This window comes from Gymnoscopelus braueri (genome assembly GCF_963280865.1).
Source record: "Gymnoscopelus braueri genome assembly, chromosome: 5".
Taxonomy (NCBI): domain Eukaryota; kingdom Metazoa; phylum Chordata; class Actinopteri; order Myctophiformes; family Myctophidae; genus Gymnoscopelus; species Gymnoscopelus braueri.
The window spans coordinates 30,800,765-30,926,698 of NC_137606.1; the positions used below are offsets into that span (position 1 = coordinate 30,800,765).

General features: G+C 39.9%; 4 protein-coding genes across 5 annotated transcripts; 3 read left to right on the plus strand and 1 right to left on the minus strand.

Moving 5' to 3' along the window:
- Positions 1-7,146: 7,146 nt before the first annotated feature.
- LOC308086060 (high mobility group-T protein-like) lies at positions 7,147-10,874 on the minus strand. The gene is made up of 5 exons (XM_080429400.1): positions 10,787-10,874; positions 8,379-8,539; positions 8,135-8,280; positions 7,867-8,041; positions 7,147-7,722 (listed from the first exon to the last, which is right to left on the minus strand). The coding sequence occupies exons 2-5, from the start codon at positions 8,535-8,537 to the stop codon at positions 7,588-7,590; spliced, it is 615 nt and encodes a 204-aa protein (XP_080285526.1). The 5' UTR covers positions 8,538-8,539; positions 10,787-10,874; the 3' UTR covers positions 7,147-7,587.
- Positions 10,875-13,506: 2,632 nt separating this feature from the next.
- tex26 (testis expressed 26) lies at positions 13,507-15,967 on the plus strand (the record flags this gene model as incomplete). The annotated part of the gene is made up of 7 exons (XM_080429173.1): positions 13,507-13,577; positions 14,267-14,351; positions 14,507-14,669; positions 14,949-15,093; positions 15,315-15,464; positions 15,579-15,743; positions 15,837-15,967. The coding sequence occupies exons 1-7, from the start codon at positions 13,565-13,567 to the stop codon at positions 15,965-15,967; spliced, it is 852 nt and encodes a 283-aa protein (XP_080285299.1). The 5' UTR covers positions 13,507-13,564.
- Positions 15,968-17,129: 1,162 nt separating this feature from the next.
- On the plus strand, positions 17,130-31,791 carry wdr95 (WD40 repeat domain 95; the record flags this gene model as incomplete). Its single annotated transcript, XM_080429174.1, has 30 exons — positions 17,130-17,197; positions 17,903-18,155; positions 19,396-19,449; positions 19,545-19,625; positions 19,768-19,833; positions 20,340-20,546; positions 21,304-21,389; positions 21,509-21,601; positions 21,677-21,722; positions 21,830-21,876; positions 22,917-23,034; positions 23,173-23,242; positions 23,907-24,147; positions 24,240-24,345; positions 24,471-24,622; positions 24,896-24,998; positions 25,446-25,552; positions 25,638-25,717; positions 25,814-25,868; positions 25,953-25,998; positions 26,191-26,250; positions 28,467-28,629; positions 28,847-28,927; positions 29,015-29,073; positions 29,857-29,995; positions 30,103-30,139; positions 30,653-30,741; positions 30,951-31,111; positions 31,245-31,345; positions 31,602-31,791. The coding sequence occupies 30 exons, from the start codon at positions 17,130-17,132 to the stop codon at positions 31,789-31,791; spliced, it is 3,159 nt and encodes a 1,052-aa protein (XP_080285300.1).
- Positions 31,792-34,754: 2,963 nt separating this feature from the next.
- On the plus strand, positions 34,755-108,592 carry b3glcta (beta 3-glucosyltransferase a). 2 transcript variants are annotated; one of them, XM_080429676.1, is made up of 15 exons: positions 34,755-34,901; positions 45,593-45,636; positions 64,320-64,359; positions 72,919-73,028; positions 91,376-91,452; positions 93,324-93,435; positions 95,147-95,283; positions 95,422-95,485; positions 95,901-96,032; positions 96,376-96,445; positions 97,650-97,763; positions 105,335-105,434; positions 105,917-106,036; positions 107,584-107,728; positions 107,973-108,592. In XM_080429676.1, exons 1-15 carry the CDS (start codon positions 34,838-34,840, stop codon positions 108,138-108,140), a joined length of 1,497 nt encoding a protein of 498 aa, XP_080285802.1. In that variant the 5' UTR covers positions 34,755-34,837; the 3' UTR covers positions 108,141-108,592. The 2 variants fall into 2 exon arrangements, with proteins under 2 accessions (XP_080285802.1, XP_080285803.1); XM_080429677.1 differs by having other exon boundaries at positions 107,584-107,630.
- Positions 108,593-125,934: the final 17,342 nt, after the last annotated feature.

Below are 125,934 nucleotides of genomic sequence, written 5' to 3' on the forward strand. Positions count from 1 at the left end.
CTGGTTGATTCTGCTGAAATCACTGCCACCAATGTTCCTACTGGCTCATCCTCAGAGAGTGAATATTTAAGAACATCCACATGTATCACCGGGAATTCTGAGGCATTTTGAAACCTGATGCTAATTGTTGTCATGTCAAATTTAGGATTTTCTCCACCATCTTCCACATGTACATTGATTGTAACATCTTCTGTCCCACTGAGACCAGTTGAAGTAAACAAAGTGCCACTTTGTGGATTTATGGAAAACATATCTGCAATGTGTCCATATAATGAAAACTGAAGTTCTGCATTCATGTCAGTATCTCCATCCGTGGCTCTGACGGCACAAACAACGGAGTCTGCAAAAGATACCAGAGTAAACAAATATTTGATCTGAATCAAATGTGTATAGTGTCATTAACCTATACAAACCTACAACAGTCAGAAGTGAATCCCCTTACCTGGAGCCACGTCTGTGGGCACATAGGCCACATAAGGGCTGTTTAGAAACTGAGGCCAATGGTCATTGACATCTCCAATGAGCACAGTAACAAGCACTGAGCTTGATAGAGGATGTGTAGGATGCTTATCACTGCCAAAGACTGTCAGTCTATAAAAGGCTACCGTCTCCCTGTCCAGAGCATCAGTTGTAAACAGCTCTCCAGATGATTCTTCAATGGAAAAGGGTGCATCGGTGTCCTCCATGTAATACCTTAAGTACAATCAAATAGAACAATATCGCTTTTTATCACACACATGCACACACATGCACACACACACACGGACATGCACATATAAGTATCCTCAGTGGCATTTCTCAGTGGCAGTGTTTTTCAATTTCTTCTTATATTTTAACTAATGATCCATTCTGATGTGTACTAGATAAGTTAACTATCCTTCTTGTCCACTGTAATTTGCTCAGCGTACTATAACACACATTGCTGGCACATAGAAGAGATTTGCAGAAAATGTTCTGTTCAGTTTACTGTAGGACATGATAGTACGGTACCTACCTAATTTCTCCACTTACGCCATCATCAATGTCAGATGCTGCTATCATAGCAAAAACAGTTCCTACAGGGCTGTCCTCTGATACTATAGTGTTATAGACATCCTCAGTAAATTCTGGTGGGTTATCATTCACATCATCCACTATGACATGTATCACTGCAGCTCCTGTTAGACGTGGCAATCCTTAAGATGAGAAAAAAAAAGATTGTGAAAAGCTTTTATGTTACACTAAACTATACTTTTATTTTAATTTATCTGCAACAATCCCTTAACACATTGACTGCCGGAGTTTATTCATAATTTATTCACCCACTGCCAGGGTTTTTAATCATTCTTTTACATTATTGAAGTGAATGGATTTTAATTTTTAGATTTTTTTATATCTCCTAATTCGTTAGGGTTAAGGTCCTTACACACCGGGGCGATTTTTTTCATGCGAATAATACGTTTTTTTTTTAAACCTTATGAAGTCAATGCAAGCTTCCACACCAGTTTCGCGGAGCGAAAAAAGCGTCTTTTAATTATTCGGAACGAGTCCGAATTTTGCGTATATTCGCATATTCGCCGGTGTGTAACCGCCTTTAGGGTTATAAATTTATACTCAAAAATTAGAGAAACATTTTAGGAATTCAAAAACAAAATTAAAAAAAATAATTAAAAGGGGAGAATTCTCCCCTTTGGCGGTCAACTTAATGGTAATTACCTGAATCAACAGCATTAATATGTATGATGTACAATGATTCCTTCTCCCTGTCAAGGTTGTGTACAATTTGAAATGTGCCATTGGGAGAGATGGAGAAAAACCCCATGTCATTTCCTTTGTGTATGGAATAGGTTAGCTGAGCATTGACATCTAAATCTTCATCCACCGCTGAAATCTTATCAAAGAAGAAAAACACAAAACACACACAAAAAAGATTATGGAGGCTTTAAGTACAAGTATTTCACTACCTGCAATGTTGCCACTGCTGTAGTGTAAGTGCATATGACAAATAAATACCATCAAAAAATATCATACAATATTAATAATAAAATATGATTGTACCAAATGTAGTTAGTTCTGTAGTTAGCCTGTAATACCTGATGTGTCAGCTGAGAGAGGTCATCTTCATTCTCTTGTACATGCATTACCAGCATTGCCGGGGAAAAGAGAGGCGTGAAGTCATTCACATCCAAGACAGTGACACTGACAACAGCAGTGGTAGATCTGGGTATGTTGCCCTGATCTACAGCCACTATAATTAATGTGTAGTTAGCATTCTTCTCCCTATCCAGTTTATCCATGACTCTGACCTCACCTTGGATAGTATCCACCACAAACGGAGTCATCAAAGTCAACTCGTACCGCAGCTGTCCATTAGGCCCGATGTCTAAATCGTGTGCTTCAGCCTGAAATATACTAGCTCCTCTGGGAACATCCTCTCGTACTGTCAGGTTGTAGACACCCTGAGAAAATTCAGGGTCATGATCATTTGTATCGTCAACATACACTGTGAGATTCATAGAGGATGACATCTGGGGTGATCCGTTATCCATGGCAGCTACGGTGATGGTCAGCATATCAATCCTTTCCCTGTCTAATGGCCCCCGAAGATATAGATTTCCACTGCTGTTATCTATACTAAATCCACCACCTGATATGTCCTTTAGATAATATAAAACTTCTCCATTGGAACCAAGGTCTGCATCCTCAGCATGTACAGTCATTACGACTGAATTAATAAAAGTGTCCTCTGGTATAGTGATACTCCTGGCTGACACAAAGGATGGAGCATTGTCGTTGACATCAACAACAAAAATCATTACACGTGCTGTGCTTGTGAGCTGCGTAGAATTTGGCTGGGCACAGTCATTGGCTGTAACAGTCAGATTGTATGATGATCTTCTCTCTCTGTCTAACTCTGTACTCAGGCATAAAACACCAATAGGGTTCATGAAGAACTTGTTCTCCTCATCTCCACTGATCACTCTCAGGTCCAAGTCACCATTTTCACCTAACAGAAAGGAAGATAAAATGCTTGTCTTGTACTATGTTACAAGTAAATAAATAAGTAAGGATTATGAGACATTATGATATATATATATATATATATATATATATATATATATATATATATATATATATATATATATATATATATATATATATATATATATATATATATATATATATATGCGGTTTTGTGAACCGCATATATATATATATATATATATATATATATATATATATATATATATATATATATATATATATATATATATATATATTGCACATTCTGTTCAAAGTGGGTTAAAAATAAAGCACTGTAGAACTTACTTACTTACTTACATTTGTTATATTTTTAAATAGCCTATGTAGGGTTAAAGTGGTTAAACAGATTTTGATGCTATATTAACACATTTGCTGGGGACCCCCTGGAACCCCCTCAAGGACCCCTGGGGGTCATTGAAATGTGACACCGAAATATCAAACGGAACTGTAAATTTTGTGAACCGCAGATATATATAATATATAATTATTATTTGTATTTTATTTGTTATTTTCTTTATCCCCCCCTGTTATCACATGCCAATTCTCGGTATTCAAATACTGTAGGAAGAGTTGAATACTGTAGGTGTTTCACTTACCGTCATCTTTATCTGACACATTAAGGGAGAGGAAACAAGTGTCAGTAACTGTGTCTTCCAGTAGTGACACAGAATAGGTATCCTGTCTGAAAACAGGTGGATTGTCATTCATGTCCAACACATTGAAGTAAACTCTGACACTTGATACCGCCAAATCCCCCAGCTGCACCACCACTGTGAGAATGTAGAATCTTTGTGCTTCAAAATCCAGAGTGCGGGATAATAGGAACTCCCCAGAGTGTGGACTGAGTAAGAACAGGTTTTCTCCATCATCCTCCTGCACCCAGTATGTGATAGTCGTGAGACCCTCGTACATGGCTTCCACCTTTCCCACGACTGTTCCTGTTCCATATTCAGAGGAAAATTCATTATTTCTGTTGCAATTCATAAGTTCGTAAGTTATGTTGTGTTTAAAGTCAAATTAAACAACACAATGCATAAGAGTATCCAACAACATGTGTTTTTTAATATAATGAACTTTCCTATTCTTAATAACGGAGGTGTGAAGAATATTTCCAGAACATGATAAACTTAATAATCATAATGAATCATATATTATTGTTGTCTAAGAATTAATTGTTATTGAGATGGTAATCTAAGGCTAAGCCCTAACTTGCAGGAATGTCTTTGTACATGACGTGAGGTGACGTGACTGTGGCTTACCTGGAACTGTGTCTTCTTTAACTTCAAATGAATAGACTGTTTCGGTGAAAGACAGCTGGGTGAGTTGTCTGTTATGAGGGCGCACACTGGCTGTGCCATACTCCACGGAATCACTAGATGTAGCATACCAAGGGGAAAGTGCATTCAGCCCCTGGATGGTATCAGGAAACTGTTTGTTGTTGCTTGTATTTACAATATTTGTAGATCCAGATCCCATAGAATACATAGTGTTTAGCACCTGTTGAATTACACCAAACCATACATTTATGTTATATGAAGAAGAAAACAATAAAAGCATTAAAATAAATAATAATAATAAATGTTAAATAATAACAGAACAATTATGTGTATGTATATATATATAAATTGTTGTCTATTCACATTCTGTCCCATATGACGAACTTCAGGATTGTCAAAACTTGGATGAGCAAAAACTAGGAAACACTAATAAGAAACCACACCATGAAGTTACAGGGATGTAATAATAATAGTGTTGATTTGTATTTTTATACTGTATTTGTGCACTTTATCTTGTTTTGACAATGGATTACATCTGGAATCAAAGTGAAAAAGCATTAACTGTATCCTTTATAAGAACACATTCTGGTAAACTCGTGTAGCCTACTTAAATAAGCAGAATACAAACATAAAGAGTGTGCAGTTCAGGCAACAACTGTAAGTGTTTTGTCTCACTTGTCAATCTCTGAGATTCTATGCTTAAAATACATGCCAAGGTACTGCCACAGTAATGATTGCAATGCAATTGCAATGATAGATGCAAGATAGGGAATGATTGGCGAACACAAAGATAGATTTTGTTCCATAAAATCCCATATACCCCAATTGCTGCTGAACACACACTTAAACATACACATCAACTTACCAGAAGATGAAATAGTAGTGCTCTGTATTTTTGCCATTGTCCAAAAATGTCCATTATCATGTTGATTTAGTAGATGCACTTTCTAATTGCTCATATTTATATATTCACATTTGAGAATGAAATCCTCTGCATAATATACTAAAACAAGACAATAAAGTGAAGTCCTGGGGACACCATATAGTACCAGTAGCAGTGTCCATGCAAGAAGGGAAAACTATAAAAGCTGTATCCATAGCAATTACTCAATGCCCTTGCCTGTAATCCTGAGTGGCACGCCCCTTTGACATCACTCGACACAGATCCTGTGTCACAAAACGTTCCTTCAGTGGCCCTAAATGAAGCAGTTGACTTGAAGAACAACCATTTGTCACTGTTCTAGACTCATTCATCTCCCTTACCATCAAACTGGCCACACAAATGTGCGGTTAAGAATATAAATCAGCATAAATTGCAAGTATCTGCTATCAAAATGAAAAGAATGATGTTGGTTGAAAATAGCAAAACATAACAATACTATTTTTTCCCTCCCTGGATTTTGCAACTTCAGCAAATGGGTATCCTAACATATAAAATAATTAAACATTTTTGTAAAGTAAGATAGCCATGGGTGATCCTTTCTTGCTGCATGTGAGCGAGGAGGTTCATTCAGAGCCTGCAAGGCATTCATTCGGTGGGTCAAAGGAGAGAGGATAGAACAAAGAAAACAACTGCCACACTGAAACTGCTCTGTGCAATGATCAACATATTCAGTGCTAGAACAAAACAGAGGTTTTAATAAGCCTGTGGTGTAGTTATCTTCTTGGAGCAAACTTAGAAACATAATACTTAATTGTTTTTTATAATAAACAATGAAAAACAGTAATTATAAACACATGCAAAGATGGAAACCATCATTATTGAGTACACCTTTTTGTCTTAAATGTTCATGAAGTTTGAGTTCATGAAAATACGCACAAGTATATTTATGAGCTGAAAAGCTTGAAGTAATTGCTCAGTCATATTTGCAAACACCTTTAGAAGTGAGTCATGTCTTTGTATAGCAAAGGGCAACGCTACTGGGGGGGAACTGATCAATGAATAGCCTATGTGAACACTCTTTATGTGATTGTGAGGCCACTCTGAGAGAATATTCAGTTACAGGGAGAAGAAACTCTATCCCATCAGTAGCTAAATAAAAGCACTCTACTCAGCAGAAGGCTTAGTAGACCAAAATGCTTCTCTCAACACTTTGGCAACATTTAATTGTTTCTTTGGTAAATGTCAGTAAGCTCCACCATAGCTTAATCACTGAACCAATGCATAAATACATTTAAAATACTTTGTGGTAAATGAAGTGTCTTCTAATAGTCATCTTCAATTATGGCGCCACCTTCTGGATTTTGATCGATCAAGCACCAATAAACAAAGTAGTAGTAGACCGGTTAGAGAGACGTGACGTCTCTCTAACCGGTCTAAGCAGCCCTCAACATTGTGGCAATGTAGTTCTTCTTACAGTAAGTTACCCAGCATAAGATAGACGGCAATGAGGAGATTAAACTAATAACGAAGTACAAAATGGGGTGTGAAAAACCTGCATTTATTACTTACAGGTAGACTGCTCCCCAGCACAATTGTATTGTCGACTACTATAGTGAGTTATCCCTAATCTAAGTACAACCCATTTTTGTGTTCTCAATATTTCTGATTAATAACTACAATAAAGTGTACCATCTGTAAAATAGTTAATTGCCAGTGTGCGCAACTGCTGTGCACATTTCTGAAAGCAATTATATACATACATCATTATACACATAGCTAGAGAGCAGAGCTCCAATTGAAAATAAAAGTAGAAAAATATAAATATCCACTGGTGCTGACCACACTTCAAAATATAAATTACCCAGCTCTCGATTACATCTCAAGTATGCCAACAGCAGGGCTGGTTGGTATACTTTTCTATTCAATGATGCAAACAATGGATTCAGACAACTCAAACTTCAGTTTCTTTAAAAAAAGGAAAAACAAAAAACTTTTATTGAACAGCTGCATCTGATATTAGAGTGGTATTCAAAGAACAATAAGAATACATTGACAACACATGAAAAAATATTCTTTAAAACAAAGAAAAATACACTACCAACTCAGAAATCTCGTGTTCGAGTTGTACACCCTAAAGTCTAGTTACTTCCATACTGATATTATAATCCTCCTAAATAGTTTAAGAGTATGGCAGGAATACAGAACTACCACTAGAAAAAATTCTTAACTTAAGATATGTAGTGTTAACTTTACAAAAAAGGAGGGTAACACTGTACATCTTAAAAACATTAAATATACACATGTTCTTGCTCAATCTGACTTTTGTTTCAAGAAAACTGTTGAACTGGATATAATAGGGTTATATGGCATCAACAAGAAACCAGGCCATGGCACCTCCACAATCTACTCATCATCCTCTTCGTCATCATCATCTTCCTCCTCGTCCTCTTCATCATCGTCATCTTCCTCTGCAGCAGCAGCAGCAGCAGCAGCAGCTGGTGGGGGAGCAGTACCCTTTGTACGGTAGGCAATGATTTCCTGATGAAGGTGAGAAATTTGTATTAATTTGTAGAGGCTGGTTGGGCTGTGCAATATGGCAACCCTAGGCATTCATCAAACTGGCCGTGAGTACATTCGTATTAATCATATCTACAAAAACCTTAAATATTACCCTCCATCTACCTTATCATATTTCTCCTTCAATTTAGCAGCGTTTTTCTCATATGGCTTCTTTTCATCAGCAGCCAACCTGTTCCACATCTCCCCCAACTTCTTTGCTGTGTCTCCAATAGACAGCCCAGGGGTGTCAGCCTTTACCTTGGAACGGAAGTCGGCACAGAACAAGAAGAACGCGGACCTGTAAAACAAACGGTATACTTTGCCCATACTTTTGACATTTTTTTGGTAAGCAGTAAGATAACAATGAGGATGGTTTAATTTTGTCACATACGGTGGTCTCTTGGGGGCATTAGGGTCCTTGAAGCGCTTCTTCTTTTGGCCCTTGGGAGGATCGTAGTGCGTCATTTCCCTCTCATAGCGGACCTTGTCTAGTTTTGCCATGTCTTCAAACTTTCCTTTCTCTTTAGGTGACATTGTCTGGAAATGAAGAAACAGGAAAAAAATGGCACATGGAGATTCCCACATTTCCTTAAAAAAAGAACACATAAATAACATCTTAGTAAACATGAACTTACCCTCCATCGCTCAGAGCATTTCTTGGAGAACGCTGCAAAGTTGACACTTTCTTCAGGATGTTTCTTCTTGTGCTCCTCCCGGCATGTTTGCACAAAGTAGGCATAGGAGGACATTTTGCCCCTCGGTTTCCTCGGATCTTTCACCATCTTTCCCATCATTACTGCATGGAAGGGGGGGAAAAATTATCTTTGAGTGAAACATATCCAAGTCTATTACTCAACAGCAATGGCTATGTCTAAATATCCCTCTGCCCAATTGTCTGGATCTGCTTTGTCAGTTCCATCTATTGTTTAGGCCGGTGGGAAGGAGCAGTTGGGAGGAGGAGGAGGGGGCAAGGAGGAGGAGGAGGAGGGGGCAAGGAGGAGGAGGGAGGGGGTTGACTGATGAGCTATTGTATGAAGAGACCATCATGGTGCCTAAAATAATTGTACTTGGCTCCCAACAACAGCCTTGGTTTGTTTCAGGTACAACATCTGTGCTGGACAGCGCCTAAAAGCTAGTTTAAGACATACTGCATTCACCACCGTCTTTCTGCATCTCATTAACATGCAACGTGACAGCATTGTGGATGCACAAGATTCACGTTAGCATTAGAGCTACAACCTACCATCTTTGCTGGCTAGCCGTCGTTAGCCATTAAGCAGTGTTGCCATGTCCGCTTATTATAAGCGACTTTGGGCTTCTTTTTTTATGTAAAGTTGCTTGTAAATATTGGTAGTTGCAGTTTTTTGGGGCTTGTTTCTTAAATCTAGCTGCTTATTTGGGCTCGTTTCCCAGTTTTAACTTATTTAAACCACTGGTTCTCAAACATTTTCATGATCAATGACCCCCAAATTAATATGCATCGTCTACGAACCCCCCCCACCTGAAAATATTATATTTTGTGCCAGGGACCCCCCCCCCCCAATACAAGAATTGTGCTAAAATGTCTCAAAAATATTCCAAGATTATCATCCCCCCCTTTTGGAAATAGCAGATCTACAAGCTAACAATCTACAAGCTAAAAATCGCGACGCGTTGTGAACTTGTAGATCGGCTGCTTTCAAATAGCCCTATGCCTAGTCGTTTCTTCTCTTGTTTTCATAAGACCTGGTTGCTTGTTTCTCTCGCGAAACCTGGCAACGCTGTCATTATGGCTTCTTGCTTTGTGTCTTCACTCGCGCTGCAGCTAGTCACGATTGCATTGAATAGCCCACTAGCAGCTAGCTGGCTAACGTTAGCGCGCCTGCACAGCACGTATTACAATGGGAGGGGGGCGGGGTGAGGGACTAGATGGGAAACACTGGTGTAGAACATGAAGTGGTCATTATGATAAAATCATACTGGTTAACGTTCCACGGGCCATTAAAAGGGTTAAATTAAGATTAGTTTATTAATACCAAGTAGGGCGACCCCTTTTCCCAGTGTGTCGACTAACACAAATATTTGTTTTGGTTTGGAAACACGTAGATTTTATTGTCAGACACGGTTGGTTGTTCGTCTTAAGTTTTGGTAGAAACATTGCTTTACGCCTTGGGCAGTGTTGTTGCCAGGTTGTGTGAGAGAAATAAGAAACCAGGTCTATGAAAACAAGCCGAAAAGGAGCGACTAGGCTACGGCTATTTGAAAATAGCAGATCTACAAGCGTTGTGAGCTTGTAGATCTTCTCTTTTCAAAAAAGAAATCTTGATAAATAAAAAAGTGTGTTTTTTTTTTTTTTTTTTACATTTTAACACAAATCTGGTGCAGGGGTCACAAAATAAATTTAGATGGGGAGGTCCGTGGACAAATACATATTAATTTGGGGGTCCTTGCCATGAAAATGTTAAAGAATCACTGGTTTAAACAACATTAGGAAACGAGCCCAAATAAGCAACTACACTTTAGAAACAAGCCCACAAATAAATACGCAACTAGCAATATTTTAAAGCAACGTCACAGAAAAACAAGACCAAAGTAGCTTATAATAAGCGGACATGGCAACCCTGGCCTTGATTTGGAAAGATGCTGCAGTATCTGCATCATTTCATTCACCGTTACATTACTAATTATTATAGACGTCGTGGTTTTTAATTTGCCATTAAACATTATCTGGCTAATTAAATGTACAATGACACTTTATAATGCGCATTACGCAAGGCCAAAAACGTTCTAAAGTGGCGTTTTGGAAGTGTTGCGCAGAACAGTCGTTAGCCTGAAGCTAACCCGCTAGCTGGCATCACAGGTATACGTGCTGTTTAACCTTAACATAGAATAACGCTTCATACCAATTTAACGACCCAAAAAAAAACATGTTTTGCTCACAGTTAAAAAATGCACGCTACCAAAAATCACACGATATGCATTTCGACGGTGTATTTCATTCATACATTGTGTGCAGTATTGATTTAATTCGCTGTCAGAGATAGATATGTGATGCTTAGCTTACCCCCAACCAGCTCAGTCTGAAACAATGGGATGAAAACCACCCTCGATGCGCGCTCTTTTGGCTGTGTGAAAAAAAAGCTCGCGCTGTATGTTTTGGGCTCCAGCTACCAAGGATTCGTCGGTGACGTCACCAAAAAGCGTCACCCAGCGGAAGTGCGCGCTTCAGACTCAAGTTATAATGGGACTTATCCTTCATCATGAGTCCCATTCTAGACACTCATCCATAGAGTTATGGACTCATCATGGCCCATATGGGACCCTCCTTGCACCAAACGCATTATTATTATTATTATTATTATTATTATTATTATTATTATTATTATTATTATTATTATTATTATTATTTATTTATTTTTTAAATATATTTTTGGGTCTTTTTCTGCCTTTATTTGATAATATGACTGACAGGAAATGGGATGAGAGAGATGCATAGATTTAAAGAGATGGAGATGCACACACTGTCAGGCATTAGCAGCCGCATCATCATCATCATCATCATCCTCATCATTATTATTATTATTATTATTATTATTATTATTATTATTATTATTATTATTATTACTACCACCGTATTATTATTATTATTTTCAGCCGTGTTGTCAGAACTTGTCACACTAAAGCCCCTTTCTTCTTCACATGTAACAGCAAGCAGCATGCTTTAACAGTACACTTTTAAGCAGATGTTTTAAGGATTTTTTTTAAATTATAAAAGCAGCAAAACTACTGCAATATTTTTTTTCGTGGGTGTTCATTTTGTTCCTGCAGCAAGAAGTTAAGAAGTTAAGAACTTAAACCCCAGCATCCGTAAACCCCAGCATCATCCGTATCGTGTGGAAAGCTTTCGCTGAAAATAGCAGAAAACAGAGGGGAACCTGGTTTGCCATTGTCACGACGTCACTGTTTTATCCTTGGTTATACTGGTATCTTTAGAGAGGAGACTCTGCGGTATCGTTACATGGAGGTATCTATCTTATCGTGCACGTATTTGCGCTCCAAGTTCAGCATGTTTTGTGATTGGTTGTCTTGGCTGTGAAGACACGATGGCGTTGATGATGGCGCAAAATTGCAAGACACACACACAGTAGAGAAAGAATCCTTCATTGAGGACTCATTTTAAGAAATGTTTTGCATTGAGGGGATATAATCTATATTTGTTTGCCTATAGCGTTAGTGGTGCACTCATTGCAATAATCCAACGTGACCTTACTGAAGGGTCGCTGTTTACTAGAGCTGTCCACGATTTATGGTAAACCTGGCTGGGCCTGTATGCATGATGCAGATGCAGCCAAAGTCTCTGTTATGATAGGCTATTGTCTCTGGTGAGAGCAAGGACACAATAATATCCTACAGCCATGTCAAGAACCCTGGACCAAAATGCCATACCATATTACTAGTATAGCCCCTTTCGGAACCCTGTATACCATTGGTTCTCAAAGTGGGGTCCGGGGACCCCCAGCGGTCCTTGAGGGAGTTCCAGGGGGTCCCCAGCTAAATGATGGATAGTTAGGAACCAAATGGACCCGTGGGTCTGTAACTCTGAGAGTGTACAAATGGAACAAAATGGACCCTTATGTGTCTGTAACTGAGAGTGTAAGCCTGTACACTCCCAGAGTTAAAGGTATAAGTGATATTTTTTTGTACATATATTCTTTTTTGTTAAAAAGGTTAAAGTACTATATTCTGATAGTAATCATTGCTACAGAGCGTTTGTTCGGTCACAGGGGTCTCTCCAGCTCTTTAGTAAACAGAATATAGTACATTTTCAGGTAGGTAACAACATTTAAGCCAATCAGGAGAGAGCACTGAAAATGCATTTTCTGTTTAATAAAGAGCTGGAGAGACATGGGAGACTCCTTTTACTGAACAAACACTTTATAGCAACGAGTAGCCTACTACCAGAATATAGAGCTATTTAACACTTATTTTAACCAAAGAAAATCACATACCCTACCTTCAAATTAACATTGATTTTACGTTATAAATTGGGGTCCAAGAGATTGAAATGCCATTAAATGGGGGCCCGTAGTCTAATGCATGTCAAACTGGGGGTCCTTGAAATTAAAATGGTTAAAAATCACTGCTAGAGCCTTAAAAATATTATTATGGGGGACCTTGGCATATCTTTTCAAATGAGGGTCCACGGGCTAATAAGTGTCGATTTGGGGGTCCATGACATGAAGAAATTTAAGAACCACTGATATATAGGCTATTGTCTCTGGTGAGAACAATATCCTACAGCCATGTTGAGAACCCTGGCCCAAAATGCCATACCATATTAATGTAGGACTAGGTAACCCCTTTCGGAACCCTGTACTTTTTTTGTATTTGGATGACGGTATCATCCCAAATAGTATACAAAATAGGTATATAGGGCTCCGAGAGGGGCCGTATAGCTTAGGCTGATGTCAGTGGCAGACAGTGCATCTATTCTTTCACACAAATTTAAAACAAATTTATTTTAGCGCGTTAGAAACTCAATTATTAGAAACATTAAATGTAAGTGGGGAGCAGCCACACTAGTGCTATCGCTTAAGCTTGCATGTAAAAACCCCCCTGCAGAGTGTTCACGTGACGGGGAACTGTTGTAGTAAGTTTCCATAACAACGTGTACCTATCATCTGACCATTATAATTTCTGCTTCTGCATGTGGTGTGTAGACAATGTATTGCTTTATGCTCATAGTGTAGACTGATTGTTAGGCAATCTCGTTGGGATCTTTCTTGTGAACAAAACACAAATTGGAAATGTTTCAGTAAAGTCTGTAGCAAGTCATTGAACCATGGCAGCCAGAGGTAATGTTAAAACTCCATGTCATATAGCACTCAATTTTATCTAACTAGCCTATGTCCTGTCTTTAGGCAAAGTTTGCACATTATAGACATTCTTTTTTCTTTCTTTCTTTTTACCACAGAGGTGATTCAACTAAATGCCTGTTTTTAAAGTTCTGTTATTATTGGCGATTAGCAATTTGGCATAAGATTATTCAAAAAGCAAGCTTGGACTGGTTTAGCCTATATGGATATTAGCTGTTTTCTGTGGTACTTCTCTTTGCTTATTGGTTTTGCTTTGCTGTGTTTGATATTTATACATGATTTATTAATTTGAATGGTCTGTTGGTTTGGCCAATATGATGTCACCCAATAGGTGAGGACTTGTTCTATTTTTCTAAAAAATATTCTATCGCTATTCAAAAATAGTCTATTTTTTTCAGATTTTTCAAAAAGTTAAGAAACAAAATGAGTGAGACTATAGCCAATCAACAAGCTTACACCGCATCCCACCGTGGCACATTTTGAGCTTGTAGATTGGTGTTTATTGTACAAGAAGTGCTTGCCTGCCTGCCTGCCTGCATGGCATATATACGTGTGACACACACACACACACACACACACACACACACACACACACACACACACACACACACACAACGAAAAAGGTTGGGAGCCACTGGCCTAGAGAGTGATGATTGTTTATTTTGTAGATAAGAAACCGTGGTGGGACCCATATGAAACATCTCAGAAGAGGGACTTCATCTACCGGCCAAACTCAACAACAGAGGTTCTACGGTATGTAAATATTATTAGACTTGCAGTAAAATATAGGGTGTTTCCATCATCTAATCTAAAATCTACGTGTGTGTGTGTGTGTGTGTGTGTGTGTGTGTGTGTGTGTGTGTGTGTGTGTGTGTGTGTGTGCGTGTGCGTGTGCGTGTTCTTCTTAGGCATGCAACATCACAGTCATATAGAAACTCATATTCAGTGTCTGGACCTGTGGGTTCAACTGCATACAATGAGGATTTTTGCTGGAAGCTGACTTCTAAACCCGAATGCATTCGAACAGGATCAGCTTCAGGACAAAGGAGAAACAACCCACATCCAAGTGAGGTTGGTATTTAAAGGTATCCTTAACTGATGATTTAACATAGTGGTTCTCAAAGTGGGGTCCAGGGACACTCAGGGCTCTTTGAGGGACTTCCAAATGGACCGTTACAGGTTACTCTGAGATTGCATGAATGGAATGGTTCCATTCGTGCACTCTCTGAGTTATGGGGGTCTTTCAAATTAAGAAGTTTGGGAACCCGTGATTTAACATTCACAGTGTACCAACTCACTTTGTACACTTTTAAGAGTTATGGGGGTCTTATTCAGCCTATCTTTCCTAAGTCTTTCATGGTGTGGAAACTGCCTAAGAGCTCCATAAGAAGCAGTGCAGATAGCAGGGCTCGACCATCTGAGGAGGAGATCCAAAAGGCTCTGACAGCACAGTACTGCTCCACCTACAGAACCGACTTCCTGGGAATACCTCAAGGTAGAGAAATCTGTTGAATGTGCCTGACTCAAAGGTAATGTGTCAGAAGAGCTTCACCTCTTAAACCCTGGCATCCCAATTTTGGGCATGTCATTATAGATGAATAATAATAATCGGATAACAATAATTCTGAAATCTTGAAAAAAAAAGTGGCAATGTCGTTAAGTAATGACATTCACACATTTATAACTGAATTCACAACTTTGGGACATGTTTTACAGGGTTTTATCACATTCACAATACCGAAGGGCTGCTTGCACCTTCACACAGCCGGCCTCAAGGGCCTCAAATGTTCACAGACACAGAGATGAGACACAGTTACCGCCGGGAACGGGAGCAAATACCTGAAATGCAAGGCAACAAGACCCGATGTGGGTGTATAATTGCAACCCATGTGGTACTGTAAACTTTAAAATTGCCTAAAAGCATTGTATGTGAACCATAAAACTCATTCATGAACACTACATTTCTTTCCTCTATTGCAGTAACCACTGGTCTTCAAAGTAACATTTGCAATCAGCGTGTCAAAAGGTTGGACGTGACTACCTACGACATGTTCTTTGGAAAGAAAACCTCAGATGTCACATCTGTGCTTGAGTCTCTGCAGCCCCAGAGGCTGCAGCAATTGTGCAGAACTTTACCTGAAAGGGGTCAGTATCTAATACTTTGAACTGGTGAACAGACCGCTTTATGATGTTTACTAACTGATAGTGTGCTCATTGATGTGTGTTTTGACATTGCAGGCAAAGAGCTTGTACAAGCACATTTGAGCAGAGCTGCTGATGTAAACCACGGGGAGAAAGGAAGGACTCTTCCTCCTATATACCCCATACACCACAGTGGATATCAAGTCCTCAGTGAGCAGTCAATGTAGCATCAGAGACCATTTTTGTGTTTGTGTTCAGGTATCGTTCTGTGTGTCATTAGATGAGCCATGTGAAGCGCTAGTCCACAACTAATGGTAGACTGTCTGTCTGACTGTGTATGTCACACTGTTTGCATTTTTGTCCACCAGGGGGGTGCTTAATATATAATGCAAAATGTGAAACCATTTAATTTCTGCTCCCATATTTAACACTATCCACCTCTTTTTATTTCTGAAGAGAGAAGTTACAGGAGTGATACTAGAAGGGCCTATCCCTCAAACCACCGGTGCTTATTAAAGGGAATAATATTCAGGAGAAAGGAAAAATTGTGACCAAAAGGGCATAACAAATCCAGATACCCTGGGTAGGTTTGATAAGTAAAAGACCTTTAATTCAATGGGTTTGAAATATTAAAATACACCAACATGTGTCAGCGCGTGCCTTCTTCAGGGTGTAGTGAAACAATAGAGACAGAGTAACCTGTAATTCACCCATAGTCACCTATAATTACTCTGTGTTTGTTTCACTATAGCCTGAAGAAGGCACAAGCCAACATGCATTGGTGTATTTTAATGTTTCAAGGCGTTTAACTTATCAATCATACCCTGAGTGCCTAGACGTGGATCTTTTATGCCTTTTTGGTTATAATTTTTTCATTTATCTTTTTTCTTTTTGGCATCAGATATCACCTGTAATGCGGGTTTGTCCTCCGTTGTTGAAACACTTTGTCAACATTTGTCTCAATGTGAAACCTATTACATTATATAATACTAATCGCTTTACTCAAGTGTGAATTTATTTGTTTTGAAAACAGATGCATGACTATCCCGCATTATCTTTCTGTGTGTGTGTGTGCGTGTGTGTGTGTGTGTGTGTGTGTGTGTGTGTGTGTGTGTGTGAGTGAGTGAATTTTTTTCTTTCTTTATTCTTTCTTTTTTCTTTCTTTTTTTCATTTTTAAATACAAAATGTCACATTATCTCTCTTTGTTTTATAGATTGAGCTGTTGTACACTGTCTCTTAGTTACCAGAGAGCCACCCTTCTTGCCCAGGTGTAACGTTAGTATCAGTGTCAGGTAGCCTAATATCACTCCTGACAGGTCAAGGTCTGAGGAGTTGCTCTTAGCTTCGTCCCATCTGTGTAGGTAGAGGAACACAGAAAATTAACAGAGATGTCATTGGGGGGAAAAGTTCGTCCTTCCTCAGCCTCAGGAAAAATAGAAACTCCTCCTGTTCCCAGGTACGCTGCTGCTTTACTTTACTGACGACTGTAGATTTGAAATTGCTTTCCAGATTTGAAGTTGAATCTCCTTTTTTTCTCCTTCTGATTTTTGAAGTGTATTTACAGACTGGTAACTTTAATCTTCTATAAAGGTGATGTCAAGCTGATTCAATTGAGATGTTTGCCTTTGTTTTTGTGTATCTGCCATAAGTCTATCCACAAGAGAACATCCTTATTGCTCAGAAATGTTTACTGTTGCCAAGGCGATGTAGAGTTGCCTTCAGTGGCAACACTGAGTAGTTAGTTACTATGAAACATTGGAAGTATAGTTATATGTAACTCAATATAATCATGTTAATTGAATAGATTTCCTTGCAGTTTTCTTCCAAACAAACAAAGAAAGGAGCGCACACTGGTATTGTGGAAGTGCTGACCAGTTGTCTGTGCTATATTCTAGTAGAATGAGTAGATAGTAGTATACAAGGATACATGGCAGTAACATATATGATGTTACATTGGGTTAATGGTGTCAAATTAACTGTATATCCTCACAGACAAATTAGCTATCATGGACTCTTGGCAGTTAAGCAAAGTATTGTATACCCATTGTCTATACCTAGACAATAATCTAAAAGCAACAATAATAATATAATATTACATTTGAGCCCAGTGTAGACAGCATGATTTGTCTAAATGAGTATAAGAACGTTTCTAATTCCATAGCATCCTGTCTGAGCTGCGGAGCAAGGGTGAGAGGAGAGGAAGTGCTTCTGGGCCTGAGTGTTGGGGGGAGATAGTCAGCAATGAGTTTCTGGCAGCAAGCAACTCTGAAGCTGGAAAACATCCACCTGAATGGTTGGAGCGCGAATTGTTGAACCTGGACAGACAACGACATTCTGTTACTCTTGGTGATAAAGCTAATAGTACAAGACGACACCACAGCGCTAATCCATCTCCCAACCTCCGCAACCTTAAGGTACAGTTAGAAAGAGATATGCCCCTGTAAGAAAGCACAAATGTCACTTCAACCCAACTAACACATCTCCTTAGTCTAGCTTTCAGCCATGTATCTCTTTTTATTATTGTGTATACAGTAACTATGTAGCACTATATGTAGCCTAATGTTTATTGTATTTGTTTATATGTATTGCCATGTGTAACTTTTGTTTAACTGCTTGTTTTCACCTCAAGGTGTCACTAGAGTGTCACCTGTAGTCTGGCCTTTTTAGACGTACCATTTTATTGACTCAGATTTACACTGCAATTGACACTCATCTCAAGCAGAGCCATAGTGAAATCATGCAAAAAAATATTAAATTAACTCATTACCTGGTGCACTAGAGTAGATACTGCATCGAGACAGCCCAGGCCATGTTTCATTTCAAATTAAAACAAATACAATTACTGGGCCATCTCCTTAAAAGGATTTACAAATTACAGCTTTTAAATTGACAGGAATAACACAGAAGGGTAGTGCACATCATTTATGCTGAACTTTAGGCATTCGGTTACAACAGTCAATGTTAATAATCACTACCTCTAATTGATTCTGAGCATAAAAATGGACCTATAGTAGCCCTAAATGGACAGGTCCATAATAGTCAAGTCTTACACTCAGAGTCAAATGAACACTGACGGTTTAAAGAAAGGGATTTGGAAGCTTGGGGTAATATGACCACTTTAAGGTTATTCATGATAACACACTACACTGATTAAGCAATTATCTCAACAATGCAGGAGATATCAAGGGAAAACCATGACTCCAGTTGCATCCTTGAGGGATTAGGCTGTTTATCCCTGTTATTTATTAGTGATAGATCAAATAGTCTCCATGGTTGAAAATGCTGTTGCTAGGAAACTATGTCAAGTTGAAGAGAGGCCATTAACAGATAGAGCATGGCATGTCATTTACCCTTGCATGCACTTCTCATGGACACTTTCATGCAGGGAGCCCTTTCATCCCCACAGGCCACAGCCTATCAAATCTGCCAATAATACTCAAAGGAGGCATAGCCATGGTGTGCATAGTTGATGTGGAGGGCATTGTTGGAGTCCATTCTTAATCCCCTCTCTCTAACCTTATTTTTAGCATTCAGAATGTATTAACTGGCTGGTAAGTGGACTTGCAATGGACAATGAACAATTGACTGGAGCAATTTAGCCTATCAAGCTTGTTATTCTCACACAATGTGTATTCATCCTTTCTCCCCATTAAGATCGACCAGAGGGTATCTCTTGACAACCTACAGAAAATGAAATTGGCATTTGAGGTACATAATATACAGTTTAAAATATTTGACACAATATGCTGTATGTATTTCATGGGCTGTGCAGCTGATTTATTGTGTTTCCCTTCATGGAGGAGTTTGAAATGGGTGGCTTGAGAACCCTTGATGAGACACATTTTGGACTAATAGTGAAGAAGTGTTTGGGGTTGAAAAACATGGTAAGAAATAATTTATATTTCTGAATCCCTGCCTTGCTCTTTTTTTGTGTCTCTTTCACTCACTCAGACTTGTGTATCTTTACAAAAGTTCAATTTGAATAATAATTATCTTACTTAAAGTGTTCATTTTTGAATTTTACAGAGCAATGCACATATTCAAGAGTTATTCATGAAGATTGATTATTCAAGCCAGGGAAGGATTGCATGGGTGAGGTTAAATTCATTATTATTTTCTATGGCATAATAGATTACTTTCATTTGGCAGTTGCCAAATGACTTGTAATTGCAGATTCTACAAGTGCTTTGAGAACCCACAAGTGAAAATGAAGAATCATAATAAAATGAAAGTGGATTGCTTGAACTAATTACGTTTTAAGGCTTTTTCCAGGCCTGGTACAGATCAAGGTCAAGTTAAACAAGCTGCACTGATTCAAATTACTTTTATTTCAATTTCAGTGCACAGGTTTTTTTTAAGTGTCATCCTTTTCTTTGTTTATTCTTCACTCCCAACTTTACTTGTAGCTGCTTGCAGCCAAGCTTTGGATTACGTCCCTTTCATGGCCATTTTGACTTATATCATATTGTGGAGACATTTTATATCCTCAAAACAATGGCTAAAAGGTTATATAATTCTATGTTATATATTATATAAAAGTTATATAATTCAGGGATTTGGAGCTTGAATTTTAATTGCTTCTTCATTATATGATGTAGGATGAGTTCTGCACATACATGCAGCTGGAGTACACAGAAAAGGAAGAGTCTGTAATACGCAGTAAGCAGGTGGCATTATCTCTGCCAGCCACCATTAAGACCATGTGTCATGGAGATCCAATTGTAAGAATACACTCCACTCCTGATGGTACCATCATAACGGTACGAGAAGGTGGGACAGTCTGCTACTGGAACCCTGAACTTCAAGTAAAGAGGACCAAAAGCGTGTTTGTATGTTTCATCTTGTGTATATCTACATACTTTGGTACACATGCGCGCCTAATGCTTTGTTCTGTATTCATGATGGTCATGCTCTTTTGTCTTCATGCATGCATGAAAAAAATAATAACTGACATTTCTTCTCATTGTGAAAAATGGCAGCTAGATAAATGTGCATTATTGCTGTCGTTCAGTCAAAACAATGTCATTATTTCAACTTGACCTGTGTAATCCTTAATCCTTATATGGTATCCTACTCATAACTGTCATATTAGTTGTGTAAGAACATCTAATACGGCTTTGAGTTTTATTGCATTAGTTACATATGTGTACAATTGAATTTAGTATTAATGTTAATTAGTATTCATTTAGATATGCATGTGGTAAGTTGAAGGAGAAAATAATGTTCAAATAAAGTAGATTTGACAACATAAGGTTGGTGGCACCAGTTATAGATGCTATCCTTAATAGATATTTAAGTATACCATTTATTTTTCATCTACCTTCTCGGATTTCCAAAACAGATGTTGAACATGGACTGGTTCCTGCTTTGTTATTTATTCATAAGCCATTTAAAAGTAACTGTCGATTTGCCTTGTTTTATATATTTTTTTGTAAATTGTGTTTGCTGTTTTGCAATACACTTGTCATTCATCAATGTTTTTATGTGTCCTGCAAAATGTCCTATTGCACTTGGAGGATGTGTTCCTTGTCTGGACTGTGACCTTTTATTATTTTATCACAGCATGAAAGACCTCTAAACCGGAAGCCAAAGTGGGCAACTGATTTTATTCCTATGATGCAGTACAACAAGCTAATCATTGGAACCGGGTAATACGTAAAGAAATTCAGAGCTAATTTGATCATGCAGACCACATCATTGAATCAATACATTCACCATAATTATTATAGACAGCAGTTGGTTTATAGCTATGATCCTCTCTTTGCAGGGAGAGAGAAATTCAACTTTATGAGCTTTCTTCTCTGGAGGCTTACTGCCAGATTAGTGCCCTGGACACGGTACCTCTGACGTTAGACTACTGGTAAGTATTGCTCTGTAGGCTACTGTAGGTTAACATTATCCTCCATACAAATCTGATGCTATACTCTTTCTGCAGTTACACTGGCCCTGATGAATGTTGCATTCTCTATGGTGATGCCCAGGTACAATGATCCTCTTGTTGACCACATTCATTTAGCAGACAGAACATAATTGATTGCATCCATCTCATTTTATTATTTGAGGGTTCATTTTTCTGTTTGTGATCCAGGGCTGCATAAATGTCATATTAATTTCCTGCGTTGGAGAAACACTGAGGTAATTTAGCCATGTTCAAAAACGTGGTTTACTTGATGTATGAACTGTCATTAGTTACACAATCTGGGTCATCATGACCTATAAAACAGATTTCACAGCAACAGTCCCAAATTAGGACTGTTATTATTAGTTGACTCTTATTTGTGCAGTAGGAGGCATCAAACGTGTATCAAAAGGTAACAACAAGCATTTGCTATATCCACTTCCCATTCATTACAAACATGTCAAAAAAGTCAAATAGTGATTATTGCATTTTCCCAGAAAGTATTCAATCTCTAAATTGTTTCCCAAATTGTTTGTATTTTAGCATGCAGTATCTTGATATAATATTTATGAAATCATGTTCATCATAATGAAGAAGACTGGCACTAATTATGAGAGGAATTACAATAAAGCACAAATATTAAATAAAAGGCAGCTGCCTGCAGCAATGGCTGTGGGTTTCAAGCACAACAGCCTTACTTGGGCAGCCTTTATGTTTGTTTGTGTTACTTTCTGATAGCACCTAAGGCATAAGTAATCTTTTGCATTAGGTGGCTTCCAATCTTTTTCATATGAGGACCTGTTTGGAAGCTCTACTCTCCCCACTGTCTTAGTGGATAAATGAAATTCTGCAATTAAATATGGGTTTAGATTCTGGCTTGCTTTGTATTGACAACAGAAGCTTATGGTCAATATGAATCCTAGTTTCCTTAGACTTTCATGATGGACACCATCAGAATAATTGAGAAACAGCTGGTTCATTTTATGCAGAGCAGCGTAACCAAAGACATCTCTGCCAATTTTGCATCATTCAGTGTCACTGCAGCATGACCACAGAGAGGCTTTTTGGGAGAGATATTGATCAGTGCATCATGTGCTTGTCTCACTGCCCATGTGAAAAAATAAACAGTTAGTCCTCATTCAGTGACTTCCCCATGAGCAAATTATTATTATTATTATTTATTTATCATGTTTTTGCGTCCACATACAATGTACAATACAAACTCCAGCATTCCTCTTGCATGCATGATAATATATTTCAACACATTTATTTGTAGAATATGGAAGAAATTACCAAAGATTGAAAATGTGCCCAACATAGCAATAGACAACGCAGTGCTTTCTCCAAATGTGAGTTTTACCCGATGGAAGGTCCATGAAGACTGGGTGACAAAGGTGAGGTTTTACCTTTACAACCATCTGTTTCCTCAATTTGTGCTGCAGTTACCTTAAAATGAGCCTGAATATATGTAAGCAAATAATGGTAATTCTAAAAAGGCAATGCAATATTTCTGCTCCACTTTTTTATTTTAGGTGAAGTATTTCCAAAACATTCGTGCCATTGTTTCCACCTCTAACCATGAAGCAACTGCTCTCGTCATAGGTAATTATTGTCCTGCTCATTCTTTTAGCCTTGGTTCGTGTTTTTATTATTTGAGATATATGTTTATATATGTAAATATAGATCCAAATGATCTCTATAAGAACACAAAATGAAAAAAAAAAGAAGAAATTCACATACATATATATATATACACAGTACAGTGCCCATTTTCTGCAAGGTGCAGAAATGCTTTTTGTGTTGATCTGATATGCATTAGCTGCAGCTTAGAAGGAGAGGAGACTCAAGCCTTATTTATACTTGGTTGCACATGTGTCTCTTGCTGAAAATAGCAGATCTACAAGCTCTCAATGTATCGCGCTGTGGTGCGTTTTTGAGTTTATAGCTTGGCTATTTTTGGTGCGAGACAACAGTGTGCAACTAAGTATAAATAAGGCGCCACAGTGACTCATCCATCATCATCTCTAATCTAAAGTCTACCAGTGTGTGTGTGTGTGCGTGTGTGTGTGTGTGTGTGTGTGTGTGTGTGTGTGTGTGTGTGTGTGTGTGTGTGTGTGTGTGTGTGTGTGTGTGTGTGTGTGTGTGTGTGTGTGTGTGTGTGTGTGTGTGTGTGTTGTTTATGTGCATTCAGGCATTTGCTTATGATTAATTAACACTAACAAACGGAAGTGCTGGCTTCAAAATGAAAAACATTTTTCCTTGCCAGGTAGTGTCCTACCTTCAACTAACATTGAGAGGCAAATGAAAGAGATCAAAGAAGTCTACCATGATGGCAAGTCCAAGAAGGTCCAATCGAACTGGACTCCACAACCGCGGGCATCATGTGACCAGACAGTCTTCCCCATCTACAAAGGTGTTAAGACGTTTGACCTTTGCAAGAAACACAACTTGTTGGTGACTGGAGGCATGGACAGACTCATACGCTTGTGGAACCCTTATGTTCCTGGGTGAGATACTCTGAGATATTCTTCTTATACAGTAGCTTAAGTATTGGGCTTTCTGATTTCCCATTGTTTTTGGGTTTGTTGGCCTTCCACAGAAAACCGACTGGATTCTTGGAGGGCCACTCTGCCCCCATATTCTACCTCTGTATTTCCTCAGAGGACAATCAGATCTTCTCTATCTCCATGGACAACACTGTTAAAGTGGGTCAGGTGTCATTCTATCATTCATCACTCATTAATTGCATCCTGTCCCAGTCAATATATGGTATGAAATACATTCTTATTACTGTAGTCATTTGAAACCATTTTATTGAATCTCCTTTCAGATCTGGCATATTCAAGATCAGTGTTGCTTGTTTACAGCACACCCAAAGGCCAGCCTGATTCGTGGTGACATATCTGCATGCTTCTATGCTCGCTCAATGAAGGCGCTTTACATTGCAGCAGACTCAATGGCTTTGCTCTCTCTTAAGATAAGGTTGGGTTTTTTTCTGACTTAGAATTAGTTAAGTTAATTTAAATTCAGCACATAATTAAATTTCAGATACTGTAGATAATTTTTAGATATGGCTATGTAATCTGACATAAACAGCAAGCCTTTGAAATGTTTCTCGAAAAGCAATTGAATGCACTGTAATTAATCAAAACATATACAATACGCTATGATATAAAAACAATTCAAGATTCATAGAAATTACAACATGTTAAAGTGGATCCTGTTATCAACTTTATCTTATCTCTTCAATTCAAGGCCACGGGCCCATGGCCGTCTGGTTGTTTCACACAATGAGCCCGTCATGTGTTGTGGCTTTAGCAAAGCCTTTCGTCAAGTCGTCAGTTGCTCTGAAGGATCTGTGAGTAAAACAAATGTATCACGCCATTGACTGTTATGACCAACTTGAGATCTTTTAAAAACGTTTCTACCCTCTAGCGTCCCTATTCTGGGGCGAACACTCTGTGAAAATAGCCATGTGAAATTGTAGTTCTTCTTCGTTTTGGGAGTGAGACACTCCCTATGGGAAACAGCGCCATCTGGCGATGTTTCCCATAGGGAGTGTCTCACTCCTAAACTAAAAGAACCTGGTTACCTACGTAACCTATAGATTTTGTTTTCATAGAAAAAGGTGGGGACCAAGTATAGACCCCCTTGGGTCCCCGGTCAACGATATGGGCTTTAAGTTGTTAAAGGAAGAATGTAGTCTACGTTAAAACAATACCTAAAATGGATAACTCAACTACTTTATGTCTGCAACAGTAATATCATTGTGCACTACTGTATTCTAAACAGTGTTTGGCCTTAGGTGGTAAAGGTCTGGGATTTCAATACCGGGCATCAGGTTTTCGAGTTTGGTGGTGCACACGGCTGGTCTGCCATTACGTGCATGACGTTTGACTCCAAAGGAACGAGGTATTGTACATGTGATATGCAGGATATCAAGTCTATATGAATTATATTTAGTTGCTACATTATATGACGGTGTCTCCACTTGCAGACTTTTCACTGGAGGAAGAGATGGCTGTCTGAAGGTCTGGAACTTTAACAATGGACAGTGCCTAAAGATACTAAAGAAAGGTCGGTATTTTCATCTCTTTGTCATAATACAGCGAGTGATGGAAATACTGTATATTCCCCATTCCTATGCGTTATAACGTGCACTATTTCTTGTAGATGGTAAATGTCATGAGGTGTGTGACTGCGTCTATCTGACAGTCCACAGGAATGCGTGAGTAATGATGTGGTATCTGTCAGTTGCTGACTCATTAGAAACTGTCGCTCATATTAATTGTGTTCACGTTGTCTTTTGAAGCTATGTGATATCTGTTGGCTGGGATCAGACGATTGACATTTACACTGTGAGTACAAAATAAAAGACAAAGATCTGTGGACCATGCAGATAATATTTTACTGTACTGTAAGAGCATTTTTGGTTCCATTTCATATATGATTTGACTGCCTCCCACTCTCCTTCCATTTTCATTAGCAGTTGGAACATCTTTCTCCAGATCACAGCATGCATAATGTACCCTTTACTTTAACTTTGTTAGGACACACCAGAGGTACCCCATCATGTCCAGAGGCCACAGCCTGCATGGCAGGATGATCAGGTAGTCACTGAGTACCAAACCTCAATGTTTACGGAAGGAATTTCATGACTAACAAATAAGGGGAAGTGATTTTATTTTTCCCTCCCAACTCATCTTTTGAAGTGTGATGTATTCAATTATCTCTGCACTTTCTCACATACTGTAGTGTACGGCTGCCTGTGGTGAGAATCATTATAGCAATGGAAATAGTTTTTGTTGTGAACTGACTGTGTGGTAAAGAACAAACACATACAGGTAATTTACAATATGAAGAGGTGAGAATATCTATCTTCCAATTATTCTCTCTGAATAGGTACTGCTAGGTGCCTCTGATGTGTACAGTAGTATCTCCATCATGGTACTGTACCTCCATCCCTGTCACCGTTTTAAAATAGGTCACTGGGACTATCTTTGATCAATACTGTTTCAATTAGAAAATGTATTATTTAGTTTTATCTTTTAAGCTATTCAGCTTCAGCAATTCCCATCATATAGAGTCAGACCTTACAACTTAAAGCTGATTCTCTCTCATGTTCTTTGATCTACTCCAGGAAGGGCCACACCACTGCTTGCATTGGTCCATTTCATTATGTTGACAGATAAGCCCACCTCTAAGTAGCCCTTCAAGAGAGCAGAAAATTACATTAGAGTGGACTAGAAGGAAACATAGTCACTTCTGATTAGTAGCAGTACCACTTCTTTAATTTGTTTCTCACTAATGGGCCTCAGAAAGATTCTCGGCTGAGAATCTTAGGAATGTTATTGACAGCCTGTTATTGCATTTCACAAAGGTTTTAGCTTCGCTCCCACTCATCTGTACAGCACTTTGTTAAGCTGCAGAATACAGCGTAAACTGTTCACTGATAGATTTCTGTAACCTTTGCAAAAATGTCACCATCTTCGCCTGCTCTGTTTCCTGTTGAGAATGGGTTCTTTCAGTGGAGGAACGTGTCTGAACAAACATCACAGCTGAGTTAAAAGTGAAACATCAGAGTAAATGTGCTAATTTGATTCATTCTACTACGTAGTAATTGTGATTAATTCACAATCATCAACAAAATGTAATAGTGGCAGTAGAATAGTTTATTTATTTATTGTATCCGCCAGGCCGAAAGGCATGGCGAGAGAGTATGTTTTGCACCCTGTCCGTCCATCCGTCCGTCTAATCTAATCTCCGGCACCGTTGGCCCGGTCACTGCGAAACTGTGCACACACACTCCCTGGATGCCAAACCTCTGCCCCGAATTTTTCAGATCAGCCTGTCATAGCGCTACCATAAGGCCGATTTTTGCAAAACACGTTTTTTATTGCGAAACTGCGTTCACACACTCCCTGGATGCCAAACCCGAACTCCTGCCCTGAATTTTTCAGATCAGTCTGTCATAGCGCCATCATGAGGCCGATTTTTGTAAAACAACTTTTTTTATATTACTCCGCAAATCGGTACACAGTATCTCTATAGTCATGTGATCAACACGGATCTGTCCGATTTTCCATATTCCATCCTGATTGGCTAAGATTGCCTTCCAAAGTTTGCAGGATTGGTCCGTTTTGAACAAAATGCCTCAAATCATGAACGCAGCTTGAGATTTCCGTGACATTTTGCATGCACATTCCCACTTGGCCGAGGAAGAAATGCCACTAGAAAATTTTCTAATCAGCCTCATGGTGGTGCTATAACAGGCCAATTGTTTTTAACTACAACTGCACCGATCTGCGTGAAACCTTGCACGCACACTCCCTAGAGGCCAAGGAAAAACATCTGCCCTGCATTTTTCACATCTGCTTTTTATAGTTTATTTAGCTTGCTCATAGCTTCAATAACAAGTCGATCAAAATCTAAACTTAAACACCCTGAAGGTCTTTGCTTAAACCTCTATCATCAGTTACAGTAGATATGGGGTAATGGGGTTAGGGTTATGCATGAATAGTATATAAAAAGATTATGCCAATTGAGAGACCAATTGGTGTGTTTTGCTGTTACTTCCTTTTTCTTCTATGGGTACAAAATGTTAATGTCAGATAAGGATTTGTCTATTTGATGATGTATTCATCAAATACCCCCCCCCCCTTGGGGGGATCATGAAAAGACTCTGAAGCAAAGACTGACTAACATAATATTATGATTATGATTGTGAGTCTTGGTGGGCCAGGTGCACTACCAAATCATTGTGTTAGATAACCTGTTAATAACCTTTAATTCTCCAGCTACTCAGAATAATCAATTGTGTTTCCAGAAAAAAGGCCATAAGGACGACATCCTGTGCATAGCTCAATGCCCTCCATCTCTTCTAGCCACCAGCAGCTATGATGGTGAGATCATCGTTTGGAATGTGGTATCTGGACATATACAGTGTCGATTTATGAGCCCCATTCCACCTGAATACCAACATGTTCAAGGTGATTGCACTTTTCAACACATATACATATGCAGAAAATGGCTGGTGAAACTAATGGTTTAATTCACAGCATATCTCCACAACCGGTAATAATAAGCTGCTTTATAAAAATTCATACTTCATCGCACGACTGCAAATGTGTTGTTTTCATTGAGTGACAAAGAATACTTTGGGTTAAAGGAACAACAGTTCCTATGATGTTTGCCTCTGATATTCAGGACTCAGTACAAGTGTTCCCAGCATCATCTTCCTGAAGAATCTCACATCACACACAGGTCTCCTGTCTTCTGGAATCAACGGTCAGGGCTAATAACCTACAGTATGCATCGATTACAGCATGCAGTCCTTGTGATAGAGTGATAATTATGACTTTTCTTTTGTTAAAGGTTACATCAATTTCTGGAATGTGCTCAGTGGAGGAAGATTTGTGAGCTGTTTTGAAGCAGTAAGATATTTCACTGCATCTATAACCATTTAAAGAAATTGATCACTTTTTTACATTCATTACAGCTGGTCAAATGATACTACTGTATCATCAGAGCTTTATCTCCTCTTCTAATTTATTTAAGGTGCTGGCTGGGTAACAATTAGCTTCCTTGCAGACACACACTGAGATAACATACAATATATCTTCATATAGTTCAATGGGTAATGATGAATGCAGTTTACTCTAAGGTTAGGTCTTTGATTCCTGCTGGGGCTTCAAATGCTAATGAAGTAAAATGGTACGGTAAAAAAAGAGCTTTAGATAACCGCACCAAGTGGCCTCCTGCTACTTGAGGTTGAATATTACTCCTGAGTCCTGTTACATAATGTTATACAGAAGCAGAAGACATTTCTTCATGGCAACATAATAAATTGACTGCCCCTTCCTCCAGAGGGAGAGCTTAGCTGGTGTATTCACATCAAGATGGAGGGTGGGGTGAGACAAAGCCTATGACCCAGAAATACCCAATTAATTCAGAGATGTTAGAAAGTAGGCTTGTATGTATTGTCCATATTTTCAACTTAATGTAACCTCAGCTTTGTTTATTTGCAATCATGAAATGATAATTTCTTCCAGTTTTTATTTGAGATAATACTTTACAACTTTATTAGCAGAGGGTGTGCTAGGTTGCATAGCTTCAGTTAGGTATTGTAACTGAAATGGATGGTTGAGGATAGTGAAGTGCCCTCTTAAGGCTGCACAAAAAAGTAAGAAATTATTCTTGTTGTTTTTATTTTTCAGTCTAGATTCCAACAACAGATAACAAAACTGGCAATAACAAAGTCCAACACATTACTATATGCAGCTGACCATGTTGGGTACATCTATATTTATGACATGGTGGCATTTGTTCTTGGTACAGAACTAAGGCCACAAAGAGGTAGGTTCCACATTCTCTTGATATGAACCAAAAGTAAGCTCTTCTTTGACATAGTTCACTGTTCCACAACAATGAAACACATCTTTCTTGTTTCAATAATTCCGCAGAAAACTATTGGCGTGCGCACACCAGCAGAATCACTGGGTATGTGTAGTAGTAAAGACACAGTTCTGCATTGTTTATTTACACAGTAAAATGTCATAGGCAAAGCCAACTTCCATCATATATTTAAACATTCATCATTGCAGTCAAATTGCCATTCACTTTTGCTGTATTCATTTTTGGTTGCACTGTGTTGCTACATTATAGAATAATGCATTCTAAGCATACATTATATTTCACCATGCAGGGAGCAGTAGGCTCCAAACTCCTGATGGGTACATATACTGAGTAGAACCAAATCCGTCTGAGGCTGAGATGGTAGTAGCAGGGAACAGTGTCACTTGCAGCTGCAAGGGCAGTAGCCAAATAAAACACACTACAGTACAGGGTGCGTAGGATGATCTGATATAGAGGGTCAAATCAGTACAGGTGAGATGCTGACTGAGGTGCATCTGCCAGTGAGTCAGGGAGCCCTACACCGTGGGTGAGTTAGGGTGTCTTGACATAAATGGCTTTTCCCATTCCATCATAATGTCTTTTTTTATTTTGGTGCAGCCTGCAGATTGTTGACAATGATGAAGTGGTGCTCACCTCGTCCACTGACTGCACTGTACGCCTCTGGAGTGCCTCTGGAGAGTTCATAGGTGTGTAAACATTTTCTGGTCATTACTTCTGCTGTTAACATTATTAATAGACCATATTCACATGGTGGCCATTTTGCTCCAACTTCATACACAGGGGATGGCAAACCATTCTCCTTCAGGGTGAATATGGGTACTGGCCAATGCAAATAAGATTAATCTTAAGAATAGAATCTGGTTACCCACACATGCTGTCCTGTCTCCATCCACAGGCACATTTGGCCAAACTGAGGATTGGAGCGTCCGTGTCTGTTCTTCCTGGAAGCATCCCGCTGTTCCATATGAGATTTTGATTGATCCTCTCAGTATGCCGGTTCATGACGTTCTGAATGGAGAAACAAGTTACTCTGAGGCTGAACAAGAGGAACTAAAGGTGGGTGTTACGTGTTGATTTTTCAAGTAGTTTTTTTGTTGTTTCTTCACAAATGATTGTCATTGTGCAGTTCCCTCTCCCTGCTTTGCATGTTAAACTTGACTGGTTTGTTCCTCTCTTGTCATGAGTGCAGTCCGACTCACATAGCAAGCTCAGATTTCATCCATCATCCATCACCGATACTGACATTGAGGAAGAGATTAAAAAAAATTTTTACCCAGACAATGGAAAACGGTGAGTAAACAATAGCTGATCAACAAGCTCACAATGCGTCGTCAATGTGAGCTTGTAGAGCTGCTATTTGCTATACATTTGGGGGGGTGGGGATTTTGAAAGTTGTTGAAACTTTTCACCTGCAATGACATGCCAAAAATAGGGATGCCAGGTTGAAAACTGTTACAACTGTATGTCATGCACCAGACTCGGTCATGAGAGCCCGAGGAGATTAATGTCTGTCTAAAAAGAGATTATGGCCTCTTTTGCATTTCAGCCTGCGTCACGAAATATTCAAGCACAGCAACAAGACACCAAATCATGGAGGTCCAAAGGCTTATCACAGTCTGAAGTACTTTGATATCGTTGATGCACCAACTACCTCCACAAGACCCGACCTCTCCTTGGCTGGGATTGATCCCTTCGTATCCAACGTTGTACAACTGGAATCTGATGAATACAATTAAGCACTGACATATGGTATTGTATATTGTGCCTTATTGTATGTACCTTAGTTTGCAGCTGGTCCGAAGGCAACAGAGTTCTTCTGGCCCCAGACAACGTGATCTAAAATGCTTTCAGGAGTGCAGCCAAAACCATGATTGCCAAAACCATAATTGACTTTGGCTGCTTCCCGTTGCAATTTGAAGGATGCAACTGTTCATGTTTGTCAGTTGGCAGGAAACATGGCACAAATAGAGAGATTTGTTGAAATATTGTTTAATATATTTCTAAATATTGCAATTTTATAAAAAATATAATAATCATTTGTTAAATAAAATCACCATGTAAAACGAGATAGCCTTTCACGATACAGTAGCAAGTATGAGCTGGATTCTGAAAATGTGCAAATAAAAACTTGATATTATATTTCAGTTTTGTAAACCATGAGGGGATGATTATTACTTTGTGCAATTTATTTATGCTAATATTTTGGTGCTCTGTGTGTTCTATGGCTTTTATTTTATTTATGGTACATTGTAAAATCCTGAGTGTTAATTTAACAAAAGTGTACAAATTGGCCCGTAAAGGTAACACTCTTGAGGTTTAATTAATACTCAGGATGTTACTGATTGTGGACACGCATGCACGCGCACTCGCACGCGCACGCACGCACGCACGCACGCACACGCACACACGCACACACACACACACACACACACACACACACACACACACACACACACACACACACACACACACACACAATGCCCTTAAATATAAATATATAATATAGGCCACTATAGTAGCTTGTACTGAGAATATACGATGTATACAGGTAAAGCACTGTAAAAAGGTGTCATCAACAATAGTTGGAAAATGCTATTTGAATCAATTGGGTGTTGCTGTGTGTGCATGTCTTGTGTGTGTTTCAGGGGGCCAAGTGGCTAAAGGTAAGGGGTGAATGGTTAATATAGAATACAATACAATAGAATAGAGCACCAATCATTACCACCACCACTGCCAAGCTGTTTGCCAATACAGGATGCATTCTAACCATCCTCAGTTCTATTAGGCAATATACCTGTGTAAATCTAGCTTATAATGAGGGGATGCTGTTAAATACATGAGTGGACAGAACAATTTGGATCAAAGTTAAAGGTAATTAATTGGGAAGATGCTATTAAAGCAGCACTTATTTCTTGATAAATATCGACATAGGACTTGGCTATAGCCCATAGCTCAATTATCCACAATGACTCAACACAGTGCCTGCTCAAGGCACTGGCTATATAAATTATTAACAAACCCTGGAGAATAAGCCTATACCTGCCCTTAGCAAAAATCATGCTTTTTTTTTCGGATTTGAAAAATGACGAATGTTTGTTCCAGAATATGGACGAATGAGCTTATGGACTAGCTCGAGTTGGTAAACAGGGGTCATTATCTGGCATGTAGCAGGAACCAACGTTCACAATTAAATAATGAAGTGCTTCAGCGCCTATTGTTAGCTATTCAATTAATCACCTAAAACAAACCGAATCCCTTTGTGACATTCTGTTCATGTACTGCAGTGTGCACAAACCTGATATACTCCAGATGGCACCTGAATAGCCAAGATAATTGACATTCTCAAAAATGTGGAAAAGGTTTTTTGTTTGTTTGTTTGTTTGTTTGTTTGTTTGTTTGTTTGTTTGTTTGTTTGTTTGTTTGCTTGTTTGTTTTTCACACTTACAGAGACATCAGTCACGTCACATCACATCACACTGATGTGCTTCAAAACTGAAATATTTTGGCTTGGGGCTGCTATCCAGAAATCTGCCAAGAAGGATCAAGGCTGCATAACAAATTCTCATCTCCAGAGCTTTGGCCTCAAAATACTTTACTCAGGAAACTTTATTACCTGACATCCTATTTGTGGCATGGAAATTACAGCCTGCAGCTATTGTGTCTCACCAGCTACGCCCAGGGCTGGCTCTGGGTGTTTTTCACTCAGGCGATAAAACAACAAAAGCTCCTTTTATAGAAGGACACAAACCATAAAATATTATATTATATTATAGGCTATTATTATGAAATATTATTGTTATAGTTGGGGTATTGGGCACTTAAATCAATATTACTGAACAATAATATGATTCACTTTCTAACACAACCACTGTTTAACTGACAAATGTATCAACCTCTTCGCTGAAATGGGACACTTTGGGATCAAGTCAACTTCAAGTGAGATATGCCTGGATGACCATAATATGTCTGTAACTCTGAGAGTGTGCAAATGGAACCAAATGGACCCTTACGGGTCCATTTGGTTCCATTTGTACACTCTCACAGTTAAGGGGGTCCTTGCAAATAAAACATTTGAGCAAAGCAAAGCAAAGTTTGTTGTTTACCCAGGGTGTTGGACTAAGTTAACACTTATTTACAGCCAGGCCCTGCATGGAAGCCTTGCTCAAGGGCTATTCAGCGGTGATTCATGATTGATGTGATGAATTGGGGAATCGAACTAGGGACCTTCCGGTATCAAGGCCACCCCTCTAACCACTAGGCCACCGCTGCCACTTGAGAACTAGTACCAGTGGACTCCTAATGTGCCATATAGTGTGTCATAGTAAATCAGTGTCATACATACATATTCTGAAGAAAACCTGGAGACTGACATTCAGTCATTGGGTCTTGGATCAAAATAAGAGCATCATAATGGTGTGTAAAAAAGAAAATCAAAACATTTGCCACAGTCAAGGCCAATAGTACGGACAAATGTGTTATGATGACCCTGGCCCTGCAACATGTGCAATTTGCATTGTGCACAATGATGGGTGCACACACTACACTACACTACAGTGGCCTCCATTTGGTGTCTCTTTCTAAACTCACGCCGTACATTCAGCCTGCAGAGGGCGCGCCAGCGCCTCGTAGAAAGTGCTCCCAGAATACACACTCCCCCGTTGTCCGTGAAATTGTGAAGAGAAAAAGCTTTCTCCAACAGTGTCAAAAAGGCTGATCGCACTGCAAGGCTGCAAGAAGCCTCCGCTATATCTCTCCTAGCAGGACTCTGTACACTCTTTAAGGATGCTGTGGAACAGTGCTGTCACCGGGCACAAATTGGCACGGTGTATGATTTTCCTGTCATTTTGTGAGTATTCAATCACTTTTACCCTCATAATGTAAACAGGACTGTTCTAGGACAGGCAGCAGCAATGTGGGACAGTCTTGTGTAGATCATATCATTGGATGAATGACGATCAGTGTTTAAAAGCGATTGTAGTTGACTGTTATGTTTGGAGATATCATATGGTGAGAAGCAGCGCTGTGTTTTCATAACTGTTGAGAAGTGGACAGTGGTGGAAAAAGTACTCACATTATATTTTTTTACTTAAGTAAAAGTATCAATACGGCAATGTTAGAAATACTCTGTTACAAGTAAAAGTCCGGAACATTTACTTGAGTAAAAGTACAAAAGTATTGGTTTAAAAATGTACTTAAAGTACCAAAAAGCGCATTGTGAGCTTGTAGATCGGCTATTTTTGAGCTTAATTGTAGATTGGCTTTTTTCAAATGGCCGAAATGTGTATATATAGGGCTGAAGTGGGTATATAATGTATGTTGTAATAACTATCAAAATCTACAAAGTAACTAGTGACTAAAGTTTTGAAATCATTGTAGTGGAGTAAAAAGTACAACATTTTCCTCTGAGAGGAGAGTGGAGTAGAAGTAAAAGTACTGAACATTGGAAATACTCCAGTAAAGTAAAAATACCTCAAAATTGTACTTAAGTACAGGAATACTTGAGTAAATGTACTTAGTTACTGTCCACCATTGAAGTGAAGCCATGATTCTTTTCAACTTCCTGATGAGTTGAAAGCGAGGCGAAGCCCAGTGGAAGAACAGAAGTGTAGGCTATTCTTCACGGACAGCATGCTGCTTAAAAGAACACTTGATTCATAATCTTCTTTATTATTATACCTTTCACTCTGACAACAACAGTAACCACGTCGATATGAAAATGAAGCCTGAGGGTTCGCGCACTAAATTCACAAACTATATCTTTCTGTTATTTTGACGGCCAACAAAAAGTAACCGATGAAATCCAAGTCTGTCATTTTTTACCAATACATAAATGTATTCACGTTTGTTCTAATCTAATACAAAACGCTTGCGGTCATATTCTTAATTCACGGACAGTGGATGAACGTTAATAATTGCTGTTTCTTGCACCGTATTTCAGCAGTGATTTATTTATTTTATTTTACTCACAGTCACAGCCCTCATCGGAATGGGGGGGGGGGGGGTAAATGCTAATCGAGGCACACTGTTCGAAGGACATTTTTGGAATAGGAATGACTTTAACTGCTACATTAGTTCCAGAATCGCAAATAATGAAACAACTGAGATAATGTGATTCAATGTGCTTCACAACATTGACACACGTGGAAATGCAAAACAACTGTAGGCCTACTGACTCTATTATGTTCAAGGCACAGTCATTAGGCCTATATTATACAGTAGAAATACAATATGTTTCTACAGTAGATAGTGCACCAAAACCACTGGTAGTGACCAACCATAGGAAACTAGTTGTGAATATAAAGATATTCATTATTTAATCAATGTCATTGTATTGAGAAAAAAAAGGGGGGTTGCAGGCAATAGATGATTAGATGTCTGGAAACTCACATGTTATTTGCAGGCCATGTAGGATAGCTTCCCACACAGAGTCATTAGTCATAATTATCTCATTCCTTTTGTACTTGTATGATCTGGTTAGAAAATGCATCTTACAATTGTTTGCTTATGATGTAAGAATATATGGTAGTGTATTGCAGTATTCATATTAAGTCATTTTTGGAACCACCTGGTTTCTTCCAAATGGGAAACAAAACATATAATGCTGCCAAAGGGAAATCCCCCCTGGATGATGGACTTCCTGGGGTTCTGGGCTATGGCCACGACTACTTAACTCTACTACTACCTTCACCTCCCTTTGACATTCCCCCACTGGGGAAACGTATCCTGGACGTACCCCCATATAACCATCTGGATTCAAACCTGTGTCTTGACTCTTGTGTGTGGGAAGTCATTCAAAAGCAAATCCCCCATGTCCAAGGGAGATAGTAGGCTGGGCAGGGCTACTCTGCTACATTAGTGTGTCTGTTAAATGTCAAAAATATAAATGTATTCAAAAGCCACAACATTTCAGTGATTTGATTATATCCAAAGTGTCACGTAGTTCTATTAATATCCCCTTCTCATTGTATTAACAATATCAGAGAAAACTCAAAAGTGAATTGAATTGAATTAAGAGCCAAGCAGAGACAAATTATTTTATTAAGAAATGAAAAAACTATCCAAAATGATAAAACACAATACAGTCAACAGACTGTTAAGTGAATGAACAACTTTGTAATGTTTGAACAGTAACAAACAAGGACAGCTAATAATTCATTAAGTTACAGTATACCACACATGTAGTAAGATGATTGTGTGTGTTGTATTGTAGTGCGATTCAATACGGCTAAAGAGCATGATTTGACCTAGACAGGTTATTCATTTCAGATTCTTTGCTAGAAATCTTTTGGAGTTGGACAATCTGATAAATGATTGGAAATAAAGGAATACAAATGTAAACTATCAGCATGTTTACCACACACACACACACACACACACACACACACACACACACACACACACACACACACACACACACTTGAATTATTGTCTCCGCCGGGCCGAAAGGCATGGCGAGAGAGTATGTTTTACCCCCTGTCCGTCCGTCCGCGTGTCCGTCCGTCCGTCCTGTCCGTCCGTTAGCAGCTAATCTCTGGCACCGTTGGCCCGGCCGCTGCGAAACTGTGCATGCACACTCCCTGGATGCCAATTCAGAACCTCTGGCCCACATTTTTCAGATTGGCAGGTTATAGCGCCACCAGGAGGCCGATATGTGCAAAACACATTTATTGATACTACTCCTACAGATTTTGTCCAAACATCACACAAATCGGTACACAGTATCTCTATAGTCATGTGATCAACACGGATTTATCCGATTTCCCATATTCCATCCTGATTGCCTAAGATTGGCTTCCAAAGTTTGCAGGATTGGTCCGTTTTGAACAAAATGCCTCAAATCATGAACGCAGCTTGCGATTTCCGGTCAAACCAGAACTGCTGCACATGCTTAACACAGAGGAAAAAAGATAACACATTGATGACATGATACTACTATATACAGAATTTCAACAGATGTTTTTTTCTTCTTTTTTCTTAGCTACTCAAGGATAAATGAAACATCGTCTTCTCCAGATAGACAGACTGCCCATAATAGCTGAGACAGAACAGTATTTAGCAAACTTCTTTGCATTTGTCTTTTGCAATCCTCCCATTTGCAGGGCACAAAGCACACGTTTGTGAACATGGCCCAGACTCCTAAACACAAGGATAATAAGTTGACAGTTATATCCTACAGTATATAGGCCATAATACGTTCCACCAATGGCTGATATTTCATAAGTTTGGATGTAAAAATATGTTGTGTCCATATGCAAATCAAATGGGCAGCCTATTTCAAAGATAGTAATGTTTTTTCTAATTTCATTAATGAACACAATATCTGGGGTATTTGGAATATCTTGCAGTGATCAAACCAGTCTAGTTTTACAGTGCTGTTTGTAATTTGTTGTTGTCCTTTCCTGTACTTCTATGATCTTGTCTGAGACCAGATCTACCAGACAGTCATGTCTGGCAATGTACAGTCCTTTTATAGTGGCTGCAGCCATTTAAAAGATGTGTGCGACTGTCTCTTTGTCATGTGGTACTGGGTGTAGGATACAGCGTGGGTCATGTTCTAATGGGTACCAGGTTGCCAGGTTGAACTTGGTCGGCAGCACTTGTAAACAAGCTTTAATGGTGAAAATAAGAATGTCCTCACCAATGGTACTATTTGAGTGACAGCGAGTGGTTTGCAAAGGGAAGAAAAGACAGTTTTCCTTGCAGCTTCAGACTGGTCCAGTGTTGTGCACTGTGTGATCGTTTCATTCCTAGAATGGAGGCTCTCGCCGTCGTGGATTTGATCGACAGCTCATGGTGCGTACCGTCTTGCTCATAAGTCGCGCATGAATGGACAGGCGGAACACACGCACGCACACACACACACACACACACACATTTGCACTCAGACTTTTCTCAAGATAAAGTGTCTGGATCATTTCTGTCAGTGAGTATTATTGTACACTGTTCAAAAGGTAAAATTAATCATGACACTACTGCATTTGTAGTGCATACAATGCAAAATAGGTAAATATTGTTTGAGTTCAATTAGCTCAAGACTTTGCACTCTACTAGACCTTCAAATATTTGTCCACTATTACTAGATGAACTAACTACTGTGAACAAAATTATTAGGGAACCATAGAAATTATGTTTATAAAGCAAGAAAGCAGTGCAACGTAGTCCTTGTAAAGCTAGAAAATGTAGGTTTGCTGCAAATCCTCTGTAACAGACACATCACAAGTAATCTATTCTCATCTGTAAACTTACCATCATTGTTGACACCTCCATTTATAAAACAATCCTCTCACCCCTCCCAACAATTTCATCTGCACAGTCAAATATGCAGTGTTAATTTACCTCTGAGAGTGTGAAAATCACAGATAAAAAAAAGACAAAACCCCATTCCAGAAGGGTATTATAGTAAGTGGCATGGCATTTACCTGAGTCCAGTTCTGGAATGGCTGTATTTGGAAAGAGACCTCATGTTGTCTTTATTATAATAGTCTTAACCCATTGAGACCTGAAGCCGATTCTACATGTCTCCTAAATCTCAACAGTTTTCTTAAAAACGTATGTTTCTATATCAGTGGTGCTCAATCTTTTTCATGTCAAGGACCCCCAAAATTATATGTATTTGGTCGCGGACCCCTATCAAAATATTTTGTTCCAGGGACCCCCAGAAGCAACGATTTGAGTTAAAAATGTTAGCTTTAAAAATATATATATTCAAAGATTTGCACACATTTTCACGATTTTTCAAAAATAGCAGATCTACAAGCTCAAAATATAGCCCAAAGTGTAAATTAATGCGTTTTAGCTCAAATCTAAAAATGCCACAGTTCCAGGTCTTTATATTAATAAGAATAATGTCTGTTAATACATTACTACTGTTTTGATTTTTGGGCGGTGAAACCGCCCCTATAAGTGAGGTTTGGAAATTTGTACAATTATCCTGCGCTGTGAAACCGCCCCTATAAGTGAGGTTTGGAAATTTGTACAATTATCCTGCGCTGTGATTGGCCAATCACAGTCTATTCAGGACTGTGATTGGCCAGTGTCACATGACACATGTGCATAGCGCTATATAAGAAACCATAACTTGAAAAAAAACATAAATTGGTTTTTTTCAAGTTATGGTTTCGTCCATCATAAAGAGTGTTTCAATAAATGTATTTATTATTTGTACATGATTGGTTGACTCCATTCAGTATTGTGATTAGCTAGCAAGACACCGCCCACTTCACACAGGGTGTGATTTTTTTAATTCAAACTAACTTTAATAATGAGTACTTTAATGAGTATAAAACAACTATCCATGTAAATAGAATGAACAAATGTAGAATTTTGATTATAATGAATAAAAGCTCAAGCAAGACATGCATTTGACAAGTGATGTTATTAATCCATGAAGACCGGGAACGCATCTCTCATTTTCGATTTTAACCACTTATAACCGTTATCTTATACTTTGGCTATTCAGAAATAGCAGATATACAAGCTCATAGCGCGGCACCGAGTGCCGCGCTATGGGCTTGTAGATCTGCATTTTTTTTTAAATCATGAAAATGTTTGCAAATCTTTGAATATATATATATATTTTTTAGAGCGAACATTTGTAACTCAAATCTTCTCTTCTGGTGATTCTACAAATGTCTTCTAAATCCTACGTTTAAAAAAACAAACTTATGTTGCTATAATATCAGTGGTTCTCAATTTTGGCCGCGGACCCCCATCTCAAAATATGTTGTTCCAGGGACCCCCATGAATCAAACATTTGAGTTACAAATGTTCCCTTTAAAAATATATATCTATTCAAATATTCGCACAAATACACAATACACAAACAAAATTGCATATCTACAAGCTCATAGCGTGGCACTCGGTGCCGCGCTATGAGCTTGTATATCTGCTATTTTTGAATAGCCCAAATTAATCTAAAATGACACAGATGCGTTCCCGGTCTTAATGGGTTAAAATATGACGTGTTAGTAGGCTGAGGATGGAGTGTCAGTTTGTGGTTGGTTGCTAAGGTTTTACATGATGTATTCTGTTACTAAGTTATACTTCAAGCTCTACATTAGATTATCTGAAATTCAACAATAACTTTACTGTAGCTGCGTATTGTTTCTGAAACGGCAAACCATAGCCTAGTGTCCCTGTTTAGAAGCAGATTAATGCTATTGAGAGCTATGAGCAATAACTCAGCTGGACTGTGTACTGCACAACTGCAGTAAAGTAATGTCAGACAGTATTTTGTAGTGGGTCCACTACATGTGTGTGTCTGAAGCAGAGGTTCTCAAACTATGGGTTGTGGGAAGGTGACGGTGGGTTACATTGAAAAACTAGAAAAAGTGCTCCTCGGAGCACAGGTCTCCGCCAGGTCAGGTAGATTATTGTGGCCTCCTGGTGGCGCTATAATAGGCCAATGTGAAAAGGGTGCCATTTCTTATTAGGCCTTGCACGACAATCGGACACTGCATTCATGATTTGAGGCATTTTGTTCCCAAAATGTGGTTTGCTAAATTAGACCTGCTGGTGGCGCTATAACAGGCCAATGTGAAAAGGGTGGCATTTCTTCCTGGGCCAAGTGGGAATCTCTGTGGAAAATTTCACGGAAATCGGATGCTGCGTTCATGATTTGAGGCATTTTGTTCAAAATGAACCAATCCTGCAAACTTTGGAAGCCAATCTTAACCAATCAGGATGGAATATGGTAAATCGGACAGATCCGTGATGATCACATGACTATAGAGATACTGTCTACCGATTTGCGTGTTTTTTGGAGAAAATCTGTAGGAGTACCGTATTTTCCGCACTATAAAGCGCATCTGAGTATAAGGCGCACCTTCAATAAATGTATTATTTTCATATATAGGGCGCACCGCATTATAAGGCGCATCCGCACTATAAGGCGCACTGACGGTGCGGCTTATAGTGCGGAAACCAAGGGAACCAATATTGATACATATATAAGGCGCATCGGATTATAAGGCGCATCCGCACTATAAGGCGCACTGACGGTGCGCCTTATAGTGCGGAAAATACGGTAATATCCAATAATGTGTTTTGCAAAAGTCGGCCTCATGGTGGCGCTATAAAAAGCAGATGTGAAAAATGCAGGGCAGATGTTTTTCCTTGGCCTCTGGGGAGTGTGCGTGCAAAGTTTCAGCAGATCGGTGCAGTTATAGGGAAAAACGTGAATCGGCCTATTATAGCGCCACCATGAGGCTGTTAGGAAAGTTTGCAAGTGGCATTTCTTCCTGGGCCAAGTGGGAATCTACGTGGAAAATGTCACGTAAATCGCATGCTTCGTTCATGATTTGAGGCATTGTGTTCAAAATGATCCAATCCTGCAAACTTTTGGAGCCAATCTTAGCCAATCAGGATGGAATCTGGTAAATCGGACAGATCCGTGATGATCACATGACTATAGAGATACTGTGTACTGATTTGCGGGTTTTTTTGGAGAAAATCTGTAGGAGTCATATCCAAAAATGTGTTTTGCAAAAGTCGGCCTCATGGTGGCGCTATGACAGCCTGATCTGAAAAATGTGGGGCAGAGGTTCTGCTGGGACATCCAGGGAGTGTGTGTGTGCAGTTTCACAGCGACCGGGCCAACGGTGGCAGAGATTAGCTGGTCGCAGACAAGGACGGACACACGGACACACGGACGGACGGGGGGTAAAACATACTCTCTCGCCATGCCTTTCGGCCTGGCGGAGACAATGAAGAAAGACTAATGTATCCTTTCCATTAAGTCTGATTTGTGTTTGAATAGCAGAGCCTGCGAATGCATTTTCTTTGTTTTTTGTTTTGTTTTTTACTTAAGGTTCTGGCAACAGATATATATGCTTCCATTTACAAATGTGTACAGAAGCACTTTTCAGAAGCTTTTAAACTATGGTGATGAGATACAAAATCAGCAGGAATCGCAGTGTTGTAAATGTATGCTTTACTTTGAAATGGCACTGCAAGATGCGGGGTCACCCAAAATGTCGCCATTGAAATGGGGTCCTTGTTTAAAAAAAGTTTCAGAACTAAAATGGCAGCCAGTCTCCGGTCTCTTTGGCCATTTTAGTTAACAATTACGCACCACACAAGTGAAAATAAATCGTATTGCTAGCCATAGGTGACAAATGTAAACAATAGCCAGGTACAATTGCAAACAGTTAGACTATTGTTGATGATGACATAATACATTTTATACTCTTAAGAGTTAACCTAACTATTAAGAGTGTAATAGGTATGTGTGTACCTATTACGCTTGATCTGCCCAAGCTCATATCTCTCCTGACGAGTCCTCATTCCAGTATGCAGCAGCTAGTTACTGGAATGAGCTACAAAAGTTCTGCTGGTTAACTACACATCATTATCCTCTATCAAGGACTCTTCCCCCTCCCAAAATAGTACCAGTACTTAATTGCCTCAGTCTGTGCCAGTTAATATTAAGTGTGTTTTCAACCATGTTTACAACTACATTGTTTAACCGCTTGCTGCCAAACCGGTGAACCCGAAATGCATGTCACTTGCTAACTGCTGGTTTTGTCCCCGATGGAAAATGGATGAGAAGCATACCAACTGCCACCAAATGTGCTGGGGCAGACTCACATGTGCAATCGTGGTGTGGCATCCCCGATGCCTCTTGTCAGCCCGTTATTGTAAATAAGAAATTGTTCTTAATTAGCAATTAATGGAAAAAGGGCCATTAGTACCCCCTTTCCACAAAGTGCTCCTCACACAAAACTACAGAAAAAAAGAGCATATGTTCAGTCTTTTGAGTAGCTAATGAAATGTGTTTTTCTTTGGTGCTGTTGAGAATTTAAGAGCTAAGAATTTATACTAAGGCCAATCAGGTGTTCCTTTCGTTATTGAGAAAACAGCTTTTTTTGCTACTTGAAAATAAATGACAGGAAAAAGCTTGTTCAAAATCTTTCAAAAAATTAAAAGTATTTTTGGTTTAATCATTTGGTATATTTTCCTGTTGTACTAAAATCAAAGCAGCTGAATTGTCCTCTGTGTGTAACTCATTTGGAGACACAGTAAGAAACAACACAGCTGGTTATGTAGAGCTTGGCGGTCGGTCACACATGAAGATCTCCCAACATCATGAAGACATCTCCCAACCCCCTCTTTTTTTTTTGTGTCTGTCTTCCTCCTTCTCCGGGGTCTTTCATGAAAAGACTAGAAGTTTGTGACACTGACAGATGTAGCAGATTGTGTTGTGACTTGTGAACGTGATTGTATTCCTGCAGGAAGCTTTGTTTCAAGCCAAATGTTGAATTTTTAATCTTTCCTGACGGAAGCAGTGAGACCTGACGAGACCACACTACATGCTCTGAAAGCAATTCAGCTCATTTCAGCTTCTGATCTTAAACCACTATGGAAAATGATGAAACATTTTTGAAATCCTACAAGTAGAAATGTCATATTGTGCTTGTATAATTCAGCAGCTTAAGTCTATTCCTTCGCCAATATGCACTATATTACTTAAGTTATTCTGTGCTGTAGGAGCCATATACTGCGGTACTCGGAGATACTCTGATCCTGTTTTTAGCCTAAGGTGGTTAATTGGGGGAAAAAATGTAACCGTAAGAATTTCTCATATGCCTAAATGCTTTAATTGGATACTCTCCATACATCTATCAGATTCATTACAGTACTTTGGTCTGACAGCTACATGGATTGCATCAGTTTTTGTAGGGGAGGGACATGGGGAAAATAGATTTGTACAACCTGGTTTGTAATTTTGGCCCCTGTGAAACAAGTGGCATGTTTCTCTGTTGTTTTGCTGATATTTTCCTTACAAACACAAGTACTTTAATCATATTGTTCAAAATATGTTTGCAGATTGAGTCATAATGGAAAAGGCTGATTATCAGGAATGTATGTTGTATGTAGATCTAAAATATAAAATATCTTAAATAGGACCATACCATGTGTGTCTTAGGTAATAGAGTTTTTCAACCATAAGCTGATTTCTGTCTGTGTATTTTCAGTTCAGTCAAAACTCTGTTGCCCACTGATGGCTATTTTTGTGTGATAGAAACAGAAATATGACTTCGCAATGATATTGCAGTTCATACTGTTCCAGCACAACTGCTTTTTTTCCCTTTTTCTTCCAAGCTAGTATATGAATTCACCCTAAAAAATGCTGCCGTTTTGATGTATTGATTTTAAACCCTGGGAATCCTTGTGTGAAGACTTTCCAGCCTCTAGAATCAATAGCAATATAATTGGATAGAGGCTCTCTAGGCTCCAATTACAAACTTGCATAGACAAATGGTGCTCAGTTTTCTCACAAACTTAACCTAGACACAGACAGAGGGAATGTGGCGCTTGAGGCATTTTGTAAATATCTCCCTAACTAGCTTTTTCCTAAAAAAAAAAGAAATTAAATAATGAAAGGTTGTTTTTTTCCCTCTCCCTGCAATGGCCCTATTTAGGACAAGCATGAACTAGCCCTAAAGCTGTATGTATTTCACCTCTATACAGCCATATTGCTATATTTGTATCATTGACTAAAATAACACGTTTTCTTCTACCCCATTTTTTCTACAGTTCACATCAACATAGGCAATGTCAACACAGAACAAGGCTCACAGGTAAGATTAGCTCAATGAAATGTGTGATTTCTAGGTTAATTGTGTTTTATTGTGAATTATGTATTGTGCTATAAATGTGGAGGATTTATTTTCTTTTTGTTTAATGAAAATCACTCCTACTCCTGTAATTTCAACAGCTATGGAATAAATCTGATCTCCCAAATAAAGATTAGAATAAGAATAGAATTTTGGAAATCAATTCATTTAAAGCTAGCTTTCCACCACACCGATTTTGAGCCGACTCGGCGTCGGGAAGCGTTGGATATCGTCGTTCAGTCGGTTAGGGGGTCCGCCGTGACCTAATCGGCCGACTCTGGGGCGACCGAACTTGTTCAGTCTTTGGTCGACTGGAATAGCCGTGGACTAGAGAATACGGGGGAGAGAGAGGGGTTACGGTGTTGCCAGATTCTGTAAGAGAAACAAGAGAACAGGTCTATGAAAACCTACATTCACTGTTTCCTGCCAATACTGGCAGGCCAGGCTTTCAGCTAAAATGCATTAGCACAACAATGGGCACATCTGCCGACAGTTTGTGCTGAACTAAATGCCAACTTTTGCCAACCGACTACCAGTCTGTTGTAGTCTGAAGTAGAAGTAGTCTGTTTGGTGGAGAGTCACCTTAAGAAGCTGTATTATGGAAGCAATTAAGAAATGAACAAACTTACTCGGAGCAAGTCACATTCCAGTGTGCAGACTCTGTTTCTTATTTTTACCTGCTATTTTCCTATATTCCTAGTGGATGTGTAAGCTCTTTTTTAGGCTAGCTGCCTCACACTGCAGCCTGTCGCATTGTGACTTTGTAGATTGCCTGTTTTAATTATGTTTGAAACGTGTTATAATGACATGCTAGTCTCTTGAGACAGACTGTTCGCTCACTATCCTATCATATCCTACCGCCTAACCCCGGACGGTCTTTGGGCCACCTCGGCAGAGCTCTCATTGCCTCGCCGAGTTTCATTTGAGTTCATTCATTCACCAATGTTTTCCCATCTTTGTGTGTTGGCTCACACAATTTTCAAATTCTCCCGCCGGTCTGTACATCGGAATGATTTGAAAATAAAACTGATGCCCCCCACTTTCGTTTAGCCTTTTTAGTTGCGTAAATAAGCCCTACTGTAAATCAATTTAGTCAAAGCCTATCCAGCTATACTTCGTAGCAGAAATGGAAATTAAAAAATATATCAACATAAAAAATATATTAACATTTTATGTTTATTAACATAAACATAAAATAAACAATTTAACATATATTTTTGGTGAAGGAAAATGACGAACTGTAACAGAGAGAGGTCCTCTGTAACTCATGTTTGCATATAACCCTTATTTATTGAATGATATTTGCACAGCACTTTTATTAATTTGCACAGTTCACCTTAGTGCAATATGGAGAGAATGCAATATGTTTGTAGTGTGAGGTTTTATTGTTGAGTTTGATAGATTTTGTTTAGCTCCTGGCAGCCATTATGGACATCATCTTTAAAATGATGCCTTTCCAGGAGTTCTATTTCCTAGATTTTTTGTATGTTCTCAAGCATGCGTAGAGGTACCAGAATCCATTGAAAACCCTTTTGTATCTATGTTTTGGGAGGTTAAGTGGTGTTTTTTCATATAGGCCTATTGACCTGCCATTAGACCTATGACCATGTCATAAAAAGTGCTTGTCAGAATCAGAATCAGAATCAGAATCAGTTTTATTGTCACATCACAGGTTTACAAGGTAAAAAAGTGGGTGAAATTCTTTTTTGTACATCGTTCCCATCGCAACGTTAGTTTCCATAGAAAGAAGAGGGGGGGGGGAGAAGAAGAGGGTGGGGGGTAAGTGGGAAGGAGATCAAAACAAGAGAGCAACAGAAGGCCAGACAAGTTATCTACATATTTACAAATTACCTGAGATAATAAAAACAAAAAAAAACTAAACAAAACTAAACTAAGGTGCCTGAGCATAGCAGCAATGTATTGTATACTGTGCATGTTATACTTATACTGTGCATGATAGACAATGGACGTTAAGGTGCTTAGAGGAAAAGGAGCACAATAAAAAAGACCAAAGAAAAAAGTCAGTGCGTTATACAAGGGATTAAGGTGCAAAAGGTCAGTGCTGTTTAATATAAGGCTGAAAATCTCCTCCTCAGAATGAAATAACATGAGTAAGGGCGTGCTCCCACCAAAACATGGTTGGCTGCTGTTAAACGCAGGTTGTGCGCGGCCACAGTTTTTTGCAGCCAACGGATTCTAAAAAATGCAGTGACGGACCTGTCACTCACTTTCAGGACCCTCCCCGTAGCCCGCACCGCCTTCTGCCTTGAGCACCATGGTGCTTCCTGAGTCTTGGGACGGTCCGCCTTCGACTCACCCGATTGGACAGAGGGGGAAAAGCAGCTCCTGCCTCCAGCAGTTATGCTTCAAATGGACAAGTCGTGTAGAGCGGATAAACGCAAGGTCTGCGCGATAAGCGGAAAGATGCGCTCTTGCGTGAATCCACACATTTACATTGACAAAGCATTGGCAGATTCCGCCCCATAAATTATACATATCCTGAATCCTTAGGGTCATGTCAGTATTCCAGTTATTGTGGTTTTTGTCTATGATGTTTCTTGATGCCACAGTACTCAAAGAAAATGGTTTAGGCGAAAATGGTGGGAAAATGTGTGCTATTAAAAGTTTGAAGAGATCCAGTGACCGCTGTACTTGTCATACATATTCACAAAAGGGCTGGAATGAAAGCTTAAAGTGGATACCAAATACTATAGTAATAAATATTGAAATATGCCCTGAACATGAGCCAATACCAAGATATGCACCCACGTGATGTCTAAAATTGCATTTTTCAATGGGGGAGGGTAACTTTAGCAGCTGATAACTCTAATTTAGCTGTGACTCAGGAAGGGTCATCATACCAAAATATTATCTTCAGACATAGAGCTTCTCAAAAAGTAAGTAACCTTTGCCACCTTTTGGTATACCGACATCTCGTCTGGCCCATGGACTAGAGGGAACCTTCAAAGGATGCATGGCAGGTTGTTAAAGGTAGGCTAGTTCATGATTCAAGATTGGAGAATTGTCTCAACTATAAAATTATTAATAATTTAGATCATATTGAAAAGAAATTGTGTTACATTCCCTTAAGCAGAATGGACTGAGACTTAAACTCTTGGGGCAGACAGACTCACACATGGACGACAGACAACGCCAGAATGATGACAGAGCGTCACGCATCCATTACCTATGTTGCCTTGCGGAGCACTGGTTTTGTGTAGTTCGTTTGACTTGCGTTAAGACTGTTGGCTCACTGAAAGAAAACTACTGTACAAGCCGAAATGGCTGCAAAGGAACCAACGCTTCACATGCGTGCTGCAGTGCCTACAACACGCCGCGATGGGACGCTCAGCCCCGTTTCCCCCATAGAATGGAAGTGGATGGGGATGCCGGCATGCCGCACAGCGGTCGCACATGGGGCACATGCCCCAGCACATTTGGTGGCAGTTTGTATGCTTCTCAAGTTCTCATCCATTTCCCTTACCTCTATTAAGGTCTTTATACCTGAACAACCCAAGTGAAGCCCTCTCCTTAGGGATCAATGGATCAATGGGTTCCAGAAAAGGCTTGTTTGCTCTGCGATATAAATCCGTGGCACTCAAGTAGTGGATGGTCCTTTAGCTGGTAGCTGGTATTCAATAAATAATTAACGTTTGTGGTTGCTCTACTTATTGGTGTATAGCTCTTGACAGCGGTGCTTAGTGTTACTGTAATGAGATATTACTTTCCCCTGTCTACTCATGTCAGCTGTTTCTGTCATCTCGGTGGGGGTTTCACACCTTCTATTGACACTTTTTCATCTTCCACATATCAGAGAAAAATGCTGTTAATATTGGGTGCCAGAGGTTTATTAAAATATTATACTTTGAGTGCCAGGATTTTTAACAAATTTTGAACCTTTTTCAAGTAGTCACAAAATATTTTCAGTGATCACCGTCCTCACGGTGATCCCCTCATTACACACATACAGGTCTCGTACAATCGGGGGAAAAAAATTAAAAACATTCCGTAATCCGTTCCATAGTTGCAGCCAGTTGAAAATAGTTAAATTAACATTGTAAAAAAAAAGTACACAGGAGCCGAGATACAGGTTTTTGAAGTCATAAGTTAACCAGGAAGTGGATTGGAGTCTAAATCTTGTGGGAGTGATATCTCCTGGTGCTGTGAAGTTTTTTTCAAAAACAGTATATATACGGTTTTGGCACTCAATGTTAGTATGGCCAAAACCGTATATATACGGTTTTGGCACCCAATGTGTTAAGCTGAAAATGTCATCTACACACACACACACACACACACACACACACACACACACACACACACACACACACACACACACACTTCCAGGATGGAATCTAAAGGAGCGGTGAGACACCAGCACTCACTTTCACTTTGCACTAAAAAACTGAATCGCAGAGAAAAGGCCTGGTCCGCTGATTTCAACTTCAGAGGTTTATAACGATGTAGATGTGTGAAGATAGATATATATAGACCTAGCGGGGGAAATTCAGTTGTCATGGCAGTACACCAGTTATGAAACATAGACAGCTAGACAGTTAGGAGAAACCAATACTACTACGAATAATAAAAGAGTAAGCAGTTAGTAATGCATGGGGGTTAGGAGAAGAGTACCCGAAACCAGGAGATTTAGGTACACTACAGAAACCTTGCTTGGCCCTCAGCACTTGGACTGCCTGGGAATTTGTGTGTTGAAAGAGCTATTAACAGGTGTACATATACGTGTAGTCAAAGTGCACTAATAGCCTCTACACACTGTACGATATTTGACCCGATTTGGCTCTCGGGGATATTTTTTGGTGATCGCCGAGAAAACCACCGATCTCAGTCCAGATCGGGCGTTCCTCGGCGAGGTGTTGATCGCGCAGTTTGTAAGGTACTCCGAGAAGAAACACCCCGATAAATTCCGCTCGGCGAGCGGTTCCCGATAATTTTTACTTTTCTAGCATGTTGGATATTTGGGTTTGTCGGATCCGATGAGAGCCGTGCTACAGCCAATGAGAGCACATTACAGTCAGCCACGCACCGGTCCGTGGCTAGTCCTCCCGCATAGAACCGCAATATTACCGTACAGACAGTCCAGTCCTGTATTAGATAAACATGATAAACAGAATGATAGAGTGAGCGAGTCTGCTCGACAATGGGGCTGTTTATTATAGAGGAATAGGGCTTGCAGACAGAGAGAGAGGGAGAGAGAGCTGTGTGTATGTGTGTGTGTTTGTGACGCAGGTATGCGTCTCTGAACAATATTGCCGGGTTTTGCGCGAGAAATAAGCAACCAGGTCTATGAAAACAAGCCCAACAAAAGCGACTATAGGCTGCATGAGCACTTTAAACCTATATACAAATAAAATAGCCGATCTACAAGCTCACAACGCGTCGCAGCTATTTTCAAAGAAAAAAAGCAACATTAAGAAATAAAGCCAAATAAGTACACTTTGGAAATAAGCTAAAAAGAAACGCAACCACCAATATTTTTTACAAGCAACTCGCTTATAATAAGCGGACACGGCAACACTGGTTGACTTTAGAAACGTTTGTTTCAGAGAGGGAGAGAGAGAGAAATACAGAGAAATTGAGAATTATTTAATGTCAATCATTAGCGTCTTGTCTCGGTCTCGCGCATATATCACGGGAGCCTTTCACGTTTTCGTGAGACGTTTGGAATAAAAACAAATGTATGTATTGGGTCGGGATCACATCGTGGTGAAATATCTTGTAATCAGTGAATCCCTGTCGCCGAGCAATCAATCGTGCGAGAATCACAACGATATATTTAGCCCGATTTCAAGAGAGAAACTCGTGCAATGTGAAATGCTTAACGATCTGTTCACTCGCCGACCATTTCAAATATCGTACAGTGCGTTGAGGTCTTAACAGTATATCAATCGTTTATTAACAGGTATAAAAATAGCCCAAGTGTACATAGACAATCTACCTCCAGTAGTGTGGGTAGAACAGAACAGTCAATCCACAGACCACAGTGGATAGTGCGAATAGTCTAGTTAGTGTGCCTTGTGTTGATGTAACCCCCCAGCAGGCAACTACAAAGAAAAGGACACGGGCCACTACAGACAGGAAAAACATCTGCAGCATCCTGTTGCACACATCGAAGGAACAGTTTACTGTTCATATTTTAGTTTTTAGTTTTTTAACTGTTTATATGATGTTTTGCATAGTAGTGTATATTTGTCTGTCATTAAATGTTTCGATTAATTGAGTACAAAGGACCCCAATGGAAACAAGCCATAGGCTTTCTTGGGTTTAAAATCCTCTTTGCAGACCTTGTATTGAACTATACTTTCCTGTGCTTTTCTTGCAAACTGCTAATAAAGTATTCAATCAATCAATCAAAACTGAGCCTCCTCAGCAAGAACAGCTTGCTCTGTCCTTTCCTGTAAAGGGCCTCTGTGTTGTCAGTCCAGTTCAGCTTGTTGTTCAAGTATACAGCTAGGAACATATAGGTGTCCACGATCTCCACTTATTCCCTGTGGATGGTGCTGGGAGCTAGGGGTAAGGGGTCTCCTGTTATTCTGATGGTAGTCTACCCCCAGCTCCTTGGTCTTGCCTGTGTTGAACCGAAGGTGATTGTTGTCACTCCCCCTCCACCTAGGAAGCTGTCCACGAGGGAATTGTGTTTGTCCGCGTTGTCATCCTTGATGCAGCTGACAATGGCGGTGTCATTGGAGAACTTCTGAAGGTGGCACATTTCTGAGTTGAAGCGGAAGTCGGAGTTATAAAGGGTGAACAGGATGGGTGGCAGCATGCTTCCCTGGGAGGCACCAAGGTATATAAAAAGAAGGTACGGATTTCATTGGCTGGGAGCCAAACTGCAGCCGTGGAATACTGTACATTGGAGTCTATGAGACCAGCTTAGAACAAACACTATTTCTGAACGACTGCGACCTTTGTGAAATACTCTGCCCAGGAAAATAAAAGAAGACATATCACACATCGTTTTCTGCTGTGTTGCTTTTCGATGTGTACACTGTATAAGTTTATTGAGCAATCTAAAGAGCACAAAGTCAATTTCTGAATGTGCCAAAGCAGAGCCAGAGCCAGAAACTAGTGTTGTCATGTCCGCTTATTACTGTATAAGCGACTTTGGGCTTATTTTTCTGTGAATTTTGGTGGTTGCTTATTTATTATTTTAACCAGTGGTTCTCAAATATTTGTCATGGACCCCCAAATGAATATGTATTTGTCCCTAACCCCTATCTGAAAATGTTTTGTGCCAGGGAGCCACGCACCACATTTGTGTTGTTAGAATGTTTCAAAAATATTCCAAATATTCCAAATTTTATTTCAAGATTTGAAAATAGGAGATCTACAAGCTCACTACTTGTAGATGTAGGCTATTTTCAATGTATACAGTATATAGGTTTAAAGTGCTCATAATGCATTTTGGAAGGATGTCATCAACATGATAGATAACATTTTGACAAAAAAATTGCCCCTTGACCCAAAAATTTGTATTCTGGGCTTATACCCGAAGATCCCTGTATTGAAAAAAGAAATTCATTGACGTGTATGTTACAAGCAAAGCGCATAATTGCTTTGGGTTGGAAAAATGTTAATGGACCGTGAATAGGTGCGTGGCTTAAGGAGATGTCCTCATCTCAGCCAGCCCTGCAGTCTGACGTATTGTGGCCTGCAGGTGAGGTAGTCTGTGATCCAGGCCACCAAGCCGTGGTCCACCTGCATCACGGAGAGCTTCTCGGCTAGCCATTGTGGTTGGATGGTGTTAACGATGGTGCTGGAGAAGACGGAAGAACATGACTCTCACAGTGTGAGTATAGGCTCTGTTTATCAGGTAGACGATGGCGTCTTGTATTGTCTGGAATTGAGGCACCCTTTCCAGCCTTAGGGAGAGGATGAAGTGGTGCCTGTATAGGGCTGCTTGCTGCTCAACGCACGCCTTCAGCACCCGGGGGTTGACATGGCCTTTCTCATGTTAGTCATGGCGAACTGACGCCTCACTAAGTTGGTTGTGAGGATCACGGGTGGAGGGCCTGCTGCTGCTACTGAAGGGCAGTCACCCAAGCCTGCCGTTGCGTGGTCGTCATGTACGTCACACTCATAGCAGCCGTCACTGTCGACCATTGCTACTGTTACATTGTCAATTAACATTTTAGATGTAAACATTCAGGTATTATTTTTGTTATTGGTCTCTTGTATGCTTCCTATGTTCTTGACCATGGACTGCTCTCCTGCCTGTTCCTATGCCGATGTGAGCCAGACAAGAAAGGCGTTGCCTGGTTACAATGGCTGGATGGATGAATGGATGACTCCACACTGTCATTCATACTGTGTGGAGTCGCATTTCTCCCCAATTGTTTCTTCAGAAATTTAAATGCAATAGCTGTAAGTAATTACATGCCCTGAGCAGCAGGTTAATTGTTGTTCATCCCACAGAGGATGAATCTTTGCTCTAAGAAGTTGTATAGCCTAAATTTTTACTACAACTATTTGATTACTGTAGTATTTTTTAATAGATTTTATATATATATATATATCTCACACACACACACACACACACACACACACACACACACACACACACACACACACACACACACACACACACACACACACACACACACACACACACAGCATATTTCCACACACTCAAATGAATGCTCCCTTTCTTTATTAGCAATGTATCAACCAAACTGGTCTTCCTCAGGCTAATGTTTTTTGTACTGATCCTTTTATCCAGCACCTGGCCTACTTAGGGTTTGGATGTGCATATGAATATTCCATAAGCATTACTACATAGATCAGACATTTTAACCGTTAATGGGGGAAACTGCCATGAAAAACTTGGAGCAGTTCCTATGGCCAAAACATTTTCCTCACAGATCGTTTCACTCATCATATTCATAAATAAGCTGTTTAATAATATGGGGCATATGATTTTAATATTTCTCAATGGGAACGTACATATTCTCATACTATGTTTGACAAAATAACCTGCGATTACTGAATAATTAGAAAATAGTAAGACATGGAGACATACTGCTGACTTAAGCCAGAGACATACTATTAGCCCAATTTCAGAGCCGACTTGGCCCTCCTGAGTGAGTTTTTGAAGATCAGGGCTGAGTCTGCATTGACGCAGCAGATTTTGGGGCAGTTAGCCCCAGCATGGTCAGCATAATCTTAAAGTGTGACAGGTTTAAGGACTGCCTCTTGAATGGTGATCTACCTGCACCAATTAGGTCCTTCATAGCTTGTGTTAAGTTCTAATGTGTGATTTGGAATTAGCTGCAGTAAGCAGAGGTGGGGTGAGTTTACCCTGAGGCAGAGAGAGGCGAGGCGGGTATCAGGAATGCCTGGGGACCGACAGACTAAAGCCTGTGTTTGTTTGTGAAGCAGTAGCCTGTTTGTGTCTGACCTTTAAAAGTGTCAGTGGTACTTAGTTTTAGCATATCAGTTTGAAAAACGAAATACATGTATCCTGCTATGTGTCCTTTCTGGGAAAGAACTGGGGCGGAAGTGGCTCAGGAGGTAGAGCCGTCTGGGAACCTGAAGGTTCCCAGTTCGATCCCTAGCTCCTCTTTGCTGTGTGTCGAAGTGTCCTTGTGTGATATGCGTGTACAGTAACACATAATGTGTTGTTGGGGTGTGGGTGGTGAATGTGAAGCAGGCTGTTACAGCGCTATAGGGGAAGGAGGGAGGCAACATATTTTTTTTTAACACATTGCCTGCCAAAGACAGACATGTCCGTCTTTTAAAAATGTTTTTTTTAAGAACCCAAGATAACGTGATCCAAAGATTTACTGCTCCATTCACTTCCTGGTTAACTTATTACTTTAAAATCCTGTATCTCGGCTCCTGTGTACTTTTTGTTTTTACTATGTATTTTTGGTGAAACATGCTATTTTCAACTGGCTGCAATAATGGAACGGATTACCGCGATCTGATCCCCCCCCCCCCCCCCGAATGGACAAGACTCCTGTGTGTGTGTGTATTGAGAAAATATAATTGGAAAATATTTTGTGACTACTTGAAAAAAACGCTGTCACTGGCTATTTTAAAAGACCATGGCAGGGGAAAATTCAATTTGATTGAGGAATCCACTTTTACAAATACTAAACAAAATAGTATACGGAGCCAACTCAAATAAATAAAATAAACCAACCTAAGCCTATTCTTGATTTTACATCTACTACCGTACCTAACCAACACAAAATAAAACTGCAGCAAAAACCTCCTTGCCTAACTACACTACGCTAATCTCCAAATGGTGTTCATATCTGAGTGACATACAATTTATAATCTGCTGTATACAAAAATGTTTCAAACAAATTATATCATGGAACATAAACCTAACCTTCCAACTCACACAAGAGTGAACGCTATAGTAGTGAATAACAGAACATGACGAGAGTATGGGCAGCCAGACAAACACTGCCGGGGCGACAGGTGTTGACAGCTCTTAAGTAGATGCATCTTGCCTCTGATTGGAAGCAATAAACCAATCCACGACAGCGCTTCTGCATATGAAAATAGGTAGCCAGAGAACAATAAAACGGACCCATACAATAACTAGAAAAAGCGCTCCTCGGAGCACAGGTCTCCGCCAGGTCAGGTAGGTTATTGTGGCCTCCTGGTGGCGCTATAATAGGCCAATGTGAATAGGGTGCCATTTCTTCTTAGGCCTTTCACGCAATCGGACACTGCATTCATGATTTGAGGGATTTTGTTCCAAAAATGTGTTTTGCTAAATTAGACCTGCTGGCGGCGCTATAACAGGCCAATGTGAAAAGGGTGGCATTTCTTCCTCGGCCTAGTGGGAATATGCGTGCAAAATTCACTTAAATTATATGCTTGTTCAAAACGAACCAATCCTTCAAACTTTGGAAGCCAGTCATAGGCAATCAGGATGGAATATGGAAATCGGACAGATCTGTGTTGATCACATGACTATAGAGATACTGTGTACTGATTTGTGTGATGTTAGTGTAACAGAGTGGTTCACTACCTCAGCCTGATGGCCTGAAAGTCTAATATCTCCCCCGAGCAATAGGGATATCCCTTTGGCTTAGCGGGTAAGATGTTGGCTTTCTACGTGGGAGACCCGGGTTCGAATGCCGAGCGTTACAATGGTGCCGTGACCCGGACTCGGGTTTCCCCGCGGGAGGAAGTCAAAATGGGGGTGAGTGTAACAGAGTGGTTCACTACCTCAGCCTGATGGCCTGAAAGTATAATATCTCCCCCGAGCAATAGAGATAACCCTTTGGCTTAGCGGTTAAGATGTTAGCTTTCCACGTGGGAGACCTGGGTTAGAATCCTGAGCGTTACATTTGGACTGTAGGAGTAATATAAAAAAAAGTGTTTTGCACAAATCGGACTCCTGGTGGCGCTATAACAGGCCAATCTGAAAAAAAAGGTTCTGAATTGGCATCCAGGGAGTGTGTCTGCACAGTTTTGCAGTGACCGGCCAACGGTGCCGGAGATTAGCTGCTCACAGACAGAAGGACACACACACACACCGACACACGGACACACGGACAGGGGGCAAAACATGCTCTCTCGCCATGCCTTTCGGCCTGCCGGAGACAATAAAACAGAAAGCGCATTTGAGTGGTCTTCTCTAAAAGACTAGACAAAGCAGAAGGCTATAAATGCAGTTCATTTACCTTTTAACTGTCTCATTGATGCTGAAAGCCTTCGATGGAAGGACACCAATTTAGGACAATGAAATAACCGCTGGGGAAGAACTTGCTAGCTGACTCACCTCAGGCTGACCTCTGGCTGTAATAGCATCTACAATGGGCCCTGCGAGAAATCATAAAGGAGCAGGCTATGGCCAGGGCAATACTAAGGAGATACTCTAAGTGAAGACTAATAATGCAAGATGTTTTTCCACTTATATGAATAGGAATTTGTTATTATACCTCAAACCAGCAAAAGGTTTCTGAACCCAAAATAATTATTTTAATCTGGTTTAGGCCTAACCCCCACAGTGCATGTTAAAGTTTTTTATTGTATGAATATGCTTGGCTCCAAATTACTTCAGGCCAGGGAAGTGTGGGTTAACTGGTAGAGGTGTTAAATGGTGGCTTGGAGTTCTCTATTTGCCTTAAGGTATAATGCAGTAGACAGGTGTTGACAATTAGCACTCCTGCTACAGTATATACACAACAATGCATCTGGTTCGTCCATTGTGATGTCCATGTCAAATACCTAAACATACATACAAACATATTCACCATACGCATTTAAATCGAGTGAACTACAGTAATTGCAGTCAGAGATGTACAGTATAGAAATGCAACCGACAGGAGGGTGATCTTAAAGGCATGGGCTGCAGACTTTCAAAGTCATTGCTCTTTGAGAATGTTTTATTACAAACAAAAAATGACTTAAATAAACTCTAAGTTTGACATCATGAAATGGGTGCAATATATAGGCTACACGGTACAGTAGCTCTTACAATGTTCATCCAATATGAATGCCATCTAAAACCATCCATCAATAAAGTTGTCATTGATTCTGCAAGTATGAAGTTATTGTTATTTTACTTCCAAAGAGTAGTATAATAACAGTAGCATGGAGAAAACATAATTTGTATTGTATATACAGTATGTGTTTGATTCAAGATTCGATAATGGATTACCATTTCAATGAAACATTGATTGGAATGTGTCTTCGTCTGTGCTCGGGGTATAGTAGACAGTGCCCCTATAGACAGCTCACTGCACATCTGTATTGTCTCTTTTCTCACAATGCGTTGTGAGATGTTTTACCAGAGAGGCCAAAGAATTCTGAATCTAAAGCTGACAAATGTTCTTTGGAAGCACAAATCAGATCTGTCTATAGGGGAGAAAATAAATAAATAAAATAAAGTACATTTTCTTTGTATCTAATCTTATTTGAGTGTAGTCTACTTACTGTACAGCATGTCACATATTGTCTACGCACCCCCCCCCCCCCCCCCAAATAATACAATTATTAATATTAATAAAATAATAATAATAACAATAGCAATAATAATATAATGATTTATACTACTACTACTACTACTACTACTACTACTACTACTACTACTACTACTACTACTACTACTACTACTACTACTACTACTACTACTACTAATGATAATTCAGGGAGTCTGACAACTTTGAATAATTACTGCCCTTACTGAAAGGAAAGGTACCGTGACATGATGGGTCACTGATATCAATAGACCATCAGGGCCTTCATGGAGTGAAAGATGTAGCAGACAGAGGGCAGCAAGCCAGATTTAAAACTGACAAGTCATAGGCAGGGGTCTAAGTGTTGTCTCCACAGGTGTCCTCACTTGCATACCAATTGTTATATAGACTCAGCATTGTTACTGATGAGTGTACTGTACACGCGTTTAAAGAACTCGCCATGGTGCACACCCTGTTGCGATGTTCCACGAGAGAGCTGTCAAACTTATTAAGATGTACTGTCTCTCTGTCCGTGTAGGCTATATCATTAGTGCAGTATCTCTTTCCTGCTCAGTTCTAAATCATTCAACTAGGAGAGTGAGACTAAAGCTCAAAATGGACAGAATAGGGGCTACACTCAGTGTAATTTATTTTTTAACACCAATGGGTTTCTAGACCTCACTGCAAATGGCTGACAGCTTGCTGTCAAATGGGATTAGGGAGAGCCCTGCATAGAAGTAGCACTACGTGGGTACAGAGGTGTATGTAGGGCAAAAAGAGACGGGAACAATTCATCTCTCACTAATGGTGAAAATGATGCCCAACTTGATCTGAGTACTCTCTGCCACTGACCATAAAATCATTTACAGAGAAAAGATTTATAGACTACCGTCTTGTCACGCAGCTGTGGGGATTTTATGATGTGTAAGGAATGTGAATTGAAATTGTGTGTGTGCATGTGCCAACATGAATCCATGCATACGTGTGAATTCTGTGCTAGCATTGTGTGGCTTTACGTTAGGCCCAAAGCAAGCATTGCAGATGGCCATATAGTGACTAGCTATGAAAGCCCTGAAATTCCATTTAATTGGCTACAGCTTCAAACCCAGTCAATACATCACAGTAGCCAACCACCTTGATTCATTCTGTTTGACAGCACATTTTGACAGTGCAATGTAGTCATCTATTTCTCCTCTGCCCGAGAGTCCAGTTTTGCGGGGAGAGACAGTGTGAAGGACTGCTGTCATCTCCTGAAGACCTGTTCCTGCATTTCTTCCTGTCACAGTTGCTGTCTTTATCTGTAGATAAATGGTCAACTAAAATATCTACCGATCACCTCAGTATACTGTAGTTTGGTAGTCATTTTCATCCTGTTATCACTGAATATTCTGTTAAATTAACACATTGCTTTAAAATGTGTCAGGCTATTTATATGATATACCGGGTACCCTATTCCTCCAAACAGCTGACATGTAATTTGCCTTTTGGTGCAATCTTTTTTTTCCATGATGGAAATGGTTTCAAAATAATTGATTATGAAAAAGAATTTACTGAAATCTATGCTCTCTCATGCTCTGTCCAATTACAGTGGGTTTAATACTACTCAGTGACCATGTTGACCCTTGCAAAGGCAGCTTGACATTTCCCCGCCAGGCCGGGTTGCCTACCCAGGGCTGTGTTGCGACCGGTTATAGCGCCACCATGAGGGCGATTTGAAACATTTGTGGTGGCCAGTTGGACACTGCATTCATTCATGACTCCTGCAGACTTTTAAAGTCAGTTGTAGCCAATTGGAATGGAATTTAAATAATTTGACCCATTCAACCTAATCATGTGACTACAGAGATGAGATGTACCAATTTGGGTGAGTATAGCAAACAAATGTGTTTTGCAAAAATTGGCCTCATGGTTGCGCTATAACAAGCCAATTTGTAAAAGTTGGGGTGGAGGTTCTTCCTTGGCCTACTGGGAGTGTGCTTGCAAAGTTTCACGCCGATTGGTCCAGAAGTCCGAGATTAGCTGTTCAGACAGACAGACTCACCGGACCGATAACATAATCCTCGCCTTTGGCCATTTTGCCATTTATTATTCCCTGGCAGGGATAATAAACTTTTGATCTAGAGTGTTCGGCAGTATTCATCTTTTTCTTTGGTAACCACTATACTACCCACGATTGTCATTATAGACTAAGGGCCCTATTCCCAGGGACATTTGAACAAACCACTAATTAGGGATTTCGGACTAGGCAAGAGGCGTTTCCCCGCAAAATTCGGTATTCTATGGCACCCCCCTCACCCGCCAAACACCTGAGCTACCCGTTACATTATGCATAGGTGTGGTTTGGGCGTTACAATGATAAAACCAATCACCGTGCCAGAAGCCATTGCCTTTAAGAGAAGACTGCGCTAGCCGTCATCCCGATCCAATATATGCTCTAGCCTATCTACCTGTCTGCACTGTTGCCTGGTCTGATTATTATAAGCCACATTGGGCTTGTTTTCCTTCTTTTTTTTTTTTTTATCCAAATACATTTTTATATTAATTTGTAGCCTATTGTGTTCACAATAAGCTTGTCATATTAGTCAGATCCGGAATAGTATATGAAAGCCATTTAAAATATGTATACTATTGGTACACACTGGCTGCTCCCAAATAATTAATTACATCATGTTGCGACAACGCTCCTACGTGGTACACAGACAAACAGTAGCACATGGGTATAATAAATTGGACAGTTTTAGGAAAGGTCTATAGCCTATGTACTCACGTTGGCTGTTATCGTTCTATTTCCACCGTTCTAATGGATTCCAGGGGTGTGTAAACATCTCTGAAGTTGCTCCATAGTTTCCTCTGAAGTGACGCAGTTAAAGTTAACTTACATCCATATTGTCCCCGTTATCTTTCATCATCCACCTTTGTTCAGTAATCCCGAACAGAGCTAAACTTTAAGTTTACATCAATCAAAGCCTCTCAAACCCAGACACATTGCTGCGATGCGTATGTGCGTCGCCTACCCAAAATAACAGACATACAAGCTATCAACGGCGCTGCGTCATGTCGTGTCGACAGCCTACAGATCTGTTATTTTGGACAGCATACAATGAGGCGCGCGCGCGCCACGGAGTAGCCTATCACTAAACCAAAAACATTACATTACGTGGTCAACAACATACTAGACATGTAACTTGCTTGGAGCTTTTAATGCAGTGGTTCTCAACCTGTGGGTCGAGACCACAATGGAGCACCCAACGCCTGGCGAGCTTGTAGATCTGCTATTTTCACAATATTTATCTATGGAACCGAGTCAAACAAAATGGGGGGGTCCCCAGTTCAAATATGGTTATTTTGGGGGGTCATGAACGTAGCGTTTACGCGGGGAATATAATAATAATATAGGCTAATATATATAATATAGGCTATAATATAATATTCACCCGTGACCCGCAGCATGGGTTTAATGAGACAGCAGCCAAAATGAAAATCACACTATGATCCGATCATCTTATAAAAAATGTAAGTGCTTAAGATTTTAGCCCAAACCCAACGGGACCCGACCCGGCCCGTCGGCACCGGCTGAGCCGGGTCTAAGTTTTTTTTACATCCAAATAAATTCACATATTAATTAATTTGTAGCGTAGGCTATTGTGTTCACAATAAGCAACTTGTCATATTAGTCAGATCCCCAAGAGTATATGAAAGCCATTTAAAATAGTTATATATTCCTACACAGCTGATGCCAAATAATTAATCAACAGGGCAGCGCAACGCTAAAGTAGCCTAGGTCAAATCAATCACTGTCTTGTCATGACGCAGCAGTAGAGAGCTCCCTTTAAAGTTTAAACCATAACATGACATAAATAATGGATCTTCAGAACTTTCTTCATGTCTTTTTCACCTCAAAATAAATGTTGGATTATTTCTTCAAATGAAAGCACAGGCAGCGGCCAGAAGGTAACATTTGATGTGATTTCTCCATTGCAAAAATGATTACGGTTATTCTATAGAATAACCATAATCATTTTTAAAATGGTTATGGGGCAGTGTATATATTTATATAGCCCTATTTGCTCCAAGCTGTTTTTTAAATAAAATATAGACTGTTAGGGTAGAATGACTCCTGTTCTTAACGAATTACCAAGATTTAATGAGAAATAAGGCTTCTTTAGAAAAATGACTGACGGGCTGGGCTGGGTCTAATTTGTCAATTATTAGTCGAGCCGGGCTGAAATATTTAGGGGATATGAAAGCTCTAGTTAGTAGTTTGAAGTGCTCATGTGGCCTTAGAGTTGCTTCTTTTTGTTTTCATAGACCTGCGGACTGCGGTTGCTTATTTCTCTCCAAGGCTGGCAACACGGCTCATGGTCCAACGCACAAAGCCATTGTAGTGTCTGTGTGCACTTGACGGGTGATTTTATAAACCAGCGGGTGCTTCTAGAATCCACTATCCCCCGTCCCCAAGCCGTACCCATGTGTGTCTGTGGAATTGCAATGTGGGGGATATAGCAACAACACGCCCACGGGCACACCTCCACGCGCAAATAACGGCGTCGGCATAATGGTGACGGGTAGAGCAGGTGCTAGAATAACCTATTGGGGCGGCGCAGGTCCATTATCCCGATTTAACGGGGAATTTTTGGCCTGAGAATGGGGCCCTAAATGAGTCTGATGGGATGTCTTTGTTGTCAGCTTATGCATACATTTGCTTCTAACTCTTGCCATCTACAAACTGACTACATAGAAAGCCTTTCTACTCATACAGATGTGAATTTCCCTACACGCAGTACTTTTATTCAAATGCCTCCAGCGGACACAGATTTAACTATTGAGGATTTAATGAATTGCAGAGCAAAGAAAAGTTGTGTAGCAACATGGACATAAAATAAATGTGTAAAGAGCGCTAGAAATTCAGTGGCAAGAAATTAGCTGAATTGATATGACTTTTTATATCGGCTGACCTTATATAGATATATAGACAGTATACTATTATTAGATGACCACCACCAAAGTACTGTGATGCTGCAACCACTGTTGGCAATACTCACATCCCACACCTGACTCAGTTTGAATTTATGGCTTGGTTAACTTCTCTCTAAGCTCTCTGAAGCTTTGGTGTGGAATGGTTGTTAGTCTAGAGAAAGTCATAAATCAAAACATGTTTCAGTTTGTCATTATCTATTAATACTCTGCAGCTCCTGCAATAGAGCTCTGGAAACCGTAGGAACTGGCATGCTTTCCCCTCTCCCCAAAGACTGAGAGACTTCCTCTGTAAGATGGAGGTGAAAAAGACAATGCTTCAAAGTTGCTTGGGTTGTGATTGAGTTACTCATCCCTCTATGGTCTGCTGCCTGCACTGACAGTGACAGCTGTGGAGGTGGAACTGTGCTCAATGCCTTAATTGAGCCGAGTGCTCGGAGCTTAAAAGCTGCAGGCACAAAAACCCACACAATTAGGACCGACTAATGACATGGAGTATTAACCATTCTTTTTTTCAAAATAACCCTGTGGGATTTTAGTTCCACTAAATGAGTGACTTGAAAAATGAAATGGGCCTAGATTTTCTATTTTATGATGTTTCATGCAAATCCATTTCAAAGCCAGCCATTGATACCAAGAGGTGGATGTATGTAACATATGTAGGCCATTCTGTGAACATGATTTTTTTTTGTTACTTTAATTGATACAAAATTATTCTGTCTGGCTTTTCAGAATCAAGACGATATGCATGCCATCTATGACAGTCAACTGGGTAAGTCTATTTTTGTATAATTTTTTTCATGTAAGAGTAAGGTTTTAACACATTGCTTATGATTAATTGACATTAAGCTCAGCCCTTAGACATGGTTTATTTTAATTGCATTAATTTAAGTGGGTATCTGTTACAGTACTATGTCTAATATTCACATGCACCTGAGCAAATTAGTCTAATCCAGCAGGATATCCCACACGAATAGGAATTACCTTACCATCAGTCGACCAAAAAATCTAAATCAAAACCAAAACTTTTGAAATGACACAGTTGCACTTTTCCCAATAACAATGATTTTCAGGAGCCTGCAGAGGAGTTTGAAGCAATACACTGTTCATTGAATTGGGTCACAAAGGCATATAAAAGCTTAATGCTCTCATTTGGCACCTCAACAAAGACAGGAAACAATCTGAGTAAATGGGGCTACACTACAATAGTTATGCCATATTAATTATTATTTTTCTTGGTGAAAAGGCTACAGTTGCTTATTCACAGCATGTTGCTTGTGGGGAGAAATTCTAAAGGTGAATAAATAAAAGCTCTACATCAATGCAGGACTTTCCTTTGTTATGACCAAGTTTGTGAACATCAAACACGCCAAACCAGCATGTTCATTTACTGTGTATATATATATATATTTAGAAAATATGTTAAACGTATATGGCTCAAACAATGGTTGCAGAATTTTAATTCTGTTATGCCCAATATATACTTATGTAATCATATGATGGGCATAAATTAAGCTTACTGAGATTGTTTTCTTCAGAGAGGATTAGAGTTGCACTGAGGAATACCACAGAAGACCCTTTTTGTAAAAGTTGTCATCCTAAATAATAATTATAATAATTATTATTATTAACAATAGCAATAATTATTATTATTATAACAATCTCCATATCGGGGGGAAAAAACAATTATGACAGTATATTTGAAAAAAGTATGATTCTTCTCTGAATTCATGTTGATATTTATTAAATCCATTAATTAGTATTAAGTCACCCTTCAGTAGCAGTTCTTTTGAATGACAATAAAGCTAAACACCCACTATTCATATTCATGTTGATGTGGACATCTTTAAAACCAGATCAAAAATGTTGAAATGTGCTCTGAAAGAATTCCCAGGGCTCTGTGTCCCATAATTGGTGTAAACCTCTCCCAAGGGCCTTGCAAAGCATTTAACAGAATACGTGCTTAGTTTAAATAATAGTTTCCCAGGAAATAAATTATATTTTTAAGCCTTTGTTGGAGCTTCATACTGTAGGAGCAGAGCAGACACATCAGGGCTCTTCTGGATGCAATTCCATTTAGATTTGTGGAAATAGATCTTTCCCCATAGACCATATCTGTTCTGAGATCTAATTATATTTGAAAGACTCTTGATATGATATCACTAACACAATTGATAAATAAACTAGAAAAAGTGCTCCTCGGAGCACAGGTCTCCGCCAGGTCAGGTACGTTATTGTGGCCTCCTGGTGGCGCTATAATAGGCCAATGTGAAAAGGGTGTCATTTCTTCTTAGGCCTTTCACGGCAATCAGACACTGCATTCATGATTTGAGGCTTTTGTTCCAAAAATGTGTTTTGCTAAATTAGACCTGCTGGTGGCGCTATAACAGGCCAATGTGCAAAAGGTGCCATTTCTTCCTCGGCCTAGTGGGAATGTGCGTGTGAAATTTCACGGAAATCGCAAGCTGCGTTCATGATTTGAGGCATTTTGTTCAAAACGGACCAATCCTGCAAACTTTGGAAGCCAACCTTAGCCAATGAGGATGGAATATGGAAAATGGGACAGATCCGTGTTGATCACATGACTATAGAGATACTGTGTACCGATTTGCATGACGTTTGGATAAAATCTGTAGGAGTAAATGGGTTTTGCACAAATCGGCCTCCTGGTGGCGCTATAGCAGGGCTATGTGAAATTTCAGAGGTTCTGAATTGGCATCCAGGGAGTGTGTGTGCACAGTTTCGGAGCGAGCGGGCCAACGGTGCCGGAGATTAGCTGTTCACAGACGGACACACACACACACGGACACACACACGGACGGACGGACAGGGGGCAAAACATACTCTCTCGCCATGCCTTTCGGCCTGGCGGAGACAATAATGATGGCACTAAATGTAGATAAGAGGTTATTCAAAATTGTTTATGGAAATGGAGGTTAATACTTAATTCCAGGGCTAAAACCTTTTAGCAAGATTGTTTACACATTTGAATATACGAAAAACACTACTGTAGATGATCTTCTTATTAGTTACATACTGTAAAAAAGAAAACGGGAAGAACCCCAAATCTTGGCAAGCAAGGCTGCTTGCCAATCCCTGCTTTTCAAAGATAAGCATTTCGATGAGGCAGCCTTGATTAGGATCAAGCTGGCTATTCACCCAGGCGACAAAATCAGTAATGTAAATTGCCACTGAAGAGCATGATTGCAGAATGAGATATCGTCACCTTCTCCAACAAAATGAAAGGCATTAAAGTACACTGGCTTTATTACTGGCATTAAAGCAATAGAACACTTTGATAGAGGTTTGGGTTGTGTACCTTGACATGATGTAACTAGTCCAATTGGTGTATCACTTTGTTGTACAGTAGAAAATTAATTGTTATATATTGTCAGAATCAGCTTTGTTTGCGTTTCTTTATTTGCTAAAAGAGTGACATTGAGAGCTGTTTCATCGTACAATGGAAGTCAATGAGATGCTATTGTTGTATTGTAACTACTACACAACCCAAACCTCTACCAAAGTGTCCTATTGCTTTAAAGGGCTAGGTATTATTATTTCTTTATATATTTCTTTATTTTATTTTATGCAACAAGCTCAGGCAGTGAGTCTTGTATTAGGAAATCTTGGCAAATGGGGTCAGCAAACAAAGACATTTGTGACAACACAACAAGCATGTAACCGTCTACAACAGAATGCACCAATGTTCTCAATCTCATATTACAGATGCTCTTTCTCCTCACCAACTGATGCTGACTTAGAATTATTATGTTTGTAGACGAATGCCAGTGTATCACTACGCACTGGAAACACTGGTATCGCTCAACACATTTTTTTTCAAAATAAAGAGTGACAAAATATTATTATATAGTTCCATTTAATTGGTCATTGCAGATTTGTCAAGTTGGAACGCAAGACAGTACAGCATTGTTTTGGTGCTAGTATCCAGTGAGCGCTAAGGATCATGCTAATGAGTCCACATGCCTTGCAGAGGCATGCATTTGTAGTCAAGCAATGGGAGTAAGCATTTGGAATCTGTTAAAACTTGATTACCTCTGGGCCAGTGAATTATTGATGCAAAGCAGGGGTTTAAGGCTGCCTTCAACTCTCATTAGTCTTTACCAGAGTTGTCCACAGAGTCATGAACTCCAGCCTCCATAATGAGTGTCATTAAACTTCTTTCTGAACTTCAGGTAGTGAATCTAGTGTGTGAATGTGCAGTTGTGTGTGTGTGTGTGTGTGTGTGTGGGGTGTGCTTACTTGGATAGAATTGTGATGAGGTAATTTTTTACAAGAGAGAGCCATCTCTCTGATGGCCTTCTCCACCTCCCCCAGTCCCCCCCCCCCTCCCCCCATTCTCTGTCTTCCTTTGGCTCTCTTGTGCCCTCGCCCCTGAGTCTCTCTTTCTTGTATTCTCGTTCTCCATTCTGAGTACATCTCTCTGCCTCTCTTCTCTTGATTTACCTCCTCGCTTCGCTCCCCCTATCCGTCCTGTTCCTCTGCTAGTTCTTACTGAGATAAATTTATGATGCTGACCTTTCCAGCAATAAGCTGCAAGTTAAACATACCATGCTTTCTATTGATACTCACGAGGGTAATTAAAACTACGCTGTAAAATCCTAAGTGTCCGTTGAACTCTTAGTGGACCCTTACGGGTCCAATTCATATTCTCCGAGTTAAATTAACACTAGGGATTTTACAGTGTATTCTTATGAGAAGGAAGCTGATAGGAAATATTTCCACTCGCTGTATCACAGAAAGGAGATTGCCTACAGAGAATATAAATTATTTCTATTTCACTACGTAAAAATCTTCAAAGCCCTAAACAGGTTACATTCAACTTGTGCTTTCAGATGGAATATCATCTTTATTTCTGCACATTGGTTATTGAATTCTGGCGCTGTCTGGTGTGACGGTCATGGTTAGTTTTGTCAGGACACTGCATCCCAATTCTCTCCACCTCTGAGATACAATGTTTGGACGGGGAAGGGAGAGATGGAGTGGATTTTTATGGAAAAGGATGATTGTAGGCCAGCTTGTCTGCGGGAGCCAGTTGAAATTGAGTCATCGAAGCGTCACAGGTTTTAGACCAACGCAATCAGCTGCGAGACGAGGATGCAGGTCGCCTATGGAAATGTGCTATTTACATGTTCCCGTCTCTTCCTTTTTTTCCCTCTTTTTTTCATTTACCCCCCCCCAATTTAGTAATTGGGGGGGGGTACTGTGTTGGCACTGCTGTTACATCCTACTGACTCACCTGCCAGTGAGGAGCCCCCACCAGGAGGACGTAGAGTCTTCGTCCTACTCATCCCGCCCAACACTCCCCACTGACAGGTGCCGCCCCAATCCGTAGGAGTATATGCAATGACCAATATCACTGTCCCCGCCCGACACTCCCCCGAACACGGGACAATTGTGTTCGCATAGACGCCCAACAAAGCCGGTTGCACCACGGTGGATTCGAACCCACAACCTCCGTGGAAGCAGGGACTTTACCACTGCACCACCCGAGCGCCTCCCTCCCGTTTCTTCCTGATTCTTCATGGAAATGAAAAGCTCGGGATCTGTCATGACAGTTTCATTGTTCCCCACAACAATTTGTGGGTGGCTCAAATGTTTATTATTCTTTTTTGTATTATTACTAGAAAGGCCTTTTCGCCATACATGTCGGGAACGATGCAAGTAATTTACACTGCTATGTGGCACAAATGTTAGGCAAAGCTCGTCCAATCAGTTAAGCCGAGTTAGTCGGGTTAGCCAATCAGGGGCTTATACTGGCTTAGTGGCACAAACGTGACATGATGCTCCACCAATCCATGAAGCCGACGGTTTGGGTTGGCCAATCAGGGAAGCCGATGCATACAATCTCCCGAACACTGATAATTTCTGCCTCTTTCTCAGATCAGATAAGATATTCAGCAAAGTTTTCCGTTCTGAATTGCTGTTCGGCTCTGCACACCTCAGAGTCATATGAGACACACACACACACACACACACCAAGTTTGGGACTGAGTGGTCGGACGCTGTCCGAGTTAAGCCAGACGACACACAGATTCCGTGAATTATAGTATAGATATTATTATTAGAGCTGCAGATTTTTTAGCATCTGAAGATGTTACCTGTGTCATGTTCCGTTTAAAATCTGAATTTTCCACCAGACTCAAGCTGCCTCTGTCACCCAGGGAGTTATACCCTTTTTTATTGCAATTATTTTCACCCCGGTTGTGTTACTATATATATGTCTGTTTATCTAACTAGTGGGATATAAATTCCCCAGGCTGAAATGAAAAATTCTGTGACCATTATAGCGAATCCACGCACCTGCTCTGGCGACACTAATGGAGATGATGGAGCTGCAGGTGTGCCCATAGGTCAGTGGGCCTTTATGCCGCTCTGCCACTCGGCAATGTCTGCAACCCTGCTTTAAGGAACTGTCATCATTGATTTGGGTCAATTAGGTGACAGCACTGCAGGGCCAGGCTACCTCATTCACTGACAAAGACTGTACCACATCCATGTGGAATATCCATTCCACATACTGTATTGTACACAAATGTATTGCTTGCTTTAAAACATTTATTTTATTTGCTGAGCAGAAATGCTCTTTTTCAGCAACGCCCTGCTTCACAACAAACACACATTAAAATGTGGGATCTACCCAGTACAACCACAGTCTACTGTGTTGGTCTCTGAGCGGAGGGGGGGGAGTGTTTGTCATTCACTTACCCACCCAGATGTAATCTGCTGGTCTGGGGAATCGAACCAGGAACCATGTTCCTCTAATCTTTCATATTGGTTCTCCCCCTTCTCTCTAGGGTTAGAGACATGTAACCGTCTCGATTCAAACCCAGGACTTTTACATGGGAGCCCAAACATCTGCCGCCTAGCTAAATGGCTCCATGCGCTGAGAAAAGCATCAGAACGGAGAGCGCCAAAAATTCTCCAGTCTCTCATTTTATCCAATATATTTCAAGGCTGATGCAGTCTTTTTATCTATGGAGCGGCTCCGGTTGAATACTGAATGTGTGAGAGGAGATAAACGAACACTAGGCTCATGCTTTGTAGCTCCATGATCAGACAACAGGCCAGCAAAATAAATCATGCACTGCCGGGTTGACCAGAACCAGGCCTCTGGGATTATCTCTCCCCAGCCACCTTTCATTTCTTTCACTCTGCTTACAGGCGTCTCAGCCAAGAGACGTCATGGGGCTAATCTCCATTTGTCATTGAAAGGTGCTTTGCAGCATTTTTGGCACCAGAGGTGCTGTTTCAATTCTTTGCTCTATAATTCAATAGATATATTGATTTCATACTTTCAATGGGAGCGCCAGCACTGAGTGGTGATGCAATGTACAAAAGTGATTGTGACTGGAAAGGAGATAGGACACAGGAATGATGGAGATGAGAGAACACAGACTGTAACAGGATTCCTCCGTTTCCTCTCTTCTTTCCATCGTCTGATGATTAATCGAAACCCATTAATGGGATCCGAGGCCAGTGAATTCAGTCTTAATTAGTTTCTTTTTTTACCCCTCGCTCTCCTTTGCTTTGACGGAGAGTATGCATTATCTCTACACAATGAGTGATTGGCAAACTGCTTATCTGATTCTTCCGCTGGTCACAAGTGCTTGTTATTATTATTGCTGCACTTTGCAGGATCAGGAGGCTTGAACCTCACCTGGGACTTGAAAACACACTGCTTTATGTCAGACAAAATGCACACTCACGTATCCGTTCACTCCCAAGCACATTCAGCAGATTCAGCAGCAGGACATTTAGAGGTGATATAGGGGTATGAGAGACATACCTTCTGGTCCTTCTCAAAGCTCTGCGTCTTCAGTTGAGGTTAATCTGTTGGGAGACGGGTATGTTGGGGTTTAGTGAGTAAATCCCCTTTCACCAAGGCATCAGGATCAGTGGGAGCTTTGTAATGTGGGGAGCAAGGCAGAGAAACATACCAGCACTAAATTAAAATGATATGACACCGATACAGTGTTTACCCCTGACCTCAGTGCTAATAATTCAACCGGGGGTGGAGATGAGTTCAAGTACTGTAATGGAAGAGCAGGCAATGCATCTCATCGTGTCATTGTCAGCACTCCCCTTTCGTCTCCTTGTACAGTATTGGTTTAGCACAACTATTCCAAAGGGAACATTATAGACCTGTCAGCAGGGGCCGGTTCTTATTTATATTTTTTTGAAATACTGAGAAAAAAAATCTTGGTCAGCAGAATTTTAAAAGCTTCCACAGAACAAAAAAAAAAGCATCTTCTGGTCATCATAATTTATGACAAGCAGTATATTCTTTATGACTACATTCTGTGCAAATACTTAAGCAGGCTAATTAAAATGTCTGGAGCTTGTGAGAATGTGAGAATGGCTTGGCAGTTGGCACCATGCCCTTGTGTTTGTTTGAGCCCAGATTAATGGGGGAGTATATACAAGATGAAGACGGCTTGCACAACTCATTAGAGGGAGTGTTTTAGTCACTTATCATAGCAGGGAAACTTTGGCTTCAGTTCCACTTAATCCTCAACTTACTTCAAACACGTATGACCTGCCACCTTTCTGCTTCAAAGTCTTGCCTAAAAAGAGATCTTTGCTGTCACAATCATCCCAGCTACAGTAACTGTATCTACCGTAGACTTTATTTTAGTGTGGACAACTTAAAACTTTTGAAGATGCTGTGAGATGTAATTCTATTTAGCAGAGAGGGACAAAAATTTTTGGGGTATGCCAACATTGCTATCATGTATTTTACAGGATTTCCCAAGAACTGCATTAGCAAGGCCTGTAATATTGGTCTATAAAGATGATTAAATAATTGTATGTAAACATGTTGCTAACACTTTGGCAGCTTCACTGCGAAATGGACACTTAAACTGACAGTGTTGAGCTACCTCACCACACGAGCAAGTGGCTTCCTGTTAACCTTAGTCTCAATATGTAGTAAGGGTACTCAGTAATATTTACAGCGCAATAATACTGTTGCTGAGCCAAAAGTGGACAGCTGGGCTATTTGCTATGTAAACATTTTGAGGGTGTTCGATTGCCACTGTACCCGACTATAATCATTTAATTAAGTAACACAGTCTGGGTTGCGACATTTACACAACCTGTCCCAATACCAATTAAGCTCTTTATGTGCTAGTAATTATCACCAAACCAGTGACAGAGATCAGAAGAATAATCTGTACAGCAGTGACTTCATTTATACACACTGTTCTTCTTATCTAGTCTTGTTCAGAGAAGGTCATCGATTGCCATGATCCCTTTTCACACTACTGTGTGTGAGTGTGGTCTCTGATCTCTGTCCTTTGTGTTCTGTCAGACCTGCGGGAGATAGTGTTTGTCATCCAGAGCCAAAGCAACTCCTTCCATACGACACAGGCAGAAAGGCGGAGAGCAGAATTGCTCAAGCAGGCAGAGAGTCTTACAAAGGTAAGTAACACACACACTTGCGTGCGGACACACACTCTCTCTCTCTCTCTCTCTCTCTCTCTCGCTCTCTCTCTCTCTCTCTCTCTCTCTCTCACACACATAATATACCTGTTGTACAAGAGAATGTAAAAAAATACTCATCCATATACAATCTTTAGCTATACATAATAATGTAGTGTGTGCAGTTTATGAACAGAGTTGCACAAATCACAATGTGGTGTTCTGTGGTGAAGCTGCATACAAGAACATTGGTATAGCGTCTTCTCCGCTTTGCCAAACTTCTTGGGGGCATGTCAACTAATGTTGGGAAGGTCTGGGTCTCCTTTGGCCAAATAGAAATGTCAATCATTATAATTACTTCAACCATAAGTTTACATGCATGGATTATCAATTACTTTCACCTACAGTATGTCCAGAGGTGGCTCTGTTTCATGTCATTGCACAATCAACTTTTGAGGGGACAGGCATACTTATGGTATGAGAAATGTGTTTCTTAATAACATAAATACATGATTGCATTATTTCCATTTTATTATTGCATTACATCATTATAAATTAATGTTTTACTTTTTAGCAATTCAGATTCATTTTACATAATGATCTGCATACTGTAAGTTTAAGTGCAAAGCAATACTGAGCTATATAACAAGGCTGTAGCAACCTATGGCTGTTTGACCTAGGCAATCGGTGGGATGAAACATCTTCAAAAGTAAATAAAATCCACATAAACAACCCTGAACCCACCCAACACAACCCACATAATAGCCTATTATATTTTCTGATTGAAGGGCTGAGCCACACTTCAGATTGTGCAATCAAATTGGCATCCAGACACAGCTGACACCAGAATGTCACAGAGCATGAACTATGCAGGCAACCAATGATCACATTTAACCAATATACATGATGTTAGAGAGAGAGAGAGAGCACTTGACTGGATCATTAAACTATTGTCCTCCTTTGGAAGCCCTGTCGAATCTATGCAGTCTAATAAAGGTCTCAAGTCAAGTCATTGGGTTAAATAGCATTGCAAATCTAACTTGCAGTACACATCATAAGGAGGTCAAGTTTTAAAACAACAAGACAACTAACAAGACAGGACTATAGTTTGAGGTCGGTAGACTGGTGCACTCAGTCGTTAGTTACTTGCACAGTGTTTTATCAGAGTTCCATGCAGGCACCAACGAACTATGCCATCAGCGCTGAGATTCATAATGTTTGTGAAATGTTTTTAAAAGAAAATGCATTTTATCTTCGAGGTCAAGGTATTTGGCAAATATTTTTGAAGATATTTCTCCTCCTGCTTGGGGGCCCATTCCAATCTGCCCATGTGGCCCAGGTTTTCTTTTTTGCTCTCAGTGGTTCGGCAGGGGTCATCAATCATGTCAAAGCCTTTATTCTGTAAAACCTCAAATATGGAAACGTTTTCAGCAGGAAACTAAATTCTACGCTGGTGGGCAGTGTGATGTAGCCAATAGCCAAGTCAAGAGTTTCTTCATAAATTGGCATGTTGATTTGAAATGTACTCAAAAGACCTGGCAGAATCAATATTCTGTTGTTGTCTCTGCCAGGCCGAAATGCATGGCAAGAGAGTATGTTTTACCCCCTGTCTGTCCGTCCGTCCATCCGTGTGTCCGTGTGTCCGTCTGTGACCAGCTAATCTCCGCCACCGTTGCCTTGATCGCAGCGAAACTGAGCACACACACTCCCTGGATACCAATTTCGAACTTCTGCCCCATATTTTTCACATGGGCCTTTTATAGCGCCACCAGGAGGCCAATTTGTGCAAAACATATTTTTTGACAGTACTCCTACAGATTTTGTCCAAAAATCCCGCAAATCGGTACACAGTATCTCTATAGTCATTAAACGAAACGGGTCTTTCAGATTTTTCATATTCCATCCTGATTGGCTAAAAATGGCTTCCGAAGTTTGCAGGAGTACTCCGTTTTGAACAAAATGCCTCAAATCATGAACACAGCATGCAATTTCCGTGACATTTTGCACGCATATTTCCACTATGCCGAGGAAGAAATGGCACTTGAAAATTTTCAAATCAGCCTCATGGTGGCGCTATAACAGGCGGATTCATGTTTGTACCTATAACTGCACCGATCTGTGTAAAACTTTGTATGCGCACTCCCTAGAGGTCAAGGAAAAACCTTAGCCCTGCATTTTTCACATCTGCCTTTTATAGCGCCACCAGGAGGCCGACTTACGTAAAACATTTTTTTTATATTACATATATATATATTACATATATATTACTATATATTATATTCCTTCCGATTTTATCCAAATTTCACGCAAATCGGTACACATGATCTCCATAGTCATGTGATCAAGACGGATGTGTTTGATTTTTCATATTCCATTCTCATTGGCTAAGATTTACATCTAAAGTTTGCAGTAGTGACTTGTTTTCAACAAAACTCTGCAAATCATGAACGCACCGTCCGATTGCGGTCAAACTTTGCACACACCTTCACACTATGTTGAGGAACAAATGCCACCCTTTTAACATTGGCCTGTTATAGCGCCACCAGCAGGTCTAATTTAGCAAAACAAATTTTTTGCACAAAATGCCTCAAGCCATGAATGCAGTGTCCGATTGCCGTGCAAGGCCTAATAAGAAATGGCACCCTTTTCACATTGGCCTATTATAGCGCCACCAGGAGGCCACAATAATCTACCTGACCTGGCGGAGACCTATGCTCCGAGGAGCACTTTTTCTAGTTGTTTTTGTTTTGCTTAAATTTTCAGTTTATCTGGTCAAGTCACAGCATTTTTATAAACTCTTGTATAAAGTCCCATTCAATAAAACTAATTATTAGGCCTACTATTGCCATCAACATTATTCTTGTCATTAGGAGCACACACCCCTCAGTTCCTCTGTCTTTTTCATCCACTGTGTACACCAGACAAGAGGAGAAGTGCCAGTGTGTTGCGTGCACTTGTACCAGTCTGCTGGTGTGTCATCCGGTGCATCGTAGCTTGGTGCATTTGGCCTAGCAGATGAAACAGGATGCCAAGCCACTGAGGTGGGAAGAAAATATTTTTGCAGTCTTTAATCTTGGCAGTTCTCTGTGACATGACAAGATTGAGACTGTGTGCATAGCAGTGAAGTAAAGTGCCTGAGGAGTGTTCTCGTTTACATTTGCTTGCACGCCAATCAATCACAACGATACCACTGTGTGTGTGTGTGTGTGTGTGTGTGTGTGCAGCCACACTCCTCTGAAAACCAAAGGACATGGCTATCATTTGCATCCTCATACCTTAAAAATTCAAACAAAAAAACTTTTGCACTCTATCCTCTATAATGTAGTGCAGCACATATGTACATCTTTTGGGGTAACATTGCTGATTTCCGTTATCTTGTTGATGCTGACAGATGCAATGGGTCTCACCTCATCCTTCATTGTCATCCATTATTGTGGGTATGACCGTGTTGGTTAGGTCATTTGGGATTTTGTTGGATGCATCAACTATCACCAACATTTCTTTCACCAACAAGGTGAACATGTAAATCATGTAATTTGCTGATAAAAAAAGTGGTTTAACTGGGTGGAGTGATGTAGCCAATAGCCATCAGCACTGTGAAGAGTTTCCGCTTAGTACTGATGGCATCAAGGCCGCCGAATGACAACACAGTGTATTAAGTGCTTCCAAATCTCCAGTCCCTCTTTTACCTGACTTTGTTGTTTGGCAAGAGTGCGAGTGTCCTGGCGCTGCTGCAAAATTGTCAACTGTTCTTTGATGTAGTGTATTTCTTTCTTTTGATGGTGCTGGACTGATTTGGACTAACTTGCGGTGCCACTCTTTAATAGCTTCTTTCCATTAGACAATTGTGCACGCACAATAAGGTTGAACAACAGAGACTCACAGCGGTACACTACAGCCTCTGGCTTTTGGCACTTCCTGTCATCCATGGGTATCACTGGTAATTGCTCTCCTGGAAATGCTTTTCAAAACCTTTGCCCCTTTGTACCAAACAAGGCAGTGCTGGCACTGGTCTCCCATTCTCTTTAGCATTCATCTTCTCATCAAGTTGTTTGAAGGCAATGCCATCAAATTAGCAACAATACCCCCCATTCTGAAACACAGCACAGTGACTATGACATGGAAATCCTTACTAAATGGTTTATGGATTTTCAGTCTTCATTATTTGTAGCAGAAATTAAGACAAATTTTCACTCTGAAACATAGCAGTCAGTGACTGCCAGTCACCATCCTCAAACTTTCCCACAAGCTAGCAGATAAAATGCAGTATGTATTACTGTACTGACAGGGACGAGGACTACTAGTCTTTTTGGAAGTGGAAAGAGCGTTTGCTCAGAATAACAGTGGTTCAAATTGTGATTGTGGCAATCAAATTCTTGACTGGTTTGAACGTACAGCAAAGTAAGGAATTATATGACTGTAGTCCTTTTATAATGACAAAGGCCAACAGTTCACACTGTATTTTTTTGATGTCCCAACCAACCTGTTGGTTTGATATTTGTTAGGGATTTTACACTGTTTTCAGTGGTTTCGTATTTTGTTTGTTCACGTGACATGCTGCGTGGAGTGCGTGCTATGTAATTTACTGGTGCTATGTAATTTATTGGTGCTATGTAAGTTTATTGGACTATTTAGTGTGGTTGCCTGAAAGGGCAACACACGAATATTACTTGGGCGACTTTATTAGTGTGGTTGCCCGAAAGGGCGCCTTTCTTTATTCTACCTTTCTAGAGCAACCAAAATTTTGGCACGCTACTCCTCCCACAGTTTTTGCGGCACACACTCGAGCCATATGTCAATATGCCGGCTTCATTGGTAATCCTGTGCTTCCCTAAGAGATATGTTGTATAGTTTAATTTATATTAATTTATTTGTGAATAAATGTTCTCTATTGACTTGAAAAATGTGAAAACTCATATTCAAGTATTTTTCTCTCAGAAACAGTAATGGCTACAGTTACAACACTTGGAGGGGTGTAGTCCAGTTCATAGTCCAGTGGCCTACATAAGAAAAAATTATTACACCAGTCAGTCTCATGCTGGCGCTATAACAGCCCACTTTACGTTTTGGCCTATAACAGTTGTATGTTGTAGAATTAAAATGTATTTTCCCTGGATTCCTTGGGTCATGATGCAACTCCCCATATAGGCCACGCCCATTTGCGTCTGTACAGATTTTCCACCATTTTGAACATTCTTCAAAACTCACTTGTTGCTCCTCCTCCTACAGATTTTGTCCAAATATCACAAAGGTTGGTACACATGATCTCTGGACCTATGTGATAAACATACATAAGCGGTATGTCCCTACCCTACCGTTCGTCCCATAGACTGTAAAAAAGAATGGACAAAGCGACGCCATTGGTTTCTACAGACCATAAATGAAGCCGATTGTTCAGGAATTTCAAATCTTTCTATATCGCGTCATATCGTGTCATATCCTGCGCAATGCAACCAGACCAATATTGGTTGGGTAGCTTGTCAATCAAGAGCGGGGGCAGGGAATGAATGCTATTGGCTGTGTAGCTTGTCAATCAAATTATCCCGCCCCTGGTAGAGCATACCCTACTTTATCGTCAATTTTAAAATAAATGGGACCATAATTTACCAAAACGCATATCATGATGATTGAAAGAAGACTTTAAACTAGCGACTCGAAGCATATCGTCGGTGTCCAGGACAAACCAGCTAACCCCATTTTCAGCTTTTAAATTTTTTTCATAAATCAACGCTATTGAACACCCTTTACGTCTGTGTAAAAAGAAAATGTTTGAACCAATGAAAGGTATTAAAAAGCGGCTCTGACAAAACCTAACAACTCCATTGGATCCTCAAACTGTCCGTCAACACCATGCAACTCCCCCCCTCTCCTCTCCTACAGGCAGAGCGCGCTGGCGCAGTGAGAGAGGAGGAGCACGCAACACATAAACAAACTAAACGGCAGGGTTTTTCTCCCCGTAGTCTGTTAAAGCTTTGCAGTGTACCTGTTTACCAAACTTAGCACTGACGCTAATGTTATGAAAACAAGTAATAATATTTCTAAAATCTATGAAGTGTTTAATGAGGAGAGCAATGTGACAAGAAGAAAGGAGTTCATAGCATTTCTGTCGCGCTTGTTCTACTCCAACTCAACTCTGTGAACCCCTCTTTGCAGAAGTTATTGTAATAGTTAAAGTCCTGTTTATTATTGTAGGCCTATATAATAAGTGTCATGAAGCATCAGGGCATTAATTCACACGTTGTTGTGATGCATTGTGAGCTTGGAGATCCATTGTTAGCTTTTGGGAATTTATACCCTTTTGAAACCTCCCTCAGTGGAGCTATTGTTGTTCGGACTCCTAACTCCATTTCAGCTGGATTTCTGCTCGTATGAAACTACTAACTCCACTTGCGCTGGATTTGGGTAAATTGTTGATAATATAATGACACATGCAAGTATCTGACAATATATAAAGTCACTATACCAACTTTGATGAGGCAGTATTGCTTTGTTTTAAAAATATAAGGTTTCTTCATTTCCTGAAAAACGTATATTTTGTTTTTTCGTTTCCTGAACAATGAGCGTTTTGGAGTTAGCAGGTTCGCGCTGGACAGCAGAGATATAGTATTTATGACAATATTTATTAAGGTAAGAAAATCAAGTCTAAAGTTCGTCAAAAACCTACCCACTTGCATTGAGAGAAATTCTTTCTGACACCAGCAGGGGTTAAACAGCGAAACTACAGGCCATTCATATGAACTGTCACTTGAACTCACTTCCTATATAGACTCAATTTCAAAGGCCAATGCTGGGCCCTTGGTTCGTCCGTAATAGGCTTCCAAAGTTAGTGGGAGGGGCCTATTTTACAAAAAATGCCAACAATCATGAAGAAAATGTGCAATCAACCCCAAATTTGAATCACATGTTGAGGGTCGTGTACTCAACGAATCGCCAAAAGCATTTCCACTTTGACCCATAGGGGGGCCCCACAAATGCACAAAATGTAACCGTTTGAGGCAAATTAAAACAAGATTTTTGGGGGGATCAGTCCTCTCAAAAGGAAAGGTCAGTCCTCTCAAATGTCAATCGCACGTTGCATGGGCGCCTTTCTATTTATATTTACTTTTATGTGTTTATCCTGGGTTTAAGTTATATTGTGATTACTTGTATTTCTTTTTCCAAAATCAAATATGAGTCACTAGTGCACTAGCCTCGATCTCCAGACTTTAATTGTTTAGTTTTGCTAAAAAATAAAAGCCTGGAGGAACGCGTCGGTGTACCCGGTATAGGAAGTGTTTCATTTCCCCAACCAACCAGAGTGCAGTGGGCGTCGCTCGTAATGTTGTGTTAACGGGGCGGGGGTTGACGGCAGATCGGTGAACCAATGAGATCAGGCGCAGTCTCTCTGCGCCTCTATACACCCGCCCCTCTATACACGAAATCAGGAACGTTGGTGCAGCCTACTAGTGCACTGACAACTTCCCACCTATAAACTGTTCGTTGGATCCCCGGCCAAGCCGGGAAACAAAATCCTAGTCTGTACTAGTAGATCCTAGTCTGCACAATAGTGGGCAGGAACTTTACCCCTGTGCCACCTAAAGGCCTTCAGGACAATTTTCCGAAAACATGCAAACAGGGTTTTTAAAACCTGAAATAATTGATGTATATCACATATTTCACGAAAACCTATTTTGCAAAACCTATTTTTTTAATAATACTCCTATACATTTTGTCCAAACATCATGCAAATCGGTACATATTATCTCTATAGTCAAGTGATCAAGACGGTTCCGTTTGATTTTTCATATTCCATCCTGATTGACGAATTCCGAACATTGCTGGCCCACAATAACCTACCTGACCTGGCGGAGACCTGTGCTCCAAGGAGCACTTTTTCTAGTTTCTGTCTCTCCTTCAGTCACCGTCACAACCCCTAGCACTCATTTATCTAAATTATAACTAATCATAACTAATCAGAAACTATCTGAGGAGCACAAGAGGACAGAGTAGACTGAGTGGATTGACTATGTCATCAATTGAAAATGATTGGGTGAAGAAGTGGGACATATACATATGGGGCACATACTACGTATCAGTCGTAAGGATCTGTTCCGTTCGTTGCCCTGCAAGAATGCAAGCAATTAGTCTCTTCAACTCCATGACCAGCCGCTAGGCCTATGAACTGGACTAATGGTCTTAGTTTTAGTTATTTATGGGTCTATGTGCAACGACAAAGGATTATCGTTATTCCCAGAGACACCTTTTTAATGCTTTTTATGCTTATTCATAATATATTCTTTATATTTGTCTTCTCTCAGTTTTAACCTGTACCCCCTCTCTTTTTGTGATGTGTTTTTAACTATCCTTGCTGTATGCCTGTATGAGCTATGGGATATCTCAATTTCCCCTCGGGATTAATAAAGTATCTATCTATCTATCTATCTATCTATCTATCTATCTATCTATCTATCTATCTATCTATATCTATCTATATCTATCTATATCTATTCTATCTATTCTATCTATTCTATCTTATCTATCTTGTGGATGACTTTGCAGAGCACACAGCTCGCCAAATGCATTTCAAATAGTGGTGAGTACTTGATGAACTGACAGGCCGCTGTGCCAATTTTTCTATTTACATTAGGTATTGCTCATTAGTCAAAGGCAAGTGGGTTCCAAAATTACATTATCGCTGCAGTGGTGTTGAACTCTGTGCTTGTGATGTGTGCCTTTTTGTGCAGGCAGGCATGCACTGTACTGTTGTTTGGTTTCTCAATTGTCTATTGTAACTAATCAATCATCAACATTAAAGTAATACAAGGCAGGTCCACAAATAACGATTTTTAGCAACCTCTGCTGGTCACTACCGTCACTGCATGTATTTAGCATAGTCCTGCATTACCCGGAATTCCATTTGTTTTCACCGGAAGGCGTAAGCGTTTCAAAAAGCGTTATTTTAATTGTTTTATACAATCTGCGGATCGTTTCTCTTAGCCAGTGGAGCATCAGTTACCGTGGGCTGTGTTTTCTTTTGCTGTTGTTTTTCCATCTTCAAATCCTATAATGTCTTAAAAACAGCCTGAGATTCCTTTTTGTTTGTAGTTTGTAGTTCATGGCCAAACAGGAAACCGGTGCGGTAGTTCCTGGCCAAACAGGAAACCGGTGCATTTCCGTTTCCGTTTTCCGGCCGGATGACGTCATTTTCGCAGGAAACACGCCCCTGTCCACTTTCAATAGAAAATATGTTTATAAAAGGCTTTCGAGGGTGAAATTCATGGAGTGGGTGTTGTGAAACATTTGCCACTCACAAAAGATATACAATTTAACTTTAGTTATTATTTTTTTAAAGTTACCTAGTATTACTTTAAGTAAGACATATTAATAGGCAATCCAAAATGGTCTAAATAGGGAGATTACTTAACTTAGCTTTAGGTGTCCTGTCAGCCCCCCTGCTGTGCAGTGGTCATCTACATGTTTTTGCCATGATTTCTTTAAGGATTTGATGGTAAGACTTAATGTGCACATTCATACATGTAATTAAGGCTTAGTTAAGGCTTTATTTATCAATTTATCATTAATTCATCATTAATTACTGATAATGAATGAGGAAGTCACTATCTATAAAAAAAAAACATCACATGGATGCACCTAGGACGTATCATCAGTGTTGTAGCCTGCGGTCATCGGGTGTTTCGGGTCTCCCAACAACATACACCCTCGCCCAGGTGACCCAGCCGGGGTTTATCAAGCCCCGACTTACGTCCCAGTAGCTCCCCACGGTCAGTCCTCTTCGGGAAAGACAGGGCCACTCAGTCCGCTTCTCCGGAACTACTCTGCCGGGACTGGGGGAGGCTCTGGCACGTGGGGGGACTAGGCTCAGTGGGTGGCCTCCTGGTCGGGCTCCTCCTTCGTCTCTCCAGGACCTGAGTGATCCAAACATTTCCTTCTGGCGTGATGGTTTCTTGGGCCGTGGTGGTACTGCAGGCTCCACTTGCGGCTTGCTTGAATGGCCCTCCTAAAGGCCTCATCGTGGATTTGTTGGGCTTCTTCCTCCCGGAAGACACAGGCTGGGGCGCCAACCCATACTGCTCCCGGGATGCCGTCTACATTCCGGCTGTCACCCGTCTCTCAGGATAATTAGCTAATTAACTATTGATTAGACAAAGTTAATATATCATTAGTTAAGGGCCACACGTGGTGGTTTGTAGATCAGCTTTTTTCGGTGGCTCCTATGCCTAGGATGAGTGCTCATAGGCGAGTAGGAGTAGCAAGGAGAGTCGAACTATGGTATTTGTTCCAAAGCTTTCATGTGGTGCATTGCTGTGTGTTAGGCTGACGGGGGTCTCCCAAGTTGGACTGGCTCACTGGATACTGATGGTCCCCCCAGGTGGGTCATGGTTTTCATCATATAATCATTACTTAAAGGGATAGTGCACCCCCAAAATGACTTTTTTTCTATCGATTAGTCACCCCATGGAGACTTGAATTCATGGATATTTTTTGTTTTTTGTCGCATTCCTAAGCCAGTAATTTTGATGACCGGCAGCGATTCCGGTAGGAGACACAAAGAGTGTCCTTTGTGTGTCCTACCGGAACCGCTGCCTACCGGTCCGCTGGTCATCAAATTATTGGCTTAGGAGTGTGACAAAAAATATCCATGAATTCAAGTCTCCATGGGGTGACTAATCGATAAAAAAAAAGTATTGTTTTGGGTGAACTATCCCTTTAAGCCTCACCCTCAAATGTCCGGTAAATTGTAATCATGCTGGTCTTTCTGACCGGTAGTTTAAAATCCTACCTCGACCTCTGATATACATATATAGTATATACATATATATATAGTATATACATATATATAATATATACATACACACACACACACACACACACACACACACACACACACACACACACACACACTACTTTTTTTTTGTTGGGAGAGGGACAGGGGGCATCGGTTAAAGATTTAATACAATTTGTAAAGCTTCAGTGAACATATCAGCATCATGTTATGGCAAGACCACATTTACAGGTCAATATGTCTTCCGTCCTGCCTCTAGTCATTAACTTCTATTATATGACAGTTTAAATCTGGTGTAAACCATTATTATTTTCCATCTGGTTGAATAGTGAATGTACCATATCTAATTGTGATACTGTTGGACATGAAATAAGGAAAAACCTTTCTTTCTTAATTTAACTCCATGAGTGAACGAACACTCAGGCTCTTGCTCTGTATGTATCCCCTTTTATGTGCTATACTGTCCACTTAAAATCTTTTCATGTGATATGTTTTGTACCTTCACTTGAATACAAGTTAATGATTGATAAGTATTTTGATTTGTATTTTGATATTTTGTTAAGTTTGTGTTGTATGCCGCGATACAGTATGTTTGACTGCATCAGGGCTGTACTGTACTAGTTTTATATTCAAGGCCTCAGTCTTGAGAAATGTCTCATTGCAAGATTTCTATGGTCTCTGTCTGACCTTGCCACATCTGTTTTGACTTGGTGTTGTCTGTCTCCATTCCAACCACTGTGAGCATATTCAATTCAATTCAGTCTTTATTAGCGGCCTCGGGTCCATAGAATACATTAAATAAATAAATAAATAAAAACAGGACATAAAATACAATATTGAAAAAGGTAAATACATAAGACTTAACCCACAGGCAGAACACACAGGTACTTCAGCCAGTGCACTCTTATTCTGTCTGTATAGCGTGAACAGCTCATTATGGGGCTTGTGAGTGCTACAATGATGCTGTTTGCAGATACATCCAGTCGTTGCATGAACTTCTACATTCTCATTGCATCATTATATGCAACTTGCAACCTTTGCATACTAGATTCTTTCTAGTAGTATTATTTTATTTTATCCCAAACCCACCATCCAGTACTCAATGACACTGTCAACCTTGACACATGGTTATCTTGAATTATGTCAAACCTCTCTGGGAGATGGGATCCAAAACACAGACTACGAAAGGATGAGCCAACCTGTTTTAATAATGTAGATGTTTATTTTAAGTCGATTGATAAATGGCCTAGAAGTAAGGGTAAAGGCTTACGCTTTTTACTGAGCGGAATCTCCCCCGATGTGACGAATGTCACTGTCAGCAGTCTGATACAATAGAGTGAAAGTGTCCAATTTGATGAAATTTTAAGAGAGATATCGAAATTCGCTATAATATCAAAAAAAAACTAAGCGGACAATCTGGGAACATTCTCAGTCAAATCATGTGATGTTAACGCCGAAGTACAACGACGTTCTATATGCTCACAACACTGTAAGTCTGCTGTGGAAAGCCAAAAGAATTTAATTTAACTTGCCCTGGGCGATGAAGCGGGTCCATTTGGTTACATTTGTACACTCTGAATTAAATTACTGTGTACTCTGAAGTGTCCTTGTCTTACAGCTGTTAAAACCTTAGTTTTGTATAGGCAGCACCGTTGTAAAGTTGTAATGCACTGCAGAAGGAATTCCTTTTCGTTTTTCAGGACTGAACATTCTCATAATCGGTAGGCTAGGACTGTAACGTTAATTTATTTTGGTTTAAACATTAAAAAATGTCAAGACTTCATAATGTTTGAAGTAGAGTGATTATATACACCTCACGGTAAAGGACTTTATAAATAAAAATTGTTCATAATATGTATTTGACCGCTTTTTATTAACTGATGAAAATTGAGATGCATCATAGAATCGAATCGTTAACAGTTGAATCAGAATTGGATTAAATCGTACTTACTCGGGGGAAATATAGTTTTGACCTTCAGGCACTACTACTTGTCAACCAGTAGTGGCCACCACAGGATCTAAATTTGTCAATTGAAGAGCAGCGACTATAACCACCATAGTTTGTGTTAGTTATACAGTATCTATCTATAAATGCACAGAAATTATGTGTCTGCCTTTCTCACGCATAACCAGCTTCAAACTTTACGTGTATATCGCTGAGGATCCAAGGCCGGTGTTGTGCCTAGTGGGAATTCAATTGGATCAGTGGTTGTCAAATGTCCATACATAAAAAAAATTACCTTCAAAATCACTCTTGATAATTCTTGAGTTGAGTTCTCTCTGCATGTTCTGAGCCTTTTCTAGCTGCAATGATAAATGACCTGTTCTGGCAGCTGGGGGAGCTGTTGAGGGAATTTTCAATGAAGGCGCATGTTGTGTTTGAAAGGGCAACTCCGGACATTCTCCAGACATTCTCTGGACATTGTCTGGAGTTCATACGGGAGAACAGCTACTGGATAGTGGATATTACGTTTTTCTTTCTTTATTTAGGATTGTTCAAATACCACTCACACCCTTTAGCCTCTAATTCCACAATTTTAGATGGCTTTGCGCTATTTGCTATTGCACAAATAATTGGTATGGCATCTGTAAATAATACAAGGTAGCTTGAATCAATTCCACTTCAAGGTACCTTGTATTATTTACAGATTCTTCTTCTTGGTAGTATTTACAAGGTAGCTTGACGCTGAATCAATCGTATTCCCCTATGCCGATTTATTTCATTTGTGGATCTACCACATGGATTTTTGCCAGACCCAGGGGGTCGGCCTACAGGAGGCTACTGTTTGTCTGTCGGTCTGTCGGTCGGTCTGTCCCTCTTTTCCTCCCCAGCCATTCAGGAACGCTTCAGATTTCAACCACCAGGGGCAACAGAGCAGGTCTGGACTTGCTACCATTTGAAGCAGCCGTGAATGGGGCCACTAACAAACATTGAATTACCTTTAATTCAACTGGTTTAAACATGTTCCGTGTAACTTTAGGCAATTTTGTTGTTCTACATAACTTATTTCAGAGGTGTATTACTACATAAGCAGCATAGTAAATTACCTAAACTTATGAAATGCTGGATTCAAAGCCCTTCTGCCCATATTCTGTGCACTGACTGACAAGGGACAAGGTGAATGCAATCAGACTGGAAGGTTTGCCGGTCTAGCCTATACACAAATCTACAACCAAATACCGCTATACACAAAATGCTACACACACACAAAATGCCTAAAATGATTTATACTTTTAACTTATAAAGTGGTTTGTAGGTGTTTGCCTACTAGGAATTTGTTCCTTCTGGGTCTGGCAGAACCAGGTCTCCTGGTCTTGTTTGCTGAAGTTGTGCCTTATGTGGAGTGGACTACCTTCCTATGTGGACCTAGTCTGGGAGGCATTGCGTCGGAGCTTGGACAGCAGGGGCGCGGCCACTGCGTTGTGGTTCAAATCAACAGCCAATGAAGAAAAGGGGGCGGGATCCACATGCACTGGGTGTTGCATCTAAATGGGATCGACGGGAAGCAATTTACCCTTGAGAAATTGCGGCCGCCATTGTTGTGTACTGCTGTTTGCCTCTCGTCGGACTTTTTAGACGAGTTGCACAGCTCTCAGACCGGTAAGAGGCGTGTCCGCTCAGATTCTGAGCGTAAGTTACATCCCGCCCACAAATACCAGGGCTCTGGCCCAGAAGTTCCTCGCCGAGCTGGCGAAAACTTCTGGGAACTCAGATTAATGTGGACCTGCTGATGGTGTGGCCACTTTTTGCACCTTATTTCTAACCTCATATACCTGCTGCTTTTTTATGTTATGTGTATGTAGATATCTTTATCTTTTTCTCCTTACTCTCCATCTCTATGCCCTCCCCCCTTTTCTTTCCTGACAACTAGAAATGATGGAGGTTGTACACAATCAAACTTCATCCACTTTACACCTGTAAACCTGCAGATGTCTGATTCTGACTCGCATTGTTTCAAAATTACAATGCAAAAATGTATATATAAATAGTCAATAGCCTAAGCAAGCAAGCAACGTAGTCCGCAGGGATAATTCAAGGTAACAGTCAAGGATATACCAATCTGGGAACCCATCGCCAACTGAAAATGAAAAACAGCGCCCTCTGCTGTTTGTTCTATGTCTGTTGGCTCTGGGCCGAAGAAAACGTAGAGCCAGAGCGCAAAGGAAACCGGTGTTTTGTATGCCTTCAACGCGTCACTTCCGGTTGGTGCGACTATGTTTTCATTCCCACTAACAATATTTCTACACGGAACACTAACACCACTTCTCCCAGAGAACATCGATCGTTTTGGTTATAAGCCCACTTGTTTCTATGATGAAAGAGTAAGTTAAAATGTGAATATCTTTCCGTGGTTTTGTCTGCTCCGCGGACGTTATTGTTAAATTAGTTTCGGTTTGTTTCGAGGGGGGAAGGATGGACGGACACGTGAATCCCGCCCACTACATTTGATTGGGTAAAGCGCGGCCCGCTTCCTGATCTGAAGGCACGCCCATGCGCACTTGTTATGACGAACCTCCCCGACAGATTCCAACGCAGTGCAGAATCTGTTCTTGAGAGATTAAGGATATACTGAGCACACAGTTTAGCTAAGACATTGTATGGATGGAATTATACTACTCAAAATGTGCATAACTAACTGTAATAATTGTGCATAAAATGTGCACAACACATGGCAAGTAAGGTGATGAGGTTGTGCTGTGGTAACAGTTCCAATGATACCATAATTTAATTACCAGGAATTTGACTCATTGGGGATAAGTCCAGCAGCAGGAAGTAAGGAGTGGTAAGAGTGAAGAACCGTGTTCACATAATATTTTTATGGCCATCGTAAGCAGATCTTAGATTATTGATTAATGCAGCACACCCCTGTGTTGTTTATATGCATATGCATATAAACAACCTACTGTACTGTACGTCTGGGGAAATAAAAGGGATCCAAATATGGTAAATAATTAATTCAGTGATAAATTTAATCAACAGACTTGTAGAAGAGTGTTTTAAACCGGGAGGGGGAGGTTGACAATGAGTGTGGGGGAAGGGCGGTTGATAACCACAGAACCACTAGTTATCAACTCCAACCCCTTCAGAGAACCTTTGTACAACATTATGACTGCACACTAGTGTTATTAACTGCGTTAAGGATGGACATGGCAGTCCGTCCACCACTACTCCAAAACAATAATACATGAAAACTCCTGACTGGATTACCAATTTTCTATGCACCCTCATATGCCACAGAGGACGAACCCTACGGATTTTGATGACCCCATGGCCTTTGCTCGAGTGCCATCCTTTGGCCAACTAGCTCTGACTCTTGTTGTCTTGTTGAAACCAGCAGGCTGGCTGGTAAAAGCAATGTAGATAGCCTCTGTAGTAGATCCATTATGTCTCTCTCTGTTAGAGAAACATGCAGGTTGAGAAAAGTACTTAAAGGAGTAGTTCACCCAAAAAAATACTTATTTTCTATCAATTACACACCTTCATTTTTTAGTTTGTCGCATTCCTAAGCCAATAATTTGATGAATGGCGGTCTCTCCGGTAGGAGATTCAAAGGAGAGACTGCCGTTCTTCAAATTATTGGCCTAGGAATGTGACAAAAACTAAAAAATCTCCATGAATTCAATGCTTCATGGGGTGTGTAATTGATAGAAAATAAGTAATTGTGTGGGTGAACTACTCCTTTAATGCTAATAATGTTTAAATAACAATGTTGTTTAATAGTTTAACTTGGACCTAAACTATATTTGTTAGTTTAGGTCCAATGTAGTTATTATTGACTATAGTTATCAAATTAGTAGCTCATATTATAGGAACTAAGTATTACAATTATTAAATGCAATTCTCAGGGCTTTCAGGTGTGAACAGTACAGAAATCACTATTTGCCAGTTAACTCAAGGTTATTTTCAAAGCAAGTACTACTGCAGTCTCTTTGAATTCCGTAAGGGTTCAAGCTTTGACTAATCGCATAAAGAGAAGTTAAAATGCCAGATCAGTGAGATTATGAATGGAAACACAAATAGTAGGTGGTATGTATGGTACTGTATAAAGACTGTTAATATATGGTAAATGTCTTGTTAGCATAGCTACAATAAACCTGTCTCTAAGGACAGGTTGGCTTCACTACAGTATGAATTGCACGACCCTTAAAAAGTGTGAGTAAAAGGTTTCAACAGAGAGACACACACTGCTGCAAGCATAAATTGGGCCTGGCCTTGTATTGACTTTTCTTTTCTCTCTGGCTCATTATTTGAGTGGTTTTGACAGTTTGTTGTTGGATCTACAGTAGCAGTTTTGATGATGAAAAACTCTCTTTCCATTATAATAAAGTCTCTGTGACCGCAGTCTTCTGTTGAGTCATTTGGCAATCAGTATCCCATTTGTTTCTACTGTATCCACCGAAGAACAGCCTGCTTTCTCTTAGATCAGGAGCAGACAGTGCTCACCTCATGACTATGAAAGTGTCCCAGATGAATTAACCCAGTGCATATGACATTAATTATCCGAACAATCAGTACTAATTTCTAGGATTTTGGCTATATCGCACTTGGCAGTGAACACGGTCAGAACTCTTTAACTGTGCTATAGTTAGCACATCAGATACAGGTATAGAATGTAAAACGTGGGCGAAGTGACAGTTTCTCATACTGTAGCATCACTGGCACCCAAGCTCTTCTGTTCGCCATCTTTCGTGGGTGACTTGATGTGATACTGCCTTCACTCTTTAGGATAATTCATGGTTTTCCTATGCTACGTTAGCCGTCTCAAACAGTCCTGTGGTCTTGTTGGCCCCACTAAGTGATCAGCCGGCTGCCTTCAATGCCCTTTCCCCCCATGGCGTTAGTCAGGCAGCCCATGTGACCTTGTCTGATCCGCCAACTAACCACCAAGAAAGGAATTTTCTAATTTGGCTGTGACATAATTACATCTCCCCTTAATTAAATTGTGATGTTCAACCTAGAACGTAACAAAAGAATAATTCAATCAGTCTTTATTCTCTCTCATTTCAGGGCTGTTGCAAGTAGTATTTCTGAAGCAGTTTTGTTTTATGTAAAGATCTCTTGAGTTTTTCTTTAGAGATGGTGTAACCAAGAGTTTATATAAATGAAGAAAAACATCCACGGTGTCCCCATGTCATTAGCTTTTAGATAAAGCTCATCTGAGATGAGTGCTAGCAAACCCCAGGTGATTAATAGTGTTTTCAAATTGCATGCAGGCTCAGGCCCATTGATTAAATCAATGTTGCAGTAGACCTGTTTCAATGAAAAATGTTCCCCCTGGCTTCCAGCATGATGAGTGAATCATGTACTGTAATAATGAACCACATGGTCTTGCACTCTACTGCTTTGTTTTCATCACAGTGTGAAACATCCGCTTTTCAACGAAACCCCTCACATGCCTTCTGCATTCCTCACTGTGTAAGGAAATTGGAAATTTTATGAAGATATTGTGTTTTGCCTGTTGTTAACTTCTGTGCGCTGGACTAATTATTTGTCTCAAGAATCTCAACTGGGTTGCACAAGTTTCAAGAAGAATGTTGTAATGTTTTCTTTTGTCCCTTTCAGAATCCACCTCTGGTATTGCTTCTTCACAGTCTGTCAAATAATGAGGGAGACTGGAGTATTCTTCCTCTGCTGCCTTAGTAAGTGCTCCAAAACGCAGAGGTGTGAATGAGTTCATATTAGTCAGATTCACAACACCATGGACAGAATAACAGAAACACCCACAAATAGTCTTCCGACAATGTTGGGTGTGGGGTTTCTTTCATCAGTGAAGGGTGCATTTTAAGTCCATGGATCAATACTAAGTCACTAGAACAGATCATTACTAACAATGCAAATCCTTCTTCCCATGATGCATGACTGCCCTGATGTGAGAGTGAGCCTATTGGTTAAGATCACCCAGTTTGTAACCCAGTAGTCCAAGCACGTAGATTATGTTCATTATAGGCCAAGGTCTTAAATAAACAAGTCTGCATCCAATTAATCATTTTGATCTGATTCCAAATGGCATCTGAAACAGTTTTCCATCACTTTATGAAGATGGGAGCCACAGGTGATTAAAAAACACACACCAAAGCATTAAAGAGAAACACTCTGAGGCTATACGTACATAGGCTTTGAGCTACTGTTATGGATCATTTATTTATTGTTAATCTAATATTTGATATCTGTTATTTGATATATTGCAAAAGAGACAGCAGAACACAGTCACATACTTAATGTATATTTGATATAGTTTTTGATATTTGATGTTCGCTCTTATTTTTATCTCCACCAGACCGAAGGCAAGGTCGAAGATCATGTTTTTGCGTGTGTTTGTCTGACTGCAGCTAGTCTCGCAAACTACTACCCCGGTCGGCATCACATTTCTGGTGCATGATGCCAGCTAAGGAACTTAAAGAAGTTAAAGCACTTCTGGGGTCATTTTAGCGTCCACTTATGCTTTTGTGTGCAAGTTGCTTGATTCAGTATTTAGATATTTGATATTCCTTTTATCAGACACATCTCCTTTCTATATAAACCCATTCCAATTTAACCATGTTAGACTCAGAAAACACACGTCCCTGGTTCTGGTGACTGATAGTGTCCTTCTAATGTGTGAGGTGGCCGTGTTTTTTCAATTAATCTTTTCATTTATTTTAATTAATTATTTGTTATTTATTTTTGGGGCTAAGGCTACTATCAAGTGCGGCAAGAGCTGCGGGGAGGATGGAGTGACACTCGAGGTTCTGAAGTACGTGTCCATAGATAAGGAAGTGTTGGATTTTTATCAATCAAGCATACACGTCTGGCGAGCTGCCGGAGCTGTGGCACACAATGATCATCGTTCAGTACCAAAGTCAGGCGACCTCACCACTACCGTGGCATCAGCCTAAGCTCGCCAAGTCGTCAAGACAGCTAACCTGATGATCCTCAACCATCTTAGACTCGTGTTAGACCCTCTACTGAGAAATTCACAGGATAGTGAGGATACCTTTTGCCCTGAGCGAACAACATGCGGGCAGATAGTGACTCTGACGAGGGTACTGGAAGGTGTCAGGGAGCGGCACCTGTCAGCGGTGATCACCTTCATTGACTTCCAAAAAGCTTTTGACACCATACACCGGGGGAAACTCATGAACATTCTCCAGGCCAATGGAGTTCCTGAGAAGATGGTTGAAATGATCGAGCCAAGCTATAGCCAGACTCAAGCCAAGGTTCAGACCCACGATGGTTACACTTGGCGAGTAATCCCATCATGATTAACTATGCAGATGACATTGCAATGAAGATAACGACTACTGGCAGTAGAAATGGAGTACAGGCAGATTGGCCTCAAGCTCAATGCCAGGAAAACAAAAGTATTGGCATTTAACACGGAGGACAAAACCATTACCACTGCCGACGGCACAGTGCTCGAGGTAGTCGAGGACTTGAATATCTAGGGGCCTGGATTGTGAGACTTCTGTGAGTTCATCTATGTTCCATTAGAGATTAATTGATATTTGTTGTTACCTCTGTTCTCCCCCAGCTTTTCTAAATCCTTTGGGCAAAACTCCTCCTGGATCATATTTCTTGAGGAAGAAACCAATGTGAACATGTCCAAACTGGTTGAGGTCCTCACAAAGTTTGACTGGAGAAAAGTGAGTATGCTCCAGCCATCTCTCTCTCTCTCTCTCTCTCTCTCTCTCTCTCTCTCTCTCTCTCTCTCTCTCTCTCTCTCTCTCTCTCTCTCTCTCTCTCTCTCTCTCTCTCTTTTTCTCTCAGACTTTCTTCTGACTTTCACAGTTCAATCAATTAATTGAGGAAAATATTCAGACATATAAATCATTCCAATAATTACTTCCTAAAATCCCCATTTCATCAGAACTTATTTCAGTGCTCTAGGCAAAGGTTGTGGGGGGCAGTGCTCTCAGCATGCTCCCCCAGCATTTCATGCAGCACTTGTAATCTAGGGATGTCCCGTTGTCATGGGGACAATAAAAAATAGCAACTGAGATACAAAGATATGGTGTCTGGGACAATTCTGGGACAGTAGAAATGTATCAGAGACGAATTATGTTATGTTGTATTGTATGCGTCATGATTGACAGATGTTCAAATTAGAAATATGTGAGGGGGCAAAGGCCCCTTCCTCTACACTACTGTATGTCACGTGAGTACTACATCAAACTGTGTGTAGCCTACGCACAAAGACAGAAATATGCAGACGCATATGTTTTTGTAAATCATAATGGTACTGACACCACCTGCACAGACTCAATTTCCACTGCATGGGTCGCCATGAATTGATATAGAATCACCCTTAAACATCATTTTCTATTCTACGGCAAAAGAGTGCAATATATCAGTATTTAATGATATCAGATTTCACAGATTTTGTTGCATTGGAGTTCTGCTGCTCTGGATTCTTTGAACTTTATCTCTGCGTTAAAGCACAGCCGCCTTTTTCCTGCACATGGATGTTGCACTGACAGCGCGACTCCAGTCAACCCCAGTCTGTCCAGGGCCTCGGTTGGAGAAAACGTTCTCTGTGACATAATTGAGTGGCCTTTGGTGTACAATTCAATAAGACAATATGAATAAAGTGCTAATTGAATCAAATGTTGTGATGTTGATCAGACAAATTGTGTGCATGATCAAATCCAGTAAAGTCACCATCTCATTTGGTCTATACTTCCCTATTAAATAAAGCATAAACACTTAAATAAATAATAAATAAATAATAATCACGTTGAGGAAAAACTATATACACAATTTAAAGAAGTTAACGAAGCTTGAATGCTCAGTACTGACATTTAGATATGATTTTCTTTCTTTGTTTTATTTGTTTGTTTGTTTCTTCTTTTTACTGTGTACTGTATGTAATATCAACCATTAAAGCTCCACTCTGGGATTATTCTGCATTAATAAATAGTTATTTTATCTACCATGGTTGGAGGCACTCCATATTCCGGTTAGGAAAAAGCGGGTGAATAGAAGTATGGAATTTTCTGGATTTCAACTTTCAGGTTATGCTCCATAGCCATTTTCTACTATTTATCTGCACATTTGTATTTCCTTTCTGGGTGCTTTGGATGCAGAACTTGACCAATCCACAAGTTATAATATAGTAATGACATTGGTTCTCAAAGTGGGTTCCCTCCCTATATATATATATATATATATATATATATATTCCATATGTATATAGATTACAAGCTTGTTACAATGCGTTGTGAGCTCAAAAGCAACACAAATCTTGAATTGGGGTCCCTGGCACATATTTTAAGATGGGGGTAAATACTGTACATAATTTAGGGGTCTTTGACGTGAAAAAGTTGCACTGATAACAACACTATTTCCATTTATTAGGAGTGGTTTCTTGGGAAGCCCCTCCATGATGAGGAGTCAACAATCATCCATCACTATGCCTTTGCAGAGAATCCCTCTGTCTTCAAATATCCAGATTTTTCTGCTGGTTGGGCCTTAAGTATCCGCCTTGTTCAACGGTGAGTACATAATCTCTCCATATTTTGGGTTGTGTTTAGTTTTGTTCATCTCCTAACGGTCATTGTTTGCTTTAGATTTGCTGTACATACGCATAATTTAATCAGGAATTGGTGCCAATCAGTGATTTGCTATTTCAGGCTTGCAAACAAAGTGCGTGATGAGCCTCTTAAATCTGACTTTACCATTGACCTGAAACATGAGGTAAGATAATATGTGCGTGAAGTGATTACCTCTAGGCCCTGCCTTGTTTTGAACATCTTGATAAAGCTTCAAGCTCTTCAATCATTTTCTCACGCTATTTTCCCATTTGTCACGTTTAAGCCAACACCGGTCTTAATTTATTCGTTCATCAACAAGAGTATGTTATTCATCCAACCTTGACAAAAAATCTCATTACTTCCTTCAATGGCAGCGTTGCTGCGTACACTGTAGATGTTTTCATTTCTTAAAAGGGAACACCACTAATTTGGGGTTTTACATAAAATGCACTCAACAGGCTTTGTCCTGTCTACTAGACTTCAGATTCCCAGAGGAAGAGAATTACTGTTATATTTACAAAGACGTGTGTGTCCAGCTGAGCTTGTTATCATGGCATCATCAATTTCCATCCCCACAGGTTGCATTGTATATTTGGGACAATGGGAAAGGGCCACATCTTACTGCTGTCCCGGAACTGTGCACTGAGCCAGAGGACTCTTCTAAAGCCCAGCACTGTGCTACAACTCTCAGCAGCCTTCCTCCACTGTGTGTGGGTACCATAATGCTTTTTGCGCTGTCAATGGATTGGGCTTGTCATTCATTATAGGTGAACATTTCCCAAAATGTCTAAAACATTTCTAAAAGCTCAACATGTTGCAATAGCTTATAGAATGGCAAAATTTGCTATTTTAGAAAATAGTATAACATAGAGCTTATAAGTGGCAAGGTTTCTTGCTTTGAATATATCCTGACATTTCTTGAGAGCATTATCAGCAGGGTGCATGTGTTTCCCATTGACAGCACTGTTGCTGATTTCTTCTCACATTTTAGGTAGCAAACCTCGTGCAGTGTTTTCTTCTTATGTTTTAGTCTCCCTCTGCTTTTTCATGAAGGGAGCCCCTGTTAATAAAGAAGATATTTTTGTGGCTGTGAAAACATGCAAGAAATTTCACAGTGACAGAGGTGAGTTTATAGACCCACTTTCACCGATGAAAAAATATTTGATTCCCACATAGTGTTTGTTATTGTACAGGTCAATTTGGGTAATTTGTTAATTGTTAAAGTAACACTGAGGATTCTATTGTGCATACGTTAGTCTTTTTCTTGTTCTTGTGGCTCTCTACTCTTATAATGGGTTGTCAAATTTTTGTTGTACGTTGTATGCTTTTGTAGCATGACAGACTAAAAAGAATGATTTAAGAAAATATGGTGATTTCACGCCAGCAGCAATCTAGCGCAGCCGCATACTGAGAAAGCTGCAAGTTTCAAAGCATTAAGAGCTTTCCCCACTGTGGTGGGGAAAGTGGATACCACTTGCGCTCAGGGCCATGTGATTGACAAGCGCTGATTGGCTCTTCCACTTTTTGGTTTCTGCAAAACGCCCACCTCATGGCGTGGGGCCAGACCGGTCTGCAGACACATGATAATGTGAATTCACGCGACCCAGATTTTTTTTACCAGGCTAGGAAGACATGGGGGTCGCTGTCATTTACATTCCTGCCCTCATTTGTGTTCCCAGTCTGGCCCAGTACAAACATAATTGATACAAGGCATTACCGATGCATCCTTTATCATAGCCTTTCCCCACAACATTAAAACATGTCATCACATGCACCACACAGACATGGAGGGAGAATTGCGCTCCACTGAGCGCCCCTTTCTAGTTAATCTGACCTATGACAAATACATTTGATCAATCACGATGCAAATATACTTAAGATATAAAATGTACAATATTCTTAACATATCAAAGCATCCTTTTTTGCCATAAGCAAAAAAAAAAATTATTACCATTATTTATAATTAGGAAATTATTCTAATTGATTCTTCTCTTTTGGGAGCTCTGGATAATACGTTTCTGCTAAATGAGAAAAGATATTGCACGCTGAGCTCAGAGGAATGTAAAATGATCATCAAATGCACATTTTATGTTGTTTATAACTAATGCCAGTGATTACGGTATCTGGTATTCTAGATTTTAATCTAGAACTGTCATCTTGAACATTCATTGGTGTGGTAATATGTAGTGTTAAACATCATTCCCATTAATTGTACTCTAGCATTCCAACTAATTTATATCCATTAATGATCCTTTTATGTACTCACTGATTAATACATCTAGTTTGCGCTGACTCTTTGGTTTGTCCGTTTTTTTGCTGTGCTGTAGTCCCAGTGGTAAAGAAGACCTGGGAGAAAGATGCCACTTTTTTGGAGTACTACAGTGACCATTCTGATGCCTCTATACCCACCATAAACTTGGGAATACCTAATACAGAAAGAGGTAATTGATCTCATTGTCTCACCCTACCCATACATGGGTAGGGTACTGTACATGCCATGTTTCACTGAACAGGCATGATGGTTATTATTGAGAAATAAACCCCTTCAGGGTGATAAAGACCCCTCCACTTCACGTCGGGGTCTAAGCCAGCCTGTCTGGGTTTATTTCTCAATAATGACCAGCTGCCTTTTGATTATCCCGCTTATTACACAGCTACTTAATAAATAAATTAATACATTAAAAATGATTTGATAGATATTAAAAGGATTGCTTACGGTAACAAATGAAAGCAGTCCATTCATTTATGGCAGGTGCGTCCAATCCAACGCGGTTGGCTCGGAAAACACTGGTAGGAAGTGTTGATCAAATATGTTTTGACTTTGTCAAAGCAGCATATTCATGTGAATGTGTACAGGTTTCTTGGTCATTTTAGAATAGCTGCTGAATTTACATTTTAAACATAACAGTGCTTTTGAGTTCAATAAAGGATTTGGATTCTACCGGCATCAGTCTTGTTGCTGCTCTTTTTCAGTGCCGTCAATATAATGGCCTATCATTGCACCCCTCTCGTCCAACCTGTGTATGCTCCCAAAAATACAGTAGATATCATTTAAAACTGTGTCACTGTTTGCCATTGCTGTTTGACTCTGAACACTGTGACAAGTGACAAGTATATATACATGTATACTCCAATAGTGGCTTACTTGAATCATCTAATGTATTTGAGACATACAAGCATGAATCATGAGGGTCTTGCCGTCATCCCACAGGTGGGGTCATGGGGTCATGATATTGTCAGTCTTCAAACCAAACAAATATGTGGTCTAAGAAAATAATTATGAAACTAGAAAAAGTGCTCCTCGGAGCACAGGTCTCCGCCAGGTCAGGTTTATTGTGGGCCAGCAATGTTGGGAATGCGCCAATCAGGATGGAATATGAAAAATCAGACGGAGCCGTCTTGATCACTCGACTATAAAGATAATGTGTACCGATTTGCGTGATGTTTGGACAACATTTGTAGGAGTAATATTAAAAAAATGTTTTGCACCTCCTGGTGTGCGTGCAAAGTTTCAACACAATCGGACGCTGCCTTCATGATTTGCGGCATTTTGTTCAAAACAGGCCACTCCCACAAACTTTAGATGTCAATCTCAGCCAATCAGGATGGAATATGACGAATCAAACATATTCGTCTTGATTACATGACTATAGAGATCATGTGTACCGATAAAATTTGGATAAGATCTGAAGGTGTTTTACATAAGTCAGCCTCCTGGTGGTGCTATAAAAGGCAGATGTGAAAAATGCAGGGCAGAGGTTTTTCCTTGGCCTTTAGGGAGTGTGCATACAAAGTTTTACACAGATCAGTGCAGTTATGGGTAAGAACACAAATCGGCCTGTTATAGCGCCACCATGAGGCTGATTTGAACATTTTCAAGTGGCATGTCTTTCTCGTTATAGTGGCCTCGTTATAGTGGCCTTAATTGTCTCCACCAGGCCTTTCGGCCTGGTGGAGACAATTAAGGAGAATAACAACATAATGGCACTCTTCTAATCACTGTCATATCTGACAACATGTATTGTGATTAAGTTGTAATGGATTTAACATTTGGGTGTCATGATCATCATTTATCATTTTAAGCTCATCTTTTCTATCCCCATAGACAATTGTAGTGCTAAATGATTGTATTGTTTATAGCCGAGGCTTGCTCTAGATATCAGGAACAATATATCAATGGGGCGGCAGTTGCTCAGTAAGGAGAATCAGAATGTCTGGGAATAAGAAGGTCCCCAGTTCGTTGCTCGGCTCATCCAGGATTTGGATCGAAATATCCCTGAGCAAGACACTTAAGCCCTAACGGCTCCCCTGTGCGCTCACATGAGCAGCATACTGCTTGGTCAAACACTGAAAAAATAATTTCCCCCTCGGAGTATCAGTAAATAGACTAGAGAGCGAACAGCCCTGCCCCGACCTATTCCTTTCAATGAAAGTTGCTCACCAGGGCATGAAGCCACGGAAATACACTCTACTTTTGCATTTGGACACCACATTTTGGTGCCCAAATACGGAAGATTCGAGCACGAGCATGCGCACTAGTGTTTCAGACAATTGAAGCAGGCAGCACAGTAGCGTTCTAAATGCAGAAGTCTTGCACTACCAGATTTGGCCACCAGAACACGGCAGCTTCAATAGTCCTGGGGGCTTGGTAAATACTCTTTATTTTACACTTTATTAGCTGCCTCATGGAGCTTCAATCATCTGTCTTCATAAAAAAAAAGTCAACATGTGGATCTCAAGATGGGCTTCAAGTGGCCAGTCTGTGATGTCTGTTGTCTATGTCGTTCGTATCTATGACATACAGTAGGACTCCAGATTTGGTCAAGGTTTCAGTGTGATCACAGCCCCATTGACTTCCATAATCAATGAAACGTGGGGGAAATGCATGGAGTTACTTCTTTGGCCTACTGGCAGCATGCACAGGAAATTTGGCCTAATCAGTCCAGTGGTTACCAAGGTTACCTCTGGGCAAACACGCAGAGAAGACGGACGGACACACACACACAGCCACTTAGACCTTATATTTTCAGAGCCTAATTAAAAAATCCTACTTTTAATGAATTTACATTACTGTAGATCTAGCTACTGTAATATAATTTCTGTGTTTTAGGAGATTGATACATTTTTCAAACAGCCTATTTAATTTAATCACAAACTGAAAATATGTTCAGTCCTCAAAAGCAGTACTTGGAGAGCAAATAACCTCACCATTGAAATGTGAAACGATTATTGCAATTGATTGATTGAATACTTTATTAACAGTTTGCAGCAAAAAAAAAAGGCACGGTGGCACATATTTATACAAAAGAATGCTAAAAGGATAACCCAAACTAGAAAAAGTGCTCCTCGGAGCACAGGTCTCCGCCAGATCAGGTAGGTTAATGTGGGCCAGCAATGTTCAGGCTGGAATGTGAAAAATCTGACGGATCATTTGACTTAAGAGATGATATGTAAATCGGTACATATCATGACCTATATGATAATATATCGATTATATCACAATTTGCGTGATGTTTGGACAACATTTGTAGGAGTAATATGAAAAGAAATGTTTTGCAAAAATCCGCCTCCTGGTGGCGCTATAATAGGGCAATGCTGCGTTCATGATTTGCGGCATTTTGTTCCAAACGGGCCACTCCTGCAAACTTAAAGGGATATTTCACTTTCAAAAACATGTTTGGTCATTTTATCATCTACTCTTTTGTGAGCCCCCAGACAGTTTTTAAGTTGCTTGATTCAGTATTTAGATATTTAATATTCATTTTATTAGACACGCCCCCTTCCAATACAAACACATTATAACTTCATCAAAAACACCCGTCCTTGCTTCTGGTGACTCATCCTGCCCTCCTAATACGTGAGGGGGCTGTGTTTTTTCATTTATTTTATTTTATTGTATTTTATTGTATTTAATTGTTTTCATTTTCCAAAAGAAACATAAAAAATAAATGGAAAAAGTAATTGAAAAAAAAACACAGTCTCCTCACGTATTAGAAGGACAATATCAGTCACCAGAACCAAGGACGGGTGTTTCCGATTAATCTAACATGGTTAAAATGGATCGAGTTTGAAGTTACAATGGGTTTGTATAGGAAGGGGGCGTGTCTGATAAAATGAATATCAAACATCTAAATATTGAATCAAGCAACTTAAGAACTGTCCGGGGGCTCACAATCACAAAAGCCTGAGTAGACGATGAAATGACCCAACGTTTTTTGAAAGTGAAATATCCCTTTAAGATGTCAATCTTAGCCAATCAGGATGGAATATGAAAAATCAAACAGATCCGTCTTGATCACATGACTATAGAGATCATGTGTACCGATTTGCGTGAAATTTGGATAAGATCTGAAGGAGTAATATCCCAAAATTTGTTTTACATAAGTCGGCCTCCTGGTGGCGCTATAAAAGGTAGGTGTGAAAAATGAAGGGCAAAGGTTTTTCCTTGGCCTCAGGGGAGTGCACATGCAAAACTTTACACATATCGGTGCAGTTATAGGTAAAAACACGAATAGGCCTGTTATAGCGCCACCATGAAGCTGATTTGATATTTTTCAAGTGCCATTTCTTCCTCTGCCTAGTGAGAATGCGCGTGCAAAATGTCACGGAAATTGCATGCTGTGTTCATGATTTGAGGCATTTTGTGCAAAACGGAGCACATGTGCAAACTGTGGAAGCCATTCAGCCAATCATGATGGAATATGAAAGATCTGAAAGACCCATTTGGTTTAATGACTTTAATGACTTGCGTGACGTTTGGATAAAATCTGTGGGAGTACAGATTTTGCAAAAAGCGGCCTCCTGGTGGCGCTATAACAGGCCCATGTGAAAAATTTGGGCCAGAATTTCTGAACTGGCATCCAGGGAGTGTGTGCACAGTTTTGCTGCGATCAAGCCAACGGTCCCTGAGATTAGCTGATCACAGACGGACGGACACACACGGATACACACACGGACGGACAGACAGACAGGGTGCAAAACATACTCTCTCGCCATGCCTTTCCGCCTGGCGGGGTCAATAAGCCCTCAGGGCTTGTTGCCATTAAAGGAGAATTCCGGACATTTTAAGTGTTATCTTTGATGTGTCGAGCTAACGCTAGTTGCTTGTTTCTCTCCCAGAACCTGGCAACTTGGTGTTGCCATGTTGAGAAACAAGCAACTAGCGTTAGCTCGTTCGTCATTAGCGGTAGCCTCTCAGGAACTTTCACTGCATGTTTGACTATCATCAGACTCCACAATGAGTAGTAGTAGAGAAAAAAATAACTTTGCATCGGTTATAATAGACGAATTTCCCTATGACACGCGCTCCCATTATGACAACGGAGGAGGTTGAAAATATGACGACAGGGGAATATCTGGAAATAAACAATGCCACTGTTTACGTCGGTAGGTGAGTAACGACACATCAAAGATAACACTTAAAATGTCCGGAATTCTCCTTTAAGGTCCTGCATATTCAATTTATCGAGACAGTTAAAGACAAACAATAAAAAAAACATAATATTTACGAGTAGTAATAAGAAAGAAGCATTATGTACAGTAAACAGTTGGTGGGGGGGAGGAGGGGTCATTTTCGGTGATGAGTGATAAGTTTAGTGATGAGACAGGATAATAAAATGAATACGCTTTGAATTGTATAGTGAAAATGAAAAGCAAAACCTCAGAACTAGAATAATGTAGACATTTTAAGGAAGGGTGATGCAAGAACTGGAAATGGGATGCCAGCAGGTGTTTTATACCGTAATGTTAAATGGATCTATCTATTAGTTGATTTGGTGATATATAAGAAATACATTTATTGATTAACCTTCATGAGCAAGATTAAGTCTGTTATTGGTTCTAAATATAGGTTTCAATATATTTTTGGTTAATAGCCCAGCCCTAGAATAGAAATTATGAATTTATTGGCCTGAGTTCTACATTACGTATCATGAGTTATACATCACTTACAGTATATCTATCATAATGTGGAAGGTCCCAAGTCCCATCATTTAGTCAAAAGTTTCCCCAGCCAAAAGCTTTCAGTCATTTGGACGAGAGATGCTGTTTTTGAGTTGGCTGGTGCTGACTCGTCCCATCCTATTAACATCCCCCAGTAACCTACAGTATTGCAATTCGAAATAAGCGTGCAGAACTAGTCTGATGTGCCTCTAAAAGTATGTTTATTTTTTATTCCTGTCAGCATTTCAATGTGTCCTAAGTTATTTTGTATTCACATTCTGAGAAAAACACCTTGAGGTGCCTTATAAATAAAACAGTAAGCCTCAGCATTCTTTGTGATGGTTGCCACCAGGGATTTCCATGTCTTAGCTCCTAGCTGAGTGGTGTCTAGATATTTGGATTCTGATGGGTACCTTTCTCTCCGTTCCTTGTACTTGTTGAGGAGTTTCCACCCTACTGCTGTTCATTTCAGGCTGGTGGCGGAACATTTTGTTCCGTCTGGCCCAGCATGCCACACATACTTTAATAGTTCTTTGCTCTTCCCGGGCCCAGCATGCCGTACATACCTTATTAGTTCCTCAAGATGTCATATCAAGGGTGGTGCCTGATGGCTCAGCCAGTCAGTGCAGAGACTACATAACATGGTCCTAGTGAGCAAGAGGACCCGGGTTCAAACCCGACCCCGATCTAGTCTCCAATGTCTCTCCTCTCCGCCTGTTTCTCTTTACTCCCCTGTCTGAAGTAAAGCATAAAAAAGATGTCATACAGTACGTTACAAAGCCATTCCACTTGTCAAAACAAATTTGTCATTCTGTCTTTACTTTGCATGTCTTGAATTTTTTGTTTGTTTGATTTGATCTATTTGACGTTGGTTTAAATGAAAACACATCACAGACATGCATCTCAAAGGAAGGAACTTCAAGGATAGAAACACAATAAAGTCAAAGACTTATTATACCTTGGTCTCAGACAATAGGCATTGTTGGTACATAACATTTAACATTTTAAAAACAAAAAAAAAGTTTACTGCATAAATAAATACATAATAAATGTATTATACAAGCAAAGCGGCCATGCTACTTTGCAACATTTTCTAAAAGACAGGAATTTACCTTTTTCTTTAAAAGATGTTAACTAGTACTCTTTATCATCAGGGGTAACGTTTTCCAGTTTGCTGCTCGATCATAGCTTCATCATTTTTGGGTGAAGGCCAGTTTGGCCTTTGTTGTTATCAATTTCTTGAGGGTACAAAGACCAAATGCAAGGCCATAAATTGTTTAATACATATTGTACCTATCAGTAAAATAAACAAAGAAATAGATAAATAAATAAATGATAAATTAGCTGCTTATTTCATAAAATGATATATTACTGTTTACAATTTACCAATATTTGATTACTCAAGGACTGAAATTTTGTCTGATGAGTTACTGGACTCGTTTGAAGATGGGGATGGGGAGTCAGGGGTAGTTAAGAATTCAGAATCTCAACAAAAGACCATGCGGGGGGAAATGGGGCAATGCAGGGGGGTCCTCAGTGCATATCATTTTCTGAGGGACATATGGCCAAACTGAGGGGGCACGGCAGCCATGGCATTTATGGCCTCCATGAAATTCCTGTCCTGATATATAACACAGATACTCTCCTCTTAAGAAAAGCTTTAGCTTCTCTAATTTTCTCAATGAAGCTATTACAGCAGCTCATATATCAGCAAAGTCCTTGATGTTCAGTGCAGGATTCAAGTGTAATTGATGAGTAAATTGCTTGTTTTCCCTGTTTCAAAACACATCATTTAGAGGTGTGCCTTGTACTTTTCTGATTTTGACTCTGAGCCATTATGAATGCTTTCATGTTATTTCACTTATTGATATTAGCGTTAGAGTTTTTGGTCGTGCATAGTGCATACTGTATGTGCAGTGTGTGTGAGATTTTACATATCAATACTTTGTGCAAGGTCTGCTAGTATTTTACTTGCAGGATCATTTATCTTCATAAAATACAATGCATGATTTGGTCAATATGTGTTTCATTCCAACAAGGCATTCTGTTGAGATCCTATCTCCTTTTGCAGGACACTGTGGGAAAACCTTTGCAATCCTAAAGCGATATGTTACCGATGCTGTCCCAAAGACCAGCTGGCTTCTTATTGTGGATGATGACACACTCATCAGGTATCTTACATGCCCTAATACTGTATATGACCAGTTTGCCACAGCATTTTGTAGTTTAAGCTAAGTGGTGCTTACCAACTATCCTCATGTAGTTTTCTTCCACATTTTTCTTGACAATTTTCCATTGTTTTTGGCTTCCTGCTAACAATACTTGTTAAGTCAAACAACGAACCATTTGGACAGAACATGTTTTTTGGCAACATTTTACTCTGTAAAATATGTGAAATCCGAGGGATATAGATTTATTGGATGTTTCACATTATCTAACATCTCTAGCAGATTGCTTTTCCATGTGACAGTGGATTTGCGATAGTGCCAGAGGGATTGTCATTGTGTCGCTGTATGTGTACTGTACAGTATGTGTGCACATATGAAAGAGTGTGTGTGTGCGTGCGTGCGTGCGTACACGTTTGTTCCTCTGTGTCTGTACAGGCATCACTGAATGATGAGTTTATGATGAGTTTGATCTGTGCTTCTTGCAGCCTTCCCAGACTACGAGTCCTGCTAAGCTGTTATGAACCCTCAGAGCCTGTGTGTCTAGGGGAAAAATACGGCTATGGGCTGAGCCAGGGGGGCTACAGTTACATCACAGGAGGTGGAGGGTGAGTTACACGGCTCAGCCACTCTGGGATTATATCAATGAAAGAGGCGGATCCTCAGCAGAGGGACTGCAAGGCTTGTAATGAAATGCCCTGTGAATGAAAGTTAATTAATAATTGCCAGGACTAGATTAAGATACACGCTCCAAAATGTGTAATTTAAATGTCAGAATGTACATGTCAAAGCAATATTGGACCAGGCTTCCAGACAGGAAGTATTGCTGAATGTCTGTCATTTTAAGTGCGTCTGTAGGCTGCAGATTCTTTTTTGAATACCTTTTGAGAGTAACATCAATTACTCTTGACATTTTACACCACTTCAGGTTTCCATTTTTATTAAAGCATTCTCTTGTGGAAAAAGGGTGTCCTTTCACTTTGAGTGACAAGTACAGTATTTTCTGCCAGCCCGAAGATTGTCTTCTCTAGCGTAATTACCTCCCTTCCCTACGAGATGCTCCGCATCAACATGCATCCAGGTGCAAAACTGCTCTGTATTAATAGACTGAAACGACGCTTTCCTCTCAGCTTGACTTCTGTCTTTTCACTCCTTGTTTTGTTTCCTCCCCAGTGGTTCCCTGAAAATCAATAGCCAATAAAAACAACATAGAAGAATACCTACAGCAAAATACATAAAATAAGACAGTGGTTCTCAAATGCTTTGTGCCAAAGGCACACCAATGGGGAACTAAAGATCTCAAGGCCTGTATTCATTGCAAAAATAGCCGATCAACAATCTCACAATGCGTTGCAACATGTGAACTTCTCGATCTGCTATTTTTGCTATTATGTTTGTTTGTTTGTCATGCCATAGGGACACCAGGAATAGGGACAGCAGGTTGAAAGTGATTTAATTATTATTAATTTGTTTTGGGGTTTAGAATTAGCCTCTGTATTGGGAAATGAGTGTGCACAGTGTACTCAAATAGTAAATAAAAAAATTATTCATAACTTTTCGTATACAGTAGTTGTATATATTGCAAAAATAATGTGTGGTTTTAACAAGATTTCCCAGGACTTGTCTCATGGCACACCGTTTGGGAATCACAGCAGTGTGACACACAATACATACTGGGGCAGCAGTAGCTCAGGAGGTGCAGCAGCTGCCTGGGAGCCGGAAAGTTCCTGGTTCAATCCCTGCCTCCTCCTGGCCATGTGTCGAAGTGTCCTTGAAGAAGACACTGATCTTGCCTTGTGTTTCATTGTGTCATCCTCATCCGCCATCAGTTTGTGAATGTGTGCCGCATGAGTTAGTATATCATTTGTAACAGTCTATCTCTACCTTTGCAGTGTGTGAGAATGGGTGAATGAGTAGTATGGTAAAGCGCTTTGAATGGTTGGAAAGGCTAGAAAGACGCTATATAAATGCAGTCAGAGATACTTTACAACACAATAAAGTGCATCCCCAAAAATCCATACAAAAATATATGAATTAAAGAAGATATTGTTTTCGGTTCACTATAAAGCCTGCTCCCAAGATGACGATGAAAAGTAAATCCCCTGACTTTTCATCTATATTTAAATGTATAATGTCATTCCCTCTATTCTTGCAGCATGGTGTTCAGCAGGGAGGCGGCGGTCCGACTACTAAATAGTGGCTGTAAGTGCTATAGCAATGATGCTCCTGATGACATGGTGTTGGGAATGTGCCTCAATGCCCTTGGACTTCCTGTCACACACAGCCCCCTCTTTCACCAGGTTATTATGCCGTCGGTCTTCAGATCTACACTCTGTCTGTGTCTATCTCTGTGGCATGCATGTCTGTTTCATCCCGGTTAAGTTGACCACATTAGAGTTGGCAGTGCTCAGCTTAAAACAATTAAGTGTAAACACTACAGAAAATAATACTCCTCCATGAGTGTTTCGTTATATTGCGCTGTCTCACTGTGCAACACACCTGCTTGTGATTGATTGCAATTAAAAACGTTTTCTTACTTTCCAGGCACGACCAGAGGATTATGCCAGAGACTTCTTAGCTCACCAGGTGCCAATCTCCTTCCATAAGCACTGGAATATTGACCCTATTGCTGTTTTCAACAAATGGCTAAAGAACGACTTGAAAGCAACAGGTTCTGATGGACTTGATAAGAGCACTAAGACAGAGTTATAATCATGTAAGCAACGTGTGTGTGTGTGTGTGTGTGTGTGTGTGTGTGTGTGTGTGTGTGTGTGTGTGTGTGTGTGTGTGTGTGTGTGTGTGTGTGTGTGTGTGTGTGTGTGTGTGTGTGTGTGTGTGTGTGTGTGTGTGTGTGTGTGTGTGTGTGTGTGTGTGTGCGCGCGCGTGCGTGCATTGATGAACATTTTTTTTGTATTGTGAATCTTCAAGAATGATAAAATAAGGACCGTTCAAGTGTGTGTCCATGACTTGATATTTGAGTACATTCATGACTGTGAGACTTCATTCAGTTGCATGTTGAGGTTATTGGTATGTTTGGAAATATGAATCTCATATATTTATATCGAAATGTTCGTCTACAGTAATGCTTATTGTGTTGAATTTAGGAGCTCCTCTTCTGAAGGATGTAACTTTCAACTGTTACTAATGCTGTATATTGTGCTATACTGTACGTATTTTGACATAAAAGTATCCAAATTTGGGAATGTGTTGTCTCGTGGAGTGTAATACGAGTCCTATTTTAGATTTTGTTTTGTTCACTAGCCATAAAAAGCATCAATCGGAGACAGACCGACCCGCTGAGTTCGATTGTACATGTTACCCCTTATATTCCTGCAACGGCACATGATGCAAAGATCGACCAATCGAATTGTGGTACAACTTTACCTTCTAGGTGCATGGAATTAGTACAGGTGCACAAATGGAGTCAAGGGATTCCAGCCACACATGCAGTAGGAACAGTGCTCTAATTATTGGTTGAGTAAGTAAGAGCGCCAGAAAACAAGGTCATACTTATTTTCTTAACACTCTGATTACTCGACCACTTACCCTGTTGATTGATTAGTGTTCATGCTGTCTACTCCAACTTTACACTTTCACTCCATATAATGTAGGAGCATCTGCTACTAAATTGTAATACTAATAATGTATCTTATTTTTTATAGCTCACAAATTAACTAGGATAGCAGATAGACATCAACACCTAACACAGAATCTGTGAACAAGTAAAATGTAAAGTAAATTGAGAATCTGTCATAAGATATTAGTAAACGGCATGCATAATGTATGATAATAACTAGCATATGTTGTAAATTGTCAACAAGTGCAGATGCATAAATAAGGAGTTCTAGGCCCTGGGATGAGGTGGAGTCTGAAGAGATGAGTTTTCAGACTACAGTGGAAAATAAGGAGCGAGTATCGACTTGGTGGTCTGGATTGTTGGACAGGAAGTCGTGGTGATGGGAGGGACAGATAAACTGTGTTTGCTAATCGAAGTGTGCCGGAGAGGTTGTAGGCTAGTTAGGGACCAGGTTTCATTTGTGGGGGGGAAAAGACAAATAGATAGCAGATCTACAAGCTTATGAGCCTGTGCAATTAAGTTATTACGTTATTTTTGACCAAACAATTATTTAAATATGAGCATTTCAGACAGAGTTTCTCTAGTTTTCTCAACAGAGGGACACCAGAGTTAGTGTAGTTGACTTACATTTTAAATTAAATTGTAAAATTGTGATATAATCAAAGAAATACTAAACAATCTCTGATCAGAAACTGGGATAAACCACCCCCACCGGCCATAAAAAGGAATGACCAGAGGGGGATGTATCAAAAGCAGAGGCATGGATTTCCTCCCATACTTCCCAGCCAATCGAACCATCGTTATGAAGTTGCCGTGATTTTGGTCACCTTATAGGTTATCAACAGACCAGTGTTTTAGATTGGATGTGAGCAGCAACCGGGAACCAGTGGAGTGAGCAGAGAGATGTGAACATTTAGGGAGGTTGAAGACCAGCCGTGTTGTGGCATTCTGGATCAGTTGTAGAGGTTTGAGAGAGTAGTTGTCGGGCCTGGAGATGACTGAAACTTTTAAGAGCTGGGCAGAGCGACTCCTTGTCAAGGAAGGGACTGATCCCACTGATGTTGTAAAATACAAAGCTACAGGAGCAAACGTGATCACTGCAATGTGTGCCTTGAAGGACATGCGACTGTCCAGGATCACTACAGGTTCTTGGCAGTTTGAGGAAGAGTCACCACCAGGGTGTTTATGGAAATGAAAAGATCCTGCAGGGGGCAAGACTTCCCAGGCAAGAAGAGAGGCTCTGTTCTGTCTATGTTGAGCTTGAGGGGGTGGGAAGTGTGAACTGGGAAGACATCCACTGTGAGACGTCATTCAGACATGCAGCGATGTGCAGTGATAGAGCAGAGTTGACAGAAACAAGGCATCCGGTGTAGAATGAAAAGAGGAGAGGACAATGCACTGATTACTAATTTATATCTTGCTAGCGTTAGCAAAAATGTACAGTAGAAGACAGACACTGTCTCACTGGGGCTATTAAAGTTGTCTGAAAAGACCACATATTTGACTAGGATCATTAGTAGTTTCCTACCTGACCCAACCTTTATAGCATACATCAACTTTGGCTTCGGAGGTGGGAGCATTGTCGGCAAACATGCAAGAACAACAGTATGTTCCTTTAAAAAAAAAAATTGGGCTATTTGCTTATCTTTATTGGGCTGCTATAGCCTACCTGTTTCCTACGTACTCCTTCAAAATATCTACCTGTAGACTGCCAAAATACTATGAACAAAAAAAAGCATAAGCAGCTAAGCAGAGAGACTAGAAAACATGGCAAGGAGTTACAATTAGTTGAAAATGCAGTATGATTAAATACATTAATTAAATGTTCACAAAATGTGCATTCTCAATCGTTCTCAGAGGATTCAGATAAAAAAAATTTTTTTACTGCTAATGAGCTCAAATAAACATTGTAAGCTCATAAAAAGTATCAAAGAAACGGCTCTAGCTTCTGCGTTTTGATGACATCAGCAAGCAATGGTGATGTAGCCTAGTAGTGCTGGGCTCTGGTATGGAATTGATATTCTTCAACATAATCAGCTCTAAGAACTCAAAGAATTTCTAAATGTTCTGTACATGTATGTAAAACAACCATTGAAGAATCTCAAACTGCCTGCGCCACTCCTCAGATTTTCAGTGTAAGTAGGCCTATTATAAGGACCTATTGAAAAGGAATTATGAAGACAAAAGAATAACATTTTATGAGACCTAGTAAAACATTGAATTTATGAATTGACTGTACGGAGAGGTGAGAGAAAAAAAAGAAAAAGTTCAACAGATTTAAATTGATTGGAACAAACCATGTAGAGCATGTCTCTAAACCAAGGATTTCAAAGCTAATGATTTAAAGAGCTCTCCCCACATTAATATTTTTTTTCATATAAGAAAGTACGCTTCTGTGAGCGCAGGTCTCTGCCAGGTCGGGTTGACTACCCAGGGGTTGCAAACTTTCAATCATAGGCAATTGGAATGGAATATGACAAATCTGACTGGTATCTCGGTCACATGACTCCAGAGTTTTGGATAAAAGTTGTATGAGTAGTTGCAAAAAAGCGTGTTTTATAGCTGAAAAACAACATAATAGCTGAAAATCTAATCTAGCACAAATGGCCACGCCCTATGAAAGATTTCTTTCCCTGGATTCCTTGGATCACGATCCAAGGAATCCAGGGAAAAAATCTTTTGATTGTGTGACCTACGGTTTAAGAGTTCCCACCACCGTAAGGCTGATTTGACTTGGCATAGTGGGAATGTGCGTGAACAGCAATCGAACACTGCATTCATGATTTGTAGCATTTTGTGCAAAGGTGGCCAGACTGGCCACACTTGAGATTAGCTGCTCACGGACAGAATCATGGCTGGACCGACAGACAGACAGACAGACAGACAGACTCACAGGACTGCAAACATAGTCTCTGGCCTTCGGTCATCCGGCCTGGTGGAGACAGCACATCAGTGACACACTTCTCTGCATCTGTAAGGAAATGAAGAACATTCATCTTTACTGTAAAGTAATATTTCACTTTGAGCATTTCCATATTAGGGTTATTAATTAACAGTTGGAAACAAAAGGAGAGGACTGATGTACAAAGTTCATGATTTATTCTCAAATCCATAAAAATTCAAGATTGAATAATGTATTACCATTTCTTTGAGTGATTGATTAAAATTTGTTCTGGTGTGTGCTCGGGGTAGACAATACAATACAAATATGCAATAGCATTGATAAAATAAAAAAGCAAATAAAATACAAGTGACTGCTGCATTAAAAAGAAAACCCAGCTAGAGCTAATGGTCTGCATTGATAATGAAGAGTTAACTTAACTACCTCAGGATATGTGCTGTTATGGAATATTAAGTAAAGACTGTGCATACAGTTTACTCATCAAGGCACAATAAGGATGTCCAAAACATGTTATTGTCTCACAAAAACCTGCATTTGATGATGGTTGTTATTTTACATTTGACAATTAAAATATGCAAATTATTGCATTTCAATACTGGTGCAATAATTTATGTTTAATACATTTTGTCCCCACTCCTTTGGGGTACTTTCTGTCATACATTAAATTTGGCCTCTGCATTTACCCATCCTAGCTATTAGGAGCAGTCACAAGCACTACAGCGCCCAGGGAGCAGTTAGGGGTTAAGTGTCTTGCTCAGGGACACTTTCACACATACACATATTGAATTTTTATTTTTATCTTAACTTTTTCACAAAAGTACACATACAACCCCCCCACATCCCTCCCCCCTCCCCACGAATAGACATTAAGTAGCTTCAAGAAATAATAGATCTAGACCGAGATAGCTGTACTGTAGATAACAACCTATAACATCTCTGATACAGGTAGGGTCAACGTTTCCATATAATCCAAATAAGGTTGCCAACCTTCAAAAATGTGTCAAACCGATTTCTTAAAAGATAAGTAGGTAATCTTCTCAAGAGGAACACAACTGTTCAATTCTGAGAACCATCTCGCAATGAAGAGGGGGAAGTCAGACTTCCATGTTATTGCAATACATTTCCTAGCAACTCCAAGTGCCACCACTTTTCCCACCCATCCAGTGTGTCTTCTGCCTGGAGAAAAGACTGTTTCAATCTTTCTCCCATGCCCTCCCTTTTTTACCAGGTCAGTGAAAATTGGTTTCAGCCACCTCTCGTGAACTCTGAATTTATTGTTTTTTTATGAACCACCACCTGATTACTGTATATTTGGGCAGCCAAATAACATTGTACTGCAAGTTGTAAATAATCAAAGAGATCGTTCATCAAATTCTTATCTACACTTCCCTAAGCTTCCTCACTTCACACAATTTATTGTGATTCTCTTCCCTTCTGACTTTTATTGTATTTGGTTAGTCACTGCAGCTGCACAACCTACGTTGGGAGTTAAATTAATTGTTTAATTATGTTGGTAGTTCAGTTCCCAGTGTGTTCACCAAATGTCTTAGGCGATCAGATTACCATGCTGTCCTTTTGGAGTCCAGGCTGATGATTGTTTTAGTGCTGAATCTTTCAACATGTCAGCACAAAAAGTGGACGGAGGTAATCAAGCATGCTAGTTGAATAAAGCTTCATTGTTCTATCTTTGTACAGAGACTTTGATGGTAGTGAGATCCAGACTGTCTCATATGGCAGAATATGCATTGTAATGCTCAGCAATGTATCTGATATCAAAGTTAAATTTGCTCATGTATTTGCATTCTACCAGCTGTTCAGACCAAGTACAATGACAAAGGAGTTTCCTTAAATTCCTGGAGTTTAATTTTATGATATCACATCTTCTATATTGCTTGTGTTAACCTTCCCACCCAAACATGATTGCTTTTGCAATGCTGTAATTAGCTTTCATTCATTGTATTGCAGTTGTATCTGTAAAAAGAAAGCATTGATTCCTTTTTTAATGATGACTCTCATCATCACCAGTTAGTGTATCTGAGGTGCAAAGCAAGCATCACATATTTAATTAGCAATTAAGATTATACTGTTAAGGGAACAGAAAATGGGTTGTTAATGAGACAACAGATTTTACATGGGTGCGGATAAAAAGCAAGTCTTTTGTCACACCTACAAAGGTGACAGGTGCGTAGGAGAAGACCAGACGAGGGCCCCAACGTACTAAAAGAAAAACCTCCCGCACACTGTCTTCAAATTCCCCAAAAATGTTTAATGGGAATAACAACGTTTCGGTCTATTAGACCTTCATCACCTTCATCATCAACTGATGTAGGTTATTCCCATTAAACTTTTTTCTTGCATTTGAAGACAGTGTATGAGAGTTTTTTCTTTTAGTACATTGGTGCAGAAAAAGTATTTTTCATGCTGGATATACTAAAATGGAATTTCACACAATGTTTATGAGAAATTGTAGTACTCTCAACTGTGTAAAAATATACTGTACCAATATTGCCTGCATTTGCTTTTTGCAGAACCATATGGCGTAGCTCAATCTCTTCATTCATTTTGTTACAGCTTTTATTGAATTTGCCATCCATACGAGATTTAATGTAACTGATAACATCTTTGATTGAACTTGACAAATATAGTTATGTGAGGGAAGATGTATAAAAGACAAGAGCCTATACATATCCCCATGGTAAGTGGTTTGATTTCAATATCCTCCATCCTTGTTTCCTCAGATCACAGCATGTCAATAAAATTAAAAGACTTTCCATTCCTTCCACATTTTAAGAGAGCTGACCAGCTTTAGACCGCAGTTTACAATCTCAAAGACTTATTCTAGTGATGAATGATACTGAAAATGAAAATTGTGTCCTCCTTTCAGTAATCTGCAAGTCAGTAAAATCACTCTGTACTTCTGTTGATGTCCTCATGATGCAAACTTATACTGAAAGTATTTTTTAAGGGATACACATGTGTTTCATTCTTCACTTGTCTGTTTGTGTGGTATCTCACATCATATAGGGAGGTGGTAATTTAACCCAAGCCCATTGGATCCCCTACAGCTTCAATCTGTGAGTAGATTCGAAGTCTCCATTATTAGTTAGTCCATGCCCAACAATAGCCCTCATGCCCAGTACCTTTGATTGGCCCATCTGTCGGCCCTATTTGCATATGTGCAATTTTAAGAGGTATTCTTTACACAAGCCTTGTGACATGAATTATAGTGTTGTCCTGTGGTGGTGTGTTATTATTTCTGGGGGAAACAGATTGTTGATAAAGGCTAAGGCAAACAAACAAACAGCCATCTTGCACGAATCTGTGCCAAGTCCAGCTTTCTAGCCCTCTGAGGGGAGATTAGAAGGTAAGAGAGATTGAAACAAGACAGAGAGGAATGATGAATTGGTGCATCAGTTCCAAGATAATGACACGCAGTGCTTAACTTTGGTTTCCCTTAGGGTCCTGGCACTGAGACTACTGATACTGTGCAGATGTTCCATCCAGACACATTCTGGCGGTCATATCCTTGTCCCCTCATTCCATTCTCTGCACTTGTGTACTCCATACAATAGCCTACATAGTTCCAAATATATATTGTTCCTCAAGGATAACAGAAGGTAACGTTGTAACCCAGGTTCTCTGAGTGGAGAGGCTATCTCTCCACCATATGGATTATGTAGGGTGGGGAAATAGTCTTGCCATGATAGAGAACAATTGTTCAGAGGTGAAAATTGTTATAACAAAAAAAGATTTTGAAAAAAGTTCATCTACAAGCTCACCACACGTCACAATATGAGCTTGTAGATCAGCTATTTTCACCATGCGACACTGAGGTATAAATATGGCTTAAGTGATTAAAAACTATGCTGCACAAAGAGATCAAGTTCAAGAATCATACTGTAAATAGTCTAGACTCTACAGAGATGTCCTTATTGTATCATGGATTTTATTTTTGGCAACTTACTGTAACAGTTGCAGAAAGTGACATGCAAACAATAGCTCAATCTCCTTGAGGAGGGGTTGTCAAGGCAGCATACAGAAGGCATTCCTGATCGCTTGCTTTCCTGCTGAAAATGTGCACTGAGCCGTACCCACCCTACTGACATTACTAGCCACTTTGACAAGCCTGCCCAGGCTGTTCTTGTTAAAGTCTGGGATTCCCAAATCCATCCACCAAAAACTTTAAAGTAATATTAAATGAAATTTATTGTAGAACAGAGTCAGCAATTGATTTACACATATGAGAGGAATTAATCATCATCTTGAGGACTAGCCTTGCGTTACCTCCTTTTGCATATGGCATCGATATTGGCAGAAAACAGATTATTATGAGTGACAGTAACTGATTCAACCTCCTCCTCTGAATGATTATCTTACCCACTGATGAAATCATGCACCATATGCTCATACAGTCTTCTCCATCCCCAGTAGAATGCCAACAATAGCAGTGTCATCATTACAGCTACGTCAACATCCGCTGTTATGATATTCCAATTTGCATAATTGTAAAGATAGTTTGCTCGCAAGATATGAAGAAGAGCAGAAATAACATGTCCCTAGGCGCTGCCACTGTGATGCTAGTGTAAAACACCACTTAATCCCACATGCGTCCTATCAGTCAACAATTCCGGTATTTAACAAGATACTGAAACTAAGTTGATTAAAATGTTTAAGAAAACAAAGGAAAAAAGCAATGACTATCCTTCAAATTATCCTTCCAATTACAAAAGATCGATACACTTAACAAGTGTCCACCAGTTGCATAAACCATAGTTTGTTTGAGGTAAACCCTCCAGGATAACTTCTGTCACCACACTATTCTTTATAAATTCCATGTCATTACAAACAGCTTCATGTTTTTTCTTCCCAAAGTCAATATACAGTAATACAACTCCTCATACATTAACATTGACATAGATGCAGTATTTCTCATGTTTCGTAATATTTCTGCCTTCATTTCTAGGTCCCCCTCACTGCAATAATAATACCATCACCTAATCATTTTACACTGCAGCCATCTTACATTTTATGTGGATGCATCATTAGATTGTTGGAAGGAACTAAGATCTAGTTAAAATAAAATATGATACCAGGAATATCATTAATATTTGCACATTGACAGTTTCTTCCCTTGGTTACATGGTGTTTTTTTCCTTACAGGCCAGGGTGATATGAAATGATGATTCATGGATCCAAAGAGGAGCCCAAATATATTATATAATATATTCAGATTCAGATTATACTCATAAAGTATAATGATTTGAGACTCCAACTCATTCTATCATTTATGCATCCAATGCAATGTCTGTTGAACCAAAACATCAGACGATTTGACCTTGGTCGAATGCTAATTGGGCCCACAGCACAGTTGCCGTGTTCTACATCTGTGAGTTCATCAATACTAATGGAGGATTCCTGGAACAAAACTAGATGTGTTTAGTTGAAGTCATCCTGCAAGGCACTGAGAACAACTATTGATCCGGTGTCTGACCCCGACCCCTGCTTTGTTGCTGCTTCAGTGGGTGGCCGTTACACTGTGCTGTTGGTCAAGTTACCAGAACGGAGCTGTAAGTTCGTTCAGTGGGTAGGTTCTGGGTCCTGCATCATGGGTCCTGCGTCATGTCTTGAACTGCATGGGTTACACATTGAGGGAAACTGTGTTATAATTAGCCCGATTGATTGTTAGATGGATAGATGGATGGATGGATGGATAGATGGATAGATGGATAGATGGATAGATGGATAGATGGATAGATGGATAGATGGATAGATGGATTCCCATTGCTGGGGAGGGGGTCCATGCCTCTAATATTTATATCCCCCCTCTGGTCATTAATTTTAATCACCGGTGCAGATGTCTTATCCCTGCTTCTGGTCAGACTGAATTAAGTACATGAATTTCTTTTGGGGAAATGTAGACTGTCTGATCTGTTTTTGATAATCACAATTTAACAATGGAATTAAAAGAATACATGTTAACCACGCTAACCCTGGTGTCCCTGTCCCTAGTTTGGGACGGGGACATTTAAAATGTGTCAAAATTTGAACATTTTTCTTTTAAATACAACTCTTCAAGCTCGCGTGTGAGCTCTGAGCTTGTACAGTAGATCAGCTATTTTCTATATTTGTTGTACGAAGAAGAAGCTATAGGGCTTAAGTGGGTAAGTACATTTCATTTTTTTTTTTTTTTTTTACAAAATAAATCCTAAAAGTGAAGAGAAAAAAAACTAACTGCTCCAGGCACTGACCATACCTGTCTGTTTGGGCCATGGCACTCAAACCCTGCTTTGAGAATCTCTTTAATAGATTTATAATATTACATTTAATCCAAGCTGAAAACCACTTACGTACATATCCTATCTGCTTCGAGCACTTCATTGACATGCATGAGTGGCACTCAAGCCATTTTAACCACACCTAATGTTTGTGCATTTTCAGGAATTATGATGTTTAGTTACACAACCACTTTAATATGCTTGTCTGCTCTGACACTGCCATCTTATTCCCTTTAGTAGCAACATATATTATCACCCTGTAATAAACAACGCAACTAATTCTGTATGGATTTATGGAATATATATATTCACAGAAGTATTTCTGTGAACCAGATGGGGTAAAGGGTAAAGGAACCCAATGTCCTTAAATCTCCGGCTGTTTTTGTTTTTATCTAATAGAGTAAAGATATTTCACCCACATGCCTGAATGTTTATTTCTTAGGCATTTAAGATGTGTGATGTGACCGTTGTTCTGTTTTATAATTATCTCTTTACTGCACCTGGTAGTCTATAAATTGCCACTGCGGTACAGCTCTACTGACACTGTGAAGAGCCTTGGTGTGCACGTGCAGTTGACAAAGCAATTTGCTCTAGAGCAAGCAAGCATCTCGAAAGAGTACTATGTCATCCTGAGTGGTAAAATATTGTCTGATAGGTTGATGGCTGGCTATTGAACACTGTCAACTCGGGTCAAGATATCCGTGCTCCTGCCAACATTGGCTGCATCTCTGTACTGTCTAGGGAAATGCAAGCCGTCTGAATCTTTTAAGTGGTATTACCAACACTGTTGTCCCCTATAGGACAGTGGTTCTCAAACATTTTCACATCAAGGATATGTATTTGGCTGCGGACCCCCATCTCAAATATATTCTGTGCCAGGGATCTCCAGAAGCAAAGATTTGAGTAAAAAAATGTGCTTTTAAGAAAATATATAGGCTTACTGGTATTTCAAAGATTTGCCCAAATCTTGTCATGAAGTGACGCACTATGAGCTTGTATGTCTGCTATTTATGAATAACCAAAGTATAAAATATGGTTAAAGTGGTTAAAATGATTGTGACGCTATTTTAACTTATTTTGTGAACCCCTGGGGTTCCCCAGACCTCACTTTGAGAACCAATGCCCATGGCACATGATACGCCTACAGAAATGATGTCTGCTTCAAGTAGAAGCCTATTCCACATAATTCCTTTACTCAAAGTTGTCAAAATGTAAATGACAATAATTACAGGGCTGCAAAAATCCTGAAATTCTGTGTTCAATTAATAATTCAAAAGAATGTAATTTTTTCCCTGCTGCACCTCATTCATTGTGCTGTCTGCATGATTGCCAGACTTCACAGCTGTACACAAATGTAACTTTCATCAGCCATTCCTTCTTTAACATAATTCTCTGATGCCCTCTGCTGGATCCCCATTATTCTTGATCAAATTCCTTGCTCTGGAAGTTTAAATTATGCCACTTAGTCAGTCTAAATAGGGTCAATTTAGTTTTGTTTGTTTGGTCTCAATCTTAAAATACAAATTTACCATGCTTTAGGATTAGGGGTTAAGAAAGATCTGTTCTTGAGCCATCTGGTTCTTGGTACTGTATTTATAATTTATTTTTTATTTATTTGACAGATAGATTTGACAGATAGGCTACAATACAAAAAACAATGTATCAAGTTACAAGTTATAAAAACATGAAACCGTTGAATTGTATGCAGGGTTTGGGTTTCTAGCCGAGGCTAATTTGTGACCCCTGCCCCTGGTTAGGCCTTTCTATAGTAGTAGCCAAGTGTTACTGAAGTTGGAGGCTCTAACTCTATTTTAAATGGGTCAATGCAAGCTTTTTTTGCATTATGTATTAAATCATTTACAGTATCAATTAAAAACCTTGAATGAATTTAATAGCTTCATCTCTCCATCTCTCCATCTCTCTCTCTCTCTCTCTCTCTCTCTCTCTCTCTCACACACACACTCACTCTCTCTCTCTCTCTCTCTCTCTCACACACACACACACGCACACGCACACACACACACACACACACACACACACACACACACACACACACACACACACACACACACACACACACACACACACACACACACACACACACACACACACACACACACCTGTCTGTCTGTCTGTCTGTCTGTCTGTCTGTGTGTGTGTGTCTCTCTCTCTCTCTCTCTCTCTCTCTCTCTCTCTCTATCTCTCTCTCTCTCTCTCTCTCACACACACACACACACACACACACACACACACACACACACACACACACACACACACACACACACACACACACTCGCCTTGGCCTGGCTGGGACATATGGTTTGGTACAAGATGGGCCACCAGGCAGAAGAAATGCAATGCCTTCCATGCTGTTCATTATTCAACAGTGCAGGCCAGCCTGGGTCTTGTTGCTAGGGGAGGAGTTTGTATCATGGCAGGAGAGTTGATGGAGAGACGATAGAGCCGTTCCTGAACAAGTGCAATTTCAGGGTCCACTCACTCACTCAGGCAAAACCTTCGACGCCACTCACTTCAGGAGATGGAATAACTGAAGTTTAGCGTCCTGAGAGGTATTTATTATTCTTTTGAATGTTTTATGGCACCACTCACGGACTTCTCCACAATCTCCACAAACAGGGTCATTGGCGCGAGTGCAACAGCAGCAGTAGGAAGTAGGAACTCAACTGTTTAATGGGAATGGTCCAGAACGTTAGTGAGTTCTCTCTAACGCCCTGCTAGGCGCGCTGCTCTACTCATAGACCAAAAATTCCACTGCCGTGCGAGGTCTCGGTCTTTAGTAAAGAATAAACAAAAATACTTCGTTGCTCACCGAAACAAAGGCTGTGTTGTGTTGTTGAAAGTCTATTCTCCAGGGTGGGAAGTCTCTCAGCACCCCACCTTCCCTGTATAATACACTTTTTTGGCAGAAAAAAAAAATATTTCCGCCAGATGGAAGTTATTGTATTCATTCCACTGCGCTCTCTACAGATCTGGTCAATATAAATGACCATTGACCAGATCTGTAGAGGGCGCAGTGGAGTACATAAAATAATTTCCATCTGGCGGACATATTACATTTTCTGCCCAAAAAGTGTATTATACAGAGCAGGTGGGGTGCTGAGAGGCTTCCCACCCTGTAGAATAGACTTTCAACAACACAACACAGTCTTTGTTTTGGTGAGTAGCGAAGTCGTTTTGTTTCTTTTTTACTAAAGACGGAGACCTGGCACGGCAGTGGAATTTTCGGTCTATAAGCAGAGCAGCGCGCCTGGCAGAGCGTTAGAGATAACTCACCAACGCTCTGGACCAGGGCTAATGGGAATCATTCCAGAGCCATGCAGGCTATTCCTGTTTCCTGCCCGTCAGTGGTGGAAAAAGTACTCACATTTGTTTTTACTTAAAACGTAAAAGTATCAATACTGCAATGTAGAAATACTAATAATTTACAAGTAGCAGTCCGGAATTCAAAACTGACTTGAGTAAAAGTACAAAAGTATTGTTATCAAAATGTACTTAAAGTAGCTACCAAAAGTAGAAAGTAGCTACTCATTATGCAGAATGTCCTGTTCCACAAGTTTTCGAATGTATAAAATGTATAAAAATCTTTTGAAAATAGCAGATCTACAAGCTCACAATGCGTCACATCGGATGCATGTGAGCTTGTAGGCTATTTTCAAATGGAGGAAATGTATAGGGGTTCATGTGTGTTTTTGATAACCAAAATCTATTAAGTAACTAGTAACTAAAGTTTTCAAATAATTGTAGTGGAGTAAAAAGTACAATATTTGCCTCCGAGATGTAGTGAAGTAGAAGTTAAAAGTATTGAAATTTGGACATACTCCAGTAAAGTATAAGTACCTCACAATTGTACTTAAATACAGTACAGTACTTGAGTAAATGTACTTACTTTCCACCACTGCTGGCCGTGACCTTAAAGCCATTGACTGTATCATTAACTCAACATCAAAAGAGGTGACATTTGCTAACTTTTATATATGAACCGCAGAGTTACAACCGAATGCTTTTTCAAGGTTCATAGGCCAGCAAGTTAACCTTCATATTTAGTCCAAGCAAAGGGTTTAATATATTCTTTTAAATGAAATATTTTGACTTTATTAGCATTAGCATTTTGTTCCTTGGCTATTTCTAAAGGAAATTATATTAATTTTAACTTACCAGATAGTTTCAGAGTCCATTTGTCTGATTTTTCCCTCATTAAACTAGTTATGTAGTAATCTGTCTTTCAACAACAGCCTTGGTTCTGTTCAATTTTGCATGAGAACAATTATGCTTTATTGTCGAGAAAATATCATAGCAAACATTCTCTTATGCAAATATTATATCTTAATATTCTTAATATATCATGTCTTTTCTCTCACAAGCTTGACTTGACGTTAGTGGGCGTTCTTTTAAGGTAGATACCAAATGACAGATGATAAGGATTATAGCAATTTACCAAGAATACAATGCTAGATTATTGAAATTGCAAATATGTAAATTCATTTTGAAACAGGCACAACAAAATAAGGGAATAGCTTCTTAAGTCACAGTATGTTGTGTGTGGATGCTGAAAGGTGCCCAGGCATGGTTGGCTAAATGTATATTATTTTCTTATAACCTTACAGCTCTCAAAGCTCACAACACGCAGCGATGTGCATGCTATGAGCTTTAAGATGAACTATTTTCAGAAAATGTTTGAAAAGATTTTTGAAAGTAGGGCTTATAAATGGTTAATATATTATAAATTATTTCTCAGCATAGATTGGCAGGAGTAGTCTAAAGGTTAACACCACTGCTCTGCTTCTGCAGCAGTATTTATGTCTTTGCAGACTGTCTCCTCTCTTCTCCAAGTGTCATAAAGCGCCACTGCACATTAATAGCCATACTCTACCAGCTCACCTTATGAATTACCCTGGAATTTAACATTAGTGAAATATTAGTTCTCATACCACTTTTATGCTCTGCACCTGGAAGAGATTATTGTAACTTATTAATTCTACTTTCTCCAAACATACAGAACCAATTTACTCAGCCCAGTAAAATATATACCTAATGCCCTTCAACTTAATATCTATCTCATAATGTGCTACAGTGAGCAGAAATCATCTTCTGCTATCAGCAGATGCCTTTTCAAAATGGACACAATGAAATGTTAATTTGATTGATGCATAGTGCAAATGAACATAATCACATTACTGTAACTGGATATATGCACGGTGTTCACCTCGGTAGCCATGGATGAGACACGCCAAGTCTCCCAGTTTCCAGAACCAAATGGGCACAAGTGTTCAGTTTGAAGCCCCACCTCCAGGGAAATAATAGGCAGGTATAGTGGAGGGAACAGGTGCAGTTTGTGGACTTGCTCACAGACAGTGAATGGTCCTATTGTGTGTGTGTTAACCCTGCGCCAAACAATGGAGAGAATACATGACCCGTTGAATAATTTCTCACCATTAATTATGCCTTTTGTGGGGAACGCTTTCACCTCATCTGATGCAGATGGTGGAGTCGGTAAGCATTTTAATGATTTATTAAAGCATGGACATTGATCCTTGTCTCTTAAATCCCAAATGGCATGTGGGTTGAGGCGGTTGTGGCATGCGTGGCGGCGGCCTGTAAGGAGGGGGGGAAAGGACAACTTTGATCTTTTGTGGTATTAGGTTGTCATCATGGAATGCCATTCCACTCTGCATTCCAGGGGTTTGTAAAGAGTTATGGCTGATTTATGCTTTGTTGTATGACCGTGTCGCTCGCCGAAAATGACTGATTTTCAAATACAAATCATGAGATGATTCGACACAGTATAGTATAATGAGCTTTTATCTCCCCTTTACTAATAGTATGACCCTAATTTGAGAAAGAGAACTAGTTGACACGTGCTGTTAAATTCATGGGCCAAAGTTGAATAAATGTTCATGTAGAACATTTATGGGGGCTCGCAACTCTTATTTAATTGTACCTAAAACTTTATTTAACAAACAATTTTATACCAATGTTGAATAAACAGAGTCTTGCCTATTGTGGATTACTGTGTGCCTGTGTGGGCTGTCACTTATCTGAATTCCACTATTTACAGTTATCTACTGTGCACTGGCATACTTGTTGTGTGTGAAGATCCATTGGCACAGCTGGAATAAACCTTAAATGAGCATGTACTAACATTAGCCATTCATAGCTATTAATTATTCATCAGATTCTGCTCTGTGCGTTCAGATCCAAATGCTAGTTCTCACCATGGTAACAGTCTGCCGGAGGGTGTTGGTTTCTCTGGTCCTGTTGACTGTAGCTCTGTCTCTCAGACCAGGCTGGCCTGCTCCACTCACATTCATACCAAACCACTTGAAGATTAGATTTTATTCTAACGGGTATGCAGATTTTCATCTCATAGTTTTCAGATTATTATTCTTGATTATTATTTGCATGGGTGTAGTTTTTCTAAATAGATGCATTTAGCAGGGGTTAGTCAAGTTGGTAAACTGCATACTGTTGGACCACTGCGAAGCAAAATACATTGGTACATTTCATTTTTATTTCAGTTAGTAATGGGTGCACAGGTTTTAAGGTTTTAGTGTAGCTTTTGTTTGGATTCTTTTGAACTAAACATTGTATGGGTATTTATGTTTAACTTGAACATTTTCAGTCAACATTATAAACAACTTTAAAGGGAACATCAATGTACAGTTGTACACAATTGTCACACACTTGTCATCTTACTACTACAACTTATCTCCAAAAGAGAGATTCATTCTACTGTTAATATCCTCTATTCATCACTAAGAGTGCATTTCAACAATGCATGAAATTGTGCAATTATTCAGATGTGGAATAAAATTGGCAAGGCCAGTCCTCTTCCTGCATGATGTAAGATACTAAAATTCTTGAATAAGAAATTATTTCGGCAGCCAGTAGGGCCTAATTTTAAATTTGACTATCTCAATTCCTACATTAGTATAGCTGATACTGTGATCAAATTAAAAAATGCGAGGTATGTTAAGGAGGGAACTGCTTCAAGGAAATGTGTGTTTTACTGTTTGCTGGCTGTGAACAGCTTTAAACAGAGGTCCAACGTAGCTAGGCACAGTATGTTTTGCAATCAATCATGAGTCTATATACTTTTAACTGAAGTTATTTGAAAAGTAAATGAGTGGTGCAACTGTCTTAAGATCAAATATGAAGACTGACACCACCCCTGACTTTTATATATTTGTATTAATAGAAACAATCATCTTGGCTATTTTGCCATTACTTTTCAGAACATTTGTAGACCAGTAGAGGGTGCACTAGTACCACATCAGTATGAATTGGCTCATGTCATTTGAGCCTTCAGAACTTCTGTGAGATACTCAATTGAATTATAGTTGTATGCTTTTTAATGCAGAAATGTCTTTCTGTATAAGGTCGTATTGACTCAATAGTTTTAAGGTTCTGTTGCCTAGTTTCACTTGTGATGTTTACAGTGTTGATTAAAAAATTTAACATACAATCATGGTCAGTGGCAGAAATGAAAACAATATGGGAGAAAATACATTTGCAAATGAACTTTCTAAGTTTAAATGGTTAAAATGTTTAAGTTTTTTTTAGTTTTTGAGGTTAAAATAAAACCATGGAGAAATTGAGCAATTATGAATTTGCAGGACTATTATAATTATACTGTAACATGTGCATTTTTTATGTGTTCATGAAACACTGAGGTCTTTCCTTTGATTTGTCTCTTAGGTTGAAATCAAACCTACAGAGCTGAAAGAGAGATCC

Excerpts from the sequence above, each read along its gene's own strand:
- b3glcta (XM_080429676.1), top strand. The coding sequence starts at position 34,838 with ATGCTGTGGAACAGTGCTGTCACCGGGCACAAATTGGCACGGTGTATG. Across the intron at positions 96,446-97,649 it reads GAAATTTCACAGTGACAGAG|TCCCAGTGGTAAAGAAGACC; the intron begins GTGAGTTTATAG and ends GCTGTGCTGTAG. Across the intron at positions 107,729-107,972 it reads ACAGCCCCCTCTTTCACCAG|GCACGACCAGAGGATTATGC; the intron begins GTTATTATGCCG and ends CTTACTTTCCAG.
- LOC308086060 (XM_080429400.1), bottom strand. The coding sequence starts at position 8,537 with ATGATGGGAAAGATGGTGAAAGATCCGAGGAAACCGAGGGGCAAAATG. Across the intron at positions 8,281-8,378 it reads AATGCTCTGAGCGATGGAGG|ACAATGTCACCTAAAGAGAA; the intron begins GTAAGTTCATGT and ends CTTCATTTCCAG. Across the intron at positions 8,042-8,134 it reads AATGCCCCCAAGAGACCACC|GTCCGCGTTCTTCTTGTTCT; the intron begins GTATGTGACAAA and ends TTTGTTTTACAG.